This window comes from Tachyglossus aculeatus, chromosome 26 (assembly GCF_015852505.1).
Source record: "Tachyglossus aculeatus isolate mTacAcu1 chromosome 26, mTacAcu1.pri, whole genome shotgun sequence".
Classification (NCBI taxonomy): domain Eukaryota; kingdom Metazoa; phylum Chordata; class Mammalia; order Monotremata; family Tachyglossidae; genus Tachyglossus; species Tachyglossus aculeatus.
Window position 1 is genome coordinate 2,910,414 of NC_052091.1, and position 142,946 is coordinate 3,053,359.

At 51.1% G+C, this 142,946-nt stretch overlaps 1 protein-coding gene across 1 annotated transcript; it reads right to left on the bottom strand.

Moving 5' to 3' along the window:
- Positions 1–14,189: 14,189 nt before the first annotated feature.
- On the bottom strand, positions 14,190–77,936 carry BICRA (BRD4 interacting chromatin remodeling complex associated protein). The gene is made up of 16 exons (XM_038767659.1): positions 77,858–77,936; positions 34,580–34,625; positions 30,254–30,296; positions 29,977–30,042; positions 26,197–28,260; positions 25,239–25,841; positions 23,714–24,271; positions 23,370–23,538; positions 23,123–23,217; positions 22,427–22,555; positions 22,113–22,174; positions 21,478–21,626; positions 20,519–20,613; positions 20,140–20,242; positions 14,983–15,362; positions 14,190–14,936 (listed from the first exon to the last, which is right to left on the bottom strand). Exons 2-16 carry the CDS (start codon positions 34,618–34,620, stop codon positions 14,202–14,204), a joined length of 5,292 nt encoding a protein of 1,763 aa, XP_038623587.1. The 5' UTR covers positions 34,621–34,625; positions 77,858–77,936; the 3' UTR covers positions 14,190–14,201.
- Between the last annotated feature and the right edge of the window lie 65,010 nt (positions 77,937–142,946).

The window sequence follows — 142,946 nt, forward strand, 5'->3', positions numbered from 1 at the left end:
GGAGGGACGGAGGGAGGCGGGGGGCTGGGGACAGTCTTGGGGGGAGGCCAGGGGGAAACCCCACAGGGAACCAAGGGCTCTGGCGCCCCCTGAAGGCCTGCAGGAGGCCCAGCGGGGGAGGGCCTCGGCCTGGGCAGCCCCTGCCAGCCCCTGGCATCCCCTGGCATCCCCTGGCATCCCCTGGCACGCCCTGGCATCCTCCGGGGGATGCTCCGAGACCCCCAGATCTGGGCTCTGGAGCCCCCTGAAGGCCTGCAGGCGGCCCAGCGGGGGAGGACCTCCGCCTGGGCAGCCCCTGGCAGCCCCTGGCAGCCCCCGGGAGATGCTCCGAGACCCCCAGATCTGGGCTCTGGAGCCCCCTGAAGGCCTGCAGGCGGCCCAGACGGGGAGGACCTCGGCCTGGGCATCCCCTGGTATCCCCCGGGGGATGCTCCGAGACCCCCAGATCTGGGCTCTGGAGCCCCCTGAAGCCCTGCAGGCGGCCCAGAGCGGGAGGACCTCATCGTCATCATCATCATCAATCGTCTTTATTGAGCGCTTACTATGTGCAGAGCACTGTGCTAAGCGCTTGGGAAGTACAAATTGACAACATATAGAGACAGTCCCTACCCAACAGTGGGCTCACAGTCTAAAAGACCTCGGTCTGGGCATCCCCTGGCATCCCCCTGGGGATGCTCCAAGACCCCCAGATTTGGGCTGTGGAGCCCCCTGAAGCCCTACAGGCGGCCCAGAGGGGGAGGACCTCGGTCTGGGCATCCCCTGGCATCTTCCCGGGGATGGTCCGAGACCCCCAGATCTGGGCTCTGGAGACCCCTGAAGGCCTGTAGGCGGCCCAGCGGGGGAGGACCTCGGTCTGGGCATCCCCTGGCATCTTCCCGGGGATGGTCCGAGACCCCCAGATCTGGGCTCTGGAGACCCCTGAAGGCCTGTAGGCGGCCCAGCGGGGGAGGACCTCGGTCTGGGCATCCCCTGGCATCTTCCCGGGGATGGTCCGAGACCCCCAGATCTGGGCTCTGGAGCCCCCTGAAGGCCTGTAGGCGGCCCAGCGGGGGAGGACCTCGGCCTGGGCATCCCCTGACATCCCCTGGCATCCCCCGGGGGATGCTCCGAGACCCCCCAGATCTGGGCTCTGGAGCCCCCTGAAGCCCTACAGGCGGCCCAACGGGGGTGGACCTCCGCCTGGGCATCCCCTGGCATCCCCCGGAGGATGCTCCGAGACCACCAGAATTGGGCTCTGGAGCCCCCTGAAGCCCTACAGGCGGCCCAGAGGGGGAGGACCTCCGCCTGGGCATCCCCTGGCATCCCCTGGCTTCCCCCGGGGGATGCTCCGAGACCCCCGGATCTGGGCTCTGGAGCCCCCTGAAGGCCTGCGGGCGGCCCAGACGGGGAGGACCTCCGGCTGGGCAGCCCCTGGCAGCCCCTGGCAGCCCCCTGGGGATGCTCCGAGACCCCCAGATTTGGGATCTGGAGCCCCCTGAAGGCCTGCAGGCGGCCCAGCGGGGGAGGTCTTCGGCATGGGCATCCCCTGGCATCCCCTGGCATCCCCCGGGGGATGCTCCGAGACCCCCAGATCTGGGCTCTAGAGCCCCCTGAAGGCCTGCAGGCGGCCCAACGCGGGAGGACCTCGGCCTGGGCATCCCCTGGCATCCCCTGGCATCCCCCGGGGGATGGTCCGAGACCCCCAGCTCTGCCCCTCCTCTGTCCTCGTCCCTCCCCTCTGCTAGAGCCAGCTCCCTGCCCTCTGCTCTAGCTGTCATCGTCCCTCCCGTAGCCGTCTGTCCGTCCCAGGCTGTCCACTCATCTCCCTCAGAGGCCCGTCCGTCCTCCCATTCATTCATTCATTCATTCATTCATTCAATCGTATTTATTGAGCGCCTACTGTGTGCAGAGCACACAGTAAATTTGTGCATATTTATTCTCTTATTTTATTTTGTGAATATGTTTTGTTTTGTTGTCTGTCTCCCCCTTCTAGGCTGTGAGCCCGCTGTTGGGTGGGGACCGTCTCTAGAAGTTGCCAACTTGGACTTCCCAAGCGCTTAGTCCAGTGCTCTGCACACAGTAAGCGCTCAATAAATACGATTGAATGAATGAATGAATGTCCCTCTGTCCTTGCCTCTCCCGGGGCTGTCTGTCCGTCCTCCGCTCTCCCCGACCCGTCTGTCTGTCCCCTGGTCCCTCCCGTGTCCACCAGTCTGTCCTAGGCTCTCCTGTATCTAATAATTAATAATTATGATATTTGCTAGATGCTTACTATGTGCCAGGCACAGTACCAAGCGCTGGGGTGGATACAAACAAACCGGATAGGACACAGTCCCTGTCCCATGTGGGGCTCACGGTCTCCATCCCTATTTTACAGATGAGGGAACTGAGGCTCAGAGAAGTGAAGTGACTTAATAATAATAATAATAATAATAATGGCATTTATTAAGCGCTTACTATGTGCCAAGTACTGTTCTAAGCACTGGGGAGGTTACAAGGTGATCGGGTTGTCCCATGCAGGCTCACAGTCTTTATCCCTATTTTACAGAAGAGGGAACTGAGGCTCAGAGAAGTGAAGTGGCTTGCCCAAGGTCACACAGCAGACAAGCGGCGGAGCCAGGATTTGAACCCATGACTCCCAAGCCCGGGTCTATCCACTACACCACACTGTATCCGTCTGGCCCTCTGCCCACTGATCTCCTTTATCGGCCTGTTTGTCCTCCGCTCTTCCATATCCGTCTGCCTGACCTAAGCTTTCCTGTAATAATAATAATAATAATAATGATGGCCTTTGTTAAGCACTTACTATGTGCAGAGCACTGTTCTAAGTGCTGGGGGGGAAACAAGGTGATCAAGTTGTCCCAAGTGGGGCTCACAGTCTTCGCCCCCATTTTCCAGATGAGGTAACTGAGGCATATAGAAGTTAAGTGACTTGCCTAAGGTCACACAGCAGATATTTATTTTACTTGGACATATCTATTCTATTTATTTTATTTTGTTATTATGTTTGGTTTTGTTTTTTGGCAACATATAGAGACGGTCCCTACCCAACAGCGGGTTCACAGTCTAGAAGGATGATGCCATCAATCAATCAATCGTATTTATTGAGCGCTTACCGTGTGCAGAGCACTGGACTAAGCGCTTGGGAAGTACAAGGTGGCAACATATAGAGACGGTCCCTACCCAACAGCGGGTTCACAGTCTAGAAGGATGATGCCATCAATCAATCAATCGTATTTATTGAGCGCTTACTGTGTGCAGAGCACTGTACTAAGCGCTTGGGAAGTACAAGGTGGCAACATATAGAGACGGTCCCTACCCAACAGTGGGCTCACAGTCTAATCCTCCTCTCCTCCCTGGGCATGGTCGGCCTCCCCTTCTCCTCTCCCCCACTTTTCTCTCTCCCTTCCCCCTTAATAATAATAATAATAATAATAATAATAATAGCATTTGTTAAGCGCTTACTATGTGCAAAGCACTGTTCTAAGCGCTGGGGGGATACAATGGGATCAAGTTGTCCCACGGGGGGCTCACAGTCTTAATCCCCATTTTTACAGATGAGGTAACTGAGGCTCAGAGAAGTTAAGTGACTTGCCCAAGGTCACACAGCAGACTTGTGGTGGAGCCGGGATCTGGGCTGGGGTCCAAAGTTGGAACCCTGGACCCACAGGGGGCTTATTATTGTATTGTAATAATAATAATATAATAATAATAATATATGTTGCCAACTTGTACTTCCCAAGCGCTTAGTACCGTGCTCTGCCCACAGTAAGCACTCAATAAATACGATTGATTGATTGACTGATAATAATGGCATTTGTTAAGTGCTTACTATGTGCAAAGCGCTGTTCTAAGCGCGGGATACAAGGTGATCAGGTTGTCCCACGCGGGGCTCACAGTCTTCATCCCCATTTTCCAGATGAGGTCACTGAGGCCCAGAGAAGTGACTTGCTCAAAGTCACCCAACTGACAGGATTAGAACCCATGACCTCTGATTCCCAAGCCCAGGCTCTTTCCACTGAGCCATGCTGCTTCTCAGTGTACATGAAAATGCACTTCTCATTCTTATTATACTCTCCTAAGCGCTTAGTACAGTGCTTTGCACACAGTTAGCGCTCCATGAATATGATTGAATGAATGAATTAATGTACTTCATTCTTATTGTACTCTCCTAAGCTCTTAGTACAGTGCTTTGCACACAGTGAGTGCTCCATGAATGATTGAATGAATGAATTGATGTACTTCTCATTCTTACTATACTCTCCTAAGCTCTTAGTACAGTGCTTTGCACACAGTAAGTGCTCCATGAATGATTGAATGAATGAATTAATGTACTTCATTCTTATTGTACTCTCCTAAGCGCTTACTACAGTGCTTTGCACACAGTCAGTGCTCCATGAATGACTGAATGAATTAATGTACTTCATTCTTATTGTACTCTCCTAAGCGCTTAGCACAGTGCTTTGCACATAGTAAGCGCTCCATGAATGATTGAATGAATGAATTGATGTACTTCATTCTTATTGTACTCTCCTAAGCGCTTAGTACAGTGCTTTGCACACAGTAAGTGCTCCATGAATATGATTGAATGAATGAATTGATGTACTTCATTCTTATTGTACTCTCCTAAGCGCTTAGTACAGTGCTTTGCACACAGTGAGCGCTCCATGAATGATTGAATGAATGAATTGATGTACTTCATTCTTACTGTACTCTCCTAAGCGCTTAGTACATTGCTTTGCACACAGTAAGCGCTCCATGAATATGATTGAATGAATGAATTAATGTGCTTCATTCTTATTGTACTCTCCTAAGCGCTTAGTACAGTGCTTTGCGCACAGTAAGCGCTCCACGAATATGATTGAATGAATGAATGTACTTCATTCTTATTGTACTCTCCTAAGTGCTTAGTACAGTGCTTTGCACACAGTAAGTGCTCCATGAATGATTGAATGAATGAATTGATGTACTTCTCATTCTTATTATACTCTCCTAAGTGCTTAATACAGTGCTTTTACACATAGTAAGCGCTCCATGAATATGATTGAATGAATGAATTAATGTACTTCTCATTCTTATTGTACTCTCCTAAGCGCTTAGTGCAGTGCTTTGCACACAGTAAGCGCTCCATGAATGATTGAATGAATGAAGTAATGTACTTCTCATTCTTATTGTACTCTCCTTAGCACTTAGTACAGTGCTTTGCGCACAGTAAGCGCTCCATGAATATGATTGAATGAATTAATGTACTTCTCATTCTTATTGTGCTCTCCTAAGCGCTTAATACGGTGCTTTGCACACAGTAAGCACTCCATGAATATGATTGAATGAATGAATTAATGTACTTCATTCTTATTATACTCTCCTAAGCGCTTAATAGTGCTTTGCACACAGTAAGCGCTCCATTAATATGATTGAATGAATGAATGAATTAATGTACTTCATTCTTATTGTACTCTTCTAAGCGCTTAATACAGTGCTTTGCACACAGTAAGCACTCCATGAATATGACTGAATGAATGAATTAATGTACTTCATTCTTATTGTACTCTCCTAAGCGCTTAATACAGTGCTTTGCACACAGTAAACGCTCCATGAATATGATTGAATGAATGAATTGATGTACTTCTCATTCTTATTATACGCTCCTAAGCGCTTAGTACAGTGCTTTGCACACAGTAAGCGCTCCATGAATATGAATGAATGAATTAATGTACTTCTCATACTTATTGTACTCTCCTAAGTGCTTAGTACAGTGCTTTGCACACAGTAAGCGCTCCATGAATATGAATGAATGAATGAATTAATGCACCCCTCTTGACGGTTGCAACCGTGAGCCCGTTGTTGGGCAGGGACCGTCTCTAAATGTTGCCAACGTGGACTTCCCAAGCGCTTAGTACAGTGCTCTGCACACAGTAAGCGCTCAATAAATACGACTGAATGAGTGAATGAATGGGTTGCAATGTCTGGGCAGGAGCCTGACTTGGCTTTGCCTCCTCCTGGCAGTTCCCGGAGTTCCAGGGGTGGGAAGGGCGATCCGGGCTCCGTGGCTGGAAAACTGGGAGAGAGCTTTCCATTTGCCCTCCTTGGGGTCATCTCTAACATCCCAGCGTGGCTCAGTGGAAAGAGCCCGGGCTTGGGAGTCAGAGGTCATGGGTTCAAATCCTGGCTCCGCTACTTATCAGCTGCGTGACTGTGGGCAAGTCCCTTAACTTCTCCAGGCCTCAGTTCCCTCATCTGTAAAATGGGGATTAAGACTGTGAGCCCCCTGTGGGACAACCCGATCACCTTGTAACCTCCCCAGCGCTTAGAACAGTGCATAGTAAGCGCTTAATAAATGCCATTATTATTATTATTATTATTATTCCTGTCTCCCTTCTCCTTCCTGCGGCGAAAGTTCCAGGAAGGGAGGTGCCCCGGCCTAGCGGCTACAGCTCAGGCCTGGGAATCGGAAGGTCGTGGGTTCTAATCCTGTCTCTGCCACTCAATCAATCGTATTTATTGAGCGCTTACTGTGTGCAGAGCACTGTACTAAGCGCTTGGGAAGTACAAGTTGATAATAATAATGGCATTTGTTAAGTGCTTACGAGGTGCCAAGCACTGTTCTGAGCGCTGGGGTGGATACAAGGTGATCAGGTGGTCCCACGTGGGGCTCCCAGTCTTCATCCCCATTTGACAGATGAGGTCACTAAGGCCCAGACAAGTGAAGTGACTCGTCCAAAGTCACAGAGCTGACGAGCGGCAGAGCCGGGATTAGAACCCACGACCTCGGACTCCCAAGACGGGCTCTTGCCACTGAGCCACGCTGCTTCTCACTTTGTGAATATTCGTGTACTTCATTCTTACTGTACTCTCCTAAGCGCTTAATACAGTGCTTTGCACACAGTAAGCACTCCATGAATATGACTGAATTAATGTACTTCATTCTTATTGTACTCTCTTAAGTGCTTAGTACAGTGCTTTGCACATAGTAAGCGCTCCATGAATATGATTGAATGAATGTCCGCTTTGTGGTCTTGGGCGAGTGACTTCACTTCTCTGGGCCTCAGTTCCCTCATCTGGAAAAACGGGGAGGACTGTCTCTATATGTTGCCAATTTGTACTTCCCAAGCGCTTAGTACAGTGCTCTGCACATAGTAAGCCCTCAATAAATACGATTGATGATGATGATGATGATGATGTGAGCCCCATGTGGGACTGGGACTGTGTCCAACCCAACTGACTTGTATCTGCCCCAGCGCTTAGTACAGTGCCCGGCACAGAGTAAACGCTAAACAAATACCACAATTATTATTATTATTGTTAATAATTTGAAATACCACAATTATTAGAAGCAGCATGGCTCAGTGGAAAGAGCCCAGGCTTTGGAGTCAGAGGTCATGGGTTCGAATCCTGGTGCCGCCACATCATCATCAATCGTATTTATTGAGCGCTTACTGTGTGCAGAGCACTGTACTAAGCGCTTGGGAAGTACAAGTTGGCAACACATAGAGACAGTCCCTACCCAACAGTGGGCTCACATGCCTGCTGTGTGACATTGGGCAAGTCACTTCACTTCTCGGAGCCTCGGTTACCTTATCTGTAAAATGGGGATGATGACTGTGAGCCCCACGCGGGACAACCTGATCACCTTGTATCCCCCCAGCGCTTAGAACAGTGCTTTGCACATAGTAAGCGCTTAACAAATGCCATTATTATTATTATTATTATTGTTGTTATTGTTAATAATTTGAAAGTTGCCTATGAAGTCTAATCCATATTTAATTTTCCCAAGTACAGGGTTTTGCTCAGTAAGCGCTCAAAGCACTATTATTAAGCCCTCAAAAAACACGACTGAATGAGTCCCTGTGCTGTGCACAGAGTAATCGCTTAATAAATACGATTGATCATTCATTCATTCAATCGTATTTATTGAGCGCTTACTGTGTGCAGAGCACTGGACTAAGCGCTTGGGAAGTACAAATCGGCAACATATAGAGACGGTCCCTCCCCACCGACAGGCTCACAGTCTAGAAGATCAATCAAAGATTTAATTTTGATTTAATTAAATCAAAGATTTAATTTTTTTGTGGTATTTGCGTGGCGCTCGCTATATTCCTGGCACTGTACTGAGCACTGGAGTCGATAAAATTAACGTCCATCTCCCCGCTGGACTGTAAACTCATTATGGGCTGGGAATGGGTCTGTGAATTCTGTTGTATCGTACCCTCCCAAGGGCTTAGCATAGTGTTCTGCACATAGTAAGCCCTCAATAAATACCAGGAATTGATTGACGGATACAAGCTAATCAATCAATCGTATTTATTGAGCGCTTACTGAGTGCAGAGCACTGTACTAAGCGCTTGGGAAGTCCAAGTTGGCAACATCTAGAGACGGTCCCTACCCAACAGTGGGCTCACAGTTGGACACCGTCCCTGTCCCGCATGGGGCTCACAGTCTTAATCCCCGTTTTCCAGAGGAGGGAACTGAGGCCCAGAGAAGTGAAGCGACTTGCCCGAAGGTCACACAGCGGACACGTGGCAGAGTTGGGATTAGCAGAGTTGTGAAGCAGCGTGGCTCAGTGGAAAGAGCCCGGGCTTTGGGGTCAGAGGTCATGGGTTCGAATCCCGGCTCCGCCACCTGTCTGCTGTGTGACCTTGGGCAAGTCGCTTCACTTCTCTGAGCCTCAGTGACCTCATCTGTAAAATGGGGATTAAGACTGTGAGCCCCACGGGGGACAACCTGATCACTTTGTATCCCCCCAAGCGCTTAGAACAGTGCTTTGCACATAGTAAGCGCTTAACAAATGCCAACATTATTATTATTATTATTATTATTATTATTATTAGAACCCAGGCCCTCTGACTCCCAGAATCAGGCTCTAGCCTCTCTCCGCAGTCTCCCCCTTTTCCCCTTCCCCCCCCGGGGGGGGGGTCCCTCCCTTTTTTCCCTCCCCCATCCCAGTTGGGGAAGTCGAGGCTGGAGAGAGCGACGAACAGGAAGGGGACGAACAAGTCCTCTAGACTGTAAGCGTGTTGTGGACAGGGAATGTGTCTGCTAATTGTCCTATCATTCATTTAATCGTATTTATTGAGCGCTTACTGTGTGCCAAGCACTGTACTAAGCGCTTGGGAAGTCCAAGTTGGCAACATATAGAGACGGTCCCTACCCAACGGTGGGCTCACGTGCTCGCCTAAGCGCTTAGTACAGTGCTCTGCACAGAGTAAGCGCTCAATAATAATAATGATGGCATTTATTAAGCGCTTACTATGTGCACAGCACTGTTCTAAGCGCTGGGGGGGATACAAGGTGATCAAGTTGCCCCCAGTGGGGCTCACTGTCAATCCCCATTTTACAGATGAGGTAACTGAGGCTCAGAGAATCAATCAATCGTATTTATTGAGCGCTTACTGTGTGCAGAGCACTGTACTAAGTGCTTGGGAAGTACAATAGAGAGAAGCAGCATGGCGGAGTGGACAGATCAGGGGCCTGGCTTCTAATCCCAGCTCTGCCACCTATCTGCTGTGTGACCTTGGGCAAGTCGCTTCACTTCTCTGTGCCTCAGTTCCCTCATCTGCAAAATGGGGATTGAGCCTGTGAGCCCCACATGGGACAGCGACTGCGCCCAACTCAATTGGCTTGTATCCACCTCAGCGCTTAATACAGCGCCTGCTACACAGTAAGCGCTCAATAAAGAGAAGCAGCATGGCGGAGTGGACAGATCACGGGCCTGGCTTCTAATCCCAGCTCTACCACTTGTCTGCTGTGTGATCTTGGGCAAGTTGCTTCACTTCTCTGTGCCTCAGTTCCCTCATCTGCAAAACGGGGATTGAGCCTGTGAGCCCCACATGGGACAGGAACTGTGCCCAACTCAATTGGCTTGTATCCACCTCAGCGCTTAATACAGCGCCTGCTACACAGTAAGCGCTCAATAAAGAGAAGCAGCATGGCGGAGTGGCCAGATCAGGGGCCTGGCTTCTAATCCCAGCTCTACCACCTGTCTGCTGTGTGACCTTGGGCAAGTCGCTTCACTTCTCTGTGCCTCAGTTTCCTCATCTGGAAAATGGGGATTGAGCCTGTGGGCCCCACATGGGACAGGGACTGCGTCCAACTCAATTTGCTTGTATCCACCTCAGCGCTTAATACAGCGCCTGCTACACAGTAAGCGCTCAATAAAGAGAAGCAGCATGGCGGAGTGGCCAGATCAGGGGCCTGGCTTCTAATCCCAGCTCTACCACCTGTCTGCTGTGTGACCTTGGGCAAGTCGCTTCACTTCTCTGTGCCTCAGTTTCCTCATCTGGAAAATGGGGATTGAGCCTGTGGGCCCCACATGGGACAGGGACTGCGTCCAACTCAATTTGCTTGTATCCACCTCAGCGCTTAATACAGCGCCTGCTACACAGTAAGCGCTCAATAAAGAGAAGCAGCATGGCGGAGTGGCCAGATCAGGGGCCTGGCTTCTAATCCCAGCTCTACCACCTGTCTGCTGTGTGACCTTGGGCAAGTCGCTTCACTTCTCTGTGCCTCAGTTCCCTCATCTGCAAAATGGGGATTGAGCCTGTGAGCCCCACATGGGACAGCAACTGCGCCCAACTCAATTGGCTTGTATCCACCTCAGTGCTTAATACAGCGCCTGCTACACAGTATGCGCTCAATAAAGAGAAGCAGCATGGCGGAGTGGCCAGATCACGGGCCTGGCTTCCAATCCCAGCTCTGTCTGCTGTGTGACCTTGGGAAAGTCACTTCACTTCTCCGTGCCTCAGTTTCCTCATCTGCAAAATGGGGATTGAGCGTGTGAGCCCCACATGGGACAGGGACTGCATCCAATTCAATTGGCTTGTATCCACCTCAGCGCTTAATACGGCGCCTGGCACATAGTAAGCGCTTAACAAATACCATAATAATAATAATAATGATAATAATAATAATAATAATAATAAAGATACAATCCGGGGCCCCCACCTCTCTTCCCGATCCGGCCCGGGACCCCTTCCGTCCCCCCACCCTGGGGCGGAGGAGGGAGGGAACCGTGCAGACGGGCCTGGGGGGTAGTTTTTAAAAAGAGGAACGATTTAATTTACACAAGAGTACTAAATGTACAGAATTCTTTTAAAAAAATCGTTATACACAATAAATACAGTACAAAAATTATCTTACAGTACTATACTGTCTCCGACCGACGAGCGTCGCGGTGTCCGGTACCGGGGTGCGGGGCGGGCCGGGGGAGACTGGCGGTTGGTTTCTCCTTTCCTTTGGGGGGGTGCCCGGGGATTGGGGGGCCGCCTCCCCCCGGCCCCCCGTTAGGAGGGACCGGGCCGGAGGGGGCAGGGGGGCGGCCCACGCTCGGTTTCCCCCCGATGGGGTGGGGATGGGGACTTTATTGCTATCTGCCGCCCAGGCCGGAGGAGGAGGATGAGGAGGGTGGTGGGGATGGGGGGGTCTCTGCCATAGCCGGGGGTGGGGGGCCCCCCGAGGCGACACTGGAGGTGTGATGGGGAGGGGGCCGGGGTCGCTCGGCGGTGCTTGTTCTCCAGAGGGGTCAGAGTGACGGGGAAAGAAGGCACCCCGTCAAGCCCCCCGACCCCCGGGCTGGGGGTCCTCACTTGGGCCGGGCGGGGAATAAATAACGAGGGGTTTCCCTGGCTCGGTCCAGGGAAGGGGACGGGAGGGGGCTCACACACACACACGCACACACCCTCACAGGATACATAACCATACATACAGGCGCAACGGAGATTGATCCATCGATCGATCGATCAATCGTATTTATTGAGCGCTTACTGTGTGCAGGGCACACCGTACATACAGGCATATCAGAGATACACCCCCACGCCCCCAAATACTGTTCATTCTAGACGGTGAGCCCGTTGGTGGGGAGGGACCGTCTATGTTGCCAAATTGTACTTCCCGAGCGCTTAGTACAGTGCTCTGCACACGGTAAGCGCTCAGTAAATATGATTGATTGATTCACACACACATACATACACAAAAACACTCAAAGGACACACAAGTGTACATACAGATATAAAGACATACACATGCACACACAAACCACACACAAAACACACAAATGGACATACAGTCATAAAGAGATACATACACACACCCCCAAACCCTCACATACTGTTCATTCACACACACACACAACACACACACACATGCCACACTCACAGGACAAGCAACTATCCATGTAGATATACAAAGATACACACACCCAAAGAGCCATGTACTGCTCTCTCTCACACACACAAATGAACCACTCTCACAGGACAGGCAACTATCCATGTAGATATACAAAGATACACACACCCAAAGAGTCATGTACTGCTCTCTCTCACACACACACACACACACGAACCACTCTCACAGGACAGGCAACTATCCACGTAGATATACAAAGATACACACCTAACGAGCAATGTACTGCTCTCTCACATACACACACATGAACCACTCTCACAGGACAGGCAACTATCCACGTAGATATACAAAGATACACACACCCAAAGAGCCATGTACTGCTCTCTCTCTCACACACACACACACACACATGAACCATTCTCACAGGACGGGCAACTATCCATGTAGATATACAAAGATATACACACACCCAAAGAGCCATGTACTGCTCTCTCTCTCACACACACACACACACATGAACCATTCTCACAGGACGGGCAACTATCCATGTAGATATACAAAGATATACACACACCCAAAGAGCCACATCCTGTTCTCTCACAAACACACACGAACCACTCTCACAGGACAGGCAACTATCCATGTAGATATACACAAATACACACACCCAAAGAGCCATGTACTGCTCTCTCACACACACACACAAACCACTCTTACAGGACAGGCAACTATCCCTGTAACTATAAAAAGATACATACACCCAAAGAGCCGTGTACTGCTCTCTCACACACACAAATGAACCACTCTCACAGGACAGGCAACTATCCACGTAGATATACAAAGATACACACACCCAAAGAGCCATGTACTGCTCTCTCACATACACACACATGAACCACTCTCACAGGACAAGCAACTATCCATGTAGATATACAAAGATACACACACCCAAAGAGCCGTGTATTGCTCTCTCATACACACAAATGAACCACTCTCACAGGACAGGCAACTATCCATGTAGATATACAAAGATACACACACCCAAAGAGCCATGTACTGTTCTCTAACACACACACACGAACCACTCTCACAGGCCATACAAATGTCCATACAGGCATACAAAGATAGGCACACACATACACACCCAAAGACCCATTACTGTTCATTCACACACACACATAAACACCACTCACAGGACAATCAATCAATCAATCGACACACGGATGTACACGCAGAAACAGCGTCGCCTGCACAGATCCCGGTTTCTACTCCCGGCTCCGCCACGTGTCAGCCGCGTGACCCTGGGCAGGTCACTTCACGGCCCTGGGCCTCGGTTCCCTCAGCTGTAAAATGGGGATGAAGATCGTGAGCCCCGTGCGGGACGGGGACCGCGGATCCGATCCGATCAGCTTGTATCTACCCTAGCGCTTCATACAGTGCCTGGGATATAGTAGGCGCTTAGAGACACACACACACAAGTACCCACATACTATTCACTCACAGACACACACATACACGCGTGTGCCCGTCGCCTCTGGTTCCAGCTCTCTGGAATTCCCCAGTCGCGAATGGAGGGATCTGCCTTGGCCCGAACCCCCGAGCCCCCCCACCGCCGTCACCCCGTCCGCCCCCGGCCCCCTCCCCAATTCCCCGCCGGCCGCGGGCCCGGGAGCCCGGGGAGAAGCGGGGGACCGGAGGGACCCGAGGGAAGGGGGCCGCCGGCCCCGTCTGTGAGTCCCTACGTAAACATTCAACTGGTCCCACCCTCCCCAAGGGGACCCTCGGGGGACGCCCCCTCCCCATTAGTGTTTTTTGGGATGACCTGTGCTACCGGGGACGGGCGGGCCTGCAAACCTGAATAACTTAAAACCCCAAATAGAAATAAAAAGTCCCAAGGACGCGGCACGTCCGCTGGCAGGACCTCGGCCGCTCGCCCTGGTCGCCGAGGGCACGGCCTGGGGGAAGGGGGAGGGCGGCCGCCGCCGGCCGGCCGGCCGGCCGATCCAATTTACAGAGTTGGGAGCGGCCCGGGGATAGGGGCCGGGCCGTCGGACCCGGGGCACCGGACCGGGGGTGGGCGGGGAGGGGGGCCCCCCTTCCTGTTATCTGTTCAACGTCCTGGTGCCCAGCCCCCCGTTGTGGCTGGGGGCCAGGTAGCCGTCGGGCCGGTGGACGGGCGAGGAGAAGGGCGGGGAGGGGGAGGCGTGGTGGAAGGGGGCGGGGGCCCGGGCGGCGGGGGCGGGGGGCGGCGCGGGCTGCTGCAGGTTGAGGATGCTGTCGATGGCGCTCTGCAGGTGCTCCGTCAGGGAGTCGTCCTGGGGGCTGTCGCTGGAGAAGCTGGCATTGTCCACGTCCAGCGACTCGGACTTGCGCCGCTTGGCGGGCGGCAGCACGTCCCAAGCCAGCTCGGCGCCCCCCGACCCCGCCGCCGCCGCCGCCGCCGGCCCGGCCGGGTCCAGGGGCCCCGCCTTGACCATCCGCTGGTACAGCTCGTCCTCCACCTCGGCGAGCTCCTTCATAAGGCCACTGGCGGAGTCGTCCGCCGCCCGGGGAGCCGGCGGCGGGGGCGCCGCGGGACCCCCGCCCCGGGCCCGGATCCCGGGGGCCGCCCCCGCCGCCCCCGGTCCTCCCCGAGGCCCGTCCTCGGCCGGCGCGGCGGCCTCCCCCTTGCCGGCCCCGAAGGCCTCCACGTTCTCACGGTACGTCTTGCGGAGGGGCAGGCGGCAGCCGGGGCCGGGGGGCTTCCTGTCGGCGGGCGGCGGGGCGTGGTGGTCCACGCCGCCGTTCATCTGGGCCGGCGGCGGCGGCGGGGCTGGGGTCCGCGGGGCGGGCGGGGGCTCCGGGGCCCGGATGACCGGGCAGGCGGCCGGAGGGGCGGGGGGCGGCGGGGGGCGGCTGGTGCACGGGGTCCAGGGCGGTGTTGTGCACGACCTTGCTGAGGCCGGCCTCCTGCTTGATCTTCAGCTTGAGGCCGATGCGACTGCGGGCCTCGTACGTCTTGATGGGCGGCTTGCTGCGGGAAGGCAGGGCCTCCTCGTCGCCGTCCAGGCCCCCGGCCGCCGTCGTCGCCGTCGTCGCCGCCGCGGCCGGCGGCGGGGCGGCCTTGGCCCAGGTGACCGACGGGGACCCCCCACCCCCGTGCTTGATGACCAGCTTGGTGGGGTGCAGGGGGGCGGGCGGGGCGGGCGGGAGCCGCAGGCTCTCCGGGGCCGGCGTCGGCGGGGCCGCCGGTCCCTGGGGCCGGGAGGCCGAAACGTAGTCATCTGCGGAGAGACGGGGCGGGGGTCAGCGCGGACGACCCTCCCCTCAACCCCCCACCCACCCGCGTCCAAGCCCCGGAGCCTCCGCTTCCGCCTCCCTGCCAGGTGCCAATAATAATAACCAAGGCATTTGTTAAAAGCACTGTTCTAAGCGCTGCCCGGGGTGGGGGATACAAGGTGATCAGGTTGTCCCACGCGGGGCTCACAGTCTTAATTCCCATTTTACAGGTGGGGTAACTGAGGCTCAGAGAAGCTCATTCATTCATTCATATTTATTGAGCGCTTACTGTGTGCAGAGCACTGGACTAAAGCGCTTGGGAAGTCCAAGTCGGCAACATATAGAGACGGTCCCTACCCGACAACGGGCTCACAGTCTAGAAGTTGCCCAAGGTCACACAACAGACGTGGGGCGGAGCAGGGATTCGAACCCATGACCTCCGACTCCAAAGCCCGTGCTCTTTCCGCCGAGCCACGCTGCTTCTCCTTGGGCTTCCACCCAGAGGAGGATGGACAAGCGGACCAGGCGAGGTGGGCGGGTGGGTGGCCGTGGTGGGAGCTTGTCCCCCAGGATCCCCCAGGCCCCGTCACCTTGGGATAATAACAATAATTACAGTATTTGTTAAGCGCTTCCTACGTGCCGGGCGCTGTACTAAGCGCTGGGGTGGACACAAGCAAATCGGGTCGGACTCAGTTCCCGTCCCACCTGGGGCTCACGGTCTCGATGTCTATTTTACAGATGAGGGAACTGAGGCACAGGGAAGTGAAGCGACTCGCCCAAGGTCACCCAGCTGACAACTGGCGGAGTCGGGATTTGAACCCACGACCCCTGACTCCCGGGCCGGGCTCTGTCCACTAAGCCACGCTGCTTCTCGCACACTATGCTTCTCGCAGGCTGCTTCTCGCATAGAGAAGCAGCCTGGCTCAGTGACAAGAGCCCGGGCTTGGGAGTCAGAGGTCATGGGCTCAAATCCTGGCTCCGCCAATTGTCAGCTGGGTGACTTTGGGCGAGTCGCTTCACTTCTCTGGGCCTCAGGCCCCTCATCTGTAAAATGGGGATGAAGACTGGGAGCCCCCCGTGGGACAACCTGATCACCTTGTAACCTCCCCAGCGCTTAGAACGGTGCTTTGCACATAGTAAGCGCTTAATAAATGCCATCATTATTTACACCGTCACGGGGCCCAAGCGGTGAGGCGGAGCGGAGGCCTAGATTTTTGAAATCCGGCCGCTTGATTGCTTTTAGCTCCAAGCCTGATTTCTTTCGCAGCCACTGCCTGCTTTGCACACAGTAAGCGCTCAATAAATACGATTGATTGATTGATTGATTGTACTTCCCAAGCGCGTACTACAGTGCTCTGCACACAGTAAGCGCTCAATAAATACGATTGATTGATTGACTGATTGATTGCTTTCCCTTTGGGCGGAGGCAGGTGTGAGTTTGCGGAGGCAGATGCTCATTCATTCAGTCGTATTTATTAAGCGCTTACTGTGTGCAGAGCACGGGTTTCTTTTTGGGCGGGGGGGGTTGGGAGAGAGAAAGAGAGAGAGAATGCGTGTGTGTGAAAGTATTGTGCGTTTTGGTGTGGAGAGGGGTAGAAAATAGTTGCGGTGCTATTTGTTGGGCGGGATGGACAAGGGTTCACTTCCAGAACCATCTTGTCTCCAAATGGAACCCACGAGGCACTGTTCCACAAACCCACCCCAGGTGGTGGCTATTTAAGAAGTAAAACTACTGCAGCAGCAAGGAATTTTTCTCTTTAAAATTCCACAACTGGAACCCCGGTGCTCGGCACATAGTAAGCACTTAGCAAATACCATCATTATTACCCCCAAATCAAGTCTACAGACAATCTTGCCTTGGTTACCGCATCAGCCTCCTTGCTGTCCTCCCTGCCTCTCCCCACTTTAGTGAATACTCCAGTTTGCTGCCTGGATCATTTTTCCGCAAAACCACTCAGACCACATTTGCCCACTCTTCAGAACCTCCAGTGGTTGCCCATCCACCTCCACATCAAACAGAAACTCCTCACCATCAGCTTAAAACCACTCAAACACCTTGCTCCCTCCTTCCTTACCTTACTGCTGTTCTACTACAACCCAGCCCGCACCCTCCGCTCCTCTGCCACCGCTAATCTCCTCCCCGTACCTCGCTCTCGCCTGTCCCGCCATCGACCCCCGGCCCACGTCCTCCCCCGGGCCTGGAATGCCCCCAATCCCTCTGCCCATCCGCCAAGCTAGCTCTCTTCCTCCCTTCAAGGCCCTGCTGAGAGCTCACCTCCTCCAGGAGGCCTTCCCAGACTGAGCCCCTTCTTTCCTCTCCCCCTCGTCCCCCTCTCCATCCCCCCGTCTTACCTCCTTCCCTTCCCCACAGCACCTGTATATATGTATATATGGTTGTACATATTTATTACTCTATTTATTTATTTATTTATTTATTTTACTGGTACATTTCTATCCTACTTATTTTATTTTGTTGGTATGTTTGGTTCTGTTCTCTGTCTCCCCCTTTTAGACTGCGAGCCCACTGTTGGGTAGGGACTGTCTCTATGTGATGCCAATTTGTACTTCCCAAGCGCTTAGTACAGTGCTCTGCACATAGTAAGCGCTCAGTAAATACGATTGATTGATTGATTGATTGATTGATTTCACCCATGACCTGCAACTCCCTCTCTCTTCCTATCTGGCAGACCACCTTTCTCCCCACCTTCAAACCCTTATTAAAAGCACGTCTCCTCCAGGAGGCCTTCCCCACCTAAGCCCTGATTTCCTCCTCTCCCTACTCCCTTGTGTTACCCTTGCACTAGGATCTGCCCTCTTTATTCACTCTTCCCTCAGCCCCACAGCACCTAAACATACATATGTAATTTAATGTATTTACATTCATGTCAGTCTTTCCCTCTAGACTAAACTCTCTGTTCGCCAGAAATGTGTCTACCAACTGTGTACTCACCCAAGAGCTTAGTACAGTACTCTACACACAATAAGCAATCGATAAATACCATTGATTGAGCCACGAAATGCAGGCTTGCCTGGGACAGTCAGCACTCCTGGCTCTGGGTGGGTTTCCAAATACCACCTCTTTTGATAGAGGAATCAATCAGTGGTATTTATTGAGCGCTGGGTGCAGAGCACTGTACTAAGTGCCTGGGAAAGTATAGCACAACAGAATTGGAAGACGCATTTCCTCCCGAAAAACGAGCTTACGGTCGCGTGAGAGACAGACATTAAAACAAATTTCGAATAGGTACATAAGTGCCCTGAGGCCGAAGATGAATTACAAGTGCTCTAAGGGTACAGATCCAAGTGCGTAAGTAACACAAAAGGTAGAGGAAGTAGGGGAAATGAGGGTTTCATTTCCCAAAGTGATCATACAAGGAGCAATGCCTCTAAGAGGCAACCCTTTAATTCTAATGCTCACATTAGAATTATATACCAGGGACTGTACTAAACACTGGGGTGGATACAAGGTAATCAGGTTGGATACGGTCCCTGTCCCACATGGGGCTCACAGTCTTCATCCCCATTTTTCAGATGAGGGAACTGAGGGCCAGAGAAGCCAGTGTGACTTGCCCAAGGTCACACAGCAGACCAGTGGCCGAGCCGGGATGAGAATCCAGATCAAGCAGCAGCGTGGCTCGGTGGAAAGAGCCCGGGCTTTGGAGTCAGAGGTCATGGGTTCAAATCCCGGCTCCGCCAACGGTCAGCTGTGTGACTTTGGGCTACTCATTTCACTTCTCTGGGCCTCAGTTCCCTCATCTGGAAAATGGGGATTAAAACTGGGAGCCCCGTCCCTACCCAACAGCGGACTCACAGTCTAGAATATGTTTTTATATGTTTGTACATATTTATCACTCTATTTATTTTACTTGTACATATCTATTCTATTTATTTTATTTTGTTAATATGTTTTGTTTTGTTCTCTGTCTCCCCCTTCTAGACTGTAAGCCCACTGTTGGGTAGGGCCCGCCTCTATATGTTGCCAACTTGTACTTCCCAAGCGCTTAGTCCCGTGCTCTGCACACAGTAAGCGCTCAATAAATACGACTGATTGATTGATTGACAACCTGATCACCTTGTAAGCTCCCCGGCGCTTAGAACAACGCTTTGCACATAGTAAGTGCGGACAGGGCCTGAGGCCCTGTATGCGCGTCGGTTATATCATACTCTCCCAAGCCCTTCATACAAGGCTCTGCAGACAGTAAGCGCTCAGTAAATACGAATAAATGGCTCTGCCACTTGTCTGCTGTGTGGCCTTCACTTCACCTCTCTGTGCCTAAATGACCTCATCTGTAAAATGGGGATTGAACCTGTGAGCTGTCTACGTTTCGTTGTCCGTCTCCCGCTTCGAGACTGTGAGCCCGCTGCTGGGTAGGGACCGTCTCCAGATGTTGCCGACTTGGACTTCCCAAGCGCTCAGTCCAGTGCTCTGCACACAGTAAGCGCTCAATAAATACGACGGAATGAATGAATGAGTGAACAAATACCATCGTTAGTATTGCAATTATTCTGCTCCCGCGGGCTCCCGGGCCCGGCCCCTGTCCGCTGGGCCGGACTGCTTCAATCAATCAATCAATCAATCGTTATTTATTGAGCGCTTACTATGTGCAGAGCACTGTACTAAGCGCTTGGGAAGTACAAATCGGCAACACATTGCCAAGCGCTTGGGAAGTACAAATTGGCAACACATTGCCAATTGGCTTCGCTAGGTTGTACCTGGTGGATGGGAGGAGGGGGCCGGGGTGGGGGGGATCGGGGGTGGGAAGGGGCGTGTGTGTCCCTCACCGGGCCTCTCCTTGGCCAGCTGCTTGTCCAGGGATAGGCTGGTCTTCTCCTCCTGGATGAACATGCGATCGATCATCACCATCTCGGCAGAAGGGCTCACCCTCTGGGTGACGGGGCGGGGCGCGGGTGCGGGGGGAAGAGACGGACAGGTCAGCTCCAGGCGGAGGTCCCGGCCAGACCCGGCCATCCCTCCCGCTGCAGCCCCAGTCCGATCTCCGCGGGTTTGGGGCGTGACCCCGGCCTCCGCCCGTCCCACTAGCCTCGGCGGCGAACCCCGCGGCCGGGAGGCCAGCGAGACCGGACCGGGCGGGCATCTCGGGCCGCACCCGGCCCCTCACGCCCGCGGCGGGGACGGGGTGGTGGGGGGGATGCCGCGTACCCTGGACTCTTCCAGGAGGAGCAGGCGGTATTTGTTCAGCATGGCTTGGGTGCGTTTCAGCAGCTGCGTGGAGACCACCTCGAACTCCTCGTCCACTGCGCGGGCCGAACCAGGCCGGGCGGGGGGAGAGAGCGAAAACACACACACACGCTCACACACACATGGACCGCACACGGGACACGCGGACGCAACGGCAGACCCCCAAGACGGATACCAAGAGGCCCGGGGACATCCTCGTGTCCAGACCCTGGGCCCACGCAGACAGACGGGGGTGAGGGGTTGGCTTCGCTCGGCCGACGGGCCGGACGGGGCAGGAGCCACGATGTCCGGGGACAACAGATGCAGGATGGGGGCGGGTGGGGGGTTTCCACACCGGGCTGAGGGCCGGGGTCTTCCGGGAGGAGTGGCCGCTCACGTGTGAGCTGGGTTGTGGGGCGCTGGGGGTGGGAAGCCTGTGGGGGGCTGTGGAGGGTGGGCCACAACGAGGCTGCTCATGTGTGAGGTAGTTTGTGAGGGGCCCACCTGTGATGGGGTGGGCAGGCTCTGGGGGCTGGGGACGGTGGGTTGTGGGGGGCCGTGGAGGGTGGGCCACGAGGAGGCCGCTCACACGTGAGGTAGTTTGTGAGGGTCCGGGAGGGCCTTTGCGGGCTGAGGTGGGGCGGGCGGGGAGGGCCTATTTATTTTATTTTGTTAGTATGTTTGGTTTTGTTCTCTGTCTCCCCCTTTTAGACTGTGAGCCCACTGTTGGGTAGGGACTGTCTCTATATGTTGCCAATTTGTACTTCCCAAGCGCTTAGTACAGTGCTCTGCACATAGTAAGCGCTCAATAAATACGATTGATTGATTGATGGGGAGACTGAGGCGGGCGGGCCGCGGGCGCCTGAGGTGGGTAGGCCGCGGCGGGGGGCCGTGGGGAGCCGGGAAGGGTGGGCCGCGGGGCACTGGAGGGGGCAGGTCACCTTTGCGGTAGTCGTGGGGGGCGGGCGGTGTGCCCTGGTAGACGTGGTAGGGCAGTAGCCGGTGCAGGGCGTCCTCGAAGGAGCGGAAGGGTGCCTTGTAGTCGGGGTGCAGCACGGCTCCCTGGTGCTTGTGCAGCTGCTCCAGGAAGCTGGAGGGGCGGGGGGCGAGGGGGCGAGGGGCGCGGACCACGACCGCGTGGCAGGACGGCGGGAGAGAGCAGAGCGAGAACGGTCAAGACTCTGGGAGTATGCCCGTTTCCTCCGGGGTCCCGTCCGCCCGACAAGGGACCCTTAGCCAGGGCACGGCTCCACCTCGATTCCCCCCCATCCCTGCCGGCGCCCGGCCCGATGCCGGCCCGCTCGGGGGCCCTGGAGGTCACCCCGAGTGGGTGGACCGGGGGCGGGACGGTGGGAAGGGCACCTCCCGTGCCCCCTGCAGTCCCAGCACCAACTACTTGACACCCGTCCACATGTTCTGTTTTGTTGTCTGTCTCCCCCTTCTAGACTGTGAGCCCGTTGTTGGGTAGGGACCGTCTCTCTATGTTGCCGACTTGGACTTCCCAAGCGCTTAGTCCAGTGCTCTGCACACAGTAAGCGCTCAATAAGTACGATGGAATGACTGCATGAATACTCACCAGGCCTCTTTGCTGGGCTGGAGGGTCGGCGGCTTCTTCGCGGTGCCGAGTTTACTGTCATACTGCGGCAAGGGAGGGAGGGGACAGAGGGGGTGGGGAGAGGGGGGTCGGGGGATGGAGGAGCGTCAACCGGCCCGTCCCCGCCGTTCTGCGCCTGCTCTGCCCCAGGGGCACCCCCCAACCCCAAGGGACCCCCTTCAGTGAGGCCGGGCTGGGGGGATCGACTGGATGGATGGGGGACGGGACCCCAGATCCCGTCCCGGGCCGGAGGGGGAGGTGGAAGGGGGTGACGCCGCCTCCCGGGAGGGGCTCACCGGCTGCGAGGAGGGGCCGGGGGTGCCAGGCACCAGCTGGGGCAGCCCTTTGGTCACCACCTGGATCTGCAGAGGGCCCTTGGCGAGAGCCAGGCTGGACACTGTGCTGATCACCCCACCGGGCTTGGGCTGCAGGGAGAGAGAGGGGGACACGGGGGAGCAGAGGCAGCGGGGATGGTCACGGTTGCTGGGCCTCCTGCTGCCCCTCCTGTCTCGCCGCCCGGCTCTGGGTCTCTCCCTGCCACCTTGCCCTTCTCCTTCATTCAATTCATTCATTCAGTCGTATTTATTGAGCGCTTGCAGCCCCACATGCTCTCTCCCCGCTGCTCCGGGCGGCTGAGCGGGCTGGAGGGCATCTGGCCACGCTATTAATAATAATAATATCATTATTATTGGCATTTGTTAAGTGCTTCCTAGGTGCCAGGCACCGTACTAAGCGCCGGGGTGGCTAAAAGCAAACCGGGTGGGACCCAATCCCCGTCCCACTTGGAGCTCACAGCCCATCCCCATTTTACAGATGAGTTCGCGGAGGCCCAGAGAAGTGAAGCCCAAGGTTCCACGGCAGAGGAGTGGTGGGGCTGGAATTAGAACCCAGGTCCTTCTGACTTGTAGGCCTGTGCTCTACTAGGCCGGGCTGCCCCGGAGCGGAGGTGGGGAGGTCCCCCGCAACCCCCGTCGGCCCGAAGTGTCCCTCACCTGGCTCGACTGCTGGACGGCTGCCTTCCCCGGCCCCGAGGACCCTTTGATTCCGCCGGCCCCGGCTGGGGCGATACTGGGGAAGCCCTTGGTCTCTGCGGGGACAGAAGCGGGGATGAAGGCGAGTCCGGATGCGGGGGGCCGAGACGCCGGGAGGCGGCACAGTGGTCCCCACCCACCCACCCTCGGATGTGCCCAGGAGAGCCTCCCCCCTCGTCCCCAGGTCCCTCCCCTCCCAGGCTCACACCTGTGCTGCCGGGCGGCGGGGCCGGAGGGGCGGCGGGGGCCGGGGGGCCCGGCGGGGGCTGGCCGCTGACCAGGACGGACGGCGGCTGGCCGGGGAACTGGCCCATGCCCGGGGAGGCCCGGCCCGGGGCGGCCACGGGCTTGGCCTGTAGGATGATGCCAGGCTGCACCTGCCGGGGAGATGGGCGGGGAGAGTCGGCGGGGACGCGGAAGGGCCGTGAGCCCACTGTTGGGTAGGGACTGTCTCTATATGTTGCCATCTTGCACTGCCCAAGCGCTTAGTACGGTGCTCTGCACACAGTAAGCGCTCAAATACGGTTGATTGATTGATTGACGGCCCCCCACCCTCTGCTGGGGGAAGACGGGGAGCGGGAGGGATCGCGGGCAGACTCGCAGGGGCGGCCCGGGTGTCCTCACCTGGTGGAACCTTTCGAGCAGCTGCTTGGGTGGGGGGCCGGACGAGGGGAGCGCCTGGTAGGGAGGCCGCTGCTGTTCGGGCGCCAGGGCGGGAGTGGGCGTGGGCGGCTTGAGGGGCACAGGGGTCTGCGCCGGGAACTGGAGCTGGAAGTGGGCGGCCTCGGGCGGGGCCGCGGGGCCCCGGACGGGGGTCTCGGCGGTCCCGGGGGGTGGGTGGGGCGGCTGGCCTTCGGGCTGGGCCTGGGCCCCGTGCGGGGACGAGGCCAGCTGGGTCTGGGCGGCGAAGAGGCCCGGGGGCTGGCCCGCCGGAGGGGCGCAGCCCAGGCCCGGGGGCTCCGAGGGCGGGCGGGAGAGGGTCTGGGGCTGGGAGTGGGGGCGGGACGGGGGCCGCGAGGGCGGGCGCGCCTGGTGCGGGGACTCCAGGGGCGGGTGAGGTAGCATGGCGGACGGAGACACTCCCGGCAGCTTCGCCTGGCCCGTGGGCATCTGTGCCGGCAGAGGAGAGAGCGAGGCCCGGGTGAGGCGGGGGCCCAGGGACCCCCTTCCCTGACCGCCAGCCTCTCCCCCACCCTCCCCGGGGCCGGGCACCAGCTCTCCTCTGGGGAACGGGGGCGCCGAACCCCCCGCCCCTGGAACGAGACAAAATCCTCTCCTCTCCCTCCATCCCAGGACCCCGGGAGGAACCGGAGGGGAGAGAAGAGGAGGGGAGAAGGGGGAAGAGGTCCCCGGCGGGCGGCCGAGAGGCCCGCGGGCAGCAGCCAGCAGACAGACGGACGGACGGACGGACGGACGGAGGAGGAGAGGAGGATGGGAGGCAGCAGCGGCGGCGGCGGTGTTGGAAGTTAGTGGAAGGCAGGGAGCCAAGCGAGAGAGAGAGCGGCGGAGGGGGGCCCCACGCGGGGATCGGGCCTGGGCCTGCCCTATGTCAGGGGGAGGACTGGGTGCGGGGGGGGCTCAGCCAGCCCCCACCTCCCGGCCAGGGCCGGGTTAGCGGAACCTGGGTTTCCCTATTAATACCAATAGCATGTGTTAAGCGCTTACTATGTGCCCAGCACCGTTCTAAGCGCTGCGGGGGGATGCAAGGTGATCAGGCTGCCCCTCGGGGGGCTCACACTCTTCATCCCCCTTTTACATGAGGAGGCCCGGAGAAGTGACTGGCCCCAAGCCACACAGCTGACTAGTGGCGGAGCCGGGATTCGAACCCATGACCTCTGGGCTCTTCCCACTGGGCCACGCTGCCTTGCTCTGGTTTTCCCCACAGCGGGGTGCCTCCGACCCCGGAAACAGGGGCGGCCCAGAGCTGCCTATTGCTTGGAAGCCCTGGGCTGGTGGCGGGGAGCCGGAGGGGTCAAATCATCCATCCCCCTGCCTCCTGGGAGAGTCTAGCCCGGGCAGGAGAGACTCTCCCGGTGGCAGAGACCCCTTGGGCCTCGCCCCCTGCCGAGACTCCCACCCTCCCCGAACTCCAGCCCAGGCCTAGCTTTCTCTTGCTCTTGGGGAGGCCGGACGGGGCCCTGCGGCTGTCCTGGACTCCTCCAGTTATGGGGGAGGGTGGGCCCGGGGACGGGGACGGGCCCCTCCTCCGGTCTGCGACCCCTCGGCGCCGCAGAGCGACGGGAGGGCGGACGGGGACGGGGGCAGCGCAAGCGAAGGAAGCCGAAGAAGAGGCGGGCCGGGGGGCCGGGCGGCCGGGGGCTACCTGGCAGGGTGGGACCGGGGGGGCCGGGGCGGCGGCGGGGAACTGAGGTACGAGGCCGGCGGCGCCTTTGCCGTCGGGCGGGGCCGGGGGTGGGTCGCGGGCGGCGGAGGGCGGCGGGGCCTGGGCCGTGCCCGCGCTGCTGCTCACTATGACCGAGGCGGGCACGCTGCTCGTGCTGCCCAGCGCCGTGCCGGCTATGCTGTAGACGGGCAGCGGCAGGGGCGGGTGGGGGGCGGGCGGGGGTGGGGCCGGGCCCCCCTCCGGCTGCATTTTCAGGGCGCTCGGGTACAGAGGTGGCTGGGCCGGGGTTGGGGTCGGCGGTGGTTGCTGCTGCTGCTGCTGCTGCTGCCTCCTCTCCTGAAACGGCCAACGGTCACTGCCCCGTCCCCGGGGCCGGCCCCCGTCCCCCTCGCCGCCCCTCCCGGCTCATCTCTCGGGCCTAGAGGGCGGCTCCGTCGTCGGGCCGGTGTGAGGGCGTAAGCGTGCGCGTGCGGGGGTCTGCGGCCCCCGCATCCAGACGGGCCGGAACCAACGTCCTCCCTCGCCCAGCCGAGCCGGGAGGCGGGGAGCCCTGGGTCCGGAGAGTCAAGGGCTCTGTCTCCGGCCCATCCTCCCTCCCGCCCCGGTTCCCTTCCCTGGACGGACGGACGGAGGGAGCCCCGCTCTGAGAGGGCGCGCGTTCCGCCCCCGGAACCGCCCCGGGCGGCCCTACCTGCTGCAGGAACATGTGCACGGAGTCCTGGCCGAGGACGGTGGGGCTGGCGGCCACGGGGCCCAGGGCGACCTTCTCGGGGCTGGACGCCAGGCCGGGGCTGGGCTGCGGGGTCCCGGGCAGAGGGGCGGGCGGCGGGGCCTGGGCGGCCGGGGGCGCGGCCGGCAGGCCCAGCTGCAGCACCGGTCCGGGGGCGGGCCCCGGCGTCTGCGGGGCAGGGGCCGGGCCCGCGAGGCCGGGGGCCTGATCGCCGCCGGGCAGCAGGCCCGGGGCGGCCGGGGCAACGAGGCCGGGGTTCTGGGCGGCGGCGGCGGCGGGGGCGGGGGCGGCGGGGGCGGGCGGTGCCGGGAGGCCCACGGCCGGGCCGAGGCCCTCGGGCGCGTTCAGCATGGCCACCTGGCTGGGCAGGGCCACCCCCTGGATGACGGAGCCTCCGGGGAGCGAGGCGGCGGCGGCCGGCTGGGTCTGCGTGGCCAGAGGGCTGCCGGCCAGCGAGACGGGCATCTGGAAGAGCGTGGGCTGGCCCACCTGGCCGGGCTGCAGCTGGATGGGGCCGGAGAGGATGTGGGCCGTGCCGTGGGCGCCGGGCGAGGCCAGGACGGGGCCCAGGCTGAGCGGGCTGGCCAGGTTCTGGTTGGCCAGGAGCTGGGCGGGCAGGCCCTGGTTGGCGATCAGCTGGCCCCCGGGGCCCTGGCTGGCGATGATGTGGGCCGGGCCGCCCGGGTGGGGGGCGGCCGCCAGGATCTGGCCCCCCACGTTGGCCTGCAGGGCCGAGAGCGGGGGCGGCAGCTGGACGGCCGAGGCCCCGGCCAGCTGCCCGGGCAGCAGGAACTGGTTCTGGCCGTGCAGGACGGCCGGGGGCACGTGCTGGGCGGGGATGACGATGCTGCTGCCCTGGTTGAGCAGGTGGAGGCTCATGGGCTTGCTCAAGGCCCCCGGCGGCTGCGGGGCCGGCGGCTTGAAGACGTTGGCCGGCAGGCCGGGCGGGAAGCCCGACAGCACCACGTTGGGGCCCGGCTTGCCCGCCATGAAGGTCAGGTTGGGGCCGGCCTTGGCCGGGGGCAGGCCGGCCGCCTCGTTCTGCAGGGTCAGCGTGGCGGCCCCGGGCCCGAAGGGCTTGGGCGAGATTTGGTAGAGCTTCTGCGGCAGGACGCCGGCCGGCTTGGGCTGGATGGGCGTGGGCGTGCGGTGGATGACCAGGCTCTGGGCCGGGACCAGCGGGCTGCTCAGGCTGGACGCCACGGTCAGCGGCTGGGAGGGCTGGGGGCCCGCCAGGCCCCCGAAGACCGACGTGCCGTTCAGGGCCGCGGGAGGGGCCCCGCCGGCGGCCGCCGCCGCCGCCAGGTTCTTCTGGAGGACCAGGCCCGGCGGGGCGCCCTGCGGGGAGACGCCCGCGGGGGCCAGCGTCTCGGCCGCCGCCGGGGCCAGGTAGCCGCCCACGGGCACCGTGGCCACCTGGCCGGGGGGCACCGGCTTGGCCAGCAGCGGCTGGCCCTGCTGGTTGATGGTGACGACGGGGGGGCCCACCACCTGGATGGGCCCCAGGCCCAGGGCGCCGCCGGGGCTCCCGTTGGGCAGCCCCTGCAGGTTGGACAGGGGCTGGAGGGTCACGTTGCCGAGGCCCACGGGCTGCAGGAACGGCTGGACGCCCAGGGCCTTGCCGACCACGTCGGCCCCCGCCGGGCCCGCCGCCGCGGGCTGCACCAGGGCCGCCTGGTGGGTCAGCACGGCCGGGGGCTGCAGGCCCAGCAGGTCGGGCCCCCCGGGGAAGAGCTGGGCGGGGCCGTCGGGCCCCCCGCCCGCCACCACGGGCTGCAGCGTGGGCAGCTGGAAGGCGCCCAGGTCCAGCTCGGCCTCGGCCTCCAGGGTCTGCTCGGTGATGTTGGCCTCCTGCAGGCTCTGCTGCAGGATGTCGCAGGGCTGGTCGGGCCCCGGCAGGCTGGCGGCCGCCCCGCCGGACGGAGAGCCCAGGATGTCATCCTCCAGGAAGTCCAGGTCCACGCTGGGGGCCGGCTGGCTCGGCTCGGCCGTCAGGTGGCTTCCGGGGGGCTCCTGGACGTGCAGCTGGGGGGCGGCGGGGTCATTTCGGTCAAGCCCCCGCCTCCGTCCCGCCCTCCCGGGCCCGGCCTGAGGTCTCACCTCCGAGCCGAGCCGAGGCGGACGGGACGGCGGGGTCACTGGGGTCCCTCCCTCCCTCCCTCCGGTGCCAAGCCCCCAGCCCCAGCCCCAATCTTCACCCATCACCCTCCCCGGAGCTGCCTCCGCTCGGCGGAAAGAGCCCGGCCTTTGGAGTCGGGGGTCACGGGCTCGAACCCCGGCAGCCGTGTGACTCTGGGCAAGTCACTTGACTTCTCTGGGCCTCGGTTCCCTCAGCTGGAAAACGGGGAGTCTTCAGACTGTGAGCCCCCCGTGGGACAACCTGATCACCACGTAACCTCCCCAGTGCTTAGAACAGTGCTTTGCACATAGTAAGCCCTTAATAAATACCAGTATTATTATTATTATTCTCTGGGTCTCAGTTCCCTCATCTGGAAAATGGGGAGTCTTCAGACTGGGAGCCCCCCGTGGGACAACCTGATCACCACGTAACCTCCCCAGTGCTTAGAACAGTGCTTTGCACATAGTAAGCCCTTAATAAATACCAGTATTATTATTATTATTCTCTGGGTCTCAGTTCCCTCATCTGGAAAATGGGGAGTCTTCAGACTGGGAGCCCCCCGTGGGACAACCTGATCACCACGTAACCTCCCCAGTGCTTAGAACAGTGCTTTGCACATAGTAAGCCCTTAATAAATACCAGTATTATTATTATTATTCTCTGGGCCTCAGTTCCCTCATCTGGAAAATGGGGATGAAGACTGGGAGCCCCCCCATGGGACAACCTGATCACTTTGTAATAATAATAACAGTATTGGTTAAGTGCTTACTATGTGCAAAGCGCTGTTCTAAGCGCTGGGGAGGTTACAAGCTGATCAGGTGGTCCCACGGGGGGCTCACAGTCTTCATCCCCATTTTCCAGATGAGGTCACTGAGGCCCAGAGAAGCGACGTGACTTGCCCAAAGTCACCCAGCTGACGATTGGCGGAGCCGGGATTTGAACCCTTGACCCCTGACTCCAAAGCCTGGGCTCTTTCCACTGAGCCATGCTGCTTGTAACCTCCCCGGCGCTCAGAACAGTGCTTTGCACATAGTAAGTGCTTAATAAATGCCATCAATAATAATAATAATAATAATAATAATGACCCCAGCACGTAGAACAGTGCTTTGCACATAGTAAGCGCTTAATAAATGCCATTAATAATAATAATAATAATAATGATGATGGCATTTATTAAGCGCTTACTATGTGCAAAGCGCTGTTCTAAGCGCTGGGGAGGTTACAAGGCGATCAGGTTGTCCCACGTGGGGCTCACAGTCTTCATCCCCGTTTTAGAGATGAGGTCACTGAGGCCCAGAGAAGCGAAGTGACTTGTCCAAAGTCACCCAGACGACAAGTGGCGGAGCCGCGACTTGAACCCATGACCCCCGACTCCAAAGCCCGGGCTCTTTCCACTGAGCCACGCTGCTTTTCCAATAATAATAATAATAATAACAATAATAATAATATTAATAATTATAATAATTATTATATTATAATAATAACAATAATAATAATATTATTATTATATATAATATTATTATTATTATATAATATTATTATTATTATTATTATTATCTCCCCTGGGAAGGGACGGGTGCCCCCCTCCCGCCCCGCTCCCGGGGTCCCCCGGAGAGACCTACCCCGGCCCCCTCGAAGAAGGCGCTGGTGGCTTCGCCGGTGTTGTCCAAGAGGTCATCGCTGTCGATCTGCGAGGACACGTCAGCCCGTGACCGCCCAGTCTCTGCCCCCCGGCGACCCTGGGGCGCGGAGCCCACCCTTGCCCAACATCCTCATCAATCAATCGTATTTATTGAGCGCTTACTATGTGCGGGGCACTGTACTAAGCGCTTGGGAAGTCCAAATTGGCAACACATAGAGACAACAGGCACCAGCCCCTCCAGAGCTCCCGTGACTCACCTTCTCTGATCCATGCAGAAAATCATTCAAGGCCTGGGGATCGCTGCAAAACAGAGCATCGGGGGGTGAGTAGGAGCAGGCGTGCACATGCTCACTAATTTATTGATTTTGTTAACGCTGGGCATTTAGCTTTAACTCCGTTTGTTCTGCTGACTCGACGCCCGTCCGCGTGTTTCGTTCGGTGGCCCGTCTAGACGGTGAGCCCGTTGTTGGGCAGGGGCCGTCTCTAGATGCTGCCGAGGCCAGCGCTCCGCACGCGGTAAGCGCTCAATCAATCAATCAATCAATCAATCGTATTTATTGAGCACTTACTATGTGCAGAGCACTGTACTAAGCGCTTGGGAAGTACAGATTGGCAACACATAGAGACAGTCCCTACCCAACAGTGGGCTCACAGTCTAAAAGGGGGAGACAGAGAACAGAACCAAACATACCAACAAAATAAAATAAATAGGATAGAAATGTACAAGCAAAATAAATAAATAAATAGAGTAATAAATATGTACAACCATATATACATATATACAGGTGCTGTGGGGAAGGGAAGGAGGTAAGATGGGGGGATGGAGAGGGGGACGAGGGGAAGAGGAAGGAAGGGGCTCAGTCTGGGAAGGCCTCCTGGAGGAGGTGAGCTCTCAGCAGGGCCTTGAAGGGAGGAAGAGAGCTAGCGCGGCGGAGGGGCAGAGGGATTGGGGGCATTCCAGGCCCGGGGGATGACGTGGGCCGGGGGTCGACGGCGGGACAGGCAAGAACGAGGTACGGTGAGGAGATTAGCGGTGGAGGAGCGGAGGTTGCGGGCTGGGCTGGAGAAGGACAGAAGGGAGGTGAGGTAGGAGGGGGCCAGGGGATGGACAGCCTTGAAGCCCAGGGTGAGGAGTTTCTGCCTGATGCGCAGATTGATTGGTAGACACTGGAGATTTTTGAGTCAATAAATACGACGGACCGAATGAACGAACGCGCGTGGGTGCGACCGCGTGCCGGAGCTGGGGTCGGCGCGTGGGTCCGCGTGCGTGTCCGTCGGAAGGGGCTGGCGGGTCAGGCCGACAGCGGGGAGGACCTTGGGGGCGGTGGGAAGGAGCGGAGACCCCGTCCAGGCGCGTGGGAAGCGGACGGACCCCCGCAGAGGATCCGTCAATCAATCAATCAATCAATCAATCGATCGTATTTATTGGGCGCTTACTGTGTGCAGAGCACTGGACTAAGCGCTTGGGGAGTCCAAGTGGGCAACATCTAGAGACGGCCCCTACCCGACAGCGGGCTCACAGTCTAGAAGGGGGAGACGGACGACAAAACAAAACGTAGTAACCGAATAAAATAAATAGAATAGCTATGTATCGGTAAAATAAATAAATGGAGTAATAAATATGTACAAACATATATACAGAGCAGAGGGCGGCAGGACGGCCACGGGGACCGAAGGGAGAGCGGGGAAGCGGGAGGAGACGAGAGGGAATGCGGGGAGAGCAGAGGACAGCAGGGAGCACCGAGGACAGTAATCAATCAATCAGTCAATCAATCACACGTATTTATTGAGCGCTTACTATGTGCAGAACACTGTACTAAGCGCTTGGGAAGTACAAATTGGCAACACATAGAGACAGTCCCTACCCAACAGTGGGTAATAATAATATCATAATAATGGCATTTATTAAGCGCTTACTATGTGCCAAGCACTGTTCTAAGCGCTGCGGAGGTTAGGGAGAGCAGAGGACAGCAGGGAGAGCAGAAGGCAGTTGGGAGCACTGAGGACAGGAATAATAATATAATAATAATGGCATTTATTAAGCGCTTACTGTGTGCAAAGCACTGTTCTAAGCGATGGGGAGGTTAGGGAGAGCAGAGGACAGCAGGGAGAGCAGAGGGCAGTTGGGAGCACCGAGGACAGTAATAATAATATCATAATAATGGCATTTATTAAGCGCTTACTATGTGCAAAGCACTGTTCTAAGTGTTGGGGAGGTAGGGAGAGCAGAAGACAGCAGGGAGAGCAGAGGGCAGTTGGAGCACCGAGGACAGTAATAATAACATAATAATAATGGCATTTATTAAGCGCTTACTATGTGCAAAGCACTGTTCTAAGCGCTGGGGAGGTTAGGGAGAGCAGAGGACAGCAGGGAGAGCAGTGGGCAGTTGGGAGCACCGAGGACAGTAATAATAATATAATAATAATGGCATTTATTGAGCGCTTACTGTGTGCAAAGCACTGTGAAGCGCTGGGGAGGTTAGGGAGAGCAGAGGACAGCAGGGAGAGCAGAGGGCAGTTGGGAGCACCGAGGACAGTAATAATAATATAATAATAATGGCATTTATTGAGCGCTTACTATGTGCAAAGCACTGTGAAGCGCTGGGGAGGTTAGGGAGAGCAGAGGACAGCAGGGAGAGCAGAGGGCAGTTGGGAGCACCGAGGACAGTAATAATAATATAATAATAATGGCATTTATTGAGCGCTTACTATGTGCAAAGCACTGTTCTAAGCGCTGGGGAGGTTAGGGAGAGCAGAGGACAGCAGGGAGAGCAGAGGGCAGTTGGGAGCACCGAGGACAGTAATAATAATATAATAATAATGGCATTTATTGAGCGCTTACTATGTGCCAAGCACTGTTCTAAGCACTGGGGAGGTTAGGGAGAGCAGAGGACAGCAGGGAGGGCAGAGGGCAGGTGGGAGCACCGAGGACAGTAATAATAATATAATAATAATGGCATTTATTAAGCGCTTACTGTGTACAAAGCACTGTTCTAAGCGCTGGGGAGGTTAGGGAGAGCAGAGGGCAGTTGGGAGCACCGAGGACAGTAATAATAATATAATAATAATGGCATTTATTAAGCGCTTACTGTGTGCAAAGCACTGTTCTCAGCGCTGGGGAGGTTACAAGAGAGGTTAGAGAAGCAGCGTGGCTCAGTGGAAAGAGCCCGGGCTCTGGAGTCAGAGGTCATGAGTTCAAATCCCGGCTCCACCAGTTGTCAGTTATGTGACTCTGGGCAAGTCACAACTTCTCTGTGCCTCAGTGACCTCATCTGGAAAAGGGGGATGAAGACTGTGAGCCCCCCGTGGGCCAACCTGATCACCTGGTAACCTCTCCAGCACTTAGAACAGTGCTTATCACATAGTAAGTGCTTAATAAATGCCATTATTATTATTATTATTTATTAAGCGCTTACTATGTGCAAAGCACTGCTCTAAGTGCTGGGGAGGTTACACGAGAGGTTAGAGAAGCAGCGTGGCTCAGTGGAAAGAGCACAGGCTTGGGAGTCAGAGGCCCTGGGTTCATATACTGGCTCTGCCAATTGTCAGCTGTGTGACTTTGGGCGAGTCACTTCACTTCTCTGGGCCTCAGTTCCCTCATCTGTAAAATGGGGATGAAGACTCTGAGCCCCACGAGGGACAACCTGATCACCTTGTATCCTCCCCAGCGCTTAGAACAGTGCTTTGCACATAGTAAGCGCTTAACGAATACCACCCCCCTTCTCCCCCTCTCCATCCCCTCCGCCTTACCTCCTTCCCTACCCCACAGCACCTGTATATATGTTTGTACGTATTTATTACTCTATTTATTTATTTATTTTACTTGTACATATCTATTCTGTTTATTTTATTTTGTGAATATGTTTTGTTTTGTTCTCTGTCTCCCCCTTCTAGACTGTGAGCCCGTTGTTGGGTAGGGACCGTCTCTATATGTTGCCAACTTGGACTTCCCAAGTGCTTAGTACAGTGCTCTGCACACCGTAAGCGCTCAATAAATACGATTGATTGATTGACTGATCATTACTACACTGATTGATACATTGATACATTGATTGATTGATCATTACTACACTGATTGATACATTGATTGATTGATCATTCTTCTAGACTGCGAGCCCAATGTTTGGTAGGGACTGTCTCTATATGTTGCCAACTTGTCCTTCCCAAGCGCTTAGTCCAGTGCTCTGCACACAGTAAGTGCTCAATAAATACGGTTGATTGATTGATCATTACTACACTGATTGATACATTGATTGACTGATCATTCTTCTAGACCGTGAGCCCACTGTTGGGTAGGGACCGTCCCCCTACGTTGCCAACTTGTCCTTCCCAAGCGCTTAGTCCAGTGCTCTGCACACAGTAAGCGCTCAATCAACACGATTGAGTGATTGATTACTATTATTATTATTAAGTGGCGGAGCCGGAATTCGAACCCAAGACCTCCGACTCCAAAGCCCGGGCTCTTTCCACTGAGCCATGCTGCTTCCCCGGGAAGAGGGACAGCAGGGGAAGCCGGGAGAGCAAGGGAGAGCGGAGGGAGCAGGGGACAGCGGGGACGGCAGAAGACAGAAGAGGGGACTCACCAAATGACATCTAGCAAGCACCGGCCATCCTCATCGTCCATTTCCCCTGAAAGAAATGGGGAGGGAAGGGGCGCGACAGGTCAGCTCGGGGGAGACGGTGCCCGCTTAGCCCCCCACCCGCCTGACATTGACCCCCAAACCCTCCCCGGGTCATCGCGTCCAGCCCTGACCCGGCCCGCGGGTTGGACACGGCTCCATTACCAGGGTTGAATGGGCAAAGAAACACTTAAAGCGCTTCAGAAAAACCAAAAACCCAGGATAAAATTCAAGTTTTCACGACGGTGGGAAGCCGCGACCTCAGGCGTCATGATGATGGATGATGATGATGATATTTGCTAAGTGCTTACTGCGGGCCAGGCACTGTATTAAGCTCTGAGGTGGATACAAGCAGATGGACTAGGAAAAGGTCTTTGTCCCACAAGGGGCTTCCAACCTTAACCCCCATTTTGAAGATGAGGTAAAAAAAACCCCAAAACCCAGCACAAAATTCAAGTTTTCATGACCGTGGGAAGCCGTGACCTCAGGCATCATGATGATGGATGATGATGATGATATTTGCTAAGCGCTTACTAAGGGCCGGGCACTGTATTAAGCTCTGGGGTGGATACAAGCAGATGGACTAGGAAAAAGTCTTTGTCCCACAAGGGGCTTCCAACCTTAACCCCCATTTTGAAGATGAGGTAAAAAAAACCAAAAACCCAGTACAAAATTCAAGTTTTCACGACCGCGGGAAGCCATGACCTCAGGCGTCATGATGATGATGATGATGATGATATTTGCTAAGCGCTTACTATGGGCTGGGCACTGTACTAAGCTCTGGGGTGGATACAAGCAGACGGACTAGGAAAAAGTCTTTGTCCCACAAGGGGCTTCCAACCTCAACCCCCATTTTGAAGATGAGGTAAAAAAAACCCAAAACCCAGTACAAAATTCAAGTTTTCACGACCGTGGGAAGCCATGACCTCAGGTGTCATGATGATGATGATATTTGCTAAGCGCTTATTACGGGCCAGGCACTGTACTAAGCTCCGGGGTGGATACAAGCAGACGGGCTTGGAAAAAGTCTTTGTCCCACAAGGGGCTTCCAACCTTAATCCCCATTTTGAAGATGAGGTAAAAAAACCAAAAACCCAGTACAAAATTCAAGTTTTCACACTTGGAAAAAGTCTTTGACCCACAAGGGGCTTCCAACCTTAACCCCCATTTTGAAGATGAGGTAAAAAAACCAAAACCCCAGCTCAAAATTCAAGTTTTCACGACCATGGGAAGCCGTGACCTCAGGCGTCATGATGATGATGATATTTGCTAAGCGCTTACTACGGGCCGGGCACTGTACTAAGCTCTGGGGTGGATACAAGCAGATGGACTAGGAAAAAGTCTTTGTCCCACAAGGGGCTTCCAACCTTAACCCCCATTTTGAAGATGAGGTAAAAAAAACCCCAAAATCCAGTACAAAATTCAAGTTTTCACGACCGTGGGAAGCCGTGACCTCAGGCGTCATGATGATGATGATATTTGCTAAGCGCTTATTACGGGCCAGGCACTGTACTAAGCTCCGGGGTGGATACAAGCAGACGGGCTTGGAAAAAGTCTTTGTCCCACAAGGGGCTTCCAACCTTAATCCCCATTTTGAAGATGAGGTAAAAAAAAAACAAAAACCCAGTACAAAATTCAAGTTTTCACACTTGGAAAAAGTCTTTGACCCACAAGGGGCTTCCAACCTTAACCCCCATTTTGAAGATGAGGTAAAAAAACCAAAAACCCAGCACAAAATTCAAATTTTCACGACCATGGGAAGCCGTGACCTCAGGCGTCATGACGATGATGATATTTGCTAAGCGCTTACTACGGGCTGGGCACTGTATTAAGCTCTGGGGTGGATACAAGCAGACGGACTAGGAAAAAGTCTTTGTCCCACAAGGGGCTTCCAACCTTAACCCCCATTTTGAAGATGAGGTAAAAAAAAACAAAAACCCAGCACAAAATTCAAGTTTTCACGACCGTGGGAAGCCGTGACCTCAGGTGTCATGATGATGGATGATGATGATATTTGCTAAGCGCTTACTACGGGCCAGGCACTGTACTAAGCTCCGGGGTGGATACAAGCCGGCGGACTAGGAAAAGTCTTTGTCCCACAAGGGGCTTCCAACCTTAACCCCCATTTTGAAGATGATCATGATGATGATGATGATGATATTTGCTAAGCGCTTACTACGGGCCAGGCACTGTACTAAGCTCTGGGGTGGATACAAGCAAAAAGTCTTTGTCCCATAAGGGGCTTCCGACCTTAACCCCCATTTCGAAGATGAGGTAAAAAAACCAAAAACCCAGCACAAAATTCAAGTTTTCACAACCGCGGGAAGCCGTGACCTCAGGCGTCATGATGATGATGATGATGATGATATTTGCTAAGTGCTTACTACAGGCTGGGCACTGTACTAAGCTCTGGGGTGGATACAAGCAGACGGGCTTGGAAAAAGTATTTGTCCCACAAGGGGCTTCCAACCTTAACCCCCATTTCGAAGATGAGGTAAAAAAACCAAAAACCCAGCACAAAATTCAAGTTTTCACAACCGCGGGAAGCCATGACCTCAGGCGTCATGATGATGATGATGATGATGATGATGATATTTGCTGAGCGCTTACTACGGGCCAGGCACTGTACTAAGCTCTGGGGTGGATACAAGCAGACGGACTAGGAAAAGGTCTTTGTCCCACAAGGGGCTTCCAACCTTAACCCCCATTTCGAAGATGAGGTAAAAAAAACAAAAACCCAGCTCAAAATTCAAGTTTTCACAACCGCGGGAAGCCATGACCTCAGGCGTCATGATGATGATGATGATGATGATGATGATGATATTTGCTAAGTGCTTACTACGGTCCGGGCACTGTATTAAGCTCTGGGGTGGATACAAGCAGATGGACTAGGAAAAGGTCTTTGTCCCACAAGGGGCTTCCAACCTTAACCCCCATTTTCAAGATGAGGTAAAAAAAACCAAAAACCCAGCTCAAAATTCAAGTTTTCACGACCGTGGGAAGCCATGACCTCAGGCGTCATGATGATGATGATATTTGCTAAGCGCTTATTACGGGCCAGGCACTGTACTAAGCTCCGGGGTGGATACAAGCAGACGGGCTTGGAAAAAGTCTTTGTCCCACAAGGGGCTTCCAACCTTAATCCCCATTTTGAAGATGAGGTAAAAAAAAACAAAAACCCAGTACAAAATTCAAGTTTTCACACTTGGAAAAAGTCTTTGACCCACAAGGGGCTTCCAACCTTAACCCCCATTTTGAAGATGAGGTAAAAAAAACCCAGCACAAAATTCAAGTTTTCACGACCGTGGGAAGCCGTGACCTCAGGCGTCATGACGATGATGATATTTGCTAAGCGCTTACTACGGGCTGGGCACTGTATTAAGCTCTGGGGTGGATACAAGCAGACGGACTAGGAAAAAGTCTTTGTCCCACAAGGGGCTTCCAACCTTAACCCCCATTTTGAAGATGAGGTAAAAAAAACCCCAAAACCCAGTACAAAATTCAAGTTTTCACGACCGTGGGAAGCCGTGACCTCAGGCGTCATGATGATGATGATGATGATATTTGCTAAGCGCTTACTACGGGCCGGGCACTCTATTAAGCTCTGGGGTGGATACAAGCAGACGGACTAGGAAAAAGTCTTTGTCCCACAAGGGGCTTCCAACCTTAACCCCCATTTTGAAGATGAGGTAAAAAAACCCAAAAACCCAGTACAAAATTGAAGTTTTCATGACCGTGGGAAGCCGTGACTTCAGGCATCATGATGATGATGATGATAGTTGCTAAGCGCTTACTACGGGCCAGGCACTGTACTAAGCTCTGGGGTGGATACAAGCAGATGGACTAGGAAGAAGTCTTTGTCCCACAAGGGGCTTCCAACCTTAACCCCCATTTTGAAGATGATGATGATGATGATGATGATGATGATGATGATATTTGCTAAGCGCTTACTATGGGCCAGGCACTGTATTAAGCTCTGTACAAGCAGACGGACTAGGAAAAGTCTTTGTCCCACAAGGGGCTTCCAACCTGAACCCCCATTTTGAAGATGAGGTAAAAAAACCAAAACCCCAGCTCAAAATTCAAGTTTTCACGACCATGGGAAGCCGTGACCTCAGGCGTCATGATGATATGATATTTGCTAAGCGCTTACTACGGGCCGGGCACTGTACTAAGCTCTGGGGTGGATACAAGCAGACGGACTAGGAAAGAGTCTTTGTCCCACAAGGGGCTTCCAACCTTAACCCCCATTTTGAAGATGAGGTAAAAAAACCCCAAAAACCCAGTACAAAATTCAAGTTTTCACGACCGTGGGAAGCCGTGACCTCAGGCGTCATGATGATGATGATGATGATATTTGCTAAGCGCTTACTACAGGCCAGGCACTGTACTAAGCTCTGGGGTGGATACAAGCACACGGACTAGGAAAAAGTCTTTGTCCCACAAGGGGCTTCCAACCTTAACCCCCATTTTGAAGATGAGGTAAAAAAACCCAAAAACCCAGTACAAAATTCAAGTTTTCACGACCTTGGGAAGTACAAGTCGGCAACGTATAGAGACGGTCCCTACCCAGCAATCAATCAATCAATCGTATTGAGCGCTTACTGTGTGCAGAGCACTGTACTAAGCGCTTGGGAAGTCCAAGTTGGCAACGGATAGAGACGGTCCCTACCCAACAGCGGGCTCACAGTCTAGAAGGGGGAGAGAGACAACAAAACAAAACATAGTAACACAATAAAATAAGTAGAATAAATATGTACAAGTGAAATAAATAAATAAATAGAGTAATAAATCCATACAAACATATATACATCTATACAGGTGCTGTGGGGAAGGGAAGGAGGTAAGGCGGGGCGGATGGAGAGGGGGAGGAGGCGGAGAGAAAGAAAGTCACACAGCCACTTGTCAGTTGTGTGACTTTGGGCAAGTCACTTAACCTCTCTGTGCCTCAGTTCCCTCATCTGGAAAATGGGGATTAAGACTGTGAGCCCCATGTGGGACAACCTGATCACCTTGTATTCCCCCGCCCCCAGCACTTAGGACAGTGCTCTGCACAAAGTAAGCGCTTAATAAATGCCATCATTATTATTATTATTATTGTTATAGTAAGCACTTAATAAATTTATTTTAATGATGTGCATCTAGCTTTTTTTTCTATTTATTCTGATGACTTGACACCTGTCCACATGTTTTGTTTTGTTGTCCGTCTCCCCCTTCTAGACTGTGAGCCCGCTGTTGGGTAGGGACCGTCTCTATATGATGATGATGGCATTTATTAAGCGCTTACTATGTGCAAAGCACTGTTCTAAGCACTAGGGAGGTTACAAGGTGATCAGGTTGTCCCACAAGGGGCTCACAGTATTAATCCCCATTTTACAGATGAGGGCACTGAGGCCCAGAGAAGTTAAGTGACTTGCCCAAAGTCACACAGCTGACAGCGGAGTGGGGATTTGAACTCATGACCTCTGACTCCAAAGCCCGGGCTCTTTCCACTGAGCCATATGTTGCCGACTTGTACTTCCCAAGCGCTTAGTCCAGTGCTCTGCACACAGTAAGCGCTCAATAAATACGATTGAATGAATGAATGCCATTATTATTATTATTATTATTATTATTATTTGTCTGCAGTGTGACCTCGGGCAAGTCACTTCTCTGGGCTTTAGTTCCCTCATCTGCAAAATGGGGATTAAGACTGTGAGTCCCATGTGGGACCACCTGATCACCTTGTATCCCGCCCCTCAGCGCTTAGAACAGTGCTTTGCACATAGTAAGCACTTAATAAATTTATTTTGTTAATGATGTGCATCTAGCTTCATTTCTATTTATTCTGATGACTTGACACCTGTCCACATGTTTTGTTTTGTTGTCCGTCTCCCCTTTCTAGACTGTGAGCCCGTTGTTGGGTAGGGACCGTCTCTATATGTTGCCAACTTGTACTTCCCAAGCGCTTAGTACAGTGTTCTGCACACAGTAAGCGCCCAATAAATATGATTGAATGAATGAATGAATGCCATTATTATTATTATTATTATTATTATTATTATTATTATCATTATTATTTGTCTGCAGTGTGACCTCGGGCAAGTCACTTCTCTACCTCCTTCCCCTCCCCACAGCACCTGTATATATGTATATATGTTTGTACGTATTTATTACTCTATTTATCTATATTTTATTTGTACATATTTATTCTATTTATTTTATTTTGTTAATGTATTTTGTTCTCTGTCTCCCCCTTCTAGACTGTGAGCCCACTGTTGGGTAGGGACCGTCTCTATGTGTCGCCAACTTGTACTTCCCAAGCGCTTAGTCCAGTGCTCTGCACGCAGTAAGCGCTCAATAAATACGATTGATTGAATGAATGAATGAATGAATGAATGAATGGGCCTCAGTTCCCTCATCTGCAAAATGGGGATTAAGACTGTGCGTGTGGGACAGGGATTGTGTCCAACCTGATTAGCCGGGATCTAGGGACCGTCCCTATGTGTTGCCAACTTGTACTTCCCAAGCGCTTAGTACAGTGCTCTGCACACAGTAAGCGCTCAATAAATATGACTGAATGAATGAATGGGCCTCAGTTCCCTCATCTGCAAAATGGGGATTAAGACTGTGCGTGTGGGACAGGGATTGTGTCCAACTTGATTAGCCGGGATCTAGGGACCGTCTCTATGTGTCGCCAACTTGTACTTCCCAAGCGCTTAGTCCAGTGCTCTGCACACAGTAAGCGCTCAATAAATACGATTGAATGAATGAGTGAATGAATGAATGGGCCTCAGTTCCCTCATCTGCAAAATGGGGATTAAGACTGTGCGTGTGGGACAGGGATTGTGTCCAACCTGATTAGCCGGGATCTAGGGGCCGTCTCTATGTGTCGCCAACTTGTACTTCCCAAGCGCTTAGTACAGTGCTCTGCACACAGTAAGCACGCTCTGCACGCACATCCACCGCCCACCCCGCCTCAGCCCCCAAAGGCCCTCCCCTCCCGGTCTCACGCTGACCCCTGGCCGCCATGGTGCCGTATGCGCTGTTTTAATGATAATAATAACAATTTTGGTATTTGTTAAGCACCTACTATGTGCAAAGCACTGTTCTAAGTGCTGAGAAGGATACAAGGTGATCAGGGTGTCCCACGGGGGGCTCACAGTCTTCATCCCCATTTGACAGATGAGGTAACTGAGGCCCAGAGAAGTGAAGTGACTTGCCCAAAGTCACACAGCTGCCAATTGGCGGAGCCGGGATTTGAACCCATGACCTCTGACTCCAAATGATGCCATGCCAACCGCAGGGATGCCCACGCGCGTAAGACTGAAGATCGGATAGTCAATGTTATTTATTGAGCTTGGGTTCAAATCCCGGCTCCGCCAATTGTCAGGTGTGTGACTTTGGGCAAGTCACTTCACTTCTCTGGGCCTCAGTTCCCTTATCTGTAAAATGGGGATTGACTGTGAGCCCCCTTGTGGGACAACTTGATTACCTTGTATCTACCCCAGCGCTTAGAACAGTGCTTTGCACATAGTTAAGTGCTTAATAATAATAATAATAATGGCATTTGTTAAGTGCTTACTATGTGCAAATCACTGTTCTAAGCCATTATTATTATTATTATTATTGAGCGTTTACTGTGCGCAGAGCATTCATTCAATTGTATTTTTTGAGCACTTACTGTGTGCTTGGGAGAGAACAAAATAACAACAAACACGCACATTCCCTGCCCACATTGAACTTACATGCACACATGTAATGGATGCACACAGTAAGCGCTCAATAAATACGATTGATTGATTGATTGATTACAGTCTAGAGCTTACAGAGCACTTTAATTAGCACTTAGGAGAGTTCAATACAACAGAGTTGGCAGACGTGTTCCCTGCTACAAGGAGCTGCTAGTCTTCAGTGGGAGCCAGACACTGAAATAAATGAGGGCGAGGGGAAACAGAGTTTAAGGTCGTTTACATAGGGGATGGTGGGGCTGGGGGGACTATCAAAGTGGTTAGGGGGGCAACAGGGCTGAGACCGGCACGAGGGGAACAGAGCTGGCAGGCTGGAGGCTGGTGGGAGGGAACTGGGGCTGACTGGGGGCCAGAGGGAAGGGACTGGGGCTGACTGGAGACTTGTGGAAGGGGGCTGGGGTTTCCTGGGGGCTGGTGGGGGGGGACTGGGGGATGATAGGAGGGAACTGGGGCTGACTGGGGGCTGGTGGGAGGGAACTGGGGCTGACTGGGGGCTGGTGGGAGGGAACTGCAGCTGACTGGGGGCTGGTGGAGGTAACTGGAGCTGACTGGGGGCTGGTGGGAGTGAACTGGAGCTGACTGGGGGCTGGTGAGAGGGGCCTGGGGTTGCCTGGGGGCTGGTGGGAGGGAACTGGGGCTGACTGGGGGCTGGTGGGAGGGGCCTGGGGTTGCCTGGGGGCTGGTGGGAGGGGCCTGGGGTTGCCTGGGGGCTGGTGGGAATGAACTGGGGTTGACTGGGGGCTGGTGGGAGGGAACTGGAGCTGACTGGGGGCTGGTGGGAGTGAACTGGAGCTGGCTGGGGGCTGGTGGGAGTGAACTGGAGCTGACTGGGGGCTGCTGGGAGGGGCCTGGGGCTGACTGGGGGCTGGTGGGAGGGGCCTGGGGTTGCCTGGGGGCTGGTGGGAGTGAACTGGAGCTGACTGGGGGCCGGTGGGAGGGGCCTGGGGTTGCCTGGGGGCCGGTGGGAGGGAACTGGGGTTGACTGGGGGCTGGTGGGAGGGAACTGGGGCTGACTGGGGGCTGGTGGGAGGGAACTGGGGCTGACTGGGGGCTGGTGGGAGGGGCCTGGGGTTGCCTGGGGGCTGGTGGGAGGGAACTGGGGCTGACTGGGGGCTGGTGGGAGGGAACTGGGGCTGACTGGGGGCTGGTGGGAGAGGACTGGGGCTGACTGGGGGCTGGTGGGGGGGAACTGGGGCTGACTGGGGGGGGCAAAGGGCGGGGACTGGAGCTGGTGGGAGGGGACTGAGGCTGAATGGAAGCAGGTGGGAGGGGACTGGGGCTGACTGGGGGCTGGAGGGAGGGGATCTGGGTTGACTGGGGGTTGGTGGGAGGGGGCTTGGCTGAGGGCGACCACTTGTCCTAAGGGAATAGCCCTGGCAGGCTTCAGTGCCAACCCTATCAGGCAGGGGAGAGGGAACAAATGATCTTTTAAGATTAATCATTCATTCATTCATTCATTCATTCAATCGTATTTATTGAGCACTTACTGTGTACCGAGCACTGTACTAAGCGCTTGGGAAGTACAAGTTGGCGACATATGGAGACGGTCCCTACCCAACAGCGGGCTCACAGTCTAGAAGGGGGTGATGAGAGGATGGGAAGGAAGGGAAAGGAAGGAAAGGAAAGGATGGGAAGGAAGGGAAAGGAAGGAAAGGAAAGGATGGGAAGGAAGGGAAAGGAAGGAAAGGAAAGTTTGGGAAGGAAGGGAAAGGAAGGAAAGGAAAGGATGGGAAGGAAGGGAAAGGAAGGAAAGGAAAGGATGGGAAGGGAAAGGAAGGAAATGAAAAGATGGGAAGGAAGGGAAAGGAAAGGATGGGAAGGAAGGGAAAGGAAAGAAAGGAAAGGATGGGAAGGAAGGGAAAGGAAGGAAAGGAAAGGAAAGGATGGGAAGGATGGGAAAGGAAGGAAAGGAAAGGATGGGAAGGAAGGGAAAGCAGGGAAGGAAAGGATGGGAAGGAAGGGAAAGGAAAGGATGGGAAGGAAGGGAAAGCAGGGAAGGAAAGGATGGGAAGGAAGGGAAAGGAAAGGATGGGAAGGAAGGGAAAGCAGGGAAGGAAAGGATGGGAAGGAAGGGAAAGGAAAGAAAGGAAAGGATGGGAAGGAAGGGAAAGGAAGGAAAGGAAAGGATGGGAAGGAAGGGAAAGGAAGGAAAGGAAAGGATGGGAAGGAAGGGAAAGGAAGGAAAGGAAAGGATGGAAGGGAAGGGAAAGGAAGGAAAGGAAAGGATGGAAGGGAAGGGAAGGGAAAGGAAGGAAAGGAAAGGAAAGGATGGGAAGGAAGGGAAAGCAGGGAAGAAAAGGATGGGAAGGAAGGGAAGGGAAAGGAAGGAAAGGAAAGGAAGGGAAATCAGGGAAGGAAAGGATGGGAAAGGAAGGAAAGGAAAGGAAGGGAAATCAGGGAAGGAAAGGATGGGAAGGAAGGGAAGGGGAAGGAAAGGAAAGGAAACCAAGTTCAGGGCCCACGGTGGAAAGGGATGGAGGGAGGAGATAACACAATCCCTGCCCTCAGGGGCTTAACAGTTCTAAGCAGGGGATGGACGGATGGACAGACACACACTGACACACAACACACAGCCTCAGTCTGTTGGAATGGTGACTCCCATGGGCCTAGCCCCCCGGCCCAGGGTCTGAGAAGCGGACTCCGAGAACCAGCTACAGCCCGGGCCTGGAAGTCATCAATTGTATTTATTGAGCGCTTACTGTGTGCAGAGCACTGGACTAAGTGCTTGGGAAGTACAAGTTGGCAACATATAGAGACAGTCCCTACCCAACAGTGGGCTCACAGTCTAGAAGGGGGAGACAGAGAACAAAACCAAGCATACTAACAAAATAAAATAAATAGAATAGATAGGTACAAGTAAAATAAATAAATAAATAGAGTAATAAATATGTACAAACATATAGACATATATACAGGTGCTGTGGGGAAGGGAAGGAGGTAAGGCGGGGGGATGGAGAGGGGGAGAGGAAGGAAGGGGCTCAGTGTGGGAAGGCCTCCTGGAGGAGGTGAGCTCTCAGCAGGGCCTTGAAGGGAGGAAGAGAGCTAGCTTGGCGGATGGGCAGAGGGATTGGGGGCATTCCGGGCCCGGGGGAGGACGTGGGCTGAGGGTCGACGGCGGGACAGGCGAGAACGAGGTACGGGGAGGAGATTAGCAGTGGAGGAGCGGAGGGTGCGGGCTGGGCTGGAGAAGGACAGAAGGGAGGTGAGGGAGGAGGGGGCCAGGGGATGGATGGACAGCCTTGAAGCCCAGGGTGAGGAGTTTCTGCCTGAGGCACAGATTGATTGGGAGCCACTGGAGATTCTTGAGGAGTGACAAGGACCTGGGTTCTAATCCCACTCAATCATATTTCTTGAGCGCTTACTGTGTGCAGAGCACTGGACCAATCCCAGCTCTACCGCTTGTCTGATGTGGGACTTGGGGCAAGTCACTTCACTTTGCTGAGCCTCAGTTGCCTCAGCTGTAAAATGGAGGTTAAGACCGGGAGCCGTAGGAGGCACAGGGGCTGGGCCCAACTTCATTGATACTATTCCCCTTTTTGGCTGTTTCACAGAGATGCGGATGGAGTCTCTATATGTTGCCAACTTGTACTTCCCAAGCGCTTAGTACAGTGCTCTGCACATAATACATACAAACATTCATTCATTCAATCGTTAAATCAATCAATCAATCAGCTGTACTGATTGAGCACTTACTGTGTGCAGAGCACTGTACTAAGCACTTGGGAAGTCCAAGTTGGCAACATAGAGAGACGGTCATCATCATCATCATCATCATCATCAATCGTATTTATTGAGCGCTTACTATGTGCAGAGCACTGTACTAAGCGCTTGGGAAGTACAAATTGGCAACATATAGAGACAGTCCCTACCCAACAGTGGGCTCACAGTCTAAAGGGTCAGCAGGGCAGGCGTGGGAGAAGAGGCGGGAGGGAAACGGGGGGCTCCCGCCTCCCCGCTTCCTCCCTGGCTCCGCAGCCGGACGGCTTTCCCGGCAATCCGCCTCCCGGCTTCCGGAGCACAAGCCTCCCTTTGTGTTATCCCGCCAGGCTCAGGGAGCTTGGGAAGCAGCCCCCACCTCCCCCCCGGCCGGGTGGCCCGTGGGTTTGGATTACGGTGGGAACCGGCCCCATTCCAGGGTTTTGTGTGTCGGAGGGTCTCCACGCCGCCAGGCTTCCCCCTCCATTCCTCTGTTCCCACCCCACATCCCTGTCCCCATCCCAGCTCCTGGTCTCCGGCCCCCTCGGCCTTGGATAACTCGCAGCAATGGAGCGGTTGGAGTGTGGGTGTGTTTAATAATAATAATAACGGCATTTATTAAGCCCTTATTATGTGCAAAGCACTGTTCTAAGCGCTGGGGAGGTTCCAAGGTGATCAGGTGGTCCCACAGGGGGCTCCCAGTCTTCATCCCCATTTTGCAGATGAGGTCACTGAGGCCCAGAGAAGTGAAGTGACTCGCCCAAAGTCACCCAGCTGACATGTGGCGGAGCCGGGATTCGAACCCATGACCTCCGACTCCAAAGCCCGTGCTCTTTGCATTGAGCCACGCTGCTTCTCTAAAGTACTCGGGGTACTCCCGAGTGAACCCCCTGAGCCTCGCCGTACCCTAATAATGATCACTGTGGTGCGTGTTCGGTGGTTAGTAATGATAATAATACTAATGGCATTTGTTAAGCACTTACTATGTGCAGAGCACTGTTCTAAGCGCTGGGGAGGTTACAAGGTGATCAGGTTGTCCCTCGGGGGGCTCCCAGTCTTCATCCCCATTTTCCAGATGAGGGAACTGAGGCCCAGAGATGTGAAGTGACTTGCCCAAAGTCACACAGCTGACATGTGGCGGAAACGGGATTCGAACCCATGACCTCCGACTCCAAAGCCCGGGCTCTTTCCACTGAGTCACGCTCCTTCTCCGTCCCGGCCCGCACCCTCCGCTCCTCTGGTGCCGCTAACCTCCTCACTGGGCCTCATTCTCTCCTGTCCCGCCATCAACCCCTGGCCCACGTCCTAGAGAAGCAGCGTGGCTCAGTGGAAAGAGCCCTGGCTTTGGAGTCAGAGGTCATGGGTTCAAATCCCGGCTCTGCCAGTGGCCAGCTGGGTGACTTTGGGCAAGTCACTTCACTTCTCCGTGCCTCAGTTCCCTCATCTGGAAAATGGGGCTGAAGACTGTGAACCCCACCGTGGGACAAGCTGATCACCTTGTAACCTCCCCGGCGCTTAGAACAGGGCTTTGCACATAGTAAGTGTTTAATAAATGCCATCATTATTATTGCTTCGCACATAGTAAGCGCTTAACAAATGCCATCATTCTTCTTCTTCTTATTCATTCATTCCTTCAGTCGTATTTACTGAGCGCTTACTGTGTGCAGAGCACTGGACTAAGCGCTTGGGAAGTACAGGTTGGCAACGTATAGAGACGGTCCCTACCCAACAGCGGGCTCACACTCTAGAAGGGGGAGGCAGACAACAAAACAAAACATATAAAGCGAATAAAATAAATAGAATAAATATGTACAAGTAAAATAAGTCAATAAATAGAGTAATCGATATGTACAAACATATCGATGGGATGCCCTCCCTCCTCACATCCGGCAAGCTAGCTCTCTTCCTCCCTTCAAAGCCCAACTGAAGGCTCACCTCCTCCGGGAGGCCTTCCCAGATTGAGCCCCCCTTTTCCTCAGCTCTCCCGCCCCACAACACTTGGGCGCCTATGGACATATTTACTACTCTCTATTTTATTTATGATGTGTGGGTATATCTATCGATAATTCCATTTATTTAGATTGATGCTGTTGATGTTGACAGGCCCCGCCTCCTCCCACGTCATCACCTCAACCCCGCCCCGCAAGCCCCGCCCCTGCCACATTAAGCAGACCACGCCCCGGGACACAGAAGCCCCGCCCCGATACGTCATCACGTAGACCACGCCCCCGAACAGCGCACGCCCCGCCCCCGATACGTCAGTGCATAGACCACGCCCCTGGACCCCCAGGCCCCGCCCCTTACACGTCATCCCATAGACCACACCCCTGGGCTCCCCAAGCTCCGCTCCTGGCACGCCATCACGCAGGCCCCGCCCCCTGAACCCCCAAGCCCTGCCCCTGATACGTCATCGCGTAGACCACGCCCCTGGGCTCCCCAGCCCCGCCCCTGACACGCCTCACGCAGACCACGCCCCCCGAACCGCACAAGCCCCGCCCCTGATACATCATCACGTAGACCACGCCCCGGGCTCCCCAAGCCTCGCCTCCGGCACGCCATCACCTTGACCACGCCCCTGAACCCCCAAGCCTCGCCCTAATACGTCACCACGCAGACCACGCCCCCGGAGAGCACAAGCCCCGCCCCTATACGTCACCACCTCGACCCCACCCCCTGGGTTCCCCAAGCCCCGCCCCTCACACGTCATCACCTCAACTCGCCCCCCGGGCTCTCCAAGCCCCGCCCCAGATACGCCATCATCTAGACCACGCCCCCAGGTCCGCCCAAGCCCCGCCCTGACGATACGTCACCGCCTCGACCCCGCCCCTGTAAGGCCCCGCCCCCTGGGCTCCCCAAGCCTCACCCCCGATACGTCATCACCTAGACCACACCCCGGGTTATCCAAGCCCCGCCCCTGATACGTCACCACCTCGACCCCGCCCCCTGGGCTCCCCAAGCCCCGCCCCTGATACGTCATCACATAGACCACTCCCCTTGGGCATTACAAGCCCCGCCCCCTGGGTTCCTCAAGCCAAGCTCCTTGACAAGTCACCACCTCGATCCCGCCCCCTGGACTCCCCGAGCCCCGCCCCCTGACACGTCATCACCTCAAACCCGCCCCCGGACCACCCAAGCCCCGCCCCTGACACGTCACCGCCCCGACACCGCCCGCCCAAGCCCCGCCCCTTCACACGACATCGCCTTGACCCCGCCCTTCCAAGCCCCGCCCCTGACACGTCACCACCCGGCCCCGCCCCTAATACGTCATCGCCTCGACCCCCGCCCCGCCCCTCTGACAGGCCCCCTCCCTCCGGCCTCCTCAGCCATGTTCCCCGGCCCCTGACAGACCCTCATTCATTCATTCATTCAGTCGTATTTATTGAGCGCTAACTGTGTACAGAGCGCTGGCCTAAGCGCTTGGGAAGTACAAGTTGGCTCAGCCCGGCCCCCGGGCCGATCCCCGGCCCCGCCCCCTGACACGTCCTCACCGCAGCCCACCCCAAGCCCGTCTCATTCATTCACTCACTCACTCATTCAATCGTATTTATTGAGCGCTTACTGTGTGCAGAGCACTGTACTAAGCGCTTGGGAAGTACAAATTGGCAACAGATAGAGACGGTCCCTACCCAACGACGGGCTCACAGTCTCAAGCCCCGCCCCCGGGGCCGTCCAGCCAATCCCCGGGCCCGCCCCCTGACACGTCCTCACCTCCACCCCGCCCCCCGGCGCTGACCGCAGCCCCGCCCCCAGGACCGTCCAATCCCCGCCCCCCGCCCTTCTCACGCCACGCCCCCCGGGCCGTCCAATCCCCGCCCTCAGCCTCAAGCCCCGCCCCCGGGCCGTCCAATCCCCGCCTCCGCCCTCAAGATCGTCCAATCCCCGCCCCGAGCCGCCCTTAGCCCCCCCCGGGCCTCTCAAGCCCCGCCCTCGAGGACCGTCCAATCCCCGCTCCGAGCCGCTCTTAGCCCCGCCCCCGGGCCTCTCAAGCCCCGCCCCCAGGGCCGTCCAATCCCCGCCCCCGAGGACCGTCCAAACCCCTCTCCGAGCCGCCCTTGGCCCCGCCCCCAGGTCCGTCCAATCCCCGCCCCGTCCTCCTCAAACCCCGCCCCCAAGGCAGTCCAATCCCCACCCTCAGCCTCAAGCCCCGCCCCGAGCCGTCCTTAGCCACGCCCCCGGGCCGTCCAATGCCCGCCCTCGGCCTCAAGCCCCGCCCTCACGACCGTCCAATCCCCGCCCCGAGCCGCCCTTAGCCCCCCCCGGGCCTCTCGAGCCCCGCCCCCCGAGGACCGTCCAAACGCCTATCCGAGCCGCCCTTGGCCCCGCCCCCGGACCGTCCAATCCCCGCCCTCGGCCTCAAGCCCCGCCCTCACGACCATCCAATCCCCGCTCCGAGCCGCCCTTAGCCCCGCCCCCGGGCCGCTCAAGCCCCGCCTCCAGGGCGTTCAATCCCCGCCCCGCCCCCTGGCCGTCCAATCCCCGCCCTCGGCCTCAAGCCCCGCCCCCGAGGACCGTCCAATCCCCGCCGCCCGAGCCGCCCTTAGTCCCGCCCCCCGGCCCAATCTTCCCATCATAAAAGGAGCGGGGGCTGGAGTCTCTCCCGCTCTCTCCCTCAGTCCATCCTCCGGATGGGGCGCTCACTGCGTGCACAGCACTGGACTAAGCGCTGGGGAAGGCCAAGTCTGCAACAGAGATGGTTGCTTCCCAACAGCGGGCTCTAATCCCGGCTCCCCCCCTTGTCAGCTGGGTGACTTTGGGCAAGTCAGTTCACTTCTCTGGGCCTCAGTTCCCTCATCTGTCAAATGGGGATGAAGACCGTGAGCCCCCCCGTGGGACAACCTGATCACCTTGTAACCTCCCCAGCGCTTAGAACAGTGCTTGGCACATAGTAAGCGCTTAATAAACACCATCGTCATCATTATTATTTGGAGTCAGAGGTCGTGGGTTCAAATCCCGACTCCGCCACTTGTCAGCTGTGTGACTTTGGGCAAGTCACTTCACTTCTCTGGGCCTCAGTTCCCTCATCTGTCAAATGGGGATGAAGACTGGGAGCCCCCCCGTGGGGACAACCTGATCACCTTGTAACCTCCCCAGCGCTTAGAACAGTGCTTGGCACATAGTAAGCGCTTAATAAATGCCATCATCATTATTATTATTTGGAGTCAGAGGTCGTGGGTTCAAATCCCGACTCCGCCACTTGTCAGCTGTGTGACTTTGGGCAAGTCATTTCACTTCTCTGGGCCTCAGTTCCCTCATCTGTCAAATGGGGATGAAGACTGGGAGCCCCCACGTGGGACAACCTGATCACCTTGTAACCTCCCCAGCGCTTAGAACAGTGCTTGGCACATAGTAAGCGCTTAATAAATGCCATCATCATTATTATTATTTGGAGTCAGAGGTCGTGGGTTCAAATCCCGACTCCGCCACTTGTCAGCTGTGTGACTTTGGGCAAGTCACTTCACTTCTCTGGGCCTCAGTTCCCTCATCTGTCAAATGGGGATGAAGACTGTGAGCCCCCTTGGGACCACTTGATCACCTTGTAACCTCCCCAGCGCTTAGAACAGTGCCTTGCACATAGTAAGCGCTTTAATAAATGCCATTATTATTATTCCCTGACTGCGCCCTCCTTTCCTCTTCTCCCGCTCCCTTTATTCATCCCCCCTCCCAGCCTCACTGCACTTACGTCCCTATCAGTCATTTATTTATTTCTATCGATAATAATAATAATAATGATGACATTTGTTAAGCGCTTACTATGTGCAAAGCACTGTTCAAAGCGCTGGGGGGAATACAAGATGTCAGTCTCCCCTCTTCTAGACTGTAAACTCATTGTGGGCAGGGAATGTGTCTGGTTATTGTTGCATTGTCCTCTCCCAAGCGCTTAGTCCAGTGCTCTGCACACAGTAAGTGCTCAATAAATACAACTGTACTAAGCACTTAGGAAAGCACAATATAACAATAAATAATAATAATAATAATAATAATGTTGGCATTTGTTAAGCGCTTACTATGTGCAAAGCACTGTTCTAAGCGCTGGGCGGGATACAAAGTGATCAGGTTGTCCCATGTGGGGCTCAGTCTTAATCCCCATTTTACAGATGAGGTCACTGAGGCACAGAGAAGTTAAGTGACTTGCCCAAGGTCACACAGCAGACATGTGGAGGAGCCAGGATTCGAACCCATGACCTCCGACTCCAAAGCCCGTGCTCTTTCCACTGAGCCACGCTGCTTCTCTAATTGTGGTATTTGTTAAGCGCTTACTATGTGCCAAGCACTGTTCTAAGCGCAGGGGTAGATACAAGGTAATCAGGTTGGACACAGTCCCTGTCCCACGTGGGGCTCACACTCTTAATCCCCATTTTACAGATGAGGGAACTGAGGCACAGAGAAGTGAAGTGACTTTGGACCTCAGTTCCCTCACCTGTAAAATGGGGATTGAGGCTGTGAGCTCCACGTGGGACGGGGACTGTGTCCGACCCAATTTGCTTGAATCCACCCCCGCGCTTAGTACAGTGCCCGGCACACAGAGAAGCAGCGTGGCTCAGTGGAAAGAGCCCGGGCTTTGGAGTCAGGGGTCATGGGTTCAAATCCCGGCTCCGCCACTTGTCAGCTGGGTGACTTTGGGCAAGCCACTTCACTTCTCTGGGCCTCAGTTACCCCGTCTGTAAAATGGGGGTTGACTGTGAGCCCCACGTGGGACAACCTGATCACCTTGTATCTACCCCAGCGCTTAGAACAGTGCTTTGCACATAGTAAGCGCTTAACAAATACATTATTATTATTATTATTATTATTATCATTATTATTATTTATTGTTGTATTGTACTTTCCCAAGCACTTAGTACAATTGTATTTATTGAGCACTTACTGTGTGCAGAGCACTGGACTAAGCGCTTGGGAGAGGACAATGCAGCAATAACCAGACACATTCCTTGCCCACAATGAGTTTACAGTCTAGAACAGGGGAGACTGACATCTTGTATTCTCCCCCAGTGCTTAGAACAGTGCTTTGCACATAGTAAGTGCTTAACAAATGCCAACATTATTATTATTATTATTATTACTATTTATTGTTGTACTTTCCCAAGCGCTTAGTACAGTTGTATTTATTGAGCACTTACTGTGTGCAGAGCACTGGACTAAGCGCTTGGGAGAGGACAGTACAACAATAACCAGACACATTCCCTGCCCGCAATGAGTTTACAGTCTAGAAGAGGGGAGACTGACATCTTGTATCTACCCCAGCGCTTAGAACAGTGCTTTGCACATACTAAGCGCTTAACAAATACCATCATTATTATAGTAAGAGCTTAACAAATACCATTATTATTATTTTGAGCTGAACTTGGGGCAAATAATGAGCGTTTGGAGGATCTGGAAACTTCTTTCACCTGAAGAAAACCCCACTTCCCACAGAGTAAGGCTAATTCAGAACAGGCTCGGGCCCCCTCCCTGCTTACTCTGAACACTCCCCACTTCAGAGAAGCAGCGTGGCTCAGTGGAAAGAGCCCGGGCTTTGGAGTCAGAGGTCATGGGTTCAAATCCCGGCTCTGCCAATTGTCAGCTGTGTGACTTTGGGCAAATCACTTAACTTCTCTGTGCCTCAGTTACCTCATCTGTAAAAGGGGGATGAAGACTGTGAGCCCCCAGTGGGACAACCTGATCACCCTGTAACCTCCCAGCGCTTAGAATAGTGCTTTGCACACAGTAAGCGCTTAATAAATGCCATTATTATTATTATTATTATTAGATTTGCCTCTCCCTGGGCCATACTGGTAGTGATTCATTCATTCAATTGTATTTATTGAGCGCTTACTGTGTGCACAGCACTGTATTAAACGCTTGGAGAGTATAATTTGGCAACAAATAAAGACCATCCCTACCCAACAAAGGGCTGAGAAGCAGCGTGGCTCAGTGGAAAGAGCCCGGGCTGTGGAGTCAGAGGTCATGGGTTCGAATCCCGGCTCTGCCACAAGTCTGCTGTGTGACCTTGGGCAAGTAACTTAATCAATCAATCAATCAATCGTATTTATTGAGCGCTTGTGTGCACAGCACTGTACTAAGCGCTTGGGAAGTCCAAGTTGGCAACATATAGAGACAGTCGCTACCCAACAGTGGGCTCACAGTCTAAAAGACTTAACTTCTCTGAGCCTCAGTTACCTCATCTGGAAAAATGGGGATTAAGACTGTGAGCCCCACGTGGGACAACTTGATCAAGCTGTATCATCATCAATCGTATTTATTGAGCGCTTACTGTGTGCACAGCACTGTACTAAGCGCTTGGGAAGTAAAAGTTGGCAACATAGAGAGACAGTCCCTACCCAACAGTGGGCTCACAGTCTAAAAGACTTAACTTCTCTGAGCCTCAGTTACCTCATCTGGAAAAATGGGGATTAAGACTGTGAGCCCCACATGGGACAACTTGATCACAGTGTATCCCCCCCTCAGCGTTTAGAACAGTGCTTTGCACATAGTAAGCGCTTAACAAATGCCATCATTATTATTATTATTATTCACTAATTCACTTCTGGGCCCCGCTTTATGTCCATCCCAACAGGACAATCCGTTACCGAGGGAGGCGAAGACCACCGTGCCCATCTGCCAGGCCAGAAAGGGTCCAGCTGCTCCTGTGAGCTCCACCCCAGGAAGACCGCTACGCAGGCGTGCGGTCGCCCAGGATGGTTGGGAACGCAGCGGGAGCGGGAGGTTTTGGAGAGAGGGAAATTTAACTCCCGTCCGGGTTGTAGGAAGGGAATTTACCTGTTTATTGTTCTAAAAGTTGTACTCTCCCAAGCATTTGGGAGACTATCATCAACTATCATCTCTACGCTGATGACACCCAGATCTCCATCTCTGCCCCTGCTCTCTCCCCCTCCCTCCAGGCTTGCATCTCCTTCTGCCTTCAGGACATCTCCATCTGGATGTCTGCCCACCACCTAAAACTCAACATGTCCAAGACGGAACTCCTTGTCTTCCCTTCCAAACCCTGCCCTCTCCCTGACTTTCCCATCTCTGTTGACGGCACTACCATCCTTCCCGTCTCACAAGCCCGCAACCTCGGTGTCATCCTCGACTCCGCTCTCTCGTTCACCCCTCACATCCAAGCCGTCACCAAAACCTGCCGGTCTCAGCTCCGCAACATCGCCAAGATCCGCCCTTTCCTCTCCATCCACACCGCTACCCTGCTCGTTCAAGCTCTCATCCTATCCCGTCTGGACTCCTGCATCAGCCTTCTCTCTGATCTCCCATCCTCGTGTCTCTCCCCACTTCAATCCATACTTCACGCTGCTGCCCGGATTATCTTTGTCCAGAAACGCTGGGGGCACGTTACTGCCCTCCTCAAAAATCTCCAGTGGCTACCAATCAATCTGCGCATCAGGCAGAAACTCCTCACCCCGGGCTTCCAGGCTGTCCATCCCCTGGCCCCCTCCTACCTCACCTCCCTTCTCTCCTTCTCCAGCCCAGCCCGCACCCTCCGCTCCTCTGCCGCTAATCTTCTCACCGTACCTCGTTCTCGGCTGTCCCGCCATCGACCCCCGGCCCATGTCATCCCCCGGGCCTGGAATGCCCCCAATCCCTCTGCCCATCCGCCAAGCTCGCTCCCTTCCTCCCTTCAAGGCCCTACTGAGAGCTCACCTCCTCCAGGAGGCCTTCCCACACTCAGCCCCTTCCTTCCTCTCCCCCTCGTCCCCCTCTCCATCCCCCCCATCTTACCTCCTTCCCTTCCCCACAGCACCTGTACATATGTATATATGTTTGTACATATTTATTACTCTATTTTACTTGTACATATCCTATTGATTTTATTTTGTTAGTATGTTTGGTTTTGTTCTCTGTCTCCCCCTTCTAGACTGTGAGCCCACTGTTGGGTAGGGACTGTCTCTATATGTTGCCAGCTTGTACTTCCCAAGCGCTTAGTCCAGTGCTCTGCACACAGTAAGCGCTCAATAAATACGATTGATTGATTGATTGATTGATTTGGGACCCCCGCCCGAGTCGCTCACAATCACCCTTCCGGGGGCAAATCCTTGGGCCGCCCCGGGCCCGGCAACTTTTAGATTTCGGGCTTCGCCCTTCCGGAGGGCAAATCCTTGGTCTTTCCTGGGCCCGGCGATTCTTAGATTTCGGGCTTTGCCCTTCCGGGGGGTAAATCCTTGGTCGTCCCCGGGCCCGGCGGCCCCTTCCTTCCTCTCCCCCTCGTCCCCCTCTCCATCCCCCCATCTTACCTCCTTCCCTTCCCCACAGCACCTGTATATCTGTATATATGTTTGTACATATTTATTACTCTATTTATTTTACTTGTACCTATCTATTCTATTCATTTTATTTTGTGAGTATGTTTGGTTTTGTTCTCCGTCTCCCCCTTCTAGCCTGTGAGCCCACTGTTGGGTAGGGACCGTCTCTATATGCTGCCAGCCTGTACTTCCCAAGCGCTTAGTACAGTGCTCTGCACACAGTAAGCGCTCAATAAATACGGCTGATTGATTGATTGATAGATTTCGGGCTTCCGCTTGGGCCACAGCGGCCCTCCCGCTCCTCACCCCCCCAGGGAGAGCTACCGGTCAGCCGTGGGTGTCTCCGGGAAGTGGCCGCTCTCCCGGGCCTGAAAGCCTTTTTCTCTTCCGGACGGGGAGGTCAGGCCGGGGAGATAGAGGCGAGCATTGTGTGGACGCCGGGGGAGGCGGGAAAGCCGGGGGAGGACAGGACAGTAGCCCAAAGCCTTCCGGAACAGGTGAACTCACTTCCAGCCCACCCGGCTCCTTGGGAATCACTGGACGACCAGGGATCCTTCATTTCTAGACTGTGAGCCCACTGTTGGGTAGGGACCATCTCTATATGTTGCCAACTTGTACTTCACAAGCGCTTAGTACAGTGCTCTGCACACAGTAAGTGCTCAACAAATACGATTGAATGAATGAATTAATAATAATAACATCAATACTAATTTGTTAAGCGCTGTCACACACTGGGGTACGTAGCACCATTAATAAAAATGGCATTTATAAAGCGCTTACTATGTGCAAAGCACTGTTCAAAGCACCGGGGAGGTTCCAAGGTGATCAGGTTGGCCCACGGGGGGCTCACAGTTTTAATCCCCATTTTACAGATGAGGGAACTGAGGCGCAGAGAAGTGAAGGGACTTGTCCAAAGACACACAGCTGACAACTGGTGGAGCCCGGATTTGAACCCATGACCTCTGACTCCAAAGCCCAGGATCTTTCCACTGAGCCACGCTTGACCTGTGTATAGTTGTACATATTTATTAATGATGGCATTTACTAAGCGCTTACTACGTGCGAAGCACCATTCTAAGCGCTGGGGAGGTTCCAAGGTGATCAGGTTGTCCCACGGGGGGCTCACGGTCTTAATCCCCATTTTACAGATGAGGGAACTGAGGCGCAGAGAAGTGAAGGGACTTGCCCAAAGACACACAGCTGACAACTGGCGGAGCCGGGATTTGAACCCATGACCTCTGACTCCAAAGCTCGACCTCTTTCCACTGAGCCACGCTTGACCTGTGTATAGTTGTACACATTTATTAATGATGGTATTTATTAAGCGCTTACTACGTGCGAAGCACTGTTCTAAGCGCTGGGGAGGTTCCAAGGTGATCAGGTTGTCCCACGGGGGGGCTCACGGTTTTAATCCCCATTTTACATATGAGGGAACTGAGGCACAGAGAAGTGAAGGGATTTGCCCAAAGACACGCAGCTGACAACTGGCGGAGCCGGGATTCGAACCCATGACCTCTGACTCCAAAGCCCGGGCTCTTTCCACTGAGCCACGCTTGACCTGTGTATAGTTGTACATATTTATTACTCTATTGTATTAATGGTGTATATAGAGCTGTAATTCTATTTATCTATTCTGTTGATATTGACACCTGTCTACTTGTTTTGTTTCGCTGTCCGTCTCCCCCTTCTAGACTGTGAGCCCATTGTTGGGTAGGGACCGTCTCTACATGTTGCCGAATTGTACTTCCCCAGCGCTTAGTACAGAGCTCTGCACCCAGTAAGCGCTCAGTAAATACGACTGAATGAATGAACTCCAAGTCCCTGCCTCCAGGCAGGCCCCAGTAATAATAATAATAATAATGTTGGCATTTGTTAAGTGCTTACTATGTGCAAAGCGCCGTTCTAGGCGCTTGGGGGGATACAAAGTGATCAGGTTGTCCCACGTGGGGCTCACAGTCTTAATCCCCATTTTACAGATGAGGTCACTGAGGCTCCGAGAAGTTAAGTGACTTGCCCAAGGTCACACAGCAGACATGTGGCGGAGCCGGGATTCGAACCCATGACCTCTGACTCCAAAGCCCGGGCTCTTTCCACCGAGCCACGCGGCTTCTCATCAAAGACAGTCGCCGGCCACCCAAAGGACTTAGTCACACACAGTCCCCAGTCACTGACTCCCAATCCTGACATCTGTTAAGCGCTTACTATGTGCCAGGCAATGGTCTAAGCGCTGGGGTGCACCCAAGCATTGGACACAGTCCCTGTCCCACGTGGGGCTCACCATCTCCATCCCCATTTGACAGAGGAGGTCACTGAGGCCCAGACAAGTGAAGTGACTTGCCCAAGGTCACACAGCGGACAAGTGAGAGTGTGAGACAAGTGAGAGTAGACTGTGAGCCCACTGTTGGGTAGGGACCGTCTCTATATGTTGCCAATTTGTACTTCCCAAGCGCTTAGTACAGTGCTCTGCACATAGTAAGCGCTCAATAAATACGATTGATGATGATGAAGTGGCAGAGCCGGGATTAGAACCCATGACCTCTGGCTCCTAGGTCTGTGCTCTACCCATTACCTGTATATATGTATATATGTTTGTACATATTTTTTTTACTCTATTTATTTATTTATTTTATTTGTACATATCTATTCTATTTATTTTATTTTGTTAGTATGTTTGGTTTTGTTCTCTGTCTCCCCCTTTTAGACTGTGAGCCCACTGTTGGGTAGGGACCGTCTCTATACGTTGCCAATTTGTACTTCCCAAGTGCTTAGTACAGTGCTCTGCACATAGTAAGCGCTCAATAAATACGATTGATTGATTGATTGATATCTATTCTATTTATTTTATTTTGTTAGTATGTTTGGTTTTGTTCTCTGTCTCCCCCTTTTAGACTGTGAGCCCACTGTTGGGTAGGGACCGTCTCTATACGTTGCCAATTTGTACTTCCCAAGCGCTTAGTACAGTGCTCTGCACATAGTAAGCGCTCAAGAAATACGATTGATGATGATGATGATTACACCACGCTACTTCTCTAAGTCCTCGGCCAAAGACCGTGTCGAACCGTACACTGTCCCGAGCCACCGGCAACTTTTCACTCAATCATTCATTCAATTCAATCGTATTTATTGAGCACTTTCTGTGCGCACAAAGCATTCTTTCAATCGTATTTATTGAGCGCTTACTGTGTGCACAGCACTGTACTAAGCGATTGGGAAGTACAAGTTGGCAACATCTAGAGATGGTCCCTACCCAACAGTGGGCTCACAGTCTAGAAGGGGGAGATGGAGAACAAAACAAAACATATTAACAGAATAAAATAAATAGAATAAATAGGTACAAGTAAAATAAATCAATAAATAGAGTAATAAATACGTACAAGCATATATACAGGTGCTGTGGGGAAGGGAAGGAGGTAAGATGGGGGGATGGAGAGGGGGACGAGGGGGAGAGGAAGGAGGGGGCTCAGTCTGGGAAGGCCTCCTGGAGGAGGTGAGCTCTCAGTAGGGAATCAATAAATCCGATTGAAATACCACAATCATTATTACTACAAGCGAATGGAATCAAACCCAGTGAGCATCCCTGTTTTCCATATGAGGAAACTGAGGAACAAGCCCCCGGTCCCCCCCCGCGAAAGCCAGCACTATCCTAAGCTCTTGGGACAGCACACTATAACAACGAACAGACACGTTCCCGCCCTCAACGAGCTTACAGTCTAGAGGAGGAGACAGACATTAATAGAAATAAATGAATAAATTACTTCTTATTCATTCAGCCATTCAATCATATTTATGGGGCGCTTACTGTGTGCAAAGCACTGTACTAAGCAATTGGGAGAGTACAATTCAACAACAAAGAGACACATTCCCTACCCACAACAAGCTTACAGTCTAGAGGGGGAGACAGACATTAATATACATACATCCAGAAATAAACTATATCTATCTATATATGTATATACATATATATGTATATGTGCATATATATATCTATATATATATATGTATATATAGACAATCTGTCCACTGACAATCTGTGGCCACACTGACAATCTGTGGCCACCGAAAGACCCCACATCCAGAAAGAAATAAACTATATATATATATATATATATATATATATATATACATATATATATATATCTCTACAATCTGTCCACTGACAATCTGTGGCCACCAAAAGACCCCACATCCAGAAAGAAATAAACTATACATATGTAAATATATACATATATATAGTATATACATATATAAATATGTATAAACTATATATATGTAAATATATATACATATATAGTTTATACATATATAAATATGTATAACATACATATATATATCTCGACCATCCACCAACAATATAATAATAATAATAATGATGGCATTTGTTAAGTGCTTACTATGTGCAAAGCACTGCTCTAAGTGTTGGGGAGGATACAAGGTGATCAGGTTGTCCCACGTGGGGCTCACAGTCTTAATCCCCATTTTACAGATGAGGGAACTGAGGCACAGAGAAGTGAAGTGACTTGCGTAAAGTCACCCAGCTGACAAGTGGCGGAGCCAGGATTTGAACCCATGACCCCTGACTCCAAAGCCCATGCTCTTGCCACTGAGCCACGCTGTTTCTCTAATAATAATAATAATGATGGCATTTATTAAGCGCTGACTATGTGCAAAGCACCGTTCTAAGCGCTGGGGAGGATACAAGGTGATCAAATTGTCCCATGGGGGGCTCACAGTCTTAGTCTGTGAGTCCCTTTTAGACTGTGAGCCCACTGTTGGGGAGGGACTGTCTCTATATGTTGCCAACTTGTACTTCCCAAGCGCTTAGTACAGTGCTCTGCACACGGTAAGTGCTCAATAAATACGATTGATTGATTGATTAGTCCTCATTTTACAGGTAACTGAGGCTCAGAGAAGTTACGTGACTTGCCCAAAGTCACCCAGCTGACAAGTGGCAGGGCCGGGATTTGAACCCAAGACCTCTGACTCCAAAGCCCGGGCTCTTTCCACTGAGCCACGCTGCTTCTCTAGTATGTGGCCACCAAAAGACCCCAGCCCCATCATCATCATCATCAATCGTATTTATTGAGCGCTTACTATGTGCAGAGCACTGGACTAAGCGCTTGGGAAGTACAAATAAATACGATTGAATGAATGAATGAATACAAGGTGATCAGGTTGTCCCACGCGGGGCTCACAGTCTTAATCCCCATTTTACAGATGAGGTAACTGAGGCTCAGAGAAGTTAAGTGACTTGCCCAAGGTCACACAGCGGATATGTGGCAGAGCCGGGATTCGAACCCATGACCCCTGACTCCAAAGCCCGGGCTCTTTCCACCGAGCCACGCTGCTTCTCGTCCAGAGAGTCCCTGGACGGTCCCCGGCCACAGACGGATCCTGAACCCGGAGCATCCCGAGACACAGACAGTCTCCAGCCACCGAAAGACCCCGGTCCCGGCCGATTCCCGCCCACAGACGGCATCCAGTCACACACCGTCTGTATGTGGCGGAGCCAGGACTAGAACCCGTGACCTTCATTCAATTGTACTTATTGAGCGCTTACTGTGTGCAGAGCACTGGACTAAGCGCTTGGGAAGTCCAAGTTGGCAACATAGAGAGACGGTCCCTACCCAACAGCGGGCTCACAGTCTAGAAGGGACAACCCGCCCACCCCCCCAAAAAAAACCCACCCCAGAGAGGAGCCCGGCCTGGGCCTCAGTTCCCTCATCTGTAAAACGGGGATGAAGACTGTGAGCCTCCTGTGGGACAACCTGATCACCTTGGAACCTCCCCAGCGCTTAGAACAGTGCTTTGCACATAGTAAGCGCTTAATAAGTATAATAATAATATAAATAAATATATACCTGTATATATGTATATATACTCCATCCCCCCATCTTACCTCCTTCCCTTCCCCACAGCACCTGTATATATGTATATATGTTTGTACATATTTATTACTCTATTTATTTTATTTGTACGTATCTATTCTATTTTATTTTATTAGTATGTTTGGTTTTGTTCTCTGTCTCCCCCTTTTAGACTGTGAGCCCACTGTTGGGTAGGGACTGTCTCTATATGTTGCCAATTTGTACTTCCCAAGCGCTTAGTCCAGTGCTCTGCACATAGTAAGCGCTCAATAAATACGATTGATGATGATGATGATGATGTATATATGTTTGTACATATTTATTACTCTATTTATTTATGTATTGTACTTGTACGTATCTATTCTATTTATTTTGTTGGTATGTTTGGTTTTGTTCTCTGCCTCCCCCCTTTTAGACTGTGAGCCCACTGTTGGGTAGGGACCGTCTCTATATGTTGCCAACTTGGACTTCCCAAGCGCTTAGTCCAGCGCTCTGCACACAGTAAGCGCTCAATAAATACAACTGATTGATTGATTAATAAATGCCATTATTATTATCATTATTATTCTGTTTAAACAACAGCAACAAACAAGAAAGGGTTTTGTTTATGTGCTTGGGGAGCTGGGATCCGGTCAGCTGGAATAAGATGTTTTGTTTACAAAGCAAAGCATCCCCAAACCTACCATTTAACGATCAACTGTGAAATGGGCTCGCCAAGCATTGCAATCACGGGCACAATTAAAGCTCGAACTCGCGCTAAATCCAGAACCGCGAGGCCAGAAGGAGAATGAAGGCAACCTTCCCCGTGCCCGCTGCCCGATTTCTCCGCAGGCGGGAGGAAGGAGGGGCGGCGAGCGACGGGGCGGCCTCCGGGCTCGAGAGCCGGCTGACCATCCTTAAAGATAATAAGTGTGGCATTTGTTAAGCGCTTATTATGTGCCGGGCACTGTACTAAGCGCTGGGAGGGGGGGATAAAAGCTAATCAGGTTGGACACAGTCCCTGTCCCACATGAGGCTCTGTCTTAACCCCCAGTTTACAGAGGAGGGTTGCCAACTTGTACTTCCCAAGCGCTTAGTACAGTGCTCTGCACAAGCGCTCAATAAATATGATTGATTGATTGATTGCCAAGCACTGTTCTAAGTGCTGGGGGAGATAAAAGCTAATCAGGTTGGACACAGTCCCTGTCCCACATGAGGCTCAGTCTTAATCCCCATTTTACAGAGGAGGGTTGCCAATTTGTACTTCCCAAGCGCTTAGTACAGTGCTCTGCACACAATAAGCGCTCAATAAATACGATTGATTGATTGATTGATTGCCAAGCACTGTTCTAAGCGCTGGGGGGGGGGATAAAAGCTAATCAGGTTGGACACAGTCCCTGTCCCACATGAGGCTTAGTCTTAATCCCCATTTTAAAGAGGAGGGAACTGGGGCCCAGAGAATAATAATGATAATGTTGGTATTTGTTAAGCGCTTACTATGTGCCAAGCACTGTTCTAAGCGCTGGGGGGGATAAAAGCTAATCAGGTTGGACACAGTCCCTGTCCCACATGAGGCTTAGTCTTAATCCTCATTTTAAAGAGGAGGGAACTGGGGCCCAGAGGATAATAATAATAATGTTGGTATTTGTTAAGCGCTTACTATGTGCCAAGCACTGTTCTAAGCGCTGGGGGGGGGGGGGGAGAACCAGGTGATCAGGTTGTCCCACGGGGGGCTCACAGTCTTCATCCCCATTTTCAATCGATCAATCAATCATATTTATTGAGCGCTTACTGTGTGCAGAGCACTGGACTAAGCGCTTGGGAAGTACAAGTTGGCAACATCTAGAGACAGTCCCTGCCCAACAGTGAGCTCACAGTCAAAAAGGGGGAGACAGAGAACAAAACCAAACATACTAACAAAATAAAATCAATAGAATAGATATGTACAAGTAAAATAAATAGAGTAATAAATATGTACAAACATATATACAGGTGATATGATGACCAGATGAGGTAACCGAGGCGCTGAGAAGTGAACTGACTTGCCCAAAGTCACGCAGCTGACAAGTGGCGGAGCCGGGATTCGAACCCATGACCTCTGACTCCCAAGCCCGGGCTCTTTCCACTGAGCCACGCTTCTAGAGACGCTAAGTGACTTGCCCCAGGTCACACAGCAAAGCAGTGGCGGAGCCGGGATTAGAACCCAGGTCCTTCTGACTCCGAGGCCCACTAGGCCAGGCGTACTGAGCGCTTGGGGGAGTCCAATACAACAGAGCTGGGAGAAACGTTCCCTGCCCCAACAAGCTGACTCCATAGCCTATGGTTGGAGAATTTCTTCGTCTACGTCTGCCTCCCCAACTCGACTGTCCACGTCCGGAAGGGAGGGATTGTCTCTTCATTCATTCAGTCGTATTTAGTGAGCGCTTACTGTGTGCACAGCACAGTGCTCAGCGCTTAGGAGGCTACAATCCTCACCCTGGGCTTCAAGGCTGTCCATCCATCCATCCCCTGGCCCCCTCCTACCTCACCTCCCTTCTGTCCTTCTCCATCGCAGCCCGCACCCTCCGCTCCTCCGCCGCTAATCTCCTCCCCGTACCTCGTTCTCGCCTGTCCCGCCGTCGACCCCCGGCCCACATCATCTGCCCATCTGCCCATAAGCGCTTAGTACAGTGCTCTGCACACAGTAAGTGCTCAATAAATACGATTGATTGATTGATTGATCCGCCAAGCTCGCTCTCTTCCTCCCTTCAAGGCCCTACTGAGAGCTCACCTCCTCCAGGAGGCCTTCCCACACTCAGCCCCTTCCTTCCTCTCCATCGCCCCATCTTACCTCCTTCCCTTCCCCACAGCACCTGTATATATGTTTGTATATATTACTCTATTTATTTATTTTACTTGTACATATCTATTCTATTTCTTTTATTTTGTTAGTATGTTTGGTTTTGTTCTCTGTCTCCCCCCTCTTAGACTGTGAGCCCACTGTTGGGTAGGGACTGTCTCTATATGTTGCCAATTTGTACTTCCCAAGCGCTTAGTACAGTGCTCTGCACATAGTAAGCGCTCAATAAATACGATTGATGATGATGATGATGACACAACACAGCCACAAACGCATTCCCTCTTCTCACTCCCTCACCCAGATATCACTCTGCCCACCTTCAAAAGCCTTACTGAAGGCCCTTCTCCTCCAAGAAGCCTTCCCTGATTAAGCCCTCCTTTCCTCCTCTCCCACTCCCTTCTGCTTCACCTTAATAATAATAATAATAATGATGGCATTTTATTAAGCGCTTACTATGTGCCAAGCACTGTTCTAAGCGCTGGGGAGGTTACAAGGTGATCAGGCTGCCCCAGGGGGGCTCACAGTCTTAATCTCCATTTTCCAGATGAGGGAACTGAGGCCCAGAGAAGTGAAGTGACTTGCCCAAAGTCACACAGCAGACAACTGGCGGAGCCGGAATTTGAACCCGTGACCTCTGACTCCAAAGCCTGGGCTCTTTCCACTGAGCCACGCTGCTTCTCACAGATTAAGACTGGGAGCCCCACGTGGGACACGGAGTGTAGCCATTCTGATTACCTTGTACGTACCCCAGTCAATCAATCAATCAGTCGTATTTACTGAGTGCTTACTGTGTGCAGAGCACTGTACTAAGCGCTTGGGAAGTACAGTGCCCGGCACACAGTAAGCGCTTAGCAAATACCATAAGAAAGTGGAAAAAAAAAGGAGGGCTGCTCGGCTCACCGGGCGACAAATACCATAAGAGGAAGAAAAAGGAGGGATGCTCGGCTCACCGGGTGACGTGAGCCAGTAGGGGTGTGGGGCGAGCAGCCCCGGGTTCGAGTCTGAACGTGCCCAGGCATCTTTCCGATGCTGGGTTTGTGACTGGGTCCTCTAATGGACCTCGCCTATCTCGCCGCCGACCTCTCGCCCACGTCCTGCCTCTGGCCTGGAACGCCCTCCCTCCTCAGATCATCATCATCATCATTAATCGTATTTATTGAGCGCTTACTGTGTGCAGAGCACTGTACTAAGCGCTTGGGAAGTCCAAGTTGGCAACATATAGAGACGGTCTCTACCCACCAGTGGGCTCACAGTCTAAGAGATCCCACAGATGATCATTTTCCCCCCTTCGAAGCCTTATTGCCTCCCTTCAAAGCCCTACTGAGAGCTCACCTCCTCCAAGAGGCCTTCCCAGACTGAGCCCCCTTTTTCCTCTCCTCATCCCCATCCCCCCCCGCCCTACCTCCTTCCCCTCCCCACAGCACCTGTATATAGTTTTGTACAGATTTATTGCTCTATTTATTTTCCTTGTACATATTTACTATTCATTTTGTTAATGATAATAATAATAATGGCATTTATTAAGCGCTCACTATGTGCAAAGCACTGTTCTAAGAGTGGGGAGTTTACAAGGTGATCAGGTTGGCCCACGGGGGGCTCACAGTCTTAATCCCCATTTTCCAGATGAGGTCACTGAGGCCCAGAGAAGTTAAGTGACTTGCTCAAAGTCACACAGCTGACAAGTGGCGGAGCCGGCATTTGAACCCATCACCTCTGACTCCAAAGCCCAGGCTCTTTCCACTGAGCCATGCTGCTTCCCTTGAATGAATGAATTCATTCCCGATTGAATGAATGTTGCCGAATTGGACTTCCCAAGTGCTTGGTCCAGTGCTCTGCACACAGTAAGCGCTCAATAAATACGATTGAATGAATGCCGCCGAATTGGACTTCCCAAGCGCTTGGTCCAGTGCTCTGCACACAGTAAGTGCTCCATAAATACGACTGATTGAATGAATGAATATCGAAGGCCCGTCTCCTCCAAGAGGCCTTTCCTGATTACACCCTCATTTCCTTTCAATCAATCGTATTTATTGAGCACTTACTTTGTGCAGAGCACTGGACCAAGCGCTTGGGAAGTTCATTTCGGCAAAATTCATTCAATCGCATTTATTGAGCGCTTACCGAGTGCAGAGCACCGGGCCAAGCGCTTGGGAAGTCCAAGTCGGCAACATTCATTCATTCATTCAATCGTATTTATTGAGCGCTTACTGTGTGCAGAGCACTGGGCCGGAAGGCTTCTTGTCTCCCCCTTTTAGACCGTGAGCCCACTGTTGGGTAGGGACTGTCTCTATATGTTGCCAACTTGGACTTCCCAAGCGCTTAGTACAGTGCTCTGCACACAGTAAGCGCTCAATAAATACGAATGATTGATTGATTGATTGATTGATTGAATCATCATTCAGCTCCCTCCTGCAGGGCCCTAACTGGTTCCCTTCATCCTCTCCCCCTCGTCCCCCTCTCCATCCCCCCCATCTTACCTCCTTCCCTTCTCCACAGCACCTGTATATCTGTATATATGTTTGTACATATTTATTACTCTATTTATTTATTTTACTTGTACATATCTATTCTATTTATTTTATTTTGTTAGTATGTTTGGTTTTGTTCTCTGTCTCCCCCTTTTAGACCGTGAGCCCAAAGTTGGGTAGGGACCGTCTCTATATGTTGCCAATTTGTACTTCCCAAGCGCTTAGTACAGTGCTCTGCACATAGTAAGCGCTCAATAAATATGATTGATTGATCCCCCGTCCCAGCCCCTCGGCGCTCGTGTCCGGATCCGTCACTTGTCGGCCGATACTAATATCCGTCTCCCCCGTGGACCGTAAGCTCACTGTGAGCCGGGAATGTGTCTGTTTATTGTTCTTCTGTCCCCTCCCACGCGTTCAGTCTACTGCTCCAGCATTCCCGAAAAAATCCAAGCGACTCCTCTCGGGGAGGGGCTGCGCTGGCCGCCGGCTTCCCTCCCGGACACGTACGCCCCCGGCCCGGGTCACAGACCGGCAGACCGCTGTTGGGTAGGGACCGTCTCTAGATGTTGCCAACTTGGGACTTCCCAAGCGCTTAGTACAGTGCTCTGCACACAGGAAGCGCTCAATAAATACGATTGATTGATTGATGATTGATTGACAGGCCTGCCGCCCCCCTTCCCCGCTTGGCTGGCGGGGGCTTCCCCCACTCCCCCATCCCCAGCGGGCCCCTGCCAACTTGGACTTCCCAAGCGCTTAGTACAGTGCTCTGCACACAGTAAGCGCTCAATAAATACGACTTTACTGGCTGACTCACCCTCCTTCCCCTCCCTGTGAGGCGGAGCAGCGGGACGGGGCGAGGGGAAGGGGCACCGGCGGACCCCGAATCTCCCTTCTGCCCGTCCCGGGTACGAGGGGACCCTCGTATCTAGGGAAGCAGCGTGGCTCAGTGGATAGAGCCCGGGCTTTGGAGTCCAAGGTCATGGGTTCGAATCCCGGCTCCTCCACATGTCTGCTGTGTGACCATGGGCAAGTCACGTCACTTCTCTGAGCCTCAGTGGCCTCATCTGCAAAAGGAGGATTAAGACTGCGAACCCCACGTTGTATCCCCCGCCCCACCCCGGCGCTTAGAACAGTGCTTTGCACATAGTAAGCACTTACCAAATGCCATCATCATTATTATCAAGCGCTTAGTACAGCGCTCTGCTCATATCTAAAGAAGCAGCGTGGCTCAGTGGATAGAGCCCGGGCTTTGGAGTCTGAGGTCACGGGTTCGAATCCCAGCTCCTCCACATGTCTGCTGTGTGACCATGGGCAAGTCACTTCACTTCTCTGAGCCTCAGTGGCCTCATCTGCAAAAGGAGGACTAAGACTGCGAGCCCCACGTGGGACAACCTGATCACCTTGTCTCCCCCCCGGCGCTTAGAACAGTGCTTTGCACATATGTGTATACATGTATATATGTTTGTACATATTTATCACTCTATTTATTTATTTATTTTACTTGTACATATCTATTCTATTTATTTTATTTTGTTAGTATATTTGGTTTTGTTCTCTGTCTCCCCGTTTTAGACTGTGAGCCCACTGTTGGGTAGGGACTCTCTCTGTATGTTGCCAACTTGGACTTCCCAAGCGCTTAGTCCAGTGCTCTGCCCATAGTAAGCGCTCAATAAATACGATTGATGATGATGATGATGACAGTAAGTGCGTACCAAATGCCATCATCATTATTATTGTCAAGCGCTTAGTCCACTGCTCCGCACACAGTAAGCGCTCAATAAATACGACTGATTGATTGATTGAGGGGCCGGCAGAAACGAGGCCCCAACCCCCCACCGGATTCCGAGGCTCCCCCGGCCTCCTGCACCTTCCCCCTCCCGGGCCCGGCCGGATCGACTGGGAACATTTGGCTGGAAATCATTTCCAGACACGCATTCCCGCAGCCCCAGCGGGTTGCTGGGGGAGGAGGAGGAGGAGGAGGACGACGACGAGGAGGAGCCTGGAGGAAGGCAGCCCAAAGAGTCCGGAATATGAGGCCGGGAACGTCCAGACAAGGTCCAGGAAAGAAGAGAGCCGCTTCTTTGGACGCCCTCCCCTCCGGCCACGGCCCGCGTGGTGCCCTCCTGGAGCCAGGCCTGCCACAAGCCGGTTCCTTGACGTTCCCCGCCCCCGGTCATCATCATCATCATCAATCGTATTTATTGAGCGCTTATTATGTGCAGAGCACTGGACTAAGCGCTTGGGAAGTACAAATTGGCAACATCTAGAGACAGTCCCTACCCAACAGTGGGCTCACAGTCTAAAAGGGGGAGACAGAGAACAAATCAATCAATCAATCAATCAATCGTATTTATTGAGCGCTTACTATGTGCAGAGCACTGGACTAAGCGCTTGGGAAGTACAAATTGGCATCACATAGAGACAGTCCCTACCCAACAGTGGGCTCACAGTCTAAAAGGGGGAGACAGAGAACAGAACCAAACATACCAACAAAATAAAATAAGTAGGATAGAAATGTACAAGTAAAATAAATAAATAAATAAATAAATAGAGTAATAAGTATGTACAACCATATATACATAACCAAAACCAAACCAAACCAAAACAAAACCAAACATACTCACAAAATAAAATAAATAGAATAGATATGTACGAGTAAAATAAATAGAGTAATAAATATGTACAAACATATATACATCTACATTCATTCCCTTGGAGAACTCATTCGCTCACTGTACTAAGCGCTTGGGAAGTACAAGTTGGCAACACGGAGAGATGGTCCCCACCCAACAGCGGGCTCCCAGGCTAGAAGGGGGAGACACATCATCAATCGCATTTATTGAGCACTTACTGTGGGCAGAGCACTGTACTAAGCGCTTGGGAAGTCCAAGTTGGCAACATATAGAGACGGTCCCTACCCAACGGTGGGCTCACAGTCTAGAAGGGGGAGACAGAGAACAAAACCAAACACACTAACAAAATAAAATAAATAGAATAGATAGGTACAAGTAAAATAAATCAATAAATAGAGTAATAAATATGTACAAACATATATACATATATACAGGTGCTGTGGGGAAGGGAAGGAGGTAAGATGGGGGGATGGAGAGGCCAGCCTCTGCCTGACGCTCCGGGTGTCCCCTGCCCTTTTTTATGGCATTCGTTAAGCGCTTACTATGAACCAAACGCTGGAGTCTCTAATAATAATAATGTTGGTATTTGTTAAGCGCTTACAGTGAACCAAACGCTGGAGTCTCTAATAATAATAATGTTGGTATTTGTTAAGCGCTTACTGTGAACCAAACGCTGGAGTCTCTAATAATAATAATGTTGGTATTTGTTAAGCGCTTACTATGAACCAAACGCTGGAGTCTCTAATAATAATAATGTTGGTATTTGTTAAGCGCTTACTATGAACCAAACGCTGGAGTCTCTAATAATAATAATGTTGGTATTTGTTAAGCACTTACTATGAACCAAACGCTGGAGTCTCTAATAATAATAATGTTGGTATTTGTTAAGCGCTTACTATGAACCAAACGCTGGAGTCTCTAATAATAATAATGTTGGTATTTGTTAAGCGCTTACTATGAACCAAACGCTGGAGTCTCTAATAATAATAATGTTGGTATTTGTTAAGCACTTACTATGAACCAAACGCTGGAGTCTCTAATAATAATAATGTTGGTATTCGTTAAGCGCTTACTATGAACCAAACGCTGGAGTCTCTAATAATAATAATGTTGGTATTTGTTAAGCGCTTACTATGAACCAAACGCTGGAGTCTCTAATAATAATAATGTTGGTATTTGTTAAGCGCTTACAGTGAACCAAACGCTGGAGTCTCTAATAATAATAATGTTGGTATTTGTTAAGCGCTTACTATGAACCAAACGCTGGAGTCTCTAATAATAATAATAATGTTGGTATTTGTTAAGCGCTTACTATGAACCAAACGCTGGAGTCTCTAATAATAATAATGTTGGTATTTGTTAAGCGCTTACTATGAACCAAACGCTGGAGTCTCTAATAATAATAATGTTGGTATTTGTTAAGCGCTTACTATGAACCAAACGCTGGAGTCTCTAATAATAATAATGTTGGTATTTGTTAAGCACTTACTATGAACCAAACGCTGGAGTCTCTAATAATAATAATGTTGGTATTTGTTAAGCGCTTACTATGAACCAAACGCTGGAGTCTCTAATAATAATAATGTTGGTATTTGTTAAGCGCTTACAGTGAACCAAACGCTGGAGTCTCTAATAATAATAATGTTGGTATTTGTTAAGCGCTTACTATGAACCAAACGCTGGAGTCTCTAATAATAATAATGTTGGTATTTGTTAAGCGCTTACTATGAACCAAACGCTGGAGTCTCTAATAATAATAATGTTGGTATTTGTTAAGCGCTTACTATGAACCAAACGCTGGAGTCTCTAATCATAATAATGTTGGTATTTGTTAAGCGCTTACTATGAACCAAATGCTGGAGTCTCCAATAATAATAATAATGATGGCATTTGTTAAGCGCTTACTATGTGCACAGCACTGTTCTAAGCACCGGGGGGGAATACAAGGAGATGAGGTTGTCCCACGTGGGGCTCACAGTCTTCATCCCCATTTTACAGACGAGGGAACTGAGGCCCAGAGAAGTGAACTGACTTGCCCAAGGTCACACAGCAGACACGTGGGGGCTGTGAGCCCATTGTTGGGTACAGACCGTCTCTCTATGTTGCCAAATTGAACTTTCCAAGCGCTTAGTGCAGTGCTCTGCACACAATAAGTGCTCAATAAATACGGTTGAATCAATCAATCAATCAATTGTACTTATTGAGCACTTACTGTGTGCACAGCACTGGACTAAGCGCTTGGGAAGTACAAGTTGGCAACATATAGAGACGGTCCCTACCCAACAGTGGGCTCACTAATCATAATAACGGCATTTGTTAAGCGCTTACTATGTGCAAAGCACTGTTCTAAGCGCTGGGGAGGGTACGAGGTGATCAGATTGTCCCACGGGGGGCTCACGGTCTTGATCCCCATTTTACAAATGAGGGAACCGAGGCACAGAAGGAGAAGCAGCGTGGCTCAATGGAAAGAGCTCGGGCTTTGGAGTCAGAGGTCATGGGTTTGAATCCCGCCTCCGCCACATGTCTGCTGTGTGACCTTGGGCAAGTCACTTCACTTCTCTGAGCCTCAATGACCTCATCTGTAAAATGGGGATTAAGACTGTGAGCCCCACGGGGGACAACCTGATCACTTTGTACCCCCCCAGCGCTTAGAACAGTGCTTTGCACATAGTAAGCGCTTAACAAATGCCATTATTATTATTATTATTATTAATCACTATTGGCCTCAAAGCAGTCCATCCCCTCGCCCCCTCCTACCTCACCTCCCTTCTCTCCTTCTCCATCCATCCCGGCCCGCACCCTCCGCTCCTCTGGTGCCGCTCCCCTCCTCACTGGGCCTCGTTCTTTCCCGTCCCGCAGTCGACCCCCGGCCCGGAACGCCCTCCCTCCTCAAATCGGCCAAACAATCACACTCCCCCCCTTCAAATCCCCACTGAAGGCTCACCTCCTCCAAGAAGCCTTCCCAGACTAAGCCCCCCTTTCCTCATCTCCCCGTTCCCTCCCCATCGCCCGGACTCACTCCCTTTCCTCCACCCCGCTCCCAAAGCCCTTGCGTACATATCTCTAATTCTATTTATTTACATTAATGCCTGTTTCCTTGTTTCGATGTGTATATACCTTTAATTGGGAAGCAGTGTGGCTCAGTGGAAAGAGCTTGGGCTTGGGAGTCAGAGGTCATGGGTTCGAATCCCTGCTTCACCACTTGTCAGCTGTGTGACCTTGCGCAAGCCACTTAACTTCCCTGTGCCTCAGTTACCTCATCTGGAAAATGGGGATTAAGACTGTGAGACCCGTGGGACAACCTGACCACCTTGTCTCCTCCCCAACGCTTAGAACAGTGCTTTGCACATAGTAAGCGCTTAACAAATGCCACCATTATTATTTAATTCTATTTATTTATATTGATGCCACTGATGCCTGTTCACTTGTTTCGTCGCTGTCTCCCCCCCTTCTAGACTGTGAGCCCGTTGTTGGGTAGGGACTGTCTCTCTAGTGCTGAATTGTACTTTCCAAGCGCTCCGCACACAGTAAGCGCGATACTCTATTTTACTTGTCCATATTTCCTATTCGATTTATTTTGTTAATGATGTGCGCCTAGCTTTACTTCTATTTATTCTGATAACTTGACACCCATCCACATGTTTTGTTGTCCGTCTCCCCCCTCTAGACTGTGAGCCCGTTGTTGGGTAGGGACTGTCTCTCTTTAGTGCCGAACTGTACTTTCCAAGCGCTCCGCACACAGTAAGCGCGATACTCTATTTTACTTGTCCATATTTCCTATTCTATTTATTTTGTTAATGATGTGCATCTAGCTTTACTTCTATTTATTCTGATAACCTGACACCCGTCCACATGTTTTGTTGTCCGTATCCCCCCTCTAGACTGTGAGCCCGTTGTTGGGTAGGGACTGTCTCTCTTCAGTGCCGAACTGTACTTTCCAAGCGGTCTGCACACAGTAAGCGCGATACTCTATTTTACTTGTCCATATTTCCTATTCTATTTATTTTGTTAATGATGTGCATCTAGCTTTACTTCTATTTATTCTGATAACCTGACACCCGTCCACATGTTTTGTTGTCCGTATCCCCCCTCTAGACTGTGAGCCCGTTGTTGGGTAGGGACTGTCTCTCTTCAGTGCCGAACTGTACTTTCCAAGCGGTCTGCACATAGTAAGCGCGATACTCTATTTTACTTGTCCATATTTCCTATTCGATTTATTTTGTTAATGATGTGCATATCTAGCTTTACTTCTATTTATTCTGATGACACCCGTCCACGTGTTTTGCTGTCCGTCTCCCCCCTCTAGACTGTGAGCCCCTTGTTGGGTAGGGACTGTCTCTTTAGTGCCGAACTGTACTTTCCAAGCGCTCCGCACACAGTAAGCACGATACTCTATTGCACTTGTCCATATTTACTATTCGATTTATTTTGTTAATGATGTGCATATCTAGCTTTACTTCTATTTATTCTGATGACTTGACACCCGTCCACATGTTTTGTTGTCCGTCTCCCCCCTCTAGACTGTGAGCCCGTTGTTGGGTAGGGACTCTCTCTCTTTAGTGCCAAACTGTACTTTCCAAGCGCTCCGCACACAGTAAGTGCGATACTCTATTTTACTTGTCCATATTTCCTATTCTCTTTATTTTGTTAATGATGTGCATCGAGCTTTACTTCTATTTATTCTGATGACTTGACACCCATCCACATGTTTTGCTGTCCGTCTCCCCACTCTAGACTGTGAGCCCGTTGTTGGGTAGGGACTGTCTCTCTTTAGTGCCGAACTGTACTTTCCAAGCGCTCTGCACACAGTAAGCGTGATACTCTATTTTACTCGTCCATATTTCCTATTCTATTTATTTTGTTAATGATGTGCATCTAGCTTTACTTCTATTTATTCTGATAACTTGACACCCATCCACATGTTTTGTTGTCCATCTCCCCCCTCTAGACTGTGAGCCCGTTGTTGGGTAGGGACTTTCTCTCTTTAGTGCCAAACTGTACTTTCCAAGCGCTCCGCACACAGTAAGCGCGATACTCTATTTTACTTGTCCATATTTCCTATTCTATTTATTTTGTTAATGATGTGCATTGAGCTTTACTTCTATTTATTCTGATGACTTCACACCTGTCCACATGTTTTGCTGTCCGTCTCCCCCCTCTAGACTGTGAGCCTGTTGTGGGCAGGGACTGTCTCTCTTTAGTGCCGAACTGTACTTTCCAAGCGCTCCGCACACAGTAAGCGCGATACTCTATTTTACTTGTCCATATTTCCTATTCTATTTATTTTGTTAATGATGTGCATCTAGCTTTACTTCTATTTATTCTGATAACCTGACACCCGTCCACATGTTTTGTTGTCCGTATCCCCCCTCTAGACTGTGAGCCCGTTGTTGGGTAGGGACTGTCTCTCTTCAGTGCCGAACTGTACTTTCCAAGCGGTCTGCACACAGTAAGCGCGATACTCTATTTTACTTGTCCATATTTCCTATTCTATTTATTTTGTTAATGATGTGCATCTAGCTTTACTTCTATTTATTCTGATAACCTGACACCCGTCCACATGTTTTGTTGTCCGTATCCCCCCTCTAGACTGTGAGCCCGTTGTTGGGTAGGGACTGTCTCTCTTCAGTGCCGAACTGTACTTTCCAAGCGGTCTGCACACAGTAAGCGCGATACTCTATTTTACTTGTCCATATTTCCTATTCGATTTATTTTGTTAATGATGTGCATATCTAGCTTTACTTCTATTTATTCTGATGACACCCGTCCACGTGTTTTGCTGTCCGTCTCCCCCCTCTAGACTGTGAGCCCCTTGTTGGGTAGGGACTGTCTCTTTAGTGCCGAACTGTACTTTCCAAGCGCTCCGCACACAGTAAGCACGATACTCTATTGCACTTGTCCATATTTACTATTCGATTTATTTTGTTAATGATGTGCATATCTAGCTTTACTTCTATTTATTCTGATGACTTGACACCCGTCCACATGTTTTGTTGTCCGTCTCCCCCCTCTAGACTGTGAGCCCGTTGTTGGGTAGGGACTCTCTCTCTTTAGTGCCAAACTGTACTTTCCAAGCGCTCCGCACACAGTAAGTGCGATACTCTATTTTACTTGTCCATATTTCCTATTCTCTTTATTTTGTTAATGATGTGCATCGAGCTTTACTTCTATTTATTCTGATGACTTGACACCCATCCACATGTTTTGCTGTCCGTCTCCCCCCTCTAGACTGTGAGCCCGTTGTTGGGTAGGGACTGTCTCTCTTTAGTGCCGAACTGTACTTTCCAAGCGCTCTGCACACAGTAAGCGTGATACTCTATTTTACTCGTCCATATTTCCTATTCTATTTATTTTGTTAATGATGTGCATCTAGCTTTACTTCTATTTATTCTGATAACTTGACACCCATCCACATGTTTTGTTGTCCATCTCCCCCCTCTAGACTGTGAGCCCGTTGTTGGGTAGGGACTGTCTCTCTTTAGTGCCAAACTGTACTTTCCAAGCGCTCCGCACACAGTAAGCGCGATACTCTATTTTACTTGTCCATATTTCCTATTCTATTTATTTTGTTAATGATGTGCATTGAGCTTTACTTCTATTTATTCTGATGACTTCACACCTGTCCACATGTTTTGCTGTCCGTCTCCCCCCTCTAGACTGTGAGCCTGTTGTGGGCAGGGACTGTCTCTCTTTAGTGCCGAACTGTACTTTCCAAGCGCTCCGCACACAGTAAGCGCGATACTCTATTTTACTCGTCCATATTTCCTATTCGATTTATTTTGTTAATGATGTGCATCGAGCTTTACTTCTATTTATTCTGATGATTTGACACCCGTCCACATGTTTTGTTGTCCGTATCCCCCCTCTAGACTGTGAGCCCGTTGTTGGGTAGGGACTGTCTCTCTTCAGTGCCGAACTGTACTTTCCAAGCGCTCCGCACACAGTAAGCGCGATACTCTATTTTACTCGTCCATATTTCCTATTCGATTTATTTTGTTAATGATGTGCATCGAGCTTTACTTCTATTTATTCTGATGATTTGACACCCGTCCACATGTTTTGTTGTCCGTATCCCCCCTCTAGACTGTGAGCCCGTTGTTGGGTAGGGACTGTCTCTCTTCAGTGCCGAACTGTACTTTCCAAGCGGTCTGCACACAGTAAGCGCGATACTCTATTTTACTTGTCCATATTTCCTATTCGATTTATTTTGTTAATGATGTGCATCTAGCTTTACTTCTATTTATTCTGATAACTTGACACCCGTCCACATGTTTTGTTGTCCGTCTCCCCCCTCTAGACTGTGAGCCTGTTGTTGGGTAGGGACTGTCTCTCTTTAGTGCCGAACTGTACTTTCCAAGCGCTCTGCACACAGTAAGCGCGATACTCTATTTTACTTGTCCATATTTCCTATTCTATTTATTTTGTTAATGATGTGCATCGAGCTTTACTTCTATTTATTCTGATGACTTGACACCTGTCCACATGTTTTGTTCTCTTTCTCCCCCCTGTAGACTGTGAGCCCGTTGTCGGGTAGGGACCGTCTCTATATTGTCGCCGACTCGTACTTCCCAAGCGCTTCGTCCAGTGCTCCGCACACAGTAAGCGCTCAATAAATACGACCGATTGAATGAATGAATGATCGTAATTATTATAACAACTGCTGTTACAAAGAAGGCAGGCCCGCGAGCCCAAGCCCGCGGTCCACGGGAGAAGCTGGGAAGTTCCGACCCGGTCGATTCCAGCGGGAAAGAGTCCCAAGAGGAGAAGTCGGGGGGGCCAACGGCCCTGAAGCACCGCCTACCTGAACCAAAGCCGGAACGGTCTTTCCGCCTTTTTCATAAGTAGGCCGCAGGTTTTTTTTTTTTTTTTTAAAATGACGTGTTTACCAACGGGTTCCAGGCTTCATCCCGAATCGTCGAGCCCTAAAATCAGAAGGAGGAGGAGAATCACGGCGCTGGCCAAAAGGAAACGTTTGCGACGATGCTTCTTGGACGCCGGGCGCTTCTGTGAGCCTGGCTCCGGCTTACCGAACCCGCCCTTTCGCAGAAGGAATCTCAGCAGGTCCTTTAGTCCAAAAACGGGCCGTCAGTCGTGTTTGTTGAGCGCTTACTGGGCAGAGAGCACTGTGCTAAGCGCTGGGGAGCACAGGGAGAAGCAGCATGGCTCAGTGGAAAGAGCCCGGGCTTTGGAGTCAGAGGTCATGGGTTCAAATCCCGGCTCCGCCAACTGTCAGCTGGGTGACTTCGGGCAAGTCACTTCACTTTGTGCCTCAGTTACCTCATCTGTAAAATGGGGACTGTGAACCCCGCTGTGATACAACCTGATCACCTCGTAATCTCCCCAGCGCTTAGAACAGTGCTTTGCACATAGTAAGCGATTAATAAATGCCATTACTATTATTATTACCATACTACAGTAAACAGATACATTCGCTGCCCACGGCAAATTACAGTCTAATAATTATAATTATGGTATTTGTCAAATGCTTTGTCCCGGGCACTGTACTAAGCGCTGGGGTGGATACAAGCAAATGGGGTTGGACACAGTCCCATCCCACGTGGGGCTCACAGTCTCAATCCCCATTTTCCAGATGAGGTAACTGAGGCCCAGAGAAGCAAAGTGACTTGCCCAAGGTCACGCAGCAGGACGGGGTAGTGGAGAGAGCCCAGCTTTGGGAGTCACAGGACATGGGTTCTAATCCCAGCTCCGACTTGCCTTCTGCATGACGCCGGGCAGGTCACTTCACCTCTCTGGGCCTCAGTTAAAAACATATTCTCAATCAACTGATCAGTCAGTCAATCGTATTTACTGAGCACTTACTGTGTGCAGAACACCGGACTGAGTTCTTGGGAAAACACAGTCTTCTAGATGTGAGCCCGCTGTTGGGTAGGGACCGTCTCTAGATGTTGCCAACTTGCACTTCCCAAGCGTTTAGTCCAGTGCTCTGCACACAGTAACCGCTCAATAAATACGATTGAATGAATGAAGGACAATATAACAATATCCCAGGCTGAGCCCCCCCTTTTTTCCTCTCCTCCTCTCCATCCCCCCCGCCCTACCTCATTCCCCTCCCCACAGCACCTGTATATATGTTTGTACAGATTTATTACTCTATTTTACTTGGACATATTTACTATTCTATTTATTTTGTTGATGATGTGCACTTAGCTTTAATTCTATTTGTTCTGACGATTGATCGATCAATCGTATTTACTGAGCGCTTACTGTGTGCAGAGCACTGTACTAAGCGCTCGGGAAGTACAAGTTGGCAACATCTAGAGACAGTCCCTACCCAACAGTGGGCTCACAGTCTAGAAGGGGGAGACAGAGAACAAAACCAAACGTATTAACAAAATAAAATAAATACAATAGATAAGTACAAGTAAAATAAATAAATAAATAGAGTAAGATGTAAATAGTACATAGAAGTAAATAGTAAATAGAAGTAAATAGAGGGGATGAAGACTGTGAGCCCCCCGTGGGACAACCTGATCACCTTGTAACCTCCCCAGCGCTTAGAACGGTGCTTTGCACGTAGTAAGTGCTTAATAAATGCCATCAGTATTATTATTATGCATCTATAATTTTATTGATTTATATTGATATATGATATTTATATTGATATCTGTATATATGTATATATGTTTGTACATATTTATTACTCTATTTATTTATTTATTTTACTTGTACATATCTATTCTATTTATTTTATTTTGTTAGTATGTTTGGTTTTGTTCTCTGTCTCCCCCTTTTAGACTGTGAGCCCACTGTTGGGTAGGGACTGTCTCTATATGTTGCCAACTTATACTTCCCAAGTGCTTAGTACAGTGCTCTGCACACAGTAAGTGCTCAATAAATACGATTGACTGATTGATTGATTGATATTGATGCCCGTTTACTTGTATCGATGCCTGACTCCCCCCCTCTAGACTGTGAGCCTGCTGTGGGCAGGGGTTGTCTCTCTTTATTGCTGGACTGTACTTTCCAAGTGTTCAGTCCAGTGTTCTGCACATATTATATTATAATAATAATAATGATGGCATTTATTAAGCGCTTACTATGTGCAAAGCACTGTTCTAAGCGCTAGGGAGGCTACAGAGTGATCAGGTTGTTCCACGGAGGGCTCACCGTCAATCCCCATTTTACAGACGAAGGAACTGAGGCACAGTGAAGTGACTTGCCCAAAGTCACCCAGCTGACAAGGGGCGGTGCCAGGATTTGAACCCTTGACCACTGACTCTTAGTCACTGACGCTTAGTACAGTGCTCTGCACACAGTAAGCGCTCAATAAATACGATTGATGATGATGATGACGACTCCAAAGCCCGGGCTCTTTCCACTGAGCCACGCTGCTTCTCTTGTCTTGACTTCTTGTCTTCTCTTGACTTGTACTTCCCAAGCGCTTAGTACAGGGCTCTGCACACAGTAAGCGCTCAATAAATACGATTGATTGATTGATTCTCTTAGTAAGTGCTCACTAAATACGACTGAATGAACGGAAGAATGAGTGAGCAGCGTGGCTCAGTGGAAAGAGCCCGGGCTTTGGAGTCAGAGGTCAGGGGTTCAAATCCCAGCTCCGCCAATTGTCAGCTGTGTGACTTTGGGCAAGTCACTTCACTTCTCTGTGCCTCAGTTCCCTCATCTGTAAAATGGGGATGAAGACTGTGAGCCCCCCGTGGGACAACATGATCACGCTGTAACCTCCCCAGCGCTTAGAACAGTGCTTTGCACATAGTAAGCGCTTAATAAATGCCATTATTATTATTATTATTAGCGAGCGGGGGGAGCGTGTCCCCAAGTGCTGATTGAGCTCAGCCCCGGGAGCAAGACGGAAATCGAGGACCGACCTCCCCGAGGGCCGTTGAAATGAGGGACTGTCCGTGATGTCCTACACACCTGGAAGATTTAACAGACGACCGGGGCCTCCGTGCCTAGCGGACTGTGAACTCCTTGAGGGCAGCGAGCTCCTCTCCTCCCTCCACCGTGCTCTCCAGAGCGCTCAGTACAGCGCTCTTTCCCCAACGGGCGTTTGGTCAGTTCACCCGAACGATTTGGAGGTGGCTGGATGGTCCGTGAGGTCCGGAGGCCCAGCATTTCGAGGAGGACGGCTGACCGATCGATCAGTCGATGCCCGGGGTACGAATGAGTCAACTGACCCTCACCACCGGCATGATGCTAACTTCCAGATCTCACTTCCGTCGCCAGCTTATACTTCCCAAGCGCTTAGCACAGTGCTCTGCACACAGTAAGCGCTCAATAAATACGATCGAATGAATGAATGACGGGGGAGGGAATAGGCTGACAAAATCAAGTTCCTATCCTCAAGGAGATCATTACTATTATTATTATTAATCAATCAATCAATCGTATTTATTGAGCGCTTACTGTGTGCAGAGCACTGTACTAAGCGCTTGGGAAGTACAAGTTGGCAACATATAGAGACGGTCCCTACCCAACAGTGGGCTCACAGTCTAGAAGGGGGAGACAGAGAACAAAACCAAACATACTAACAAAATAAAATCAATAGGATATGTACAAGTAAAATAGAGTAATAAATATGTACAAACATATATACATATGTACAGGTGCTGTGGGGAAGGGAAGGAGGTAAGACGGGGAGGGGTGGAGAGGGGGATGAGGGGGGGGGAGAGGAAGGAAGGGGCTCAGTGTGGGAAGGCCTCCTGGAGGAGGTGAGCTCTCAGTAGGGCCTGGAAGGGAGGAAGAGAGCGAGCTTGGCGGATGGGCAGAGGGATTGGGGGCATTCCAGGTTCGGGGGAGGACGTGGGCCAGGGGTCGACGGCGGGACAGGCGAGAACGAGGTACGGTGAAGAGGTTATCGGTGGAGGGTGCGGGCTGGGCTGGAGAAGGAGAAAAGGGAGGTGAGGAAGGAGGGGGCCAGGGGATGGATGGACAGCCTTGAAGCCCAGGGTGAGGAGTTTCTGCCTGATGCGCAGATTGATTGGGAGCCACTGGAGATTTTTGAGGAGGGGAGTAACATGCCCACAGCGTTTCTGGACAAAGACAATCCGGGCGGCAGCATGAAGTATGGACTGAAGTGGGGAGAGACAGGAGGATGGGAGATCAGAGAGAAGGCTGATGCAGGAGTCCAGACGGGATAGGATGAGAGCTTGAACGAGCAGTGTAGCGGTTGGGATGGAGAGGAAAGGGCAGATCTTGGCAATGTTGCGGAGCTGAGACCGGCAGGTTTTGGTGACGGCTTGGATGTGAGGGGTGAACGGGAGAGCGGAGTCGAGGATGACACCAAGGTTGCGGGCTTGTGAGACAGGAAGGATGGTAGTGCCGTCAACAGTGATGGGAAAGTCAGGGAGAGGGCAGGGTTTGGGAGGGAAGACAAGGGAAGACATAATAATAATATGATAATAACAACACACTAGGCGTTGGGCGAGTACACGAGTTAATCAACCAATGGTATCTATTGAGCACTGGCTGGTAGCTGATGGATGGATCCGCTGATCCATTCTGTCATTCAGCTGTATTTATTGAGCGCTTACTTTGTGCAAAACGCTGTACCGAATGCCTAGGAGAGTACAGCAGAACAGTGAACAGGTCCATTCCGTGCCCACAGCGAGCTTGCAGTCTGGGGTGGGGGGAGACTGACGTTAATGGAAATAAATAAATTATGGATACGGACATAAGTGCCGAGCGGGGCGGGGTAGTGAATAAAGGCAGCAAGTCGGGGTGACACAGAAGGGAGTGGGAGAAGAGGGAAGGGGGGGCTTAGTCAGGGAAGGCTTCTTGGAGGAGACGGGCCTTCGATAAGGCGGCAAAGCCGGGGGAGAGTCACTGGCGGAGGAGGGAGGGCATTCCAGACCAGACCTGTATATATGCTTGTACGTATTTATTACTCTAATTATTTATTTATTTATTTTGCTTGTACCTATCTATTCTATTTATTTTATTTTGTGAGTACGTTTGGTTTTGTTCTCTGTCTCCCCCTTCTAGACTGTGAGCCCACTATTGGGTAGGGACTGTCTCTATATGTTGCCAACTTGTACTTCCCAAGCGCTTAGTCCAGTGCTCTGCACACAGTAAGCGCTCAATAAATACGATTGATGATGATGATGCTAAGCGCTTGAGGACAATACAACCGTAAACAGACACACCCCCTGCCAACAATGAGCTTCTAGCTCTGCCATCTGCCTGCTCTTTGACCTTAGGCAAGTCACTTCACTTCTCTGGGCCTCAGTTCCCTCATCTGTAAAATGGGGATAAAGACTGTGAAAGTGGGATGGGGACTGTGTCCAACCTGATTATTCATTCACTCATTCAATCGTATTTACTGAGCGCTTACTACTACTAACTTGTACTTCCCAAGTGCTTAGTACAGTGCTCTGCACACAGTAAGCACTCAATAAATACGATTGAATGAATGAATGAATGACGGGGAGGGAATAGGCTGACAAGATCAAGTACCTATCCTCAAGGAGATCATTACTATTATTATTAATAATGATATGATAATAACACTAGGCGTAGGGTGAGTACACGAGTTAATCAACCAACGGTATTTATTGAGCACTTACTGTGTGCTAAGCGCTTGAGAGAGGACATTTCCTCCATTTTCTCCTCTCCCAAGGGAGCCCTGACTTGCTCCCTTTATTCATCCCCCCTCCCAGCCCCACAGCACTTAATAATAATAATAATGGCATTTATTAAGCGCTTACTATGTGCAAAGCACTGTTCTAAGCACTGGGGAGGTTACAAGGTGATCAGGTTGTCCCACGGGGGGCTCACAGTCTTAATCCCCATTTTACAGGTGAGGGAACTGAGGCCCAGCGAAGTGAAGTGACTTGCCCAAAGTCACACAGCTGACAAGTGGCGGAGGCTGGATTTGAACCCATGACCTCGGACTCCAAAGCCCAGGCTCTTTCCACTGAGCCACAATGCCTCTCCTATGGCCTTAGTACAGTGCTCGGCACACAGTAAGCGTTCAATAAATATGACAATGAATGAATGACATGTCCATGGCTCTCATTTATTGATTTTGATTAATATCTGTCTCCCCCTCTAGACTGTAAACTCACTGTGGGCACTCATTCATTCATTCATTCAACTGCATTTATTGAGTGCTTACTGTGTGCAGGGCACTGTACTAAGCGCTTGGAAAGTACAATTCGGCAACAGGCAGAGACAACCCCTACCCAACAACGGGCTCACGGGGCAAGGAACGTCTGCTAATTCACTCATGCAATCGTATTTATTGAGCGCTTACTGTGTGCAGCGCACTGTACTAAGCGCTTGGGAAGTACAAGTTGGCAACATATAGAGACGGTCCCTACCCAACGACGGGCTCCCAGTGGTCAATCGTATTTACTAAGCTTTTACACTGTGCAGAGCACTGTACTAAGCGCTTGGGAGAGTACGACAGAACAATAAACAGACACAATCCCTGCCCTCAACGAGCTTACAGTCTGGAGAGGGAGACAGACATTAATAGAAATAAAAAAAGTTACGGATGTGGACATAAGTGCTGTGGGGCTTGTGGGGGGCGGTGCGGGGAGAATAATCATAATAATGATGGTATTTGTTAAGCGCTTACTATGTGCAAAGCACTGTTCTAAGCGCCGGGGAGGTTACAAGGTGATCGGGTGAGGAGTTTCTGGGGCAGACACAAGCTGCGTGAGAAGCAGCGTGGCTCAGTGGAAAGAGCCCGGACTTTGGAGGTCATGGGTTCGAATCCCGGCTCCGCCAGACATCTGCTGGGTGACCTTGGGCAAGTCACTTAACTTCTCTGAGCCTCAGTTACCTCATCTGTAAAATGGGGATTAAAACTGTGAGCCCCACGTGGGACACCCTGATCACTTTGTATGCCCCTCAAGCGCTTAGAACAGTGCTTTGCACATAGTAAGCGCTTAACAAATGCCAACATTAAATTAAATTAATTAAGCTGGACTGATTAAATAAAGGGGGGGCTTAGTCTGGGAAGGCTTCTTGGGGGAGGTGGGCCTTCAATAAGGCTTTGAAGAGGGGGAGAGTCCTTTCCTGTCGGATTTGGGGAGGGAGGGCAGGACATGGGCGAGAGGTCGGCGATGAAATGGGATGACAGTGAAAAGGGGGACATTAGAAGGGCAAAGTTGCGTGGACTGGATTGGAGTAGAAAAGTAGCGAGGTGAGAATAATAATAATAATAATGGCATTTATTAAGCACTTACTATGTACAAAGCACTGTTCTAAGCGCTGGGGAGATTACAAGGTGAACAGGTTGTCCCACGTGGGGCTCACAGTCTTAATCCTCATTTTCCAGACGAGGTCACTGAGGCCCAGAGAAGTGAAGTGACTTGCCCAAAGTCACCCAGCTGACAAGTGGCGGAGTTGGGATTTGAACCCATGACCTCTGACTCCGAAGCCCGGGCTCTTTCCACTGAGCCACGCTGCTTAGCGTGGCTCAGTGGAAAGAGCCCGGGCTTCGCCAGTTGTCAGCTGTGTGACCCTGGGCAAGTCACTTCACTTCTCTGTGCCTCAGTCACCTCATCTGTAAAATAGGGATTAAGACCGTGAGCCCCCCCGTGGGCCAACCTGATCACCTTGTAACCTCCCCAGCGCTTAGAACAGCGCTTGGCACATAGTAAGCGCTTAATAAATGCCATTAAAAAAAAAAAAGTGGCGGAGCCCAGGCCGGCCTGATTGCCAGGCCCGTGTTCTATCCACTAGTTCACTCTGCTTCTCAAAGCCGTGAAAGGTAAACTGAGGCAATCAATCAGTCAGTTAGTGGAATCTCTCGGCTGCAAGCTCGTTATGGGCAGCGAATACGACTGCTGATTCCATAGTATTGGACTCTCCCAAGCACTTAGTATAGTGCTCCGCACATAATAATGATAATCATAACATTGGTATTTGTTAAACGCTTACAGAGTGCCGGGCCCCGTTCTAAGCACTAGAGTGGAAACAAGCAAATCGGGATGAACATAATCCCGGTCCCACGTGGGGCTCACAGTCCTAATCCCCATTTTACAGATGAGGTCACTGAGGCCCATACGTTAAACGCTTACAGAGTGCCGGGCCCCGTTCTAAGCGCTAGAGTGGAAACAAGCAAATCGGGATGAACATAATCCCGGTCCCACGTGGGGCTCACAGTCCTAATCCCCATTTTACAGATGAGGTCACTGAGGCACAGAGAAGTGAAGTGACTTCCCCAAGGCCATTAAGCAGACATGGGGCGTAGCCGGAATTAGAACCCAGGTCCAGCAGTCAATAAATTCCATCGATTGATTGGAATTCACTGAGCGCTTAATAATAATGATAACGATGGCATTTGTTAAGCGCTTACTATGTGCAAATCACTGTTCTAATAATACGTGCCGACTACTGTACTAAGCGCCCGGGATAATAGTGGTGACAACTGTAGTATTTATGACTCTATTTATTTATTTTATTTGTACATATTTATTCTGTTTATTTTATTTTGTTAATGTTTGGTTTTGTTCTGTCTCCCCCTTCTAGACTGTGAGCCCACTGTTGGGTAGGGACCGTCTCTAGATGTTGCCAACTTGTACTTCCCAAGCGCTTAGTACAGTGCTCTGCACACAGTAAGCACTCAATAAATACGATGGATTGATTGATTGTTCTCTGCCTCCCCCTTCTAGACTGTGAGCCCACTGCTGGGTAGGGACTGTCTCTATATTCATTCATTCAATCATATTTATTGAGCGCTTACTGTGTGCAGAGCACTGTACTAAGCGCTTGGGAAATCCAAGTTGGCAACATCTAGAGAGTCCCTACCCAACAGCGGGCTCACAGTCTAGAAGGGGGAGACAGACAGTACTTCCCAAGCACTTATACAGTGCTCTGCACACAGTAAGCGCTCAGTAAGTACGATTGAATGAAAAATGAATGACTACAATCAATCAATCGTATTTACTGAGCGCTTACTGTGTGCAGAGCACTGGACTAAGCGCTTGGGAAGTCCAAGTTGGCAACATATAGAGACAGTCCCTACCCAACAGTGGGCTCATTCCTTTTCCAGCCCCACAGTGCTTATGTCCATCTCTGCAATTTTATTTATTTCGATGAATGTCTGTCTCCCCCTCTAGACTGTGAGCTCACTGTGGGCAGGGAATGTGTCTGTTCATTGTATACTGCATTCATTCACTCAATCGTATTTATTGAGCGCTTCCTGTGTGCAGAGCACTGGACTAAGCGCTTGGGAAGTCCAAGTTGGCAACATCTAGAGATGGTCCCTACCCGACAGCAGGCTCACAGTCTAGAAGGGGGAGACAGAGAACAAAACCAAACATATTAACAAAATAAAATAGAATATGTACAAATAAAATAGAGTAATAAATACATACAAACATAGATACAGGTATATTGTACTCTCCCAAGCGCGTAGTACAGTGCTCTCCACAGAGCAAGGGCTCGATAAATTTGATTGAATGAAATGAATCCTAAAGACCCAGACGTCCATGGGACCCAAATTAGGGAGGAACCTCTCCCGGCAAGAGGAAATACTACTACTAATAATAATTGTGGCATTTGATCGGCGCTTACTCTGTGCCCAACGCTACGGCAGACACAAGATGGTCGGGTCAGACGCAATCCCCATCCTGGCACTTGGGGCTCCCGGCCTCAGAGGGAGGGAGGATGGGGAAACTGAGGCCAGGAGTACAGTCATCTAGACTGTGAGCCCGCTGTTGGGTAGGGACCGTCTCTATATGTTGCCAACTTGGACTTCCCAAGCGCTTAGTCCAGTGCTCTGCGCATAGTAAGCGCTCAATAAATACTATTGAATGAATGAACTCAAGTGACTTGCCCAAGGTCACACGGGAGGCAAGTGGCAGAACTGGGGTTCGAACCCAGGTCCTCTGATTCCCAAGCCCGGGATCCTTCCACCAGGCCTCATTCCCGCCTCCAGTGTCTCTGGAAGTTCCACATTCCCTGGGGTCAGGCGGTGCCCTGGTAGACTGTGAGCCTGCTGAGGGCAGGGATTGCCTCTATTTGTTGCTGAATTGTACTTCCCAAGCGCTTAGTACAGTGCTCTGCACACAGTAAGCACTCCCTTCAAAGCCCTACTGAGAGCTCACCTCCTCCGGGAGGCCTTCCCAGACTGAGCCCCCTCCTTCCTCCTCCCCACAGCACCTGTATAGATGTATATATGTTTGTACGTATTTATCACTCTATTTATTTTATTTGTACATATTTATTCTATTTATTTTGTTAATATATTTGGTTTATTTATTTTATTTGTACATATTTATTCTATTTATTTTGTTAATATATTTGGTTTATTTATTTGTACATATTTATTCTATTAATTTTGTTAATATATTTGGTTTATTTATTTTATTTGTACATACTTATTCTATTTACTTTGTTAATATATTTGGTTTTGTTCTCTGTCTTCCCCCTTCTAGACTGGGAGCCCGCTGTTGGGTAGGGACCGGCTCTAGATGTTGCCGACTTGGACTTCCCAAGCTCTGCACACAGTCAGCGCTCAATAAATACGACTGAATGAACGATTGAATGAATAAATACAATAATAATAATAATAATAATGATGGCATTTGTTAAGTGCTTACTATGTGCAAAGCACTGTCCTTAAGCACGCAATAAATACGACTGAATGAATGAACGATTGAGTGAATAAATACAATAATAATAATAATAATAATAATGATGGCATTTGTTAAGCGCTTACTATGTGCAAAGCACTGTTCTTTAGCGCGCAATAAATACAACTGAATGAATGAATGATTGAATGAATAAATAAAACAATAATAATAATAATGACGGCATTTGTTAAGCGCTTACTATGTGCAAAGCACTGTTCTAAGCGCTGTGGGGGACACAAGGTGATCAGTTTGTCCCACGTGGGGCTCACAGTCTTAATCCTCATTATACAGATGAGGGAACTGAGGCTCAGAGAATAATAATAAGCTAACAGCCAGTTTAATAATAATAAGAGAATAATAGTAATAATAATAAGCTGATGCCAACTTGTACTTCCCAAGCCCTTAGTACAGTGCTCTGCACACAGTAAGCGCTCAATAAATACGATTGATGATGATGATGATAATAATAATAATAATAATGATTGAACGAATTCCGCAATTGCCTGTCTAGGGAGAGTCTCTGCAGGAGGATGTGAGTGTAGGTGTGGGCGTCTGTGGAAAGGGGGTGTATGTGTGTGTGATACTTTATTTGTATGCCTAAGTGATTATATATTTGGGTTTTTTTGGGGGGTGTAATAATAATAATAATAATAATGATTGAACAAATTCCGCAATTGTCTGTCTAGGGAGAGTCTCTGCAGGAGGATGTGAGTGTAGGTGTGGGCATCTGCGGAAAGGGGGTGTATCTGTGTGTGATACTTTATTTGTACGCCTAAGTGATTATATATTTGGGGGTTTTTGTGGGTGTAATAATAATAATAATGATTGAACGAATTCCGCAACTGTCTGTCTAGGGAGAGTCTCTGCAGGAGGACGTGAGTGTAGGTGTGGGCGTCTGTGGAAACGGGGTGCATCGGTGTGTGATACTTTATTTGTACGCCTAAGTGATTATATATTTGGGGGTTTTTGTGGGTGTCTCTGTCCGTGACTAGGCCTTGTGTGGGTCTTTGTAACTGTGTCTGTCTCTCTGTGTGAGTGTGGGTTTCTGTTTGGGTCTCAGAGAGACAGAGAGGGTGTGTGGGTGAAAAGCAGCGTCGCTCGGTGGAAAGAGCCCGGGCTTTGGAGTCAGAGGTTATGGGTTCAAATCCCGGCTCCGCCACTTGTCAGCTGGGTGACTCTGGGCAAGTCACTTCACTTCTCTGGGCCTCAGTTCCCTCATCTGTCAAATGGGGATTAAGACTGCGAGTCCCCTGTGGGACAACCTGATCATCTTGTAACCTCCCAAGCGCTTAGAACAGTGCTTTGCACATAGTACCTGTATATATGTATATATGTTTGTACATATTTATTACTCTGTTTATTTATTTATTTTACTTGTACATATCTATTCTATTTATTTTGTTAGTATGTTTGGTTTGGTTCTCTGTCTCCCCCTTTTAGACTGTGAGCCCACTATTGGGTAGGGACTGTCTCTATATGTTGCCAATTTGTACTTCCCAAGCACTTAGTACAGTGCTCTGCACACAGTAAGCACTCAATAAATACGATTGATGATGATGATGATAGTAAGCGCTTAATAAATGTCATTATTATTATTATTATTACACACACATGCACAAGAGGAGAATCTTTTGTCAGGTCCCTCTCTGCTCAATCAATCATATTTATTGAGCGCTTACTATGTGCACAGCACTGTACTAAGCGCTTGGAAAGTACAAATTGGCAACATATAGAGACAGTCCCTACCCAACATTGGGCTCACAGTCTAAAAGACTGTGAGCCCTAAATAATAACAAGAACAATAACTGTGTTTTTTGTTAAAGTGCTTACTATGTGCCAGGCACTGTATTAAGTGCTGGGATGGATACAAGCAAATTGGGCTGGGCACGGTCCCTATCCCGTGGCGGGGCGGGGAGGGGTGTTTATGTGTGTCTAAGGGGAGGGTCTCTGGGGCCACTAGTCTCCTTTCCATTCATTCATTCAATCGTATTTATTGAGCGCTTACTGTGTGCGGAGCACTGGACTAAGCGCTTGGGAAGTACAAGTTGGCAACACACAAAGACGGTCCCTACCCAACAGTGGGCTCACAGTCTAGAAAGGGGAGACAGGCAACAAAACAAAACATAGAAACCAAATAAAATGAATAAAATAAATATGTACAAGTAAAATAAATAGAGTAATAAATCCGTACAAACATATACACATATACAGGTGCTGTAGAGAGGGGAAGGGGAGAGGAAGGTCCCTCTCTGCCCCCCCAAGCTGGGCACCCCCCACGGCCCGACGACTCAGGCCTGGGGTGGCAGGCCACCAATCCCACACTGTTGCCAACTTGTACTTCCCAAGCGCTTAGTACAGTGCTCTGCACACAGTAAGCACTCAATAAATACAACTGATTGATTGATTGATTGACTGAGGCGAGTGGCCGGGCGGGCACCGCTGCCAGGGGCAGCATGCCCGTGGGCCCGGGGGGATGGCCCGTCCGAAAAATATCAGCGGGCTTAGGAGTCAGAGGACACGGGTTCTAATTCCGACTCCGCCACTTGCCTGCTGTGTGACCTTGGGCAAGTCACTTCACTTCCCGGTGCCTCAGTCCCCTCATCTGCCAAACGGGGATGAAGACTGTGAGCCCCACATGGGGCAGCCTGATTACCTTGTATCTACCTCAGCGCTTAGAACAGTGCTTGGCACAGAGTAAGCGCTTAACAAATACCGTAATTGCTATTATTATCATTGTTATTAAAACTATTGGCCCTCAGGCCCTCCGGAAGAAACTACCCCAGCGCTTAGAACAGTGCTTGGCACAGAGTAAACACTTAAATACCATAATTACTATTATTATCATTGTTATTAAAACTATCAGCCCTCAGGCTCTCTGGAAGAAACTCTGTCCACAGGCGAGACGTCCGGGAAGGGAGGGAAGCGGAGGCGGCTCCCTGATACCCGCGGGGAAGAAACGCGGGCGCGGATGACGGGAATTCCCAGGGACGATCCAAAGGCCTCCTCTAAGTCCATCGTTTCACTTTCTCCTCATGCCGGATGGGCCGGTTTGAGGTTTCCCCATCGCCGTCACACAGGATTATGGGCTCCCCCGACATTCCCAACGAGGGCACCCCTGGGGAAGGAAGACCCGGATCGGGGGAACACCAGGCACCCGGGTGGTCTCTTCTTCGGACCCTCATCAATCGTATTTATTGAGCGCTTACTGTGTGCAGAGCACTGTACTAAGTGCTTGGGAAGTCCAAGTTGGCAACATCTAGAGACGGTCCCTACCCAACAGTGGGCTCACAGTCTAAAAGGGGGAGACAGAGAATGAAACCAAACATACCAACAAAATAAAATAAATGGAACAGATATGTACAAGTAAAATAAATAGAGTAATAAATCTGTACAAACATATAGACATATATACAAGTGCTGTGGGGAAGGGAAGGAGGTAAGATGGGGGCCCACTGTTGGGTAGGGACTGTCTCCGTATGTTGCCAACTTGGACTTCCCAAGCGCCCAGCGTCCTATCCTGTCAGCCTCGTGCGGTCCGAGGAACGCCTTCCCACCCGAAAGGGGAGATAGTCGTTTTCGGCTGACGTCTTCCTTTTGGACCGGGATATTCCCGCGCTTGGGACGCTTCTTCTTCTGGCCCTTGGCGCTCGCTCTGCCTCACCCGTTAGGCCGTGAGCTCCTCGAGGGCAGGGGCCCGGTCCGTGACGCTCGCCGAGGGCATTTTAGACTGTGAGCCCACTGTTGGGTAGGGACCGTCTCTATATGTTGCCAATTTGTACTTCCCAAGCGCTTAGTACAGTGCTCTGCACACAGTAAGCGCTCAATAAATACGATTGATGATGATGATCCGAGTCAGCGGGTGTGGTAACGTTAGAGAGGATGTTGACGGCGAAGAAGGCCCGCCCCGCCGGAGCGCGGGGTCGATAATAATAATAATAATCACGGCATTTATTAAGCGCTTACTATGTGCAGAGCACTGTTCTAAGCGCTGGGGAGGTTACAAGGTGATCAGGTTGTCCCTTAGGGGGCTCACCGTCTTAATCCCCATTTTACAGATGAGGGAACTGAGGCCCAGAGAAGTGAAGTGACTTGCCCAAAGTCACACAGCTGACAATTGGCGGAGCCGGGGTTTGAACCCATGACCTCGGACTCCAAAGCCCGGGCTTTTTCCACGGAGCCACGCTGCTTCTCTTGCTTGTCGATGACAAGCAAGACGTCTGAACAAGGGACGTGAAGAGCAAGGAGAGCGAGGGGTTCCGGAGAAGCCGAAAAACGAATCCGCAGAGCCGGGGTGAGTGGGGGCCGGCTCCTCAGATCATCATCAATCGTATTTATTGAGCGCTTACTGTGTGCAGAGCACTGTACTAAGCGCTTGGGAAGTACAAATTGGCAACATATAGAGACAGTCCCTACCCAACAGTGGGCTCACAGTCTAAAAGGGGGGCTCAAGATGGATGGAAATCCTCCATAAATGCTAAAAATCCCAGCGGCGCCTCCTCCTCCTCCTCTCCACGACCCACAGCTGGCAACTGTCTCCTCTTCCTCCCACCCCACCGCCATCCCTACCCCTTTGCCGGGTCTTCACGGCATTCCCGCCTGGCACAGGGGTCCTCCACGTTGGACAGCATTCCCAAAAATACTTTGCGGGATTGGGGGAGAATGCGCACCTCCCGCTGGGGCGCCTTCTCTACTTCCTCTGAACGACGGGCCTGGGAATTCTGGCATCGGGCGCCTCGGGGATGGGGAGAGCGGGAGGATTAATCTGTCGTATTTACTGAGCGCTTCCTGTGTTCAGAGCGCTGTACTAAGCGCTTGGGAGAGGACAACTGCTCTGCACACAGTAAGCGCTCAATAAATACGATTGATGATGATGACAACAGAACGATAAACACCGCCTCAAACGGAAAACCACGGCCCTGATCCACTCAAAGCAACCATTTCAGACCGGAGGAAAGAAACTCTGTGCCCAGAACATTCAGTCCCATCCTGGTATTTAACTCCCCCATTCATCCATTCGTTTAATCGTATTTATTGAGCGCTTACTGTGTGCAGAGCACTGTACTAAGCGCTTGGGAAGTACAAGATGGCAACATATAGAGTCAGTCCCTACCCAACAACGGACTCCCAGATTGGCTATCGAACAATCAATCTATCAATCATATTTATTGAGCGCTTACTGTGTGCAGAGCACTGTACTAAGTGCTTGGGAAGTCCAAGTTGGCAACAGAGAGGGACAGTCCCTACCCAACAGTGGGCTCACAGTCTAAAAGGGGGAGACAGAGAACAAAATCAAACATACTAACAAAATAAAATAAAGAGAATAGATTTGTACTAGTAAAATAAATAAATATATAGAGTAATAAATAAGACGGATTAAGACGGTGAGCCTGCCGTGGGACAACCTGATCACCCTGTAACCTCCCCAGCGCTTAGAACAGTGCCTCACACGTAGTAAGCGCTTAATAAATGCCATTATTATTATTATTATTTATTATTATCTATTTATCTTATTTTGTTAGTATGTTTGGTTTTGTTCTCTGTCTCCCCCTTTTAGCCTGTGAGCCCACCGCTGGGTAGGGACTGTCTCTATGTGTTGCCAATTTGTACTTCCCAAGCGCTTAGTACAGTGCTCTGCACATAGTAATCGCTCAATAAATACGATTGATGATGATGATGATGATTATTATTCTAAGCATTGGGCACTGTTCTCCCTAGCGCTTAGTACAGTCCTCTGCACACAGTAAGCGCTCAATAAATACGATTGATGATGATCATCATCATCATCCCCCTCCTGGCCCCCCACCACTTCTGTCCCTGTCATTTATTTATTTCTAGTTCTGTCCATCTCCCCCTCTAGACCCTCAGCCCGCCGTAGGCGGGGAATGCGTCTGTTTATTGCCCTATTATACCCTCCTGAGCGCTTAGTCCAGTGCCCCGCACCTAGCAAATGCTCAATAAACACGTCTGACCGACTGCTAACTCTATTGTTAGCAATAGACTAACAATACCCTCGTCCCCCTCTCCATCCCCCCATTTTACCTCCTTCCCTTCCCCACAGCACCTGTACATATGTATATATGTTTGTACATATTTATTACTCCATTTATTTACTTATTTATTTTACTTGTACATATCTATCCTATTTATTCTATTTTGTTAGTATGTTTGGTTTTGTTCCCTGTCTCCCCCTTTTAGACTGTGAGCCCACTGTTGGGTAGGGACTGTCTCTAGATGTTGCCAATTTGTACTTCCCAAGCGCTTAGTACAGTGCTCTGCACATAGTAAGCGCTCAATAAATACGATTGATGATGATGATGATATTGTTCTCTCCTGGGCGCTTCGGGCTGGCGTCCTAAGCACCCAGATGATCGATCGTATATATGTTTGTACATATTTATTACTCTATTTATTTATGTATTTATTTATTTACTTGTACATATCAATTCTATTTATTTTATTTTGTTAGTATGTTTGGTTTTGTCTCCCCCTTTTAGACTGTGAGCCCACTGTTGGGTAGGGACTGTCTCTATATGTTGCCAATTTGTACTTCCCAAGCGCTTAGTACAGTGCTCTGCACACAGTAAGCGCTCAATAAATACGATTGATGATGATCGGTCTGGTCAGTCGCGCCTCCAGAACGGCCTGCAGCTCCTTAGGAGGAAGGGGATAGATTCTCTTGCGGAATCTGCGGAAGAGCGCTGCTCCACGGAAGCCCGGGAAACTTCCGTTTCCCTCTTGGAATTGGCCCGGAGCCCCACAGGACACAGCGACAGGCCGGATCCTGCCTGGGAAGGGAAGGGACGATGCCCGGCGCTCCTGAAAGGACCTCACGGGATCGCCGCGGCTTTCATTCATTCATTCATTCAATCAATCGTGCTTATCAAGCGCTTACTACGTGCAGAACACTGTACTAAGCGCTTGGGAAGTCCAAGTCGGCAACATATAGAGACGGTCCCTACCCAACGGCGGGCTCACAGTCTAGAACGGGGAGACACACAACAAAACAAAACACATTATTTTGTCTATTTATTTTATTTTGTCTATTTTATTTTGTCTATTTATTTTATTTTGTCTATTTTATTTTGTTTGTATGTCTATTTATTTTATTTTATTTTGTTTGTATGTTTGGTTTTGTTCTCTGTCTCCCCCTTTTAGACTGTGAGCCCACAGTTGGGTAGGGGCTGTCTCTATATGCTGCCAACTTGTACTTCCCAAGCGCTTAGTACAGTGCTCTGCATACAGTAAGCGCTCAATAAATACGATTGATTGATTGATTGATTGATTGATTAACACTCCCCCTCCACAATTTATGGTATTCGTTCAGCATTTATTCCGCGTCATACACCGCTCTAAGCGCACAAGCTCATCCGGTCGGACACAGTCCCCGTCCCGCGTGGGGCCGGCAGTCTGAGTCGGAGGGAGGACAGGTTGAGGAAACTGAGGCACAGAGGAGTGAAGTGACTTGCCCGCGCACACGGCGAGCAATTGGAAGGGCCGGGATTAGGATCCAGGTCCTCCCCACTCCCGGGTCCGTGCTTCTCTGCACTAGGGTTCAAATCTCTAATCCCGGCCCCAACGCAGCAGGTCTGCTGCGTGACGTTGGGTAAGTCACTTCACTTCTCTGGGCCTCGGCTCCTGCAGCTGCAATAATAACAACAATAATAATAATAATCGCATTTATTAAGTGCTTACTATGTGCAAAGCACTGTTCTAAGCACTGGGGAGGTTACAAGGTGATCAGGTTGTCCCATGGGGGGCCTCACAGTTTTAATTCCCATTTTTACAGATGAGGTAACTGAGGCCCGGAGAAGTGAAGTGACTTGCCCAAAGTCACACAGCTTACAGTTGGCAGAGCCGGCATTTGAACCCATGACCTCTGACTCCAAAGCCCGGGCTCTTTCCACTGAGCCATGCTGCTTCAATAATAATAATAACAACAATAATAATAATAATAATAATAACTTGTACTTCCCAAGCGCTTAGTACAAGTGCTCTGCACACAGTAAGCGCTCAATACAATTGATTGATTAATAATAATAATAATAATGGCATTTATTAAGTGCTATGTGCAAAGCACTGTTCTAAGTGCTGGGGAGGTTCCAAGGTGATCAGGTTGTCCCACGGGGGGTTCACAGTCTTAATCCCTATTTTACAGATGAGGGAACTGAGGCGCAGAAAAGTGAGGTGACTCGCCCAAAGTCACCCAGCTGACAACTGGCGGAGCCGGGACTTGAACCCATGACCTCTGACTCCAAAGCCCGGGCTCTTTCCACTGAGCCACGCTGCTTCTCTTAGAAGCTGTAGAATGGGGATTAAGAGCAGGAGCCCCATGCGGGACAGGGATTGTGTCCAACCCGATGAACTTGTATCTCTCCCAGCCCTCGGGGCTTCAAAGGGTGCTTAGCACATAGTAAGCGCTTAACAAGTGCCATAATGATTAGGCTATATGCTGGTTGCCCCTAGGACACGTTGCTCCCCTTCTGTGGGGAGAGGAAGGGAGTAAAGCGTTGCCAAGGGGTGGGAAGCAGAGTGGTCTACAGCGTGGCTCAGGGGAAAGAGCCCGGGCTTTGGAGTCAGAGGTCATGGGTTCAAATCCCCGCTCTGTTGTGTGCAGAGCTCTGTACTAAGCGCTTGTTCCTGCCCAGCAGAGTAGGCGCCTGATAAATGCCAATATTATAGTGTTTATAAGCAACAGCAGCAGCGTGAATATTGGATACACCCCGAGCCTGGGAGTCAGAAGGTCATGGGTTCTAATTCTGTATGCTGTGTGACCTTGGGCAAGTCACACTTGGAGAAGCAGCGTGGCTCAGTGGAAAGAGCCCGGGCTTTGGAGTCAGAGGTCAGGGGTTCAAATCCCAGCTCTGCCACTGGTCAGCTGGGTGACTTTGGGCAAGTCACTTCACTTCTCTGGGCCTCAGGTCCCTCATCTGGAAAATGGGGGTTAAGACTGCGAGCCCCCCCGTGGGCCAACCTGATCACCTTGTAACCTCCCCAGCGCTTAGAACAGTGCTTTGCACATAGTAAGCGCTTAATAAATGCCATTATCATTAAGTCACTTCACTTCTCTGGGCCTCAGTTACCTCATCTGGAAAATGGGGATTGAGACAGTGAGCCCCATGCAGGGCAGGGACTGCGTCCCACCCAATTTGCTTGTATCCACCCCAGTGCTTAGTACAGGGCCTGGCACACAGTAAGCACCTAACAAATAATAATAATAATAACAATGATGGCATTTATTAAGCGCTTACTATGTGCAAAGCACTGTTCTAAGCGCTGTGGGGATAGAAGGTGATCAGGTTGTCCCACGGGGGGCTCACAGTTTTAATCCCCATTTTTTACAGATGAGGTAACTGAGGCCCAGAGAAGCGAAGTGACTTGCCCAAAGTCACACAGCTGACAGTTGGCGGAGCCGGGATTCGAACCCATGACCTCTGACTCCAAAGCCTGGGCTCTTTCCACTGAGCCACGCTGCTTCCGTACTTCTGCCTCCCCACGTCTACTAATCATAATTATGGTATTTGTTAAGCGCTTACTATGCGCCAAGCGCTGGGGTAGATACAAGGTAATCAGGTTGTCCCACGTGGGGCTCACAGTCGTAATCCCCATTTTACAGATGAGGTCACTGAGGCACAGAGAAGCTAAGTGACTGGCCCAAGGTCACCCAGCAGACAAGGGGCGGAGCCGGGATTAGAACCACGGCCTCTGACTCCCAAGCCCGCCAGTTGGCAGAGCCGGGATTTGAACCCATGACCACTGACTCCAAAGCCCGGGCTCTTTTCCACTGAGCCACGCCGCTTCTCCAATACCATAATAATAATTATTATTGTCTAGGGGCTGCATCTGACCAGCCCCCGGTACCCACCCCACAAGAGAAGCAGCGTGGCTCAGTGGAAAGAGCCTGGGCTTTGGAGTCAGAGGTTATGGGTTCAAATCCTGGCTCTGCCAATTGTCAGCTGGGTGACTTTGGGCAAGTCACTTCACTTCTCTGGGCCCCAGTTATCTCATCTGTAAAATGGGGATTAAGACTGTGAGCCCCACGTGGGACAACTTGATCCCCTTGTAACCTCCCCAGCGCTTAGAACAGTGCTTTGCACATAGTAAGCGCTTAATAAATGCCATTATTATTATTATTTTGGGCAAGTCACTTAAATTCTCTGTGCCTTAGTTACCTTATCTGTCAAATGGGGATTAAGACTGTGAGCCCCGTGTGGGACAACCTGATTATCTTGTAACCTCCCCAGGGCTTAGAACAGTGCTTTGCACATAGTAAGCGCTTAATAAATGTCATTATTATTATCCAGAAAAGCGACACCGGGAAGCTCGGCGCTCCGGCTCGAATCTGTGGCCGCGGGTAAACGGATCCACGATGTTAATTTCGGCCAAACCTAGCGGGGCCGGAACGTGGAGACGGCTGGAGGGATTCTTTCCTTCACTTCTCTGAGCCTCAGTTCCCTCATCTGTCAAATGGGGATGAAGACTGCGAGCCCCACGTGGGACAACCTGATCACCTTGTATCATCATCATCAATCGTATTTATTGAGCGCTTACTATGGGCAGAGCACTGTACTAAGCGCTTGGGAAGTACAAATTGGCAACATACAGAGACAGTCCCTACCCAACAGCGGGCTCACAGTCTAAAAGGGGGAGAGAGAACAAAACCAAACATACTAACAAAATAAAATAAATAGAATAGATATGGACAAGTAGAATAGAGTAATAAATATGTACAAACATATATATATATGTATACCTGTATACATATACCTTGTATCCCCCACCAGCGCTTAGAACAGTGCTTTGCACATAGTAAGCGCTTAACAAATGCCATTATTATTATTATTATTATTCTTTCTCCGCTCTCCGACGATGTCCCCCGCACGAATCCGGCGGGGCCTTCCGAAAGGAAAGCCCCCCGACGCCTTCCACCGTCCCGGTGGGCCTGACCCGAGACCCCCAGACCCGACGAGGGGAAGCGGGGGGCCGGCGCCACGACCGGAATGGGATGGCAAAGTTGGGCGCCAATCTACTGTTTGGAAGACGCCCTTTCTGCCAGGGGGATTTGGGGTGGCGGCGGAGGGGTGGCTCTTTTGGAAGAGGGGGAGAGCGGTGGGTTCTTCTGGGGATCAATCAATCAATGGTATCTACATTTATTTATTTATTTATTTATTTATTTATTTATTTATTTATTTATTTTGCCGCGTGCAGAGCACTGTACTAAGCGCTTGGGAAGTCCAAGTTGGCAACATATAGAGACGGTCCCTACCCAACAGTGGGCTCACAGTCCCGCTCCGCCACTTATCACCTGTGTCGCTTCACTTCTCTGGGCCTCAGTTCCCTCCTCTGTAAAATGGGGATGAAGACCGCGAGCCCCCCGTGGGACAACCTGAGCACCTTGCAACCCCCCCCCCACGCTTAGAACAGTGCTTTGCACAGGGTAAGTGCTTAATAAATGCCATCATTATTATTATTATTAGAAGGGGGAGACAGAGAACATTAAACCAAACATACTAACAAAATAAAATAAATAGAATAGATGTGTACAAGTAAAATAAATCAATAAATAGAGTAATCATCATCATCATCATCAATCGTATTTATTGAGCGCTTACTGTGTGCAGAGCACTGTACTGAGCGCTTGGGAAGTCCAAGTTGGTAACATATAGAGACGGTCCCTACCCAACGGTGGGCTCACAGTCTAAAAGGGGGAAACAGAGAACAAAACCAAACATACCAACAAAATAAAATGAATAGAATAGATATGTACAAGTAAAATAGAGTAATAAATATGTACAAACATATATACAGGTGCTGTGGGGAAGGGAAGGAGGTAAGATGGGGGCCCACTGTTGGGTAGGGACTGTCTCTATATGTTGCCAACTTGGACTTCCCAAGCGCTTAGTCCAGTGCTCTGCACACAGTAAGCGCTCAATAAATACGATTGATGATGATGATGATGGGGGGGGGATGGAGAGGGGGACGAGGGGGAGAGGAAGGAAGGGGCTCAGTCTGGGGATGGGGGGCAGCGGGGAAACGTGCCAAGAGGGAGCTTACTGATCGGCGGGGGGTGGTTGGGTGGTCCGGAGTCCCCGTGCCTCGTCGTCCCCACCCTGGGGCGAGGGGGAGACGTGGGGCGTGGAGGGGGAAGAAAGCCGTCCCCCTCACCCCTGTCATCACGCCCCGCTCCACCAGGGCAGTGGCGGGAAAATAATAATTATAATAATAATAATGGCACTTGGTAAGCGCTTAACTATTTATTTTATCGTATTTATTGAGCACTTATGGTGTGCAGAGCACTGTACTAAGCGCTTGGGAAGTACAAGTTGGCAACACATAGAGACGGTCCCTACCCAACAGCGGGCTCACAGTCCTCCAGACCCTTCCTCCCCCCATCCCTTCCCTCGCTAAGCAGTTTCCCTCCGCATAAAGTGAGAAGCGGCGTGGCTCAGCGGAAAGAGCCCGGGCTTTGGAGTCAGAGGTCATGGGTTCGAATCCCAGCTCTGCCAACTGTCAGCTGGGTGGCTCTGGGCGAGTCACTTCACTTCTCTGGGCCTCAGTTCCCTCATCTGTAAAATGGGGATGAAGACTGTGAGCCCCCCATGGGACAACCTAACCACCTTGTAACCTCCCTAGTGCTTAGAACAGTGCTTTGCACATAGTAAGCACTTAACAAATGCCATTATTATTATTATTATAAAGTGTCTATTTTCCCCAGACGCCCACCAGGCCAGGCACTGTATTAAGCGCTGGGGTGGACACAGTCCCTGCCCCCCGTGGGGCTCACAGTCTCAATCCCCTTTTATAGATGAGAGAACTGAGGCCCAGAGAAGCCAAGTGACTTGCCCAAGGTCACACAGCAGACGAGCGGCGGAGCCGGGATTAGAAAGAGCCCAACATCCCGGACACAGCCTTTGTAACAATAATAATAACGGTGGCATTTGTTAAGCACCTACTATGTGTCGGGCACTGTACTAAGCACTGGGTGGGGGGGGATACAAGGATATTCATTCACTCAATCGTGTTTATTGAGCGCTTCCTGTGTGCAGAGCACTGGACTAAGCGCTTGGGAAGTCCAAGTCGGCAACATCTAGAGACGGTCCCTACCCAACAGCGGGCTCACAGTCTAGAAGGGGGAGACAGACAACAAAGCAAAACATATAAACCAAATAAAATAAATAGAATATCAGATTGGCCCCAGCCCCTGTCCCGCTTGGGGCTCACATTCATTCATTCATTCGTATTTATTGAGCGCTTACTGTGTGCAGAGCACTGTATTAAGCGCTTGGGAAGTCCAAGTTGGCAACACACAGAGACGGTCCCCACCCAACAGCGGGCTCACAGTCTAGAAGGGGGAGACAAACAAAACAAAACATATAAACCAAATAAAATAAATAGAATATCAGATCGGACCCAGCCCCTGCCCCGCTTGGGGCTCACAGTCTTCACCCCCATTTTACAGACGAGAGAACTGAGGCCCAGAGAAGTGAAACGACTTGCCCGAGGCCACGCCGCAGACGAGTGGCGGACCGGGATTGGAACCCATGATCTTCGAACTCCCAGGCTCTAGCCACTACGCATCGGGGGATATATCGAAGGCGAAGATGATAGACGGACGGCATTCCCCTGGGATTCATTCATTCCTTCAATCGTATTTACTGAGCGCTTACTGTGTGCAGAGCACTGTACTAAGCGCTTGGGAAGTACAAGTTGGCAACATATAGAGACGGGATTTGGGGGGGTGGGGGAGCGGGTGGCTTCTCATAGCTGACCATGACATTGAGACCCCCTTCATTCATTCATTCACTCAATCATATTTATTGAGCGTTTACTGTGTGCAGAGCATTCATTCATTCATTCATTCATTCAATCATATTTATTGAGCGCTTACTGTGTGCAGAGCACTGTACTAAGCGCTTGGGAAGTACAAGTTGGCAACATATAGAGACGGGATTTGGGGGGGTGGGGGAGCGGATGGCCTTTCATAGCTGACCATGACATTGAGACCCTCTTCATTCATTCATTCACTCAATCACATTTATTGAGTGCTCACTGTGTGCAGAGCACTGTACTAAGCGATTGGGAAGTACAAATTGGCAACATATAGAGATGGTCCCTGCCCAACAGTGGGCTCACAGTCCTTCATTCATTCATTCAATCGTATTTATTGAGCGCTTACTGTGTGCAGAGCACTGTACTAAGCGCTCGGAAAGTACAATTTGGCAACATATAGAGACAGACCCTTCCTCCCCGCATCTCTTCCCTTGCTAAGCAGTTTCCCTCTGCATAAAGTGTCTATCTTCCCCAGACGCCCACCTCAGAATAATAATAATAATTATTATTGTATCTGTTAAGCGCCTACTATGTGCCAGGCACCGTACTAAGCACTGGGGTGGTTAGAAGCAAACTGGGCTGGACACAGTCCCTGTTCCACATGGGGCTCCCAGCCTCCAGCCCCATTTTACAGCTGAGCTAACTGAGGCCCAGAGAATAATAACAACGGTATTCGTTAATAATAATTATTATGGCATTTGTTAAGCGCTTACTATGTGCCGAGCACTGTTCTAAGCGCTGGGGTAGGTACAAGGTAATCAGGTTGTCCCCCGTGGGGCTCACAGTCTCGATCCCTCTTTTACAGCTGAGGTAACTGAGGCCCAGAGAAGCGAAGTCTCAGGGCAGACAAGTGACGAGGCCAGGATTAGAACCCACAACCTCCAGACTCCCGGGCCGGGCCGCTTTTCATTCATTCATTCAATCAATCGTATTTACTGAGCGCTTACTGTGTGCAGAGCACTGTACTAAGCGCTTGGGAAGTCCAAGTTGGCAACAGATAGAGCCGGTCCCTACCCAACAGCGGGCTCACAGTCTAGAAGGGGGAGACGGACGACAAAATAAAACATATTAATATATTAATATGTTAATATTAATATGTTAATATTAACATATTAATAAAATAAAATAAATAGGATAAATATGTACAAATAAAATAACCCACAACCACCCGTGTCTGCTCCCAGGAAGACCCCGTCGGATCCCTGACTCGCTCCCTTGATTCCTCCCCTCTTCCCCAGCCCCACGGCGCTTCTGTCCCCCTGCGTTTAGCACAGCGCTCTGCACACAGTAAGCGCTCAATAAATACGACTGAATGCATGGATGAATGAATGAGAAGCAGCGTGGCTCAGTGGAAAGAGCCCGGGCTTTGGAGTCAGAGGTCGTGGGTTCAAATCCCGCTCCGCCAACTGTCAGCTGGGTGACTTGGGCAAGTCACTTGACTTCTCTGGGCCTCAGTGACCTCATCCGGAAAATGGGGATGAAGACTGTAAGTCCCCGGGTGGGACAACCTGATCACCTTGTAACCTCCTCAGCGCTTAGAACAGTGCTCTGCACACAGTAAGCGCTCAATAAATACGACAATGCATGGATGAACGAATGAGAAGCAGTGTGGCTCAATGGAAGGAGCCCGGGCTTTGGAGTCAGAGGTCGTGGGTTCAAATCCCGGCTCCGCCAACTGTCAGCTGGGTGACTTGGGCAAGTCACTTGACTTCTCTGGGCCTCAGTGACCTCATCCGTAAAATGGGGATGAAGACTGTGAGCCCCCCGGTGGGACAACCTGATCACCTTGTAACCTCCTCGGCGCTTAGAACGGCGCTTTGCACATAGTAAGCGCCTAATAAATGCCATCATTTTTACAATTATTATTATTATTCACGTCGGTCTCCCCCTCTAGCCTGAAGCTCCTTGAGGGCGGGGAATGTGTCTATTCTACCGTCCTCTCCCCATCATCAATCGTATTTATTGAGCGCTTACTGTGTGCAGAGCACTGTACTAAACGCTTGGGAAGTACAAGTTGGTAACATATAGAGACGGTCCCTATCCAACAGTGGGCTCACTAGTCCCCAGAGCTGGACCAGCGCTCTGCACACAGTAAAGCGCTCAATACATCTCCCCCTCTAGCCTGGAAGCTCCTTGCGGGCAGGGAATGGGTCTATTCTACCGTCCTCTCCCCAGGGCTGGGCCAGCGCTCTGCACACAGTAAAGCGCTCAATACATCTCCCCCTCTAGCCTGGAAGCTCCTTGCAGGCAGGAAATGTGTCTATTCTACCGTCCTCTCCCCAGAGCTGGGCCAGTGCTCTGCACACAGTAAAGCGCTCAATACATCTCCCCCTCTAGCCTGGAAGGTCCTTGCGGGCAGGGAATGTGTCTATTCTACCGTCCTCTCCCCAGAGCTGGGCCAGCGCTCTGCACACCGTAAAGCGCTCAGTACATCTCCCCTTCTAGCCTGGAAGGTCCTTGCGGGCAGGGAATGTGTCTATTCTACCGTCCTCTCCCCAGAGCTGGGCCAGCGCTCTGCACACAGTAAAGCGCTCAGTACATCTCCCCTTCTAGCCTGGAAGCTCCTTGCGGGCAGGGAATGGGTCTATTCTACCGTCCTCTCCCCAGAGCTGGGCCAGTGCTCTGCACACAGTAAAGCGCTCAATACATCTCCCCCTCTAGCCTGGAAGCTCCCTGCGGGCAGGGAATGGGTCTATTCTACCGTCCTCTCCCCAGAGCTGGGCCAGCACTCTGCACACAGTAAAGCGCTCAGTACATCTCCCCCTCTAGCCTGGAAGCTCCTTGCGGGCAGGGAATGGGTCTATTCTACCGTCCTCTCCCCAGAGCTTGGCCAGTGCTCTGCACACAGTAAAGCGCTCAATACATCCGACTAATTGATTAGCGAGAAAACTATTTTGGCATTTTCAATTCAATCAATCAATCATATTTATTGAGCGCTTACTGCATGCAGAGCACTGTACTAAGCGCTTTCCCTCCACTCCCCAGAGAGTTCCCCTCTCTGGGCAGCTAGGCTACTCACCCATTATTCTGCTGGTACTTGTTAAGCGCTTACTATGTGCCAAGCACTGTTCTAACCGCTCGTCCAAGGCCCCTGTAGACAAAACCACAACCTAGGGTCACCTCCGTTAACCCACCCCAGGGTCCGGCGCTCTTTCTTTGGCTCTGTGTCTGCTAACTCCATTCTATAATAATAATAATCATCATCATCATCATCAATCATATTTATTGAGCGCTTACTATGTGCAGAGCACTGTACTAAGCGCTTGGGAAGTACAAATTGGCAACATACAGAGACAGTCCCTACCCAACAGTGGGCTCACAGTCTAAAAGATAATAATAATAATAATAACAATAATAATAAAAAGTAATAAAAACTCTGGAATTGTATTAAGCCTTTACTCGGCGTCCAGCACAGTACTAAGCGCTGAGGTAGGAGAAAATCGGTTTGGACGCAGTCCCTGACCCATAGAGCGTTCAAAGTACTAATCCCCGTTTTCCAGATGAGGGGACTGAGGCCCAGAGAAGTGAAGTGACTTGGCCAAGGTCACACAAGCAAGCGATTGGGACTAGAAGAAGAATAACGATGATGATGGCATTTATTAAGCGCTTCCTATGTGTCAAGCACTGTTCTAAGCGCTGGGGAGGTTACAAGGTGATCAGGTTGTCCTGCGGGGGGGCTCGCAGTCTTCACCCCCATTTTCCAGATGAGGGAACTGAGGCCCAGAGAAGTCAAGTGACTTGCTCAAAGTCACACAGCTGACAAGTGGCGGAGCCGGGATTTGAACCCATGACCTCGGGCTCTTTTCTACTAGGCCACGCTGCTTCTCAAGCATTCTCCCAAACACTCAGTACAATCAATCATCAACCAGTGGTATTTATTGAGCGCTTACTACAGGCACAGCACCGTGTTAACCGCTTGGAGAGTTCGATACAACAATTGACCAATGGTATTTATTGAAGCGCTTACAACAGGCACAGCACCATACTAAGCGCTCGGGAGAGTCCACTACAACAATCAATGCACCAATGGTATTTACTGAGTGCTTACTAAGTGCAGAGCACTGCACTGAGCGCTTAGGAGGTTACAAGGTGATCAGGTTGGCCCACGGGGGGCTCACAGTCTTCACCCCCATTTTCCAGATGAGGGAACTGAGGCCCAGAGAAGTCAAGTGACTTGCTCAAAGTCACACAGCTGACAAGTGGCGGAGCCGGGATTTGAACCCATGACCTCGGGCTCTTTTCCACTAGGCCACGCTGCTTCTCAAGCGTTCTCCCAAACACTCAGTACAATCAATCATCAACCAGTGGTATTTATTGAGCACTTACTACTGGCACAGCACCGTACTAACCGCTTGGAGAGTTCGATACAACAGTCAATCGACCAACGGTATTTACTGAGCGCTTACTACAGGCACAGCACCAGAAGAGTCCACTACAACAATCAATGCACCAATGGTATTTACTGAGCGCTTACAAAGTGCAGATCACTGCACTAAGCGCTTAGGAGAGTTCACTACAACAACCGATCGACATATGGTATTTGCCGAGTGCTTACTAAGTGCAGATCACTGCACTAAGCACTTAGGAGAGTTCACTACAACAACCGATCGACTGATGGTATTTGCCGAGTGTTTACTAAGTGCAGAGCACTGCACTGAGCGCTTAGGAGAGTTCACTACAACAATCGATCAACTGATGGTATTTACCGAGTGCTTACTAAGTGCAGAGCACTGTAATAAGCACTTAGGAGAGTACAATACAACAATCAACAGACCGATGGTGTTTACTGAGTGCTTACTAAGTGCACAGCACTGTACTAAGCGCTTAGGAGAGTTCAATACAACAATCAATCGACCGACGGTATTTACTGAGCGCTAAGTGCCGAGCACTGTACTAAGCGCTTAGGAGGGTTCAAAACAACAATCGATCGACCAATAGTTGTTACCAAGCGCTTACTATGCGCAGAACGCTGTACTCAGCGCTAGGGAGAGTACAGTACAGCAATCAATCAACCAGTGGTATTTATTGAGCGCTTACTTTGTGCAGAGCACTGTACTAGGCGCTTGGGAGAGTACAACACACTTCCTATGTGCAGAGCACTGTACTAGGCGCTTGGTAGAGTACAACAGAATACAAAAAGAGCTTGCGGTCACATCCCCTGCCCACAAAGAGCTTACGGTCCCCGGGGGGAGTCGGACACCCAAAGGCCATGGGTTCTAATCCCAGCTCCGCCGCTTTCATTCAGTTTAATGTACTGAGCGCTTACTGTGTGCCCCAGCTGCGTGACCACGGGCGAGTCACTTCACTTCTCCGGGCCTCAGTTCCCTCATCCGTAAAATGGGGATTCGGCCCCATGCGGGATGGGGACGGCGTCCGACCCGATTAGCCTGCACCTACCCCCGCGCTTAGGACAGTGCCCGGCACCTAGTAAGCGCTTAGCACATAGCATCGTTATTAGGGTTATTATTAGGAAGAAATGCCATTTATAAATACACCGTTTAAAGAGGCGTACGCAACTGCCGCGGGGCGAACATCAACCGCACAGCGTTGTGCACACAGTAAGCGCTCGAGCCCCCTGGATTCCCCGACCTCTCGGGGGGCGAGGAGGGGAGAAGGAAGGGGGGTCTCTTTGGGGGGTCTTGGAAGAAAAAGGGAGGGAAAAGGGGGGTGTGGGGAGACAACCCCCCCAATATAAGTTGCCAGGCAGATGGCAAGTGGCCCAGAGGACTTGCCAACCCAGGCCGGGCCCGAAATCGCCAGGCGGGAGGAAAAGTTGGTCCAGACCCACGTCCACAACAAAGGTCGTGCGCTCCTGTAGACACCACTTGGAAAGAACTGCCCAGCATCTCACCATCTTGGACGGACTTCTGGGGGAGGGGGGCGGCCCGGCCTAGGCCGGATCGGGGACGGCAACACGCCCCCCAACACCTCGGGCCTGGCGAAATCCAGAGGGTGGGGGCGGGAGGGTCCCCCTTCCCCAAACTACCCCCCCATTCGCCAAGCCAGGCCCATCCTTAATGGGGGGGGGGGGGGCCCTTTCCTCAAACTGCACCCCCAGTCGACAGGCCAGGCCTGTCCTTATTTGAGGAAGGGGAGGGTCCCCCTTCCCCAAACTGCCCCCCAATTCGACGAGCCAGGCCTGTCCTTATTGGGGAGAGGGGGCCCCTTTCCCCAAACTGCACCCCTAGTCGACAAGCCAGGCCCGTCCTTATTGGGGGGAGGGGAGGGTCTCCCTTCTCCAAACTGCCCCCCAAGTCAACAAGCCAAGCCGGTCCTTATTTGGGGGGGGGGGGCTTTCCCCAAACTGCACCCCCAGTCGCCAAGCCAGGCCCATCCTTATTTAGGAGAGAGGGTCCCCTTTCCCCAAACTGCCCCCCAAGTCGCCAAGCCAGGCCCGTCCTTATTTAGGAGAGAGGGTCCCCTTTCCCCAAACTGCCCCCTAAGTCGACAAGCCAGGCCAGTCCTTATTTGGGGGGGGTGTCCCCTTTCCCCAAACTGACCCCCAGTTGACAAGCCAGGCCTGTCCTTATTGGGGAGAGGGATCCCCTTTCCCCAAACTGCACCCCTAGTCAACAAGCCAGGCCTGTCCTTATTGGGGAGAGGGGTCCCCTTCCCCCAAACTACACCCCCAGTCGACAAACCAGGCCGGTCCTTATTTAGGGGTCCCCTTTCCCCAAACTGCCACCCTAGTCAACAAGCCAGGCCCGTCCTTATTTGGGGGAGGGGAGGGTCTCCCTTCCCCAAACTGCCCCCCAAGTCGACGAGCCAGGCCTGTCCTTATTGGGGAGAGGGGTCCCCTTTCCCCAAACTACACCCCCAGTCGACAAGCCAGGCTTGTCCTTATTGGGGAGAGGGGTCCCCTTTCCCCAAACTACACCCCCAGTCGACAAGCCAGGCCCGTCCTTATTTGGGGGAGGTCCCCTTTCCCCAAACTGCACCCCTAGTCAACAAGCCAGGCCCGTCCTTATTGGGGTGAGGGGAGGGTCTCCCTTCCCCAAACTGCCCCCCAAGTCGCCGAGCCAGGCCTGTCCTTACTGGGGAGAGGGGTCCCCTTTCCCCAAACTGCACCCCTAGTCGACAAGCCAGGCCCGTTCTTATTGGGGGGAGGGGAGGGTCTCCCTTCTCCAAACTGCCTCCCAAGTCGACAAGCCAAGCTGGTCCTTATTTGGGGGGGGTCCCCTTTCCCCAAACTGCACCCCCAGTCGCCAAGCCAGGCCCATCCTTATTTAGGAGAGAGGATCCCCTTTCCCCAAACTGCCCCCCAAGTCGCCAAGCCAGGCCCGTCCTTATTTAGGAGAGAGGGTCCCCTTTCCCCAAACTGCCCCCCAAGTCGCCAAGCCAGGCCCGTCCTTATTTAGGAGAGAGGGTCCCCTTTCCCCAGACTGCCCCCCAAGTCAACAGGCCAGGCCGGTCCTTATTTGGGGGGGGTCCCCTTTCCCCAAACTGCACCCCCAGTCGCCAAGCCAGGCCCGTCCTTATTGGGGGAAGGGGAGGGTCTCCCTTCCCCAAACTGCCCCCAAGTCGCCAAGCCAGGCCCATCCTTATTTAGGGGAGAGGGTCCCCTTTCCCCAAACTGCTCCCCAAGTCAACAAGCCAGGCCGGTCTTTATTTGGGGAGGGGGTCCCCTTTCCCCAAACTGCCCCCCAAGTCAACAAGCCAGGCCGGTCTTTATTTGGGGAGGGGGTCCCCTTTCCCCAAACTGCACCCCCAGTCGCCAAGCCAGGCCCAAGCCAGGCCCGTCCTTATTGGGGGGAGGGGAGGGTCTCCCTTCCCCAAACTGCCCCCCAAGTCGACAAGCCAGGCCCATCCTTATCTAGGGGAGAGGGTCCCCTTTCCCCAAACTGCCCCCCAAGTCAACAAGCCAAGCCGGTCCTTATTTGGGGGGGGGTCCCCTTTCCCCAAACTGCACCCCCAGTCGCCAAGCCAGGCCCGTCCTTATTGGGGGCAGGGGAGGGTCTCCCTTCCCCCAACTGCCCCCCAAGTCGACAAGCCAGGCCTGCCCTTATTGGGGAGAGGGGTCCCCTTTCCCCAAACTGTACCCCCAGTCGACAAACCAGGCCCGTCCTTATTTGGGGGGAGGGTCTCCCTCCCTCAAACTGCCCCCTCAGTCGACAAGCCAGGCCGGTCCTTATTTTGGGGGGGTCCCCTGTCCCCAAACTGCCCGAGTCGACAAACCAGGCCCATCCTTATTGTGGGGGGGGGGGGGGGGTCGCGCATATACACACACACATATACACACATTCGGCCCGTCGCCGCCCCCCCCCCCAAAATCACCATTTACCTCCAAAATCACGCACGACACCCAGCTTCTCGCCACATCCTGCGCTTTTATTTCGGGGGGCCCGGGGCCCGGGGGGGGCGGCGCTTTCCCTTTCCCCAACCCCGAGCGACCCCTCCTCAGGGCCGGGGGGCGTTCTCGATGTCCCCGCCCCCCTCCCCACTTTTTCCGCGGGGGGAGACGACGACGACGACGACATCGTCCTCCTTTGGGGAGGGTCCGGGCGCCCCCCATGTCTCCCGGACCCAGGGCCTGGATTTGGGGGGGCGGCGCGGGGGGGGAGGTCGGAGCTCCGGGAAAAAGGGGAGGGAAAGGGGGCCCGGGCCCGGGCCCGGGGGGGGGCTTCTTCGGGGGCCCCGGCGGTTGGCGGGGAGGTGGGGAGAGTTAAGAGATTTAAAGAGAAATTGTTACATTGTAACCAACTCACCGTGCTGGGGGAGCAGCGGCCCGCGCGGGGTCTCCCGCACCGCCCCGCACGGGCTCCGGAGGGAGGGAGGGAGGGAGGGAGGGACGGACGGGGGGAGGGGGCGGGCCCGCACGGGGGGCGGGGCGGGACGGGACCCCGGGGCGGTTCAGCACACTGCCTGACCGAAGCCCGGCCACTCCCAAGTCCTGGGTTCGAATCCCCACCTTCCGTCGCTCGCTCAGCCGGCCGGTCCTACTTAGCCGCGGTGGACTCGGCCGTCGGCAGCTGGAGGGCGCGGGTTCGAGTCCCACCGCTCACTCACTCACTCACTCATTCATTCATTCATTCATTCATTCAATCGTATTCAGCGGCGATTAAGCAGGCGGCAGGTCGGGGGGTGGGTTCCAATCCCGCCCCTCTCCGCCACTCAATCATTCATTCATTCATTCAATCGTATTCAGGGATGATTAAAGCGGTCGGCAGGTCGAGGTGGTGGGTTCTAATCCCGCCCCCCTCCGCCACTCATTCATTCGTTCATTCATTCATTCATTCATTCATTCATTCATTCATTCCATCAATCGTATTTAGCGACGGTGGACTCGGCAGTCGGCAGCTGGAGGGCGCGGGTTCGAATCCCGCCCCCCTCCGCCACTCATTCATTCGTTCATTCATTCATTCATTCATTCCATCAATCTTATTTAGTGACGACGGACTCGGCAGTCGGCCGCTGGAGGGCGTGGGTTCGAATCCCACCCCCCACCCACTCACTCATTCATTCATTCAATCGTATTCAGTGGCGATTAAGCAGCCGGCAGGTCGAGGTGGTCGGTTCTAATCCCGCCCCCCTCCGCCATTCATTCATTCCATCAATCGTATTTAGTGACGATGGACTCGGAGTCGGCAGCTGGAGGGCGTGGGTTCGAATCCCTCACCGCCACTCATTCATTCATTCATTCAATCGTATTCAGGGGTGATTAAAGCAGTCGGCCGGTCGAGGTGGTGGGTTCTAATCCCTCCCCCCTCCGCCATTCATTCATTCATTCGTTCATTCATTCCATCAATCGTATTTAGTGACTAGGGACTCAGCAGTGGGCCGCTGGAGGGCGTGGGTTCGAATCCCCCCCACTCACTCACTCATTCATTCATTCAATCCTATTCAGGGGCGATTAAGCAGTCGGCAGGTCGAGGTGGTGGGTTCTAATCCCGCCCCCCTCCGCCATTCATTCATTCATTCCATCAATCTTATTTAGTGACGATGGACTCAGCAGTCGGCAGCTGGAGGGCGTGGGTTCGAATTCTCCGCCACTCATTCATTCCATCAATCGTATTTAGTGACGGTGGACTCAGCAGTCGGCTGCTGGAGGGCGTGGGTTCGAATCCCGCCCCCCTCCGCCACTCACTCATTCATTCATTCATTCATTCAATCGTATTCAGGGGCGATTAAGCAGTCGGCAGGTCGGCAGGTCGAGGTGGTCGGTTCTAATCCCGCCCCCCTCCGCCATTCATTCATTCATTCATTCATTCATTCATTCCATCAATCGTATTTAGTGAGGATGGACTCAGCAGTCGGCTGCTGGAGGGCGTGGGTTCGAATCCCACCCCCCCTCCGGCACTCACTCATTCATTCATTCATTCAATCGTATTCAGGGGCGATTGAGCAGTCGGCAGGTCGAGGTGGTGGGTTCTAATCCCGCCCCCCTCCGCCACTCATTCATTCGTTCATTCATTCATTCATTCCATCAATCGTATTTAGTGACGATGGACTCCGAGTCGGCAGCTGGAGGGCGCGGGTTCGAATCCCACCCCCCTCCGCCACTCACCCACTCACTCATTCATTCATTCAATCGTATTCAGGGGCGATTAAGCAGTCGGCAGGTCGAGGTGGTGGGTTCTAATCCCGCCCCCCTCCGCCATTCATTCATTCATTCATTCGTTCATTCATTCATTCGTTCATTCCATCAATCGTATTTAGTGACGATGGACTCGGAGTCGGCAGCTGGAGGGCGCGGGTTCGAATCCCGCCCCCCTCCGCCACTCACTCACTCACTCACTCATTCAATCGTATTCAGTGGCGATTAAGCAGTCGGCAGGTCGGGGTGGTGGGTTCTAATCCCGCCCCCCTCCGCCACTCATTCATTCATTCATTCATTCCATCAATCGTATTTAGTGACGATGGACTCAGCAGTCGGCAGCTGGAGGGCGTGGGTTCAAATTCTCCGCCACTCATTCATTTCATCAATCGTATTCAGTGACGATGGACTCAGCAGTCGACAGCTGGAGGGTGTGGGTTCGAATCCCACCCCCCCTCCACCACTCACTCACTCATTCATTCATTCAATCGTATTCAGGGGCGATTGAGCAGTCGGTAGGTCGAGGTGGTCGGTTCGAATCCCGCCCCCCTCCGCCACTCATTCATTCATTCATTCATTCATTCATTCCATCAATCGTATTCAGTGACGATGGACTCGGCAGTCGGCTGCTGGAGGCCGTGGGTTCGAATCCCACCCCCCTCTGCCACTCATTCATTCATTCATTCAATCGTATTCAGGTGCGATTAAGCAGTCGGCAGGTCGAGGTGGTGGGTTCTAATCCCGTCCCCTCCGCCATTCATTCATTCATTCATTCATTCATTCATTTCATCAATCGTATTTAGTGAGGATGGACTCAGCAGTGGGCCGCTGGAGGGCGCGGGTTCGAATCCCGCCCCCATCCGCCACTCACTCATTCATTCATTCATTCAATCGTATTCAGGGGCGATTAAGCAGTCGGCAGGTCGAGGTGGTGGGTTCTAATCCCGCCCCCCTCCGCCATTCATTCATTCATTCCATCAATCTTATTTAGTGACGATGGGCTCAGCAGTCGACAGCTGGAGGGCGTGGGTTCGAATCCCGCCCCCTCCGCCATTCATTCATTCATTCCATCAATCTTATTTAGTGACAATGGGCTCAGCAGTCGACAGCTGGAGGGCGTGGGTTCGAATCCCGCCCCCCTACGCCACTCACTCAGTCATTCATTCAATGTATTTAGTGACGATTAAGCAGTCGGCAGGTCGAGGTGGTGGGTTCTAATTCCTCCCCCTCCGCCATTCATTCATTCCATCAATCGTATTTAGTGACGATGGACTCAGCAGGCCGCAGCTGGAGGGCGTGGGTTCGAATCCCTCTCCGCCACTCATTCATTCATTCATTCCATCAATCGTATTCAGTGACGATGGACTCAACAGTCGGCCGCTGGAGGGCGTGGGTTCGAATCCCACCCCCCTCCGCCACTCACTCATTCATTCATTCGTATTTAGTGGCGATTAAGCAGTCAGCAGGTCGAGGTGGTGGGTTCTAATTCCGCCCCCTCTGCTATTCATTCATTCATTCATTCCATCAATCGTATTTAGTGACGATGGACTCAGCAGGCCGCAGCTGGAGGTCGTGGGTTCTAATCCCTCCCCGCCATTCAGTTCATTCATTCATGCATTCATTCATTCCATCAATCGTATTTTGTGACATGGACTCGGCAGCTGGAGGGTGCGGGTTCGAATCCCGCCCCCTTCCGCCACTCATTCATTCATTCAATCATATTCAGGGGCGATTAAGCAGTCGACAGGTCGAGTGGTGGGTTCTAATTCCACCCCTCCGCCACTCACTAATTCATTCAATCGTATTCAGTGGCTATTAAGCAGTCCGCAGGTCGAGGTGGTGGGTTCTAATCCCGCCCCCCTCCGCCACTCATTCATTCATTCATTCATTCATCCGTTCATTCATTCATTCCATCAATCGTATTTAGTGACGATGGACTCAGCAGTCCACAGCTGGAGGGCGTGGGTTCGAATCCCTCTCCGCCACTCATTCATTCATTCATTCCATCAATGGCATTCAGTGACGATGGACTCAGCAATCGACAGCTGGAGGGCGTGGGTTCGAATCCCGCCCCCCTCCACCACTCACTCATTCATTCAATCGTATTTAGTGACGATTAAGCAGTCGGCAGGTCGAGGTGGTGGGTTCTAATTCCGCCCCCTCTGCTATTCATTCATTCATTCATTCATTCATTCCAGCAATCGTATTTAGTGACGATGGACTCAGCAGGCCGCAGCTGGAAGTCGTGGGTTCGAATCCCTCCCCGCCATTCATTCATTAATTCATTCATTCCATCAATCGTATTTAATGACGATGGACTCAGCAGTAGGCAGCTGGAGGGCGTGGGTTCGAATCCCGCCTCCCTCCGCCACTCATTCATTCATCCATCCATTCATTCAATCGTATTTAGCGGCGATTGACTCAGCAGTCCGCAGCTGGAGGTCGTGGGTTCTAATCCCTCCGCCACTCATTCATTCATTCATTCAATCTTATTTAGTGACGAATGACTAAGCAGTCAGCAAGTAGAGGGGGTGGGTTCTAATCCCGCCCCCCTCCGCCACTCATTCATTCATTCATTCATTCAAGTCATTCAGTCACTCCTATTGATGGAGCGCTTTACTGTGTGCAGAGCACTGGACTAAGCGCTTCAGAGGTACAGTTCATTCATTCAATCAGTTAGTCAGTCACTCATTGACAGAGCACCTACTGTGTGCACAACACTGGACTAAGCGCTTCAGAGGTACAGTTCATTCATTTATTCATTCATTCAAGTCAGTCATTCACTTGTATTGATGGAGCTCTTTACTGTGTGCAAAGCACTGGACTAAGCGCTACAGAGGTACAATTCATTCATTCATTCAAGTCAGTCATTCACTTGTATTGATGGAGCTCTTTACTGTGTGCAAAGCACTGGACTAAGTGCTACAGAGGTACAATTCATTCATTTATTCATTCATTCACTCGTATTGATGGAGTGCTTTACTGTGTGCAGAGCACTGGACTAAGCGCTTCAGAGGTACAGTTCATTCATTCAGTCAGTTAGTCATTCACTCGTATTGATGAAGCGCCTACTGTGTGCACAACACTACTAAACGCTTCAGAGGTACAATTCATTCATTCATTCATTCAAGTCAGGCATTCACTTGTATTAATGGAGCGCTTTACTGTGCGCAGGGCACTGGACTAAGCGCTTCAGAGGTACAGTTCATTCATTCATTCATTCAAGTCAGTCATTCACTTGTATTGATGGAGCGCTTTACTGTGCGCAGGGCGCACTGGACTAAGTGCTTCAGAGGTACAATTCATTCATTTATTCATTCATTCACTCGTATTGATGGACCGCTTTACTGTGTGCAGAGCACTGGACTAAGCGCTTCAGAGGTACAGTTCATTCATTCAGTCAGTCAGTCACTCTTATGGATGGAGCGCCTACTGTGTGCACAACACTGGACTAAGCGCTTCAGAGGTACAGTTCATTCATTCATTCATTCAAGTCAGTCATTCACTCGTATTGATGGAGCGCTTTACTGTGTGCAGAGCAGTGGACTAAGTGCTTCAGAGGTACAGTTCATTCATTCATTCAGTCAGTCACTCTTATTGATGGAGCGCCTACTGTGTGCAGAACACTGGACTAAGCGCTTCAGAAGTACAGTTCATTCATTCATTCAAGTCAGTCATTCACTCGTATTGATGGAGTGCTTTACTGTGTGCAGAGCACTGGACTAAGCGCTTCAGAGGTACAATTCATTCATTTATTCATTCATTCACTCGTATTGATGGACCGCTTTACTGTGTGCAGAGCACTGGACTAAGCACTTCAGAGGTACAGTTCATTCATTCATTCAGTTAGCCAGTCACTCTTATTGATGGAGCGCCTACTGTGTGCACAACACTGGACTAAGCGCTTCAGAGGTACAGTTCATTCATTCATTCATTCATTCAAGTCAGTCATTCACTTGAATTGATGGAGCTCTTTACTGTGTGCAGAGCACTGGACTAAGCGCTTCAGAGGTACAATTCATTCATTTATTCATTCATTCACTCGTATTGATGGAGCGCTTTACTGTGTGCAGAGCACTGGACTAAGCGCTTCAGAGGTACAGTTCATTCGTTCAGTCAGTTAGTCAGTCACTCATTGATGGAGCGCCTACTGTGTGCACAACACTGGACTAAGCGCTTCAGAGGTACAGTTCATTCATTCATTCATTCATTCTTTCAAGTCAGTCATTCATTTGTATTGATGGAGTGCTTTACTGTGTGCAGAGCACTGGACTAAGCGCTTCAGAGGTAGAATTCATTCATTTATTCATTCATTCACTCATACTGATGGAGCGCTTTACTGTGTGCAGAGCACTGGACTAAGCGCTTCAGAGGTACAATTCATTCATTTATTCATTCAGTCACTCGTATTGATAGAGCGCTTTACTGTGTGCAGAGCACTGGACTAAGCGCTTCAGAGGTACAGTTCATTCAGTCAGTCAGTCAGTCACTCATTGATGGAGTGCATACTGTGTGCACAACACTGGACTAAGCGCTTCAGAGGTACAATTCATTCATTCATTCATTCATTCTTTCAAGTCAGTCATTCACTTGTATTGATGGAGCTCTTTATTGTGTGCAAAGCACTGGACTAAGCGCTTCAGAGGTAGAATTCATTCATTTATTCATTCATTCACTCATACTGATGGAGCACTTTACTGTGTGCAGAGCACTGGACTAAGCGCTTCAGAGGTACAATTCATTCATTTATTCATTCAGTCACTCGTATTGATAGAGTGCTTTACTGTGTGCAGAGCACTCGACTAAGCGCTTCAGAGGTACAGTTCATTCAGTCAGTCAGTCAGTCACTCATTGATGGAGCGCATACTGTGTGCACAACACTGGACTAAGCGCTTCAGAGGTACAATTCATTCATTCATTCATTCATTCTTTCAAGTCAGTCATTCACTTGTATTGATGGAGTGCTTTACTGTGTGCAGAGCACTGGACTAAGCGCTTCAGAGGTAGAATTCATTCATTTATTCATTCATTCACTCATACTGATGGAGCACTTTACTGTGTGCAGAGCACTGGACTAAGCGCTTCAGAGGTAGAATTCATTCATTTATTCATTCATTCACTCGTACTGATGGAGTGCTTTACTGTGTGCAGAGCACTCGACTAAGCGCTTCAGAGGTACAATTCATTCATTTATTCATTCATTCACTCGTATTGATGGAGTGCTTTACTGTGTGCAGAGCACTGGACTAAGCGCTTCAGAGGTACAGTTCATTCATTCAGTCAGTTAGTCACTCTTATTGATGGCGCACCTACTGTGTGCACAACACTGGACTAAGCGCTTCAGAGGTACAATTCATTCATTCATTCATTCATTCACATCAGTCATTCACTTGTATTGATGGAGCGCTTTACTGTGTGCAGAGCACTGGACTAAGCGCTTCAGAGGTAATTCATTCATTCAGTCAAGTCAGTCATTCACTTGAATTGATGGAGCGCTTTACTGTGTGCAGAACACTGGACTAAGCGCTTCAGAGGTACAGTTCATTCATTCAGTCATGTCAGTCATTCACTTGAATTGATGGAGCTCTTTACTGTGTGCAGAGCACTGGACTAAGCGCTTCAGAGGTACAATTCATTCATTTATTCATTCATTCACTCGTATTGATGGAGTGCTTTACTGTGTGCAGAGCACTGGACTAAGCGCTTCAGAGGTACAGTTCATTCATTCATTCAGTCAGTCATTCCTCGTATTGATGAAGCGCCTACTGTGTGCGGAGCACCGGACTAAGCGCTTCAGAGGTACAATTCATTCATTCATTCATTCACTCCTATTGATGGAGCTCTTACTGTGTGCAGAGCACTGGACTAAGCGCTTCAGAGGTACAATTCATTCATTCAGTCAGTCAGTCAGTCATTCCTCGTATTGATGAAGCACCTACTGTGTGCGGAGCACTGGACTAAGCGCTTCAGAGGTACAATTCATTCATTTATTCATTCATTCACTCGTATTGATGGAGCGCTTTACTGTGTGCAGAGCACTGGACTAAGCGCTTCAGAGGTACGGTTCATTCAGTCAGTCATTCATTCAGTCAGTCACTCCTATTGATGGAGCGCTTCACTGTGTGCAGGGCAGTGGACTAAGCACTTCAGAGGTACAATTCATTCAGTCATTCATTCACTCGTGTTGATGGAGCGCTTACTGTGTGCAGTAACACTGGACTAAGCGCTTCAGAAGTACAATTCATTCATTCAGTCAGTCATTCCTTCAGTCATTCATTCACTCGGATTGATGAAGCGCTTTACTACGTGCAGGGCACTGGATTAAGCACTTCAGAAGTACAGTTCATTCATTCATTCAAGTCAGTCATTCACTCGTAATAATAATAATGATGGCCTTGTTAAGTGCTTACTATGTGCAAAGCACTGTTCTAAGCGCTGCATGGCATTTATTAAGTGCTTACTATATGTGAAGCCCTGTTCTAAGTGTAGGGAGGATACAAGGTGATCAGGTTGTCCCCCGGGGGGCTCACAGTCTTCATCCCCATTTTACAGATGAGGTCACTGAGGCACAGAGAAGTGAAGTGACTTGCCCAAAGTCACACAGCGGACAAGCGGGGGAGTCGGGATTAGAACCCATGACCTCTGACTCCCAAACCCGGGCTCTTTCCACTCGTATTGATGGAGTGCTCTGGGAGAGGACAGTTGAACGACAAGATACAGGCCCTGCCCACAATGGGCTCCCATCGGCTTCATTCATGCAATCATTTGGTTGTATTTGTTGAGCGCCTACTGTGTGCAGATCACTGTACTGAGCGCTTGGAAAGTACAATCCGGCCATAGAGACAACCCCTACCCAACAACGGGCTCACAGTCTAGAAGGGGGAGACAGACAACAGAACGAAACAAGTAGACATGGTATTTATTGTGCGCTTATGAGGTGCAGAGCACTGTACTAAGCACTTGGGAGAGTCCTCAGGGTCGCTTCACTTCTCCGGTCCTCAGTTACCTCATCTGTGAAATGGTGATTAAAACGGTGAGTCCCCTTTGGGACAGGGACGGTGTCTAACCTGATTAGCTCGTATCTACCCCAGTTCTTAGAACAGTGGCGTGGCCCGGTGGAAAGAGCCCGGGCTTTGGAGTCAGAGGTCATGGGTTCAAATTCCGCCTCTGCCAATTGTCAGCTGGGTGACTTTGGGCAAGTCACTTCACTTCTCTGGGCCTCAGTTACCTCACCTGGAAAATGGGGATTAAGATTGTGAGCCCTCTGTGGGACAAGCTGATCACCTTGTAACCTTAGTATGAGCTAAGCGCTTAATAAATGCCATAATTATTATTAATAATATTAATAATATAACACTGATAATGATTAATAATATTAATAATGACATTTATTATTCATTCATTCATTCTATCGTATTTATTGAGCACTTACTGTGTGCACAGCACTGTATTAAGCCCTTGGGAAGTACAAGTTGGCAACACACAGAGACGGTCCGCACCCAACAGCGGGCTCCCAGTCTAGAAGGGGGAGACAGACAACAAAACAAACCACATTTATATGGTTTAATATGCACATATTTATTACTCTATTTTACTTGTACATATTTATTTTATTTATTTTATTTTGTTAACATGTTTTCTTTTGTTGTCTGTCTCCCCCTTCTAGACTGTGAGCCCGCTGTTGGGTAGGGACCGTCCCTATGTATCACCAACTTGTCCTTCCCAAGCGCTTAGTCCACTGCTCTGCACACAGTAAGCGCTCAATTAATACGATTGAATGAATAATAATAATAATAATAATAATGGTATTTATTAAGCGCTTACTGTGTGCAAAGCACTGATTGAATGAATGAATGAACTTGTAAAAAGGGGATAAAATGGACTGTGAGTCCTGGGCCCTATCATGTACCTCCTCCAAGATTTAGACAATAGCTAGCATTTCTTAAACCATCGTTAATCGATAGAGCCTCTCTTTGTAAGGAAACTTAGCAGAAATATTCCCCAATTTTGCATCCTCATCGTGTCTCGGGCAAGGCTGATTCCATTTTTCAAATTCAAAGCCAGGGAGCCTGAACCTTTCTAATCAATCAATCAATCAATCGTATTTATTGAGCCCTTACTGTGTGCAGAGCACTGGACTAAGCACTTGGGAAGTCCAAGTTGGCAACATATAGAGACAGTCATCATCGTCATCATCAATCGTATTTATTGAGCGCTGTGTGCAGAGCACTGTACTAAGCGCTTGGGAAGTCCAAGTTGGCAACATATAGAGACAGTCATCATCGTCATCATCAATCGTATTTATTGAGCGCTTACTGTGTGCAGAGCACTGTACTAAGCGCTTGGGAAGTACAAGTTGGCAACATATAGAGACGTCATCATCAATCGTATTTATTGAGCGCTTACTGTGTGCAGAGCACTGTACTAAGCGCTTGGGAAGTCCAAGTTGGCAACATATAGAGACAGTCCCTACCCAACAGCGGGCTCACAGTCTAGAAGGGGGAGACAGAGAACAAGACAAAATATATTAACAAAATAAAATAAATAGAATTAATTCATTCAATCATAATTTGTTCAATCGTATTTATTGAGCGCTTACTGTGTGCAGAGCACTGGACTAAGCGCTTGGGAAGTCCAAGTTGGCAACATATAGAGACGGTCCCTACCCAACAGTGGGCTCACAGTCTAAAAGGGGGAGACAGAGAACAAAACCAAACATACTGACAAAATAAAATAAAGAGGATAGATATGTACAAGTAAAATAAATAGAGTAATAAATATGTACAAACATATATACATATATACAGGTGCTGTGGGGAAGGGAAGGAGGTAAGCCCGTTGTTGGGTAGGGACCGTCTCTATATGTTGCCCGACTTGGACTTCCCAAGCGCTTAGTACAGTGCTCTGCACACAGTAAGCATTCAATAAATATGATTGATGATGATGATGATGATGATGATGATGTGAGCCCGCTGTTGGGTAGGGACCGTCTCTATATGTTGCCAACTTGGACTTCCCAAGCGCTTAGTACAGTGCTCTGCACACAGTAAGCGCTCAATAAATACGATTGATGATGATGATGATGACCGTCTCTATATGTTGCCCGACTTGGACTTCCCAAGCGCTTAGCACGGTGTTCTGCACACGGTAAGCGCTCAATAAATAGGATTGAATGAATAAATAGGGAAATTCACCGGAGAGGACGGACATTTCCAACGAGGAGGCAAAACCGACCGAGACAGTTTGTTTTGTGTGTGTGACTTTCTTCGGAAAAAGCGGTCGACTGAGCGCCAGACTAAGGTAGTGAAACCTCTTTATTACTCGGGTGAAATGAAAACCAATCCATCCACCGACCAAACCACCTTCCATAGTCTGCGGCGCTGGGTGCGAGTGACGGGGCCGCTCCTCCCTGAGATTTTGTTCTCTGTCTCCCCCTTCTAGACTGTGAGCCCATTGTTGGGTAGGGACTGTCTCTAGATGTTCCCAACTTGGACTTCCCAAGCGCTTAGTACAGTGCTCTGCACACAGGAAGAGCTCAATAAATACGATTGACTGATTGATTGATTGATTGATTGAGACCCGTCGCGAGTCAGTGGGTCCCAGAAAGGTTGACATCCCACAACAACACACTTCCGCAGACTGTTTTTCTGATGCCTCTGGAATAGCTCCTGTCTATTTTTTGGCCTCCTTCAGCCTCCAACTACCTTCTGCTTGCTTCTTTCCTTGAGCGCTTAGTACAGTGCTCTGCACACAGTAAGCGCTCAATAAAAACGATTGATTGATTGATTCCTCCAACTTCCAACTGCCTTCTGCCAGCCTCCTCCAGCCTCCAACTACCTTCTGCTTGCTTCCTTCCTTGAGCGCTTAGTACAGTGCTCTGCACACAGTAAGCGCTCAATAAAAACGATTGATTGATTGATTCCTCCAACTTCCAAATGCCTTCTGCCGACCTCCTCCAACCTAGAGAAGCTGCGTGGCTCAGTGGATAGAGCGCGGGCTTGGGAGTCAGAGGTCATGGGTTCAAATCCCCACTCAGGCACTTAGCTGTGGGACCTTAGGTGAGTCACTTAGCTTCTCTGTGCCTCAGTTAACTCATCTGTAAAATGGGGATTAAGACTGTGAGCCCCACTTGGGACAACCTGATCACCTTGTATCCCCCGGTGCTTAGAACAGTGCTTCGCACATAGTAAGCGCTTAACAAATGCCATCATTACTATTAGAGAAGCAGCATGGCTCAGTGGAAAGAGCCCGGGCTTTGGAATCAGAGGTCATGGGTTTAAATCCCGGCTCCGCCAACTGTCAGCTGTGTGACTTTGGGCAAGTCACTTCACTTCTCTGGGCCTCAGTGACCTCATCTGTAAAGTGGGGATTAAGACTGTGAGCCCCCTGTGGGGCAACGTGATCACCTTGTAACCTCCCCAGCGCTTAGAAAAGTGCTTCGCACATAGTAAGCGCTTAATAAATGTCATTATTATTATTATTATGCCTGCCTCCTCCAGCCTCCAACTACCTTCGGCCTGCCTCATCCTACCTCCTGCCTGCTTCCTCCAGCATCCAACTGCCTTCGTCCTGCCTCCTCCAGCCTCCAACTACCTTCGTCCTGCCTCCTCCAGCCTCCAACTACCTTCTGCCAGCCTCCTCCAGCCTCCTCCAACCTTCGTCCTGCCTCCTCCAGCCTCCAACTACCTTCTGCCTGCTCCTCCAGCCTCCAACTACCTTGGGCCTGCCTCCTCCAGCTCCCTCCAATCTTCATCCTACCTATCCAGCCACCTCCTACCTTCTGCCTGCTTCCTCCAACCTCCAACTCCCTTCGTCCTGCCTCCTCCAGCCTCCAGCTACCTTCATCCTGTCTCCTCCAGCCTCCAACTCCCTTCATCCTGCCTCCTCCAGCCTCCAGATCACTTCATCTTGCCTCCTCCTGCCTCCAACTCCCTTCTGCCGGCCTCCTCCAGCCTCCAACTCCCTTCTGCCGGCCTCCTCCAGCCTCCAACTCCCTTCTGCCGGCCTCCTCCAGCCTCCAACTCCCTTCTGCCGGCCTCCTCCAGCCTCCAACTCCCTTCTGTCGGCCTCCTCCAGCCTCCAATTCCCTTCATCCTGCCTTCTCCTGCCTCCAACTCCCTTCTGCCGGCCTCCTCCAGCCTCCAACTCCCTTCATCCTGCCTTCTCCTGCCTCCAACTCCCTTCTGCCGGCCTCCTCCAGCCTCCAACTCCCTTCATCCTGCCTCCTCCAGCCACCTTCTCCCTGCCTCCAGCTACCTTCTCCCTGCCTCCTCCTGCCCCCAACTCCCTTCATCCTGCCTCCTCCAGCCTCCAGCTACCTTCTCCCTGCCTCCTCCTGCCTCCAACTCACTTCATCCTGCCTCCTCCAGCCTCCAACTCCCTTCATCCTGCCTCCTCCAGCCTCCAGCTACCTTCTCCCTGCCTCCTCCTGCCTCCAACTCACTTCATCCTGCCTCCTCCAGCCTCCAACTCCCTTCATCCTGCCTCCTCCAGCCTCCAGCTACCTTCTCCCTGCCTCCTCCTGCCTCCAACTCACTTCATCCTGCCTCCTCCTGCCTCCAACTCACTTCATCCTGCCTCCTCCAGCCTCCAACTCCCTTCATCCTGCCTCCTCCAGCCTCCAACTCCTTTCATCCTGCCTCCTCCAGCCTCCAGCTACCTTCTCCCTGCCTCCAGCTACCTTCTCCCTGCCTCCTCCTGCCTCCAACTCCCTTCCTCGTGCCTCGTCGAGCCTCCAACTCCCTTCATCCTGCCTCCTCCAGCCTCCAGCTACCTTCTCCCTGCCTCCAGCTACCTTCTCCCTGCCTCCTTCTGCCTCCAACTCCCTTCATCCTGCCTCCTCCAGCCTCCAGCTGCCTTCTCCCTGCCTCCTACTCCCTTCTCCCTGCCTCCTCCAGCCTCCAACTCCCTTGATCCTGCCTCCTCCAGGCTCCAGCTCCGTTGGTCCTGCCTCCTCCTGCCCCTTTGCGGGCCTTTCCCTGTGCCCTGCCTCCTCCCCCCGGCTGCCTCGCTGTGCGGTTGGTGTATGGGGGGGGGGGGGGGTCAGGCCGCTCGGGGTCCTGGCCGCCTGCCAAAGCTGGGCCTGTTGGGGGCGGGGCCTCGGGGCCGCCGCCGCCGCTCCTCATTGGCCCAAAGTGGAGTGTCAGGGAGCGCCGAGGGGCGGGCGGCGGGCGGCCCCCCGGGCTCTGATTGGTGGGGCTCGGGGTGATTGATGGGGGCGCCGGGGGGGCGGGCGGCGGGCCGTCTCCCGGGCTCTGATTGGTGGGGCTCGGGGTGATTGATGGGGGCGCCGGGGAGGCGGGAGGCGGGCGGCCTCCTGGGCTCTGATTGGTTAAACTGGGGTGATTGATGGGGGCGCCGGGGGGGGCGGGCGGCGGGCCGTCTCCCGGGCTCTGATTGGTGAAATTGGGGGTGATTGATGGTGGCGCCGGGGGGGCGGGCGGCGGGACGTCTCCCGGGCTCTGATTGGTGGAACTGGGGTGATTGATGGGGGCTCCGGGGGGCGGGCGGCGGGCGGCTTCCCGGGCTCTGATTGGTGGGGCTCGGGGTGATTGATAGGGGCGTTGGGGGGCGGGCGGCGGGCGGCCTCCCGGGCTCTGATTGGTGGGACTCGGGGTGATTGATGGGGGGCGGGCGACGGGCCGTCTCCCTGGCTCTGATTGGTGGAGCTCGGGGTGATGGATGGGGCGGGGGCGGGGATCTCCGAGCCCTGATTGGTGGAGCTCGGGGTGATTGATGGCGGTGGGGGCGGGGCTCCCGGCTTTGTTTACCCCCCTGCCATTGGCTGCATTTGAATACTCGGCCCTGGGGAGGGGAAGGAGCTTGGGGGCCCCATTCATTCATTCATTCACCCATCCATCCATTCATTCATTCATTCGTTCGTTCATTCAATCGTGTTTGTTGAGCGTTCCCCCTTCTAGACTGTGAGCCCACTGTTGGGTAAGGACCGTCTCTATATGTTCATTCATTCGATCGTATTTATTTTATGTTTGTACATATTTATTACTCTATTTTATGTTTACTCTATTACTCTATTTTATTTGTACATGTTTATTCTATTTATTTTATTTTGTTAATATCTTTTAGACTGTGAGCCCACTGTTGGGTAGGGACCGTCTCTAGATGTTGCCAACTTGGACTTCCCAAGCGCTTAGTCCAGTGCTCTGCACATTGTAAGCGCTCAATAAATACGATTGATGATGATGATGATGATGATTTATTGAGCGCTTGCTATGTGCAGAGCACTGGACTAAGCGCTTGGGAAGTCCAAGTTGGCAACATGTAGAGACGGTCCCTACCCAACAGTGGGCTCACAGTCTAGAAGGGGGAGACAGACAACAAAACATATTAACAAAATAAAATAAACAGAATATGTACAAGTAAAATAAATAAATAAATAAATAGGGTAATAAATACGTACAAACATATATACATATACATGTTGCCAACTTGGACTTCCCAAGCGCTTAGTACAGTGCTCTGCCCACAGTAAGCGCTCAATAAATACGATTGAATGAATGAATGAGCGCTTACTGTGGGCAGAGCACTGTACTAGGCGCTTGGGAGGGTACAAATCGGCAACAGTTAGAGACACCCAACACCCAAACCCTTCCCTCCCACGACCCGCATCCGCGGGGGAAACACCACGGCGACGAAGGGAAGGGAGGAGGAGGAAGAAAAGGTGAAGAAGAGGAAGAAAAGGAGGCCGAAGAGGAAAAGAGGCGGGGAAGGAAAGGAATAATAATAATAATGATGATGGTATTTGTTGATAATAATAATAATGGTGGCATTTATTAAGCACTTACTATGTGCAGAGCACTGTTAATGATGGCATTTGTTAAGTGCTTACTAAGTGCAAAGCACTGTTCTAAGCGCTGGGGAAGATACAAGGTGGTCAAGTTGTCCCATGGGGAGCTCACAGTCTTAATCCCCCATTTTACGGAGGAGGTAACAGGCCCAGAGAAGTCAAGTGACTTGCCCAAAGTCACACAGCTGACAGTTGGTGGAGCCGGGATTTGAACCCGTGACCTCTGACTCCAAAGCCCGGGCTCTTTCCACTGAGCCACGCTGCTTCTCTTAGAGCAGCACTGGTCTTAGCGCTGGGGAAGTTCCAAGGTGATCAGGTTGTCCCGGGGGGGGGCTCACAGTACCCATTTTCCAGATGAGGTCACTGAGGCCCAGAGAAGTGAAGTGACTTGCTCAAAGTTACACAGCTGACAAGTGGCAGAGCGGGGATTTGAACCCATGACCTCTGCCTCCAAAGCCCAGGCTCTTTCCACTGAGCCATGCTGCTTTTAGCTTACTATGTGCCAAGCATGGTTTTAATCGACTGTGAGACCACTGTTGGGTAGGGACCGTCTCTATATGTTGCCAACTTGTACTTCCCAAGCGCTTAGTACAGTGCTCTGCACACAGTAAGCGCTCAATAAATACAATTGATTGATTGATTGATTGATCACTGGGGTAGACACAAGGTCATCAGGTTGTCCCACTTGGGGCTCCCAGTCTTCATCCCCATTTTCCAGACGAAGGAACTGAGGCCCAGAGAAGTGAAAGGACTTGCTCAAAGTCACACAGCAGACCAGTGGCAGAGGTGGGATTAGAACCCGTGACCTCCGTCTCCCAAGCCCGCGTTCTTGCCACTAAGCCACGCTGCTTAGGGAGGGGGAAGGAAGAGGGATGGGGTTCCCCCGGGTGAAGGAGGCCAGTTTCATTCATTCATTCATTCAATCGTATTTATTGAGCGCTTACTGTGTGCAGAGCACTGGACTAAGCGCTTGGGAAGTCCAAATCGGCAACATCTAGAGACGGTCCCTACCCAACAGCGGGCTCACAGTCTAGAAGGGGGAGACGGACTACAAAACAAAACATGTAGACGGGTGTCAAAGTCGTCAGAACAAATAGAATTATAGCTATATGCTCATCATTAACAAAATAAATAGAATAGTATGTGCAAATAAAATAGAGTAATAAATCTGTACAAATTCATTCATTCATTCATTCAATTGTATTTATTGAGCGCTTACTGTGTGCAGAGCACTGGACTAAGTGCTTGGGAAGTACAAGTTGGCAACATATAGAGAAGGTCCCTACCCAACAGCGGGCTCACGGTCTAGAAGGGAGAGACAGAGAATAAAACAAAACATATTAACAAAATAAAATAAATAGAATAAATATGTACAAATATATATATACAGGTGCTGTGGGGAGGGGAAGGTGGTAGGGCTGGGCGGAGGGGGAGGAGGAGAGGAAAAAGGGAGGAGAGGATTGAGACTGTGAGCCCCATGTGGGAAAGGGACTGTGTCCAGCACGATTTGCTTTTTATTCCCCCCTGACCGCAGCACTTAGGACAGTGAGGTCATGGGTTCAAATCCCGGCTCCACTGCTTGCCAGCTGTGTGACTTTGGGCAAGTCACCTCACTTCTCTGGGCCTCAGTTCCCTCATCTGGAAAATGGGGATGGAGACTGTGAGCCCCCCCCATGGGACAACCTGATCAACCTGTAACCTCCCCAGCGCTTAGAACAGTGCTTTGCACATAGCAAAGCAGCGTGGCTCAGTGGAAAGAGCCCGGGCTTTGGAGTCAGAGGTCATGAGTTCGAATCCCGGCTCCACCACAAGTCTGCTGTGTGACCTTGGGCAAGTCACTTCACTTCTCTGAGCCTCGGTTCTCTCATCTGTAAAAATGGGGATGAAGACTGTGAGCCCCCCGTGGGACAACCTGATCACCTTGTAACCTCCCCAGCGCTTAGAACAGTGCTTTGCACATAGTAAGCGCTGAACAAATGCCATTATCATTTATTATTATTATTATAGTAAGGGCTCAATAAATGCCATTATTATTATTATTAACAAATACCGTAATTAATTAATAAATTAACTGGGGTCCCCAGGGCGAGCACACGGGGGACAAAATAAGATGCTTCTTCGGGGCAAATGTGCGCCCCAGGGATTTGTCATTCTAATGCCCCAGAGGGCCCATCTCCTCCAAGATGCCTTCCCTGACTGTGCCCGGCTTTCCTCTTCTCCCTCTCCCTTCTGCATCACCCTGACTTGCTCCCTTCATTCATTCCCCCCCTCCATTTCCACAGCACTTATGCCCAAATCCATCATTTATTTATTTCTATTCACATCTGCCTCCTCCTTTAGACTGTCAGCTCGCCGTGGGCAGGGAATGTGTCTGCTTATTGTCCTCTCTCGAAGGGAATGTGTCTGTTTACTGTCCTCGAACACTTAGTACAGTGCTCTGAACACAGTGAGCACTCAATAAATACACTCGCCTGACTGACGTTTGCGAAGCAAAATAAACGCAGTCTTGAAAAATACAGCTTTGTCAGATTGTCTTTACTTAGAGGACTTCCCAACCCCGAAGTTTCCTGCCCAGCAGGGTGGAAAAAAGCTGTTTTTTCTGAGTCTCAGCCTCGGCAGATATAAAAAGTGATCATAACCACGGAACCGTCCGTGACTTTCCCTCCGAGCACGTGAGTTTCAGGGAAAGGAAAGGAAGGGGCTCCCGGATGTAGGTGGCTGTTTACTTCAACAATTTCTTAGTTTGGAAAGAGGAAGCAGGCGTGAGGTTTTTGGGCTTTTGTTTTTTTTTTTTTTGGTTATTTTTTTATGGTAGTTGTTGAGCACTTACTATATGCCAGGCATGTACTAAGCACTACAGCGTGGCTCAGTGGAAATCAATCAATCAATCAATCAATCAATCGTATTTATTGAGTGCTTACTGTGTGCAGAGCACTGTACTAAGCGCTTGGGAAGTCCAAGTTGGCAACATATAGAGATAGTCCCAGTCCAACAGTGGGCTCACAGTCGGGCTTTGGAGTCAGAGGTCATCGGTTCAAATCCCGGCTCCGCCGCTTGTCAGCTGTGTGACTTTGGGCAAGTCACTTCTCTGGGCCTCAGTTCCCTCACCTGTAAAATGGGGATGAAGACTGTGAGCCCCCCCGTGGGACAATCTGATCACCTTGTAAACGCCCCAGCGCTTAGAACAGTGCTTTGCACATAGTAAGCGCTTAATAAATGCCGTTATTGTTATTATACAAGCTAAGAAGTATGTGTCCCGCATGGGGCTCACAGTCTCAATCCCCACTTTACAGTGAGGTAACTGAGGCCCAGGGAAGTGAAGTGACTTGCCCGAGGTCACGTAGAAGACAGGTGGCGGAGTCAGGATTAGAACCCAGGTCCTTCTGACTCTTAGGCCCGGGATCTGTCCCCTAGACCACGCTGTATCGCATTTCACGCAAGGCCAGGATTTCACCTAACGTTCTCCAAGTGCTTCTTCATGCCCTCGCAAGGCCGAAATACAATCCAGCTCAAGTCTCTGCAGACCCATCCGCTGGAAGATAAGTATAGGCTGCTATTTTTTTTAAAAAAAAATGCTGTTTGTTAAGCACATACTACAAGCAAGGCACTGTAATAATAATAATAATAATAATAATAATAATAATAATAATAACAATAATAGTAATGGTATTTGTTAAGTGCTTACTATGTGCAGAGCACTGTTCTAAGCACTGGAGCACTGTTCTAAGCACTGGACTGTACTAAACGTTGGGGCAGATACAAGCTAATCGGGTTGGACACAGTCCATGTCCCACATGGGGACTCATGGTCTTAATCCCCAATTTAGTCACTTCTCTTCTCTGGGCCTCAGTTACCTCATCTGTAAAATGGGGATTATGACTGTGAGCCCCCCGTGGGACAACCTGATCACCTTGTAACCTCCCTAGCGCTTAGAACAGTGCTTTGCACATAGTAAGCGCTTAATAAATGCCATTATTATTATTATTATTATTTTACGGATGGGGCAATTGAGGAACAGGAAGTTAAGTGATTTGCCCAAGGTCTCACAGTAGACAAGTGGCAGAGCTGGGCTTTGGGCAATGCCCCAACTCAGAAAGTCCTTTTGGCTCGGTATAAATCTCTCTCCTCAAGTACCGAGCCACAAAAACACCGCTTAAAACCTTGCCTCTCTATCCGAACAGATATCGCATTGACAACGGGCCACATGTTTTCTTCTGTTGTCTGTCTCCCCCTTCTAGGCTGTGAGCCCATTGTTGGGTAGGGACCGTCTCTATATGTTGCCAACTTGGACTTCCCAAGCGCTTAGTACAGTGCTCGGCACACAGTAAGCGCTCAATAAATATGACTGACTGAATGAATGAATTAATCCAAGCACGATCCTCTCCCACCTCGATTACTTATTACTCTATTTATTTATTTATTTTACTTGTACCTATTAATTCTATTAATTTTATTTTGTTAATATGTTTTGTTTTGTTGTCTGTCTCCCCCTTCTATCAATCAATCAATCAATCAATCAATTGTATTTATTGAGCGCTTACTGTGTGCAGAGCACAGTACTAAGCGCTTGGGAAGTCCAAGTTGGCAACATCTAGAGACAGTCCCTACCCAACAGTGGGCTCACAGTCTAAAAGGGGGAGGCAGAGAACCAAACCAAACATACTAACAAAATAAAACAAATAAATAAATAAAATAAATAGAATAGATATGTACAAGTAAAATAAATAAATAAATAAATAGAGTAATAAATATGTACACTTTAGGCACTATAGTGCCTATAGTACACTATAACAAATGCTTAACAAATGCCATAATTATTACTATTATAAGCATCAGAGAGGGGGTAGAATTACTAAACCAGGGTGAAATATCAGAATAAAGAGGTGAATATAGTTCCAGACATAAACGTGGATGGTAAGTATAAATACACGAAGGCTGAGGGGATGGAAAGCTTGCTGGAGGAGAAGGGATTTCAGAAGGACTTTTCAAGACGGAGAGGGCCGGAGATCGTGGGGGAAGAGGAGGAAGTTGCAGGCCTGAGCAAGAGCTTGGAGCGGGGCGGTGAGTCGAGTTATCATCCATTGTCATCATCAATCGTATTTATTGAGCGCTTACTGTGTGCAGAGCACTGTACTAAGCGCTTGGGAAGTACAAATTGGCAACATATACAGACGGTCCCTACCCAACAGTGGGCTCACAGTCTAAAAGGGGGAGACAAAACCAAACATGCTAACAAAATAAAATAAATAGAATAGATATGTACAAGTAAAATAAATAAATAAATAGAGTAATAAATATGTACAAACATATATACATATATACGGGTATATACATATATACAGTTAGAAGCTTAGCCGGTGAGAAGAGGGTGAAGAAAAGCTGATACATAAGAAGGCCGGAGCTGCCCAAGAGCCTCAAAGCCAGTGTTGTGAAGTTTCCATCTGATTAGCAGCAGTGTGGCCTAATGGGTAGACCGCAAGCCTGGGGCCTCGTAACCTCCCCAGCGCTTAGAACAGTGCTTGGCATGTAGTAAGTGCTTAATAAATGCCGTCATTATTACTCCGAGGGGAAGGCTGATTCCGACTTGAATTCACACCCATGGGATGCGTTTTTCAGGAACCAGTTGTGTTGTAAGTCCAAGGTCAGACTTGTTACCCCTGATCTATTCAATATGCCTTAATAATAATATAACGCTGTTATAGTTGTAGCATTTGTGAAGTGCTTTCTATGTACCCATATATATGTATATATGTTTGTACATATTTATTACTCTATTTTACTTGTATCTATCTATTCTATTTATCTTATTTTGTTAGTATGTTTGGTTTTGTTCTCTGTCTCCCCCTTTTAGACTGTGAGCCCACTGTTGGGTAGGGACTGTCTCTATGTGTTGCCAATTTGTACTTCCCAAGCGCTCAGTACAGTGCTCTGCACATAGTAAGCGCTCAATAAATACGATTGATGATGATGATGATGAGTGAGAAGGACCTGGGTTCTAATCCCGGCTCCGCCGCTCGTCGGCTGCGTGACCTTGGGTAAGTCGCTTCACTTCCCCGGGCCTCATCCGTAAATAGGAGTTGAGACAGGGACTGTGCCCAACCTGATTTGCGCCTATCCACCCCGGCACTTAGTACGCTGCCTGGCGCCTAGTAAGCGCTTAACGAATACCACCATGATTGTTATTATGAGGAGGGAGGTGGAGGTTTTTGAGGCGGGGAGAGATGTGCGGTGAGCGATGTTGGGGGAACGGGGTGGTGCGGCAGAGGGGAGGCAGAGAGGCCAATGAGGAGAACGATGCTCCTTTTTCCCCTTTTTAGACTGTGAGCCCACTATTGTCTCTATATGTTGCCAACTTGTACTTCCCAAGCGCTTAGTACAGTGCTCTGCACACAGTAAGCGCTCAATAAATGCGATTGATGATGATGCTCAATACGGTGAGTTGCTTGGGCGGTAGCTTTCCGGAGGGAGACCCAGGGGCAGATCTGGAAAATATCTGGTAAAAGGATAAGCAGGATTTAGCAGTTGTCTGAACGTCATCAATCGGTCAGTGGTACTTATTGAGCTAAGTGCAGAGCACTGTTCTAAGCACTCGGGAGAGTAAAATACAACAGGATTAGCAGACACATTCCCCGAGAGACTTACAGTTGAGCCGAGCGGACGGACTCTGACATAAAGGACAGGTCAAGGGACGCAACGGAGTTGATTGATTCATTCATTCATTCAATCGTATTTATTGAGCGCTTACTGTGTGCAGAGCACTGTACTATGAGAAGCAGCGTGGCCCAGTGGGTAGAACTGGGGCCTAGGAGTCGGAAGGACCTGGGTTCTAATCCCGGCCCTGCCAATTGATTGCCGTGTGACCCTGGGCAAGTCACTCCACTTCTCTGGGCCCCAGTTTCCCCAACTGCAAAATGGGGATTAAATCCATCAATCATATTTATTGAGCACTTACTGTGTGCATTGCTGCTCTTCGAGGCCGTCTCTTGCCTGGACCCATCAGCCTTCTATCCCGTCAAAACTAAAGAGAATCTGAACAGTGTTTTTCGGGCTCAATATTTGAGTAGGAGAGAACTTTATCCTGAGCCGAAAGGACGCCAAGAATTGGTGACTCTTCTAGGGCCTCAGGGCTGTTGTTCAAAGTTGTTCAGGGGGGCACAGGCGAAATCACCAAGTCTCCTGGGGTGCCTAAAAACGTTAGGCTGGGTTCTGTCATCTTTCTCAAGGACAGATGCGACAAAAAAACAGGATTCTATTTTAAACTGGGGCCAAGTGTGTAGCCAAACTACTCAACTAAGAATTTTCCATCTCAATTTCCCTCCCATTTTCCCTCTTAGAAGCAAGCAGAGCCTTGGCTATTTTTGAATTTGAGGAGGGGCGGGGGGGATAAATCTTTCTATGTGCACCCCATGGCTTTGCAATGCATGGATTTTTTTCAATGGTAAAAATAAGATATTCTGTTTTGTGGAGAGAGGCAGCTTTTAAAGTCTCAAAACATTTAATGTGTACATTACCACTCCATCATATCTCCCTTTTTCTCCCTACCGTGCTCTCCCGGGTGCTTAGTACAGTGCTCGATCAATATTCGGATTGTTTAAATAATTTTTCTGACTCTATCTGAAGAGATTCAAATTTCTTAAACCCCCATGTAGGGGAGAGGCAGCAGGGCTTAATTGGAAGAGCAGAGTTTTGGGAGTTAGAAGGAACTGGGCTCTAAACTCGGCTCCGCCTCATGTCTGCTGTGTGACCTTGGACAAGTGTCTTCACTTCTCTGTGCCTCAGGTACCTCATCTGTAAAATGGGGAGTACGAGCAAATCGGGCTGGACACAGTCCCTGTCCCACCTGGGACTCGCAGTCGTAATCCCCATTTTACAGATTCTGCTTCTCCCCTTTATGGAGGTTTAAGAAATTTGAATCTTTTCAGATTAAAAAATGCCACAAACATTATTATTATTATTATTCTCTGGGCCCCGCGTGGGATCTGGATTGTGTCCAATCAATCAATCTGGATTGTGTCCAACCTGATTATCTTGTATCTACCCCAGTGCTTAGAACAGTGCCTGGCAATCATTCATTCATTCATTCAATTGTATTTATTGAGCACTTACTATGTGCAGAGCACTGTACTAAGTGCTTGGGAAGTACAAGATGGCAACATATAGAAACGGTCCCTACCCAACAGAGAGGGCTCACAGTCTAGAAGGGGAAGACAGACAACAAAATAAAACGCATTAACAAAATAAAATAAATAGAATAGTATCTACCCCAGCGCTTAGAACAGTGCCTGGCACACCGTAAGTGCTTAACAAATGCCGTGATTATAATGATTATAACAGAAACCACTGATTGACAAAAATAGGAAGGATAGAAAAGACGAGTTCAGATATAAACTGTGAGGGGAAACTCCCAAATTGTCAATGTTAACTAAATCTCCTCCTCTCTCTCATCCGGTACTTATCAGGGAAGCAGCGTGGCTCAGTGGAAAGAGCCCGGGATTTGGAGTCAGAGGTCATGGGTTCGAATCCCGGCTCCGCCACTTGTCAGCTGTGTGACTTTGGGCAAGTCACTTCACTTCTCTGGGCCTCAGTTCCCTCATCTGGAAAATGGGGATTAAGTCTGTGAGCCCCACGTGGGACAACTTGATTACCTTGTATCTACCCCAGCGCTTAGAACAGTGCTTTGCACATAGTAAGCGCTTAATAAATGCCATCATGATTATTATTATTATTATTATTGTCCTTCATTGTCACGTCCTGGACAGCGATGGACGGAGCGTCATTCAAATGTTCAAGGAGCGCACACAAGGAGCATGTAGTAAGCGCTTAACAAAAACCATAAAAAAAATTAATCAGACAAGGTCTTCTTGGGGTGGTGGGGTTTGAAGACCGGCAGGGAAACGGACCAGCGGATAATAATAATAATAATAAAACGGCATTTGTTAAGTGCTTAGTATATGCCAGGCATTGTACTATGCACTAGGGTGGATAGGGTTCCCCAAAGGTCAGTTCTTGGTCCCCTTCTCTTCTCCATCTATACTCACACCCCTGGTGAGGGCGGGAGGGCAGTCACCGCGCAAGTTGTCGGACCGCCCCTCTGGTTCCCGGCCCAGTCTCCTTTCTCTGCCCTCATTCATTTGTTCATTCACTGGTATTTATTGAGTGTGTGCAGAGCACTGGACTAAGCGCTTGGACAGTCCAATTCGGCAACAGATAGAGACACTCCCTACCCAACAACGGGCTCACAGGCTAGAAGGGGGAGACAGAGAACGAAACAAATAACGGACGGAGCACCATCCTGGGAGTCAGAAGGTCATGGGTTCTTCTCCTTGTAACCTCCCCAGCGCTTAGAACAGTGCTTTGCACACAGTAAGCGCTTAACAAATACCAACATTATTATTATTATTATTATTATTCACTCTCACGGCTTCAGCTATCACCTCTACGCAGATGACTGAGCCCCTTCCTTCCTCTCCCCCTCCTCTCCCTCTCCATCCCCCCCACCTTACCTCCTTCCCTTCCCCACAGCACCTATATATATGTATATATGTTTGTACGTATTTGTTACTCTATTTATTTATTTATTTATTTATTTTACTTGTACCTATCTATTCTATTTATTTTATTTTGTTAGTATGTTTGGTTTTGTTCTCTGTCTCCCCCTTTTAGACTGTGAGCCCGCTGTTGGGTAGGGACTGTCTCTATATGTTGCCAACTTGTACTTCCCAAGCGCTTAGTCCAGTGCTCTGCACACAGTAAGCGCTCAATAAATACGATTGATGATGATGATGACACCGAAATCTACATCTCCTCCCCAGTTCTCTCTCCCTCCCTCCAAATTCGCATCTCCTCCTGCCATCAGGACATCTCCCCCTGGATGTCCTCCCGCCACCTAAAACTCAACATGTCCAAGACTGAGCTCCTTATCTTCCCTCCCAAACCCTGTCCTTTCCCTGACATTCCCGTCACTGTGGACGGCATTACCATCCTTCCCGTCTCACAAGCCCGCAACTTTGGTGTCATCCTTGACTCCGCTCTCTCATTCTCCCCACACTTCCAATCCGTCACCAAAGCCAGCCGGTCTCACCTCCACAACGTGGCCAAGATCCGCCCTTTCCTCCCCATCCAAACCACTACCACGTTAGTACAATGACTCATCCTATCCCAACTGGATTATTGCATCAGCCTACTTTCTAATCTCCCAACCTCGTGTCTCTCCCCACTTCAGTCTACACTTCACTCTGCTGCCCAGATTATCTTTCCATTTTACCTACTTCCCTTCCCCACAGCACCTGTATATATGTATATGTTTGTACATATTTATTACTCTATTTATTTATTTATTTTACTTGTACGTATCTGTTCTATTTATTTTATTTTGTTAGTATGTTTGGTTTTGTTCTCCGTCTTCCCCTTTTAGACTGTGAGCCCACTGTTGGGTAGGGACTGTCTCTATATGTTGCCAACTTGGACTTCCCAAGCGCTTAGTACAGTGCTCTGCACACAGTAAGTACGATTGTACTAAATATGATTATCGACTAAGTACGATAAATACAATTGATTGATTGATTGATTGATTTCTACAAAAATGTTCTGGGCATGTCACCCCCCTCCTCAAAAATCTCCAGTGGTTGCCTATCAACCTCCGTATCAAGCGAAAACTACCCACTATCGGCTTCAAAGCTGTCCATAAGCAGCGTGGCTCAGTGGAAAGAGCCCGGGCTTGGGAGTCAGAGGTCATGGGTTCAAATCCCGGCTCTGCCACTTGTCAGCTGGGTGACTTTGGGCAAGTCACTTCACTTCTCTGGGCCTCAGTGACCTCATCTGTCAAATGGGGATGAAGATTGTGAGCCCCCCGTGGGCCAACCTGATCACCCTGTAACCTCCCCAGCGCTTGGAACAGTGCTTTGCACATAGTAAGCGCCCCTCCTTCCTCTCCCCCTCCTCCCCCTCCCCGCTGCCTTACCTCCTCCCCCTCCCCCCTGCCTTACCTCCTTCCCCTCCCCACGGCACCCGTATATATGTATATATGTTTGTATGTATCTATTACTCTATTTTATTTGTACATATTTATTCTATTTCTTTTATTTTGTTAGTATGTTTTGTTGTCTGTCTCCCCCTTCTAGACTGTGAGCCCGCTGTTGGGTAGGGACCGTCTCTAGATGTTGCCAACTTGGACTTCCCAAGCGCTTAGTACAGTGCTCTGCATGCAGTAAGTGCTCAATAAATACGATTGAATGAATGAGTGAATGAATGAATGAATGAATGAATGCCCTTGCCCCCTCCTACCTCACCTCCCTTCTCTCCTTCTCCATCCCAGCCCACACACTCCGCTCCTCTGGTGCCACTAACCTTCTCACTGGGCCTCGTTCTCGCCTGTCCCACCGTCGACCCCTGGCCCACATCCTATCTCTGGCCAAGAATGCCCTTAAATCCGCCAAATAAACACAATTCCCCCTTCAAAGCCCCCCTGGAGGCTCACCTCCTCCAAGAGGCCCTCCCAGACTAAGCCCCCTTTTCCTCAGCTCCCCTTCCCCTCTGCATCGCCCCAACTCACTCCCTTTGCTCTACTCCCCTCCTCCCCCACAGCACTTGTGTATATATGTACATATCTATAATTCTATTTATATCCATGGTACATACATATCGATAATTCTATTTATTTATATTGATGCCTGTTCACATGTTTTGAGGTCTGTCTCCCCCTTCTAGACTGTGAGCCCATTGTGGGCAGGGATTGTCTTCATTTGTTGCTGAATTGATCTCTTCCAAGGACTGCACGTAGTAAGCCCTCAATAAATACGGTTGAATAAATGGATGAATGGATGAAAGATGGCTTGGGGGAGGAGGAGGGTTGATCGCCATAATAGTTTGGGTGGCACTGCCCCCCAGGAGCCTGAGGCGCCTCTGGTCAGGGGGTGGCAGTGCCTTGGACTTAGGTAATAATAATAATAATAATAATAATGGCATTTATTAAGCGCTTACTATGTGCAAAGCACGTTCTAAGTGCTGGGGTAGGTACAAGGTAATCAGGTTGCCCCACGAGGGGCTCACAGTCTTAATCCCCATTTTACAGATGAGGGAACTGAGGACCCAGAAGTGAAGTGACTTGCCCAAAGTCACACAGCTGACAATTGGCGGAGCCGGGATTTGAAGCCACGACCTCTGACTCCAAAGCCCTGGCTCTTTCCACTGAGCCACGGTGCTTCTGATCACCTTGTAACCTCCCCAGAGCTTAGAACAATGCTTTGCACATAATAAGCGGTTAATAAATGCCATTATTATTATAAGGTTGTCCCCCAAGGGGCTCCCAGTCTTAATCCCCATTTTACAGATGAGGATTGTCATATCTGTCTCCCCCACCTAGACTGTGAGCCCATTGTTGAGTAGGGACCGTCTCTATATGTTGCCAACTTGTACTTCCCAAGCGCTTAGTCTAGTGCTCTGCACACAGTAAGCACTCAATAAATACGATTGAATGAATGAATGAATAAAATGGGGATTAAGACTGTAAGCACTACGCGGGACAACCTGATCACCTGTAACTCTATTTATTCATTTGTACTTATTTATTATATTTATTTTATTTTGTTAGTATGTTTTGTCTTGCTGTCTGTCTCCCCCTTCTAGACTGTGAGCCCACTGTTGGGTAGGGACTGTCTCTATATGTTGCCAACTTGGACTTCCCAAGTGCTTAGTCCAGTGCTCTGCACACAGTAAGCGCTCAATAAATACGATCGCATGAATGAATGAGTGAATCACCGTGTAACCTCCCCAGCGCTTAGAACAGTGCTTTGCACATAGTAAGCACTTAATAAATGCCATTATTATTATTATTATAACGTTGTCCCCCCCGGGGCTCCCAGTCTCAATCCCCATTTTACAGATTAGGATTGTCACAACTGTCTCCCCCTTCTAGACTGTGAGCCCACTGTTGGGTAGGGACCATCTCTGTATGTTGCCAACTTGGACTTCCCAAGCGCTTAGTCCAGTGCTCTGCACACAGTAAGCACTCAATAAATACGATTGAATGAATGAATGAATAAAATGGGGATTAAGACTGTGAGCACTATGTGGGACAACCTGATCACCTATTACTCTATTTATTTGTACATATTTATTCTATTTATTTTATTTTGCCAATATGTTTTGCCTTGTTGTCTGTCTCCTCCTTCTAGACAGTGAGCCCACTGTTGGGTAGGGGCTGTCTCTATATGTTGCCAACTTGGACTTCCCAAGTGCTCTGCACACAGTAAGCGCTCAATAAATACGATTGAATGAATGAATGAATAAAATGGGGATTATTAATAATAATAATGGCATTTATTAAATGCTTACTATGTGCAAAGCACTGTTCTAAGCACTGGGGAGTTTACAAGGTAATCAGGCTGTCCCACGTGAGGCTCACAGTCTTCATCCCCATTTTCCAGATGAGGTAACTGAGGCCCAGAGAATCAATCAATCAATCATATTTATTGAGCGCTTACTTTGTGCAGAGCACTGTACTAAGCGCTAGGGAAGTACAAGTCGGCAACATATAGAGACAGTCCCTACCCAACAGTGGGCTCAAAGTGAAGTGACTTGCCCAAAGTCACACAGCTTAGACTGTGAGCCCACTGTTGGGTAGGGATTGTCTCTATATGGTGACATCTTGTACTTCCCAAGCGCTTAGTACAGTGCTCTGCACATAGTAAGCACTCAATAAATACGATTGATGATGATCTTGTACTTCCCAAGCGCTTAGTACAGTGCTCTGCACACAGTAAGCGCTCAATAAATACGATTGATTGATTGATTGACAAGTGGAGGAGCTGGGATTTGAACCCATGACCTCTGACTCCAAAGCCCGGGCTCCTTCCACAGAGCCACGCCGCTTCCCAAGCTGATTAAGACTGTGAGCACTACGTGGGACAACCTGATCACCTTGTAACCACCCCAGCGCTTAGAACGGTGCTTTGCACATAGTGAGTGCTTAATCAATCAATCAATCAATCATATTTACTGAGCGCCTGTGGGCAGAGCACTGTACTAAGCGCTTGGGAAGTACAAGTTGGCAGTACAATCAATCAATCAATCGTATTTACTGAGCGCTTACTGTGGGCAGAGCACTGTACTAAGCGCTTGGGAAGTACAAGTTGGCAACATATAGAGACGGTCCCTACCCAACATCATCATCATCATCATCATCAATCGTATTTATTGAGCGCTTACTGTGTGCAGAGCACTGTACTAAGCGCTTGGGAAGTACAAGTTGGCAGTACAAGAGACAGTCCCTACCCAGCAGTGGGCTCACAGTCTAAAAGTCTAATAAATGCCATTATTATTATAAGGCCGTCCCCCATGGGGCTCCCAGTCTCAATCCCCATTTTCCAGATGAGGCCGCCGTGAAGGGGCTCGCCCATTAGACGAGTAAACAGGGCCTCCCTCCCCGCACAAAATGGCGCCCACCCGCCTCCCCTCAGCCGCACCCCCCCTTCCCCCATCTCGTTCCCCTTTTTCCCGCCCTCGGCCGGCGCCCCGCGCGTGCGCAGAAGCGGCGCGTGCCGGCGGCGGGGGGCGGCCGCGAGGCAGTGCGCGTGCGCAGAGGTGGCGCGTGCCGGCGGCGGGGGCCGCCGCGAGGCAGTGCGCGTGCGCAGAGGTGGCGCGTGCTGGGCGGCGGGGGCCGCCGCGAGGCAGTGCGCGTGCGCGCAGGGCCCGGGGCGCGAGGCGGCGCGCGCGCGAGGCCCCCGGGGCGGGTAAAAGCGGGCGGCGCGCGACGTTGGGCCTGCTGCTGCTGCTGCTGCTCGCCTGCTCCTCCTCCTCCTCCTCCTGGTGGGCCTCCAGGGGTGCAGAGGAAAGGGAGCCCCCCACCCCTAAAGCTCAACACACCCTCGCCCCCCATCAGGGCCACTAACCGCCCCAGCCCCCCCTTCCCCAAAAAAACTCTTTGCACCTCCCCTTCTGCACCCCTTCCCTTTCCATCCCCATCCCTTGTTCTGCACCCGCGACCCCTCCCCACATCCTCTTCATTGCAACTTGGCACGCTTTCCCCCCCCCCATCCCTGCCAATGCCAGCTTCAAGGGGGGCCCCGGGAGAAAGCTGGTAACCCCTTGCATAGGAAATTGCCGCCAAAAGCAAGGACGGGCAACCCCCCCCCAAAAGAAACCAATCTGGTCCATCCTTTGCATACCCTGTCCCCCCCAACTCCTCCCTCCACCAACTCCACAGGGGGAAATCACTTTGCTCTGCCAGGTGAAAACCAATCTGGTCCATCCTTTGGGTACCCTGTCCCCCCCAACTCCTCCCTCCACCAACTCCACAGGGGAAATCACTTTGCCCTGCCTGGTGACAAACCAATCTGGTCCATCCTTTGGGTACCCTGTCCCCTCCAACCCAACTCCTCCCTCCACCTCCTCTGCAGGGAGAAATCACTTTGCCCTGCCAGGTGACAAACCAATTTTGGGTACCCTGTCCCCCCCACCCAACTCCTCCCTCCTCCTCCTCCGCAGGGGAAAATCACTTTGCCCTGCCTGGTGACAAACCAATCTGGTCCATCCTTTGGGTACCCTGTCCCCCCCAACTCCTCCCTCCACCTCCTCCGCAGGGAGAAATCACTTTGCCCTGCCTGGTGACAAGCCAATCTGGTCCATCTTTGGGTACCCTGTCCCCCCCACCCAACTCCTCCCTTCACCTCCTCTGCAGGGGGGGAAATCACTTTGCTCTGCCTGGTGACAAACCAATCTGGTCCATCCTTTGGGTACCCTGTGCCCCCCCACCCAACTCCTCCCTCCACCTCCTCTACAGGGGGAAATCACTTTGCCCTGCTTGGTGACACACCAATCTGGTCCATCCTTTGGGTACCCTGTTCCCCCCCACCCAACTCCTCCCTCCACCTCTTCTGCAGGGGGAAATCACTTTGCCCTGCCTGGTGACACACCAATCTGGTCCATCCTTTGGGTACCCTGTGCCCCCCCACCCAACTCCTCCCTCCACCTCCTCCGCAGGGGGAAATCACTTTGCCCTGCCTGGTGACAAACCAATCTGGTCCATCCTTTGGGTACCCTGTCCCCCCCAACTTCTCCCTCCACCTCCTCCGCAGGGGAAATCACTTTGCTCTGCTTGGTGAGTTTTCTTTTACAGTCACAAGTCCAGGCCTCCTTCCTCCTCCCAAGGGCCTTT

Coding starts and splice junctions, on each gene's coding strand:
- BICRA (XM_038767659.1), bottom strand. CDS start 34,620: ATGGACGATGAGGATGGCCGGTGCTTGCTAGATGTCATTTG. Junction 24,272..25,238: donor TGGGCTGGAGTTCGGGGAGG/GTGGGAGTCTCG, acceptor CTGCCGGCACAG/ATGCCCACGGGCCAGGCGAA. Junction 23,539..23,713: donor CCGTCTTCCCCCAGCAGAGG/GTGGGGGGCCGT, acceptor TCTCCCCGGCAG/GTGCAGCCTGGCATCATCCT.